Below are 124,975 nucleotides of genomic sequence, written 5' to 3'. Positions count from 1 at the left end.
TCTTGATGGCTCCGCTTAATTCCCTAAACACATCCTTTTTGTTCCGTGCTCAGAAGCCGCCTGGTTTATTTCAGTTCACTTTTCACTTTCAAACCTGTTTGGCAGCAGGTGCTGTACATTTTTTAAGATGTTTGTATCAAAAGAAAATTTTAAAGACTTTATTATTTTTTTAATGTTTCTTTTTATTTTTGGGAGAGAGACACACAGAGTGCGAATGGGAGAGGGGCAGAGAGAGAGGGAGACACAGAATCTGAAGGAGGCTGGGGCTCTGAGCTGTTAGCACAGGACCCCATGCAGAGCTCAAACTCAGGAACTGTGAGATCATGACCTGAGCCAAAGTCAATGGCTTAATCGACTGAGCCACCCAGGCTCCCCTCTTCTTCTTATTCTTTTTTTTTTAAGTGCCCCTCTTCTTTTTTTTGTTTTTATTAAAAAATTTTTTTTAACATTTATTCATTTTTAAGAGAGAACAGAGCATGAGCAGGGAAGGGGTAGAGAAAGAGGGAGACAGAATCCAAAGCAGGCCCCAGGCTCTGAGCTGTCTGCACAGACCCCGACGAGGGGCTGGAACTCACTGACCGAGGAACTCACTGACAACGAGATCATGACCTGAGCCAAAGTCGGACACTCAACCAACTGAGCCACCCAGGGACCCCTTCTTTTATTTTTTAAAAATAGTGTCCTGTACTTGTTTCATAGTATTATTTTATTTTTATCTCTCTGAAGATATAAATTATATATATATTTTAAAATCTTTTCCTGTTGCTTAGTCTGTTTTCTCCAAGCCCCACCCCTCCTTTTTTGTTTGTTTGTTTTAGTCTGAGTTTTCCCTATTGGAAGCCTTTCTTGAATTATTCTGCAAACTGTGACTGTTCCTTTATATGTGAGAGTGTGAAACCAAAAAAACTGATTAGAAGCTCTGTGTTTCAGAGAGGTATGTTGATAGATGAGTTTCACTGTGGGGAGAAGCAGGCAGTGAGTTGGATTTTTGTTGGGGGGTACCCAAGTATCAGTAGTTGTAAGTCTCTCTGGAGCTGTTCAGTCTCTCCAGAGAAGAACATTCCAGTTTTCTGTGAGGTGGGTGAAATTCTGGGTGCTAGCATGCTAGTGGCTGGGAAGGAAAAGGGGTCTGTCTCGTTCTTCGGTGTAGCAACTGTGGTAGGCACACACACACAAAATGCACACCCCCACCAAAGATATATGCACTGTCTAATCCCCAGAATCCGTGAATATTATATAGCAAAAGAATGACTATTTCCATGTATGGAAAGATGTGATCAAGTTAATGATCTAAAGAAAAGTTAGTTTATCCTGGATTATCTGGGTGGATCCTAAATGTAATTATATATATCCTTATAGGAGAGAGGCAGGGGAAGATTAGATGGAGGTCCACACAGAGGAGAAGGCAATGTGAAGCTGGAGTCAGAAATCTGAGTGATGCGGCCATAAGCCAAGGAACATCTAGAGCCACCAGAAGCTGGAAGAGGCAAGGCACAGATTCTCCCCTAGGGCTTTTGGAATGCATGTGACTCTGCTGATACTTTGCTTTTGAACTTTTGGTCTTTAGACAATGAGAGGATAAATATCTATTGCTTTAATGCCACCAAATTTATGGTAATTTGATAGCACCGCTAAGGGAAACTAATACAGGGACTTTCACTTAAACTCCTGTTCTCATTCTGATTTAGTGCCCTGGTCTCCTCTGGGTCCTTTGGCTCAATTTCTCTGGAGAAGAAACTTCATATTTCCTTCTGGGAAGTTATCTGAAGAAGTTACCTGGCTGGGGAAGCATGGGAATGGGGATCTTATATAAACTATACAAACTGTCCCTTTCTCTTGCAATCTGAGGGACTTGTGCCTCCAAGTTCTGAGGCTTCTGGAATGAGGGGATGGGGCAGGCTTGTAAATTGGCATGCTTCTTATTGGTTTCACCCACTATGGGCATTTAGGCTTCATCTTGCACCAAACTGTGAAGTTATCACTCCTCCATTTGATTTCCTTCTTCCAAAATGTGTTATCTCCTATCTACTGTTGACTTCTTTCCAGTTCTCTTTGCCGTTGTAGGTTTATTTACTTTTTTTTTTTTTTTAATTTTTTTTTTCAACGTTTATTTATTTTTGGGACAGAGAGAGACAGAGCATGAACGGGGGAGGGGCAGAGAGAGAGGGAGACACCGAATCGGAAACAGGCTCCAGGCTCCGAGCCATCAGCCCAGAGCCCGATGCGGGGCTCGAACTCACAGACCGCGAGATTGTGACCTGGCTGAAGTCGGACGCTTAACCGACTGCGCCACCCAGGCGCCCCTACTTTTTTATTCTTTTACTATCATTTTAGAGGAGAGAGTGTTCCATTTGCCTGTTTAACTGGACTTTTTTTTTTTTTAACTTTTCAAACTTTTAAAAATGTTTATTTGATCATAATGGCTTCTGGATTTTGCCCGATGCTTTAGAAATAAATACCTTTTTTTAAATGTTTATTTATTTTTGACAGAGAGAGAGAAAGAGACAGAGAGAGAGAGAGAGAGACAGAGAGAGACAGAGAGAGAGCATGAGCAGGGGAGGAGCAGAGAGAGAGGGAGACACAGAATCTGAAGCAGGCTCCAGGTTCCGGGCTGTCAGCACAGAGCCCAATGTGGGGCTCAAACCCGCAAGCAGTGAGATCATGACCTGAGCCGAAGTCAGAGTCTCAACTGACTGAGCCACCCAGGTGCCCCAGAAATAAATACCTTTTAAAAATACTTTTATGTGGGGTGCCTGGGTGGCACAGTTGGCTAAGTGTCTGACTTCAGTTCAGTTCATGATCTCACATGGGAAGCATGGGAATGGGGATCTTATATAAGCTATATAAGATTGTGCTCTATCTCTTTTAAAAATAAAAAGAATATATTAAAAATACTTCTATGGTTCATTAATTTACAGTTCTTTTTTTTAAGTTTATTTATTTATTTATTTATTTATTTTGAGAGCGAGAGAATCCTAAGCACACTCTGCACTGGCAGCACAGAGCCCAATGCAGGGCTCAAATCCACGAACCGTGAGATCAAGACCTGAGTGGAAACCAAGAGTCTGGTAGATTAACCGACTGAGCCCTCAGGGAGCCCCCAGTAATTTACATTTCGATCACTGTTTGGTCTGCAATTTATTTCAGTTCATTTAATGACATAAGATCTAGCTTTTTCTTTCTTTTTTTAAATTAAATTTAATTTAACTTATTATTTTTTGTAATGTTTATTTATTTTAGAGAGAGAGAGAATGACAAGGCGTGAGCAGGGGAGGGGCAGAGAGAGGAGACACAGAATCAGAAGTAGTCTCCAGCCTCTGAGCTGTCAGCACAGAGACTGATGCTGGGCTCGAACCCACCCACGAGCAGTGGGATGATGACTTGAGCCAAAGTCAGATGCTTGACTGACTGAGCCACCCAGACACCCTGCTTTTTTTAATGTTAGAGAGAGAGCACATGGGGGAGAGGAGCAGAGGAAAAGAGAGAGAGAATCTTAAGTAGGCTCCACACTTAGCACAGAGTTTGAAGCAGGGCTCCATCCCACAACCCTGGGATCATGACCTGAGCTGAACAAGAGTCAGAGGCTGAACTGACTGAGCCACCCAGATGCCCTTTGATTTTCTTTTTTAATGACAAATAATTGCCTTAATTCTGTTCATTGAAAAATCTACTCTTTCCTCACTGACCCAAAATACCCTATTTATTATATGTGCTAAATTAAAAAAAAAAAAGTTGTTTCTTTGATTAATGGGTAATATTATTTCTAACTTTGGAAAGGTTGTTTTATTTTTGTTCCCATATATACACTAGTAATTTTTTTAATTAATAAACTTTATTTTTTAGAGCAGTTTTAGGTTCACAGAAAGATTAATCAGGTACAGAGAGTTCTCATATACTCCCTGTCCCCACACATGCAAAACCTCCCCCACTATTTACATCCCACATTACATTTTTACTGTATCTGTAGTTTTGCCTTTCCAGAATGTCATATGTAACCTTTCCTGATTGGCTTTCAGTTAGCGATATGCTAACATGGTTCCTCCATGTGTTTTCATGGTTTGATAGCTCTTTTTATTTTCAACACAGAATAATATTCCAGGGGCACCTGGGTGGCTCAGTGGGTTAGGTGTCCAACTCTTGGTTTCAGCTCAGGTCATGATCTTGTGGTCCCTGTGATTTAGCCCTGTGTTGGGCTCTGCATAGACAGCGAGAGGCCTGCTGGGGATTCTCTCCCCCCACCTCTGCCTCTCCCCCACTTGCACACGCTCTCTCTCTTTCTTTCTCAAAATAAACAAACTTGAAAAAAAAATAATATTCCACAGTCTGGATGCACTACAATTTATTTATCCACTCACTTACTGAAGGATGTGTTGATTGCTCCTAAGTTTAGGCAACTATGCGTGAAGCTGCTATAAACAAGCATTCACGTGCAGGTTTTTGTGTGGACACAAGTTTTGGCTCATTTGAGTAAATACCAAGGAGGGTGGTTGCAGGCTTTTATGGTAAGAATATGTTGAGTTATGTAAGAAACTGCCAAACTGTCTTCCAAAATGGCTATACCATTTTGAATTCCCACCAGCGATGAATGAGATTTCTTATTGCTCCACATCCTTGGCAGCATTTGGTGTTGTCAGCGTTTTAGATTTTGACCATTCTAACTGGTGTGTAGTGATAACTCATTGTTGTTTGTAATTTGCGGCTCCATAATGATATAGGATGTTGAACATGTTTTCATATGTTTACTTGCTATCTGTATACCTTCTTTGACAAGATGTCCAGGTCATTTGCCCATTTTAAAAAGTCAGATGGTTCATTTTCTTATTACTGAGTATTTTTGAATTTTAAATTAAATTAAATTTCATGATATTCTGCTTGTTTTAACCTTTTTTTTCTGAGAGAGAGAGAGAGAGCCCAAGAGAGGGAGTGACAGAGGGAGAGGGAGAGAATCTTTTTTTTTTTTTTAAGTTTATTTATTTTTGAGAGAGAGAGAGAATGAGCAGGGAAGGAGCAGACAGAGGGAGAGAGAGAATCCCAAGCAGGCTCTGAGCTGTCAGCATGGAGCCTGACATGGGGCTTGACCCCAGGAACCATGAGATCATGGCCTGAGCCAAAATCAAGAGTCAGATGCTTAACTGACTGAGTCACCCCAGGCACCCCGGGAGAGAGAGAATCTTAAGTGGGCTCCACACCCAGCTTGGAGCCCAATGCAGGACTCAATCTCACCACCATGAGATCATGACCTAAGCCAAATTCAAGTTAGGTTCTCAACAAACTGATCCTTCCAGAAGATGTGTCTTCTGCAAATATTTTCTTCCAACCTGTGGCATGTCTTCTCATTCTCTTGACATTGTCTTTCTCACAGCAGAAGTTTCTAATTTTACTGAAGTCCAGCTTATTAATTGTTTCTTTCATGGCTCGTGCCTTTGGTATTGTCTCTGAAATTCTTTGCCATGCTCAAGGTCATCTACGTTTTCTCCTAGCAGTTGTTTTTAAGTTTTTTATTTTTTTTGAGAGAGAGAGCGTGAGTGAGTGAGCACAAGCAGGGAGGGGCAGAGAGGGAGAGAGAGGATCCAAAGCAGGCTCTGCACCACCAGCACGGAGCCTGATGAAGGGCTTGAACCCACAAACCGTGAGATCATTACCTGAGCCAAAATCAAGAGGTGGACACTTAACCTATTGGGCCACCCAGGCGCCCCTCTCCCAGGAACTTTATAGTTTTATGTTTACATTTAGGTCTATAATCCATTTTGAGTTAATTTTTGTGAAGAGTATAAAGTGTATGTCTAGATTCATTTTTTTGCACGTGAATATCCCCACAGCAAGATCCTTAATCGCATCTGTAAAGCCCCCCCCCTTTTTTTTTTAAATATTTTTATTTTTGAGAGAGAGAGGGAGAGAGTGTGTGTGTGAAGTGGGGAGGGGGAGAGAGAGAGGAAGACACAGAATCCAAAGCAGGCTCCAGGCTCCGAGCTGTCAGCACAGAGCCCGATGCGGGGCTTGAACTCACAAACTGTGAGATCATGACCTGAGACTAAGTCAGATGCTTAACCAACTGAGCTACGCAGGTGCCCCTGTAAAGCCCTTTTTGACATGCAAGGTAACATATATAGAGGTTCTGGGGATTAGGACATGGACATGTTTGGGGGCCATTATTCAGCATAGCTCTGTGTTACAAAGAACCAAGAGCAAGGATGCATCTGTTCTTGTGGAACCAGAAGAGAAGCTATCATGAGCCCAGGTGTGTTCTTCCCGTGTCTCCTCTCCTTTTGCCTCCAACCTTCTGTTTTTTGTTTCTTTCCTAGCAATAAGCTTCCTCTCGTTTTTGTCCTGAGAGGCGGAAAATAGCCACAACTTACTGCCTGAGCTTTACATGTTTCAGATCCAGTCACATAAAGAGATAAATGTATTTCTTTTTCAGACCCAATTCCTGGGGGATTGGGAGGAATAAAACTGCTTGACTCTGTTGTCTATCTCTGGTTCACTTAGCAGGTCTGAAGGACAGAGTTTTACATAGCATAAATATGGTTGCTTGCAGTCACCCATTTGACCATGTGGAAGGGGGACAGAGAAGAGGTAATCATTGTGAGATGGACAAATTTCCCACCATATTTACATACATATACCTTTAACCTCTAAGCATGTATTTTCATAATCTACTTGGGGAATTTTGGTAGAAATTTTAAGAAACACCAATAGATTCAGTAAGTGAAGCAGCAAATGACAAATTAATACAATTTTTGCCAATGGTCAGTTCTTTTATTTGCAAGGGTACAGTTGATTAGTCAGAAAAACAACTCTTTCTACTTGCCCTCAAATGAATGCCCTTAATCCAAGCTAGGATTCTTAGAATCCTTGAGTTCTCACCCTTTTACTTGTTTCTTTTTCACTCTCTTTTGTCTCTGGCCACCACCATTGGCCTCATATCAGAGGGTTAACATGCTTGCTTATCAATTTTATCTGATTTTATTGATCACCATGGCTACTCTGGTCAGTGGCCAGCCTTAATTTGTGGCCAGTGATCAACTAGATATTTTTCTATCTGTTCCAGCTCCTGTTTCTTTTCTTTTATTAAATTTTTAATGTTTTTATTTATTTTTGAGACAGAGAAAGACAGACCATGAGCAGGGGAGGGGCAGAGAGAGAGGGAGACACAGAATCTGAGGCAGGCTCCAGGCTCCAAGCTGTCAGCACAGAGCCTGACATGGGGCTCGAACTCATGGATTTTGAGATCATGACCTGAGCCAATGTCGGACGCTCAACTGACTGGGCCACCCACGCACCCCACCAGCTTCTGTTTCTAAATATCTCCAAATCTTTCCTCCCGGTGTGCTCCTATCCCGCTAATATCTGGCTTCCTTTTTGTTTTGTTTTGTTTTGTTTTGTTTTGTTAAGTTTGTTTGTTTATTTATTTTGAGAGACGGGGGGGGGGGGGAGAGCATGAGCCAGGGAGGGGCAGAGAGAGGGACAGAGAGAATCTCAAGCAGGCTCCACGCTGATAGTGTGTGGCTTGAACCCATGAACTATGAGATCATGACCTGAGTCAAAGTTGGACAACTGACTGAGCCACCCATGCACCCCTGGCTTCCTTTTTGAAAGCAGGAAGTTATGTATCATCTCAAGTTTTTACAACATGGAGCATCACTCCTATAATAACACACACACACACACACACATGCACACACGCACAGACACGCTAAGGAGTGTTACAAAAACGGGCAACAGGCAAATGCACACATCATTAAGAATAGCCTCTGGATTAAAAAAAATCTGAGAATACAGCCTTCTTTAGGATCCACAGTCTTCTTTTTCCATTATCTTTTTCTATTTCCCATTTTTTTAAAGTTTGTTTTCATTTATTTTGAGAGGGAGAGAGCAAGTGGGGGAGGGACAGAGGGAGGGAGAAGGAGAATCCCAAGCAGGCTCCGCATTGCCAGTGCAGAGCTCAACGCGGGGCTTGAACCTATGAACTGTGAGATCATGACCTGAGCTGAAATCAAGACTCAGATGCTCAACCAACTGAGCCACCAAGGCGCCCCTATAGTTCCCATTTTGAAAACTTCTTTCGCAGCTGAGGGGTAGTGCTCATTATGCCATAGCTGCCTGCTGCTCAAACTGGAACTTTGACCCTTTGACACTTTAAAATCCTTTAGCACTTTCTTCCTCACTATCTGCAGGACATACTTCCCCCATTGTCAATTAATGAATTCACTAAAAAATAAAAACAGAACCAGACTGGTGAACCCTCCACTATCCTTCTTAAGTAAGTTAGGAACAAAACATGGGCTGCAAAGGAGAGCCGGCTCCCTACGTGCCTCGCCCATCAAGCACAGCCTTCTTACCCCGCCCTCCCCCCCCCCCCCCCCCCACCCCCAGCCCTCTCTGCGGTTGCTGGCCTGGTGGATGCAGAACTGGGTTATCCCTGGGTCACCTTTCCCCCATCTAGTTACTACCCTCTTCAAAGGGGGAAGTCAGTGCTGAAGTCCTTCCTTTGCCAAACCCCTATCAGAGCTTTTTGCCAATACATAAGGGAGCCAAACATGAACTTTCCAGGCCCATGACAGTCCCCAAACATTACAACAGATCTGTTTCCTGGGATCACAAAGTGAGAACAGGAGGCCAGAGTGTTTCCCCATATCCTACTGCCCTTGCGAAAAACAATAAAAATTAGTTTGGTTTTCATTAAGGAAAAAATAGTCATTCCCAGAAGGAGCAAAAATCCTTTGTGATATCATCATTTCGTTATAATCCTAGATGCTGAAAGAACACTTAAGCTTTTTTTCCCCCTTTAATTTAGTCACTTCAAAGAGAAAAAGTAAACTTGAGGGGCGCCTGGACGGCTCATTTGGTTAAGTGTCTGAACCTTGATTTCGGCTCAGGTCATGATCTCACGGTTTGTGGGTTCTCACTAGCAGTGCAGACCCCGCTTGCGATTCTCTCTCTCTCCACCCCTTCCCTGTTCATGGTTGCTCTTTCTCTCAAAATAAATAAATAAATGAATAAATAAATAAATAAATAAATAAACTTAAAAAGAAAAGTAAACTCTATACCCAATGTGGGGCTTGCATTCAGGACCCCAGGATCAAGAGTGTATGCTCTATAGGGATGCCTGGGTGGCTCAGTCCGTTAAGTGTCTGACTTCGGCTCAGGTCATGATCTCACAGCTCATGAGTTCAAGCTCCGTGTTGAGCTCTGTACTAACAGCTCAGATCCTAGAGCCCGCTTCTGATTCTGTGTCTCTGTCTCTCTCTCTCTACCCCTCCCTTGCTCTTGTTCTGTCTCTCTCTCTCTCTCAAGGATAAATAAACATAAAAAAAAAAGAGTGTATGCTGTACTGATTGAACTAGCCAGGTGCTCCCACTTAAGCTTTTTATTCCTCTACTCCCCTCCTTATTCTGGAGGCTAGCATTGATCCCTTCATGCATCCTTTTGGCACTGTCCTGGGTAATGGTATAACCAGCAGAAGCCTCCAGCAATCTCCAGGGGAGTGCTGTGGGATAATACTTTCTTCTGTGAATTGGGGTCAAGGAGCAGATCTTGGTCTCCCTCACAGGAACTAAAGAACTTAAGGATTTGGGTCTGATGTCCTCTCGGCTGAGCCAGTTCAGGCCAGTGCCCCAGTGGGTACATGTTTGAAGAGCTATGGGTGGGTGGGAATGCCCACGATAAGGGAATGTTTGTAGGGTTCTGAGGAAGTCTGGAGCATCCTGGGAACAGAATGAGCTGGCCCAGGCCATGAGCCATCTCCAAACCCCTCCCACTTCTCCTGTCACTAACCAGTTCCAGCTGTGCACGATCTAGCCCATTGCTTCCCATCTGGCTTCTAGGAACTCATGACTAATTAAAGGAGTGTGTGTTGGGGGGGTGGGGAGGTCCGCTTAAAAACAGAGGTTTCCAGGGTAACAGCTTGGAAAACTCAATCCCATTCAGCCAGGGAAAGTTCCTTCTCTCCTGATTCCCTCTGGGCTCAGGGGAAACAGGCCGGAGGCTAACACCACATTTCTCTAAATCAAGAGCAGTATCTGTGCCTGTGAGTTATATCTTATGTTTTTCTCACCTCCAGTTTCCAGTTTCAGTTCCCAGACTTACCCTTATACCAGGATGTCCAGCCCTAGGAGCCACCCCATTCGGGTAAGGGTAGCTGTCGGAGAGGGTGGGTGGTGGTTTACACATTGGCTTCTCTTGGATTTAGAGACTTCTGCAAACTTTTGCCCCATGGCCCCTGATCACTAGAAAATACTCTCAGAATCTAACCTACTTCCTCCTGCTACCGTTTCAAATATTTTAATTAATAATATTTCTATACAAACTCTTCCACCACAATTTGTGGGCAGAGAGGGAAACTAGTTTGCAGGAAGGGAGCAAGCAAGCCAAAGAACTTGGGAGTTCTTTCTCTCAGACTCCTGTTCTCTTTTGGGGGCAGGCAGACCACATGTCCTAACCCTTTGCACACATCCCCATATCTCCCCCAGTGAGAGATGACAAATTCAGAGGCAAAAAGAGCTGGCCAGCCTGGCTCAGGGGGTGGGGGCTGGCGGAAGGGGTGGTCACCATGCCATTATGGGAAGAGTTAGTCATGCAATCCTTGACCAGATGCCCCGCCTGCAGCTCCTGGCTCTGTAGGGGGGTTTTGTTTGGGTGCGTTTGGAAACTCTTGGGAAGCTGCGCACATCATCATAGCTTGAGCCCGAGCCTCTGCTGCTTCCTGGCTGTGTGACCCGAAGTAACCTACTAGACACTCGGTTTCCTTTTCTGTAAGAAGGTGATAATACCAGCCTGGTTGTTGAGATTTAAACGAGGTAAATTATTTGGCAGCTTTTACTAGTTTACTCTATTCTCTCCTGGCTCCTTAGCATCTAGAATGTGGTTTCATTCCCCCGGGGCCTTCCAAGGCAGGCCAGAGTGAGCACCTACCTTTCATAATAATAATCATCTCACTAACATGCTGTCACACAGTCTTAAGGGTCTGCCCTGTTCTGTTTGTTTTTGTCTTTGTTTTCGTTTTTGGTTTTTACTTATGTGAGAGAGTAGAGAGTAGTCTGCTATCACATTCATCTCCTTTCTTTCATATCCTCCTGCCTGCGTCCTCCTCTCTCCCCACCACCCTCAGCTCCTGTTCCTCCTCCATTATTTTTTCTATTTCTTACCACTTTTTCTTCCATCCCAGCCCCAGTCTCCAGGGGCGGAGTCTGGGCAGGCGGAGCTAGAGCTGAACCAAGGAGTTTCAAGTAAATGAGTCAAAATGTTGCTAGTGACTCTCTTCTGGGTAGAAGCGTAGAATTTAGTGGTGGTTTTCGTGTTCTTCCTTGCTTATTTTGGTATTTTCCAAATTTACGACAACGAGCAAAGGATAGCTTTTATTCAGAAAAAAAGAGCAAAAACTTTAATCAGAAAGAAATTATAATATTTAATTGGACCATGTCCTGTTCTCAAAAAAAGAGGGAGTGAGGGGTGGAGGGCGGAAAGCAGGAGAGAAGGGCAAGGTTGAGAAAGAACCCTGCGGGGGGCTGAATGGGAGCTGGTTCCTAAACTCTGTCATTTCCTGGGGACATCAGCCTTGGTGATGGCTTCAGTCATGGCCTTTGTCACTCATCAGTCAGAAGCTCTCTGTTCTTCCTGGCCTGTCACTGGCCATTTGGGACTTAGTCAGCTGATTGTTACCCAGTTGAGGGTTGGATGGGTCAGGGGGATCAGCGTCATCAAAGGAAACAATATGACTCAGGCGTCTCCCCCACCTCAACCCTGGAGTGTGAAGTGTCCCCCTGTAGCCTGCCAGCCTTATAGCCTAGGGTGTGGGGAAGGGCTCAGAATTGGGATCCTACTGAGAACATGAGTTCAGTAACACTTTCTCCCAGTCTTACCCCTACTTCCCTGCACAACATTGTATGATGCATAAGTAATAGTGGAGCCCCTAAAGTTTCCCCTAAACATTCAAAGAGCAAAACTCTGAAAGTCATTAGTGTGGTGCATGGAAAGAGTATGGGTTATGGAGTCAGCAGAGGGATCTGAATATAGCCTAGATCAACTGGGAGCTCCGTGTCCTTAGTCAAGTTCCCTCTCTGGGTCTCCATTTTCTCTTACAAAAAATGTCCAAAAAAAAAAAAAAAAAAAAGACCAGAATAATTCCTCTGTCCTAGGAGGGTTGTGAGAGTTAAATGAGATAATAGTTAAATCACCCAACACAAAGTAAGTGTTTTAAAATGTAAGTTTTTCAGGACTGGGTGGCTCAGTCAGTTAAACATCCATCTTTGGCTCAGGTCATGATCTCACGGTTTGTGGGTTTGATCCCCATGTTGGGCTTTGTCCTGATAGAGCCTGCTTTGGATTCTCTGTCTCCTTCTCTCTCTGCCCCCTGGCCCTTCTCACACAAGCGTGTGTTCTCTGTCTCTCAAAAATAAAAAATAAAAAATAGACTTTTTTTTTTCATAAATAAAATGTAAGTTTTCCACTTCTTCCTTAAATAGCACTCAAGACCCCCTCTAAACTCTGGCTCCCAACCACTCTCCCACCCCAGTTATTTGACAAAGATTCATTAAGCACCACCTGAAGCATTGAGCTGGACTGAAGTAGGTACTAGGGAGTCAGTGGTGAATGAAGCAATCCAGACCCTGGAAAACCACTCAGTGAGCACAGTGGCTTTTCTCAGCTCTGCACTTTTACTCAAGGCCTGCACTGTCCGTGTCCCTCGGTACTGTTTTACTCCATCCAATTCTTAGCCAGGCTTCAAAGCCTGGTTTCTTGGCGAGGCTCCCCACGGCCCCATGATCCTTAGGATGGGGCATCTCCTGCCTGGCATCCTGGTTCCCCTCATTTCGGGTACTTGGGTCAGCCTTGCCACAAGCTTCCACAAGCTTCCTGTGGGCAAGCTCTGGCCTTTTACTTCTTTGTACCCTTGTTAACCCCCACCCCCACCCTGACATTATGGGCTCATGAAATGCTTGAAATAATGACTTTTTATTAAAGCAGACACAAGTAGGCTTCAAGAACATTTAAATTCCTAATTTGGTCTTGAGTACAAAGAAACTGAGACCTCATCTCTGATTCCTTCACCTGAAACCTAAGCACCTAAGCTGCTTCCTACCTCTTCACTTTTATTTTATTTTTTTCCTATCCTAGAGCAGACAGGGACCTATGAATGTTGAAGATGAGGGGTTTGCTGCCCAGGGTTCCTGGGGCACAGGAATGTCCAACTCCAGGGGATAGCCATGGTCCCCATCCTTAGCTCTGCAGAGACTCTGCTTCTCATCCTGCCAGGATGCCCACCCCTGGGGCAGGGCAGTATGAAAAGTCTTCCCATCTCCAGCAGAGGACCCTGTGGGAATGGGCTGGGGGCCCTTCTTGATGGAAGCTCTGTGGCAGGGCAGGGGTTAATGGAGAATTGCAACATACCTCTGGGCTTAGTCACCTCCCACTGCCACTCCCCCCAATTCCCCTCCCCTTAAGTTTTGTAAAGAGGGCCAGAGACTGGAGAGTGGAAAGAACTGGAGGCAAGAGCCCCCCACCAAGCCCTACTCCCCAGGCTCCCAGAAATCTCAGGGCAGAGGACAAGGACAGCCTCTGGAGTTCCTGCCTAGTGGGACCATGAACTGGCAGTGGCTATGGCTGGGCTTCCTACTCCTTATGACAGTCTCAGGCCGGATCCTGGGGCCTTCAGGGAAGGAGGCAGCCGTGGTGAGTTTTCCACACCCCTCCCAGGGAAAAAGGGACCAAGGCCTAGGAAGGGATCGGGGTACTCGGCCACAGTCCCATCCAGGCCTCCATCCTGAACTTCAACGTGCCTCTCCCTTCCTTCCTCTACTTTATGATCTATTCTGGCCCATCTCCCACTCCTTGCCTTTGTTCTACCTGAGCCCCTTCCTGAAGGTGCCTCTCTCCTTTAATCCTTCCATGTCTGTCCTCCCCTATCCTTATGGATCTGTTAGATCACTGAGAAGCTTTACCCTAAGACTAACTCCCTTTTTACTCTGCTTACCCTGACCCCCATCATAGGATTACCTGTTGCAGTATGGATACCTACAGAAGCCTCTCGAAGGACCTGATGACTTCAAGCCAGAAGATATCATGGAGGCTCTGAGGTGAGAGGTCATAAGGCACATGCTGTAAAGGTTGAGGTTGCAAGGTCATCTTTCCTTCTTCTCATATCTTCCTCTCCCCAGGCCCACTTCTGCCTGACCCAAATCCATGTCAGGGATCTAGGGAATAGGACACGCCACAGTTTGGGTGGTGGGGTGTGGAGTGAGATGGGGATCAAAGATGAGGAGCAGTCATTGGGTCTTCCTAAGCCCTAAGCATCGCTTTGGGGGCTCCATTCCACATCATATCCAATATACTATTGGTGACATCCCACATGAGGTATGAATTGTATGTAAAGCTATGAGCTGGGTTGAATTGGAGTTGAGTTGTTGACATGATGTTGCTTTTTGTAGACTTTTAAGTCAGCATTTACTTATATTTTGAAGTTTTCTTTTTATATTTTGGATCTAACGGATAGTTTTTCTTTCTGCTTTCGGTTATGTTTACAGTCCCTTCAAAAACCACGATGCCTGACATGCCTATGGGATGAAATTGCCCCAGAGCAGGCTGGGCTGGGGGGGGGCGGGCATCTAGCCAGGAGGAGAAGGCTGAGGGAGGACAGGCCCTCAGGTGGGATCAGAGGTGGGAGAGTCTCCAGAGCAGGGGGACGGGACACTTCCTCAGGAGAAGGTTAGAAATTGTAGGGGAAGAGGGCTACACCTGAGGGAAACCTAACACAAATAAGAGACGGAAGATGGGGAGACGAAGCTGGAGTATCGCTATTTCTGCAGAACTGGAGAGAAAGTCCTAGTTATGAGGACTGGATACTGGAGTGACCCCATCAGCTTCAGAGATTCTGTGCCATTCTCTGCTACCACTTTGGGCAGCAGGTGGCCAGAGAGCTTTCCTCAGTTTCCAGTCATTCCAGATTCCCCTGCTCTGCTGGGCCCATCATTCTTCCTCTTCTCAGAGCTTTCCAGGAAGCATCTGAGCTGCCAGTGTCAGGTCAGCTGGATGATGCCACAAGGGCCCGCATGAGGCAGCCCCGTTGTGGCCTGGAGGACCCCTTCAACCAGAAGACCCTTAAATACCTCCTGCTGGGTGAGGACTGAGACTGGGAAAGGGAGGGAAAGGAGGGGGTGGCATGGCTCTGGAGTACAGGTGACATTGGGACAGCCTGGCCCAGCTCAGTGTTGAATGGATGATCACCTGGTGATTACCTGATCATCACCTGCCTGGAGACATAGCTTTGCTGAATGAATGCCCAGACTCAGGGGATCTTTCTGGGGCTGGCAGGGGATCTGTGTTTCTAACCTATTTTCTGGTCTAATAACCAGGCCGCTGGAGAAAGAAGCACCTGACCTTCCGCATCTTGAACCTGCCTTCCACCCTCCCACCCCACACAGCCCGGGCAGCCCTGCTTCAAGCTTTCCGGTACTGGAGCAATGTGGCTCCCCTGACCTTCCGGGAGGTGCAGGCTGGCTGGGCTGACATCCGCCTCTCCTTCCATGGCCGCCAGAGCCTGTACTGCTCCAATTCCTTTGATGGGCCTGGTAGGTACCAGCTCTTGGCTCCCACATCACAGACCTTGAGATTATGTCTGTCCCCTTGAGCTAGTGACTCTGGAACCTTAATGTTCAGTCTGCTGCCTATGTCCAACTGCACCCTACACTCTCTAACTACCTTCTAATATTCCTTTGGGGGGCAGTTGGTCACCTCCCTGGGGCCTTATCAAGCCTCCTCTTTGAAGGTTATGTCTTATTCCTTGGTCTAAGTTCCCCTTCTCAAGGCACATCTCAGAGAGGATTGGGCCGGAGAGAAGAGAATGGTTGGGAGGTACAGAAACAGAGTGATGGGCATCCCAGAGAGAAGTGGGTGATGACAGGGGATCTGAAAGGTGAGAGAGAGAGAGGCATGCAGGAGACTGAAAGTAGATGGAATTTTTAAGGGAATGGAGAAATTGGGGTTTGTAACAGGCAGGGGATGCTCTAGCCTAGGAGACTCTGACCTCATTCCTGTTCACCCTTGCCTTTGTCCAGGGAGGGTCCTGGCCCATGCTGACATCCCAGAGCTGGGCAGTGTGCACTTTGATGAAGATGAACTCTGGACGGAGCGGACTTACCGGGGAGTGAACCTGCGCATCATTGCAGCCCATGAACTGGGCCATGCCCTGGGGCTTGGGCACTCCCGATATACACAGGCCCTCATGGCCCCTGTCTATGCTGGTTATCGGCCCCACTTCAAGCTGCACCCGGATGATGTGGCAGGGATTCAGGCTCTATATGGTTAGTCTTTTCCCCCGGTGATCATGAGGGTCAGTGTGACCAGCATCTCTTCAGGCTTATAGAGACAGGTCTAACCTCCATGGCAGGAACTGACTTGTCTTCTTCTCTTCCTCCTACCCAGTTATTCAGGCATCTTCATTTTCAGCAGCTGTTTTTCTGACACTTCCATGTCTGATCTTCCTTCCAGGCCTCTCTCCCCTCTTGCCCTTTCTCGGGGATGAAGAATGAATATTCCAGCAAACTTCCTTCTCCCTTTCTGGTGCCCGTCAACACTATCAATTGATATCAATATGATCTTGCTTCCCATCAAGAGAAACGCTCTAGGATTCCCTTTTCCCCTTTATACAGGGCCTCTGAGCCAAACTTACAGAAGAGTGGGGGGAGGTCAGTTGCTATGAGTTCTCTCCTTGAACAGCATCATGCTACCTTGCAGGGAAGAAGAGCCCAGAGACAGAGGATGAGGAAGAAGAGATGGAGCTCCCCACTGTACCACACGTGCCTACAGAACCCAGTCCCATGCCAGACCCCTGCAGTGGTGAACTGGATGCCGTGATGCTGGGTGAGGCCCTTCCCTTTCAGGCTATAGGTGGGCAGTGGCAGCACCCCACTCACTTGAGACTTGGACAAATGGGAATGACATGGAACCTCAGCATGAGCAACAGGGGTTAGATACCCAGCAGAGGTTAGTGGCCATGGAAGGAGGCATGTGGCATGGGGAGGGAGGCTTCAGAGCCAAATTAAAGGTGGGTTAGGCAGGCATTTACCTCGGTTGCCTCCCTATAAGGGTCACTAAAACACATCTGGTAATCTAGCAAGATGGAGAAAACTATATTTACTGGAATGTCTATTAGAGAGTGTGTTATACATGCATGGAAGGACAACTTGGAAGCTATTGGAATGGAAGGTGAGGTCCCCAAAGGGGAGCAGCTATCTGCAGGGCTTTTGTTTTATTGTTCAGAGCTAAACTGCTCTGAACAGCAAAGAGGCTGAACACGGAGTCTTCCTTCTTTACCTTTAATCTTCTCTTTGAATTAATGTTGAGTGAATTTCTGAGGGACCAGCCTGTGGGATGAAGGCAGATTATCAGCTTGTCTGAGGTATCCACAAGTCTTTATTTGACCCATCTCTTTTTGACTTGACACACTTTTGCTCTCAGGGCCCCGCGGGAAGACTTATGCCTTCAAGGGGAACTACGTGTGGACTGTGACAGATTCAGGGCTGGGTCCCTTGTTCCAAGTGTCTGCCCTTTGGGAGGGGCTCCCAGGAAACCTAGATGCTGCTGTCTACTCTCCTCGAACACAATGGATTCACTTCTTTAAGGGTAAAGGGACTAGTTTACAGTGTGTTACCTGAGGAGGGCCTACCATTAAAGAAGCCATAAAAGGGAGGGAGAGATGAGAAGTTCCTGGAAGGGTGGAATGGGAGGACCGAAAGCTATCACCTGAAGACAGAGATGACTTGTTCTTTCCTTACATGCACTCAGGAGACAAGGTGTGGCGCTATATTAATTTCAAGATGTCTCCTGGCTTTCCCAAGAAGCTGAATAGGGTAGACCCCCACCTGGATGCAGCTCTCTATTGGCCTTTCAATAAAAAGGTGTTCCTCTTTAAGGTAAACAGTTTAAAGCAAGGGCAAACAGCTTCTTAGGAGGGGTGGGCTACCTCACACTGAGAAGCCAACTTGCTGTTGAGGGGAGATCATCTGCAGCTGCGGTGGGTTGGGGTTAGACCTCTGGGGATCCTTAAGCTCTCTCCTCATCCTCTTCTCTTCCCTACCCACCCCACACCTAGGGCTCCGGGTACTGGCAGTGGGACGAGCTGGCCCGAACTGACTTCAGCCACTACCCTAAACCAATCAAGGGATTGTTTACAGGAGTGCCAGACCAGCCCTCTGCTGCTATGGGTTGGCGGGATGGCCATGTCTACTTCTTCAAGGGTAAACAGTACTGGCGCCTCAACCAGCAGCTTCGAGTAGAGAAAGGCTATCCCAGAGATACTGCCCACAATTGGATGCACTGTCGTCCCCAGACCTCAGACAATACTCCATTGGGTGGGAACACCACTCCTTCAGGGACTGACAACTCAGCCATAGGAACAAACTTGGATACCACTTCCTCACCCATAGATACCACCTTGAACACAGCCCCCTCACCCAGAGACCCAATCTTGGACATTACCCCCTCAGCCACAGTCTCCACCACCCTTTCATTCCCTGGTAATGTCACCCTCGCAGATGACAAGATGTGAAGCAAATGTCTGCTCACTAGGCAGGAGGGCTGCACCAGGGGCATGCCATAGACCCCAGGCCTCTAACTCCTAGCCACCACTCCTCTGTGCTCTTTCCCTCCTGGGCAGTGACTCCCTAACTCTGGGTCAGCCTCTAGACATTTTTCCTCCATCCTAGATAGCACTTCCAGCTGTGTTATCTATTCTCTGGAAGACAGTCGTAGAAGGAAGGCACCACTCAGGCCCCTGGCTTACAGGCAGCAAAGCTGGGAAGCTAAATGCCTGGGTCCTGTTCTTCCTAGATAAAGTGCAAGGAAACAGCATGGCCAGTAAAATGAGCAAGGGCTTTGGAACACTTGAGAATCACATTTACTTGCTGAGGACTTTGGACAAGTTAATTAACCTCACGGAGCCTCAGATTCCCCATCTGCAAAATAAGGTGGATACCAATCCTGCAGGGTTATTGCATTAAATGAAATACTATTTGTGAAGTATATGGCACAGTGTCTGGCACATTTGTGCTTAATAAAGGCTAACTCCATGTTCATTAGGGAGGACTGAACAGTTCTTCCTCTGGCTGTGTGTGTGTGTAGCTGTGTGTACCGTAGTCCAATCTGATAAGATCATATCAGACCTTTAGGGGACAGAGGACTTGTCAGCCTGGCTAACTGGGGATGCAAAAAAAGAAAAAAAAAAAAGAAAAAAACAGCAACAGCAGAGGCTGGACTCCCTGGTTCAGTGTTCAATGCCATTTTATTCACGTGCTCCCATATTCTTCTTCCCTCCCATCCTAGCTTTGTTGCCCAGGGGAGGAATGTATCTTCCTTCATGCTGTCTGGGGAACCAGGGAACAGACTTTGAGCGGGAGAATCAGAGGAGGGAGAGTTAGAATGGGTTAGTGGGTGGGACAAAGTTCTAGTTAAGGAGATTAGCATCACCTACAATGAGAAGCAGAGAAGGCACTTGTCTCCTGTGCAGCCTTGAAGACCAGGCTACTTTGGGCAAAAGGGCAGGACTCTGGCATGTGGGCCAATGCTTTCTCCTTGGGGCAAATAGCCAGCTTTTGGGGGAGGCAGGTGCTGTTCCATACATTGCCCCATCGTCTTCCCTACATTAAGGAGGGAAAAGGAAGCACCATGGACAGTACTCCCAACTGAGGTAGGAGAAGGAGGCTTGAGCCTATGGGACTCGGGAGTAAAGGCTAACCAGGAAGCCAACTACCTTTTAATGAGAGAGGCCTAGGGATTAGGTGATCCTAGAGTTCCTCTGTGTCCTTCTCCCCATCAAAAAGCTATCAAGTGCTTTAGTGGGCTTCCTGATTTTCAATAGGTCCGAAAACAACAAAACTCTTTATTTTACCATTGTGAGGCATACCAAGGCAAGTATATATAAAAGGCTATTTGGGTAAGGGCTCTCCTTGGTTTAAAGGGAATTAGAAAGTCAGTTACTTTAGGGACCAGGGCACCTCTATTTTTGGAAGAGGTAGGTTCTCCTACTTCCATTCTTCTCCCCTCCCCACAAGATTCTCCTTTACCTGTCCCTGAAACATATCCCTACAGGGTTGGTCTGGGTTGGAGTACAGATTCTATCCCCAATCTGAGAGGTGGGGAAGTTTGTGTGTGTGTCCTGTGGGCTCAGGCCTTGCACATTTGGGTGTTCCCAGGCTCTTGCTGGGGTGGAAGCCTCAGTGGAGGTTTAGGCTCAGGTATGGGTGGAACCAGAAGGTGTGGTGAGGGGTACAGTGGAACCACAGTCAGAATCCAAGTCCAGGATGGTGTGGGGGGCTGTGGCCCGGGTGCCTGGTCCCAGTTGGCGTTCTCGAAGGCTCTGGAGATAACTCTGGAGAGGCACAGGGCAGAGAAGGCAGAAGGAAGGGCCTAGGTCAGAGCCCCCCCTCCCACCCTGACCATCCCTGAGTGCCCTCTGCCCCATCCCCAGGTGTGCCCCTCCCCTCACTCACAGGAGCCAGACTATCAGCAGGGCTCCGGCCGTTGTGGGGGAGCTGGCGCCGGTAACTGCCCTCACAGAGCCCCACCCCAGGGGATGTTCGGTGCCACTTGGCCTCTTGCTGGCGGATCCGAAGGAGTTGAAGATGCCTTCGCTGGTGGCTCAAGACCACTGCTTGGGAGGGGGCAATACAGACTCAGGCCTCTTTAGACCCTAAATCCCACCCCCAAACACACTCACCCTCTACAGAAACCCATTTGTTCTTCCTGTTCTGGGTCTCTCAAACCTCATCTTTCCCCTGGTTATTCTAAAAGAAACTCTTCTTTGGAATCCTCCTACACTTTCCTTCTGGACTTCCCTGTGATATTCCTTTCCTTCTGTAATGGTCCCCAGTAACTAACTCCTCCTTATTCCCTCTGACAATTTTTCCTCATTCTCACCCAGACCGTTGGTTCCTCCAACTCTAACTTTCTTTCGATGCCCTGCCCCATTCACCTTAGACACTTCCCCCCTCTTCCCCCCCATCAAGTCTGGGAACTGGGGACATGGGCACAGGTTAGCTGCTTCTGTACCATGGCACTAACTCACCATTGGCGTGGCCTCCATGTTCCTCATCCATGAGCTTCCACTGGGCCAGGGCCCCAAGGGCCCCCAGGGCTGGCCAGGTGCCCAGCAAGACCCAGCTATACCAGCAGAGAGGAGGCAAGGCTGGAAGTGCCTGCAAGCGTTGGCCCAGCCGACTGCCCAGTGCCAGCCCCTCTAGGAAGTAGTCAGCACAGGCCACCAGCACCGCAGCACCCAGCAGGGCCGTGCCCAGAACTGTGAATGGACGTGGCCACCGAAGCGTGAGCAGGGCTCCCAGCAGTGCCAGCCCCACCAGCCCCCCAGCTGGCACCCAGGCTGAAGGTGGTTGGTAGATGGGCTCTGTGCCCAGCAGGGCCCCGGCACCCAGGGTTAGGCCTAGCAGGAGACCAGTCAGGAAGAGCCCAACGCTGCGAACCAACATGGTGACCAGGCCACAGAGGAGTCCGATGCCTAGCGCAATGCCCGCGCTCACCTCCAGGCTCAGCTGTGTCTCTAGCACTCGTTCCTTGTGGCACAGCAGGAAGATCACCAGAGCTCCTGACAGCAGGCCCGAGAGAAACATTACTGCCTTGAAGCAGCGGTAGCCTGGGAAGGGAGGCAGGAGGCACTGAGAGACAGAAAGGGGGCATCTACACGGATGGCTCTGATGAATTACAAGGGAGAGGAGTGGCTAACGAGGAGCAGAAGACAGGAGCAGCAACCCAGGGACCACAAGGCAAGGGGTAAAAAGGGATCATCTCAGGGAGGGCAGGGACCTTTCAAAACCTGTGAGGGGTGGGAGGAAAAATTAGGAGGAAAGATGGATATGTTGAGGGAAATAGCTATAGAAAAAAGGTTTAGTCCTTCCAGGGATGGCAGAAGGAATCAGCACAGGCTGATTCAGGTTATTGGGGAAGGGTTGAAGAATCATGGAGGATAATGTGGGAATGGAGTTTTGAGGTAGGAGGGAAGGGTGAAGCAAATGATAGTTGCCAGGGGTCAGAGTCAGGGGGCATGGATGTGTGTGTGGGGGGGTGGACAAGAAGAGCTGGCAAGAGCAGCAGGGGCTACACTGAAGGTAGGCATCCCCTAATAGAGGAGTAGAGGTGGCCTAGGAGCAAAGAAGAAAGTTCCCATCATCCTTGAGGGTGAGAGTCTTGGGCAGCTGCCCCCCAGAATCCTGGCTCTGCCCTCACCGAAGCAGCAGTAGATGATTCCAAAGCAGCAGCAAAGAGCACACACCAGGGCGGGTGCCAGTTCAGGATTGTCCTGGGGTTCCAAGACACATCTTGGGTCTGGAGGCTCTGGGAGTTGTTGATTAAAGGGCCTGGGGTCAGAGGTCATGGCCAGGGGCAGCAAGGCTTCCTCCATGGCCGAAGAAAAGGTGATCACAGAGGGGAAGGTCAGTGTCAGCTCCTCTCATCCATCCATGAATGTCTTGAGGGGGTTGGGAAACCTGCAAGGGGGTAGGGGGCAGGAACTTAGGTGCCCATGAATCTTGAGAATTCTGTACCTCTATTTCTTACGAAGAAAGGCCCATTTCAGGAGGGACCATGGACTTGCTGGGGTAACTGAAAAAATCTACAGGAGTGGGTCAAGGGGAGCTGGCTGTCTCTTTACTAACCTCTGAAACAAGGACACTAAGTGAAACTTAAACTAAAATCTCATAAGGTAATGAGACTTTGTTCCCTAGCTTTCCAGGGTGGGAAGAGTCAGAAGTCCTAAGTGGGTGGAAGGAGGGGCCCAGGGGCATTAGTGGGACTGGGAACTAAAGGTTCAGCCGCCTGTTCGAGCTAAAAACAAAGCTTGCCCAATCTGCAGCTGGAACTCAATACGACCCTACAGGACTGGGAAAGGTGGGGTTAATCCTGGGGGGGAGGAGGAGAAACAGGAGAGAATGAGTCATAGTGGGGTCTCTGGACAGCTGCTCCAACCCCAGGGAAGGAAGACGTAAAAAGAAGCATATCAAAAAAGTTTGGGACAAGGAACCAGAGACAGTTCCCGCACTTTGTCAAGGTTCTGAAGCCTCCGCTTCATAGGTAGATGGAGTTAAGTTGGGGGAAGGGGTATCCGGCCACAGTCCAATTCCCATGGTCCCTCTTGGACTAAGCAGGCACCTTGCCCGCAGACATCTCACATCCTGGTAGCCTCTTGCTCCTCCCCTCAGGACACTGATGGGACTTTTCCTCCCCCACCCCCCCCCCCCTTTCCCCAGGGGTGTCAGGGTTGCCAGTGGGGTTTGAATTCAGTTCCTGAAAGGAGAACACCAAGGAAGGGCTGGTTTGGGGAGCACTGTGGGAGTGGGGTAGGGTGGATGCAGTCACTTTCATCTGTCTTCTTTTGGACATCAAGGTCCTAACAGGCTGGAGGGTTGGCGTGGGGAATCCCTGGCGCTCCTCACCTTAATCCGCTTGGAAGTCTAGGGACCCTAAATAAGGAGAGGGTTGGGGAAGGAGTGTTAACTACTCACCACCCTGCCAGGACTCAGGAGAGGAGGGGGTAGAAGTGCTTCCCTAACCCCCCTGCTGCATCCTTGCCCGGAGGTCCTAGGCGTCGGGGCGGCTGTCGGGCGTGGGCACCCCCAGGGCCACTCTGTTCGTTGCCCCCCTAAACTCTTGCAAGTCGTAGCCCAAGCCCTGAGAGCTAAATGCAATCAGCCTAGGGGGTGGAGGAAGGGGACAGGGTGTGTGTGTGAGGGTGGGGGAGTGGGGGTGACATCACGGGGCGGGCCCCTCCAACTCTTTTCCCTATGTGTGGGGGGACCCAGTTTGCCCACTGATCTAAGCTGGGACCAGACACCCCCGCAACCATAGCAGGGAAGGGTTTGGGGGCACCACACGAAGTTGAAGAAAATGTCTCTGAATACTTAGGCGATAACTCGACAATTAGAAGCTCTCAAAGCCCCAACGGGGGTCCCAGCGCCCCCCTAGTCCCGGCTTGGTTTCTTCCACTTCCCAGAGAATTGGAGTATTGTCTTCTGGAGAACCTGGTGGTCGAGACGGGGACCCGGGGAAGGGGCTTTTACAGGACTGGGGGCGCCGGCGAGGGGCTCATGGGCGGAAAAACTTGCGGAGCAAGACGGGGTCTGGAAGGGGGACTAACGAGAGAGGCGTGTGCAGAGGAGGGGACCGACAGAGAGGGGACCCAAGTCTGGTCTGCGTGGGGGCGGGGGCGCGTGTCGACGTCGACCGAGAGCAGCTCGGTATGCAAATGAGACGCAAAGCAGCATGCAGATGAGTGCAGTGTTTTTTGGCACTCCGCTCGGGTCCTGAGCCCGGCGGAGCTACGTTCCTGGTCGCCTGGAACCGCTCCGTGACCGTGCCTGGGAGCTGCGTCCTAAGGGGTGGGTCTGGGCCGTGGGAGCTGTAGTTATACCGGGCAGTTCGCCAGCTGGGTCTGGCGCTGGGGAGGCCGAAGATTGCTGGGAAAGAAGGGGCAGTGCAGGGAGGCCAGGGTGGGGGCTAGCCCGGGGCGTCCTCCCCGCCGCTCCACCTCCGCATGATACAAAAGGTCCTCTGTCCTCGCTACAGGCAGCAGGGAAAGGATCGGGGCGGTGGCTCCTCTACGCTCCCTGGTTTTGTCTGCAAAGGAAACAGACTGTGGCTCGGTGGCTATCCTCTATCTCCCAGTCTCTACAAAGCCCAAGAATACAGCCAGAGGAACCCTGAAAATCTGCCCCCAGTCCGCAGGCACAGCTGCAGCGCCCACCAGCGGTGCAGCCAGCGGGGATAGGACTCCAGCACTCGGAGGGCGGCAGCAGAGAGCCCTTTAAGGGGAGGGGCCAGTGTTCCCTAGGACCGCCTCCTCCGATTTGACTCAGCGCTTGCTGGACTGGCTCGCGCCTCCGCCAACCGCCTTTACGTTTCCTTCCCGTCTCTTCCCTGGTGACCCCGGAAGTGGAAGTAACCGTAGGTCGGTGGCCACGGCGGGGACGGAAGGCGGAAGCAGAGCGTGAGCGGGAGGCGGAGCCGGGGGAGCTGCTCTCGTAGCTCCCCCTGGCCCTAGGCCCAGCTGCTGGAGGGGGAGGAGTTACCGCCGCTCTTCCGGTACGTTACCTTTACCCCCTCTACCCAGCCCAAGGGTTTCCTGGATGTCTTTCTCAGCTGCAACCCTAAGCTCGGTCCCCCAGGTTTTTCTTAAGAGCCGCGCGGTCCCCACCCTTTCGGGCAGCCTGCGGCACCCCTTTCCGGTCGTCTTTCCCTTTTTCCCCCACGAGTGACCCTAGGACCACACCCTTTACGGTACCTCCCTCTTTCCCAGATTTTGGTTTGCAGCTTTCTGGGGGAAGAAGAAAAACTAAGGGGATTTGGAGGAGGGGAGGGAGCATGGTTGTGGTTAATGGAGTATTTGCTTATTGCTGGGGACAACGAACGCTCCAGAAGAATCTGAGAAAACAAGGGAGGTGGGTGCATTAACTGTATCCCCAATTTAAGATAATTTAGCCCCTCTTTGTGTCCTATACTTGATCATCCCCTACCTTAATACCTTTGTTACAGGCCTCAGAACTTATCATGATGGCTGTGACCTAAAATCCTCAGGAAGCCCCGGGGTCATGGCCCAGAAGCACCCCGGAGAAAGAGGGTTGTGTGGAGCCCACCACAGTGGTGGCGCCTCCCTCAGGACTTTAGGATCCTCTGTGGACCCTGAAATACTTTCATTCTCAGGACTCAGGGACTCAGCGAGGCCTGCTTCTAATGGTACCCGCTGCCTCACAGAGCACTCTAGTCCTAAGTACACACAGCCCCCAAACCCAGCCCACTGGTCGGATCCAAGCCATGGCCCCCCAAGGGGTCCAGGACCCCCTAGGGATGGAGAGGACCCTGATCAGAGTGAGGCATCTTCAGAGGAAGAGTCAGGAGTGGACCAGGACCTCTCAAGAGAGAATGAGGCTGGGTACCAGGAGGATGGGAACCCTTCTTTTCTTTCCATTCCATCTGCTTGCAACTGCCAGGGAACCCCTGGAATCCCTGAAGGGCCTTACTCTGAGGGAGGAGATAGCTCTTCTAGCAACTTTTGCCACCATTGTACCTCTCCAGTTTTGGGGGAAGATGAAGAGTTGGAAGAGGAATATGATGATGAGGAACCTCTTAAGTTCCCCAGTGATTTTTCACGTGTGCCCAGTGGAAAGAAACCACCTCGGAGACAGCGGCACCGCATTCCAGCCAAGGAGGATACTCGGGAAGGTGGACGCAGAGATCCCAGGTCCCCTGGCCGACATAGGCTGGGCCGGAAACGAAGTCAAGCAGATAAGCGCAGAGGCCTGGGATTATGGGGAGCAGAGGAACTGTGTCAGCTTGGACAGGCAGGCTTCTGGTGGCTGATTGAACTGCTGGTATTGGTGGGAGAGTATGTGGAAACTTGTGGCCATCTCATCTATGCATGCAGGCAGCTGAAAGGCAGTGATCTGGACCTTTTTCGAGTCTGGGTGGGAGTCTGGGCAGGGCGGCTGGGGGGCTGGGCCCAGGTGATGTTCCAATTTATGAGCCAAGGATGTTGCTATGGGGCAGGGCTGTTAACCCGTTTTCTTAGGCTACTGGGTGCTTTGCTCCTCTTGGCTCTGGCTCTCTTGTTGGGCTGTCTACAGTTGGGCTGGCGGTTTCTGGTGGGACTGGGTGACAGGTTAGGCTGGAGGGGTAAAGCCACTTGGCTCTTTTCTTGGCTGGATTTTCCCACCCTGCAGCGTTGCCTGATTCTGCTGAGAGATAGCAGGCCATGGCAACAGTTGGTAAAAATGTTTCAGTGGGGTTGGCTGGAGTTGCCTTGGGTCAAGCCAAGGACTGACAGGCAGGGGAATGCACCTATAGCTGGTGGTCGCTACTGCCAGCCTGAAGAAGAAGTGGCTCGACTCTTGACCATGGCTGGGGTTCCTGAGGATGAGTTAAACCCTTTCCATGTGTTGGGGGTTGAAGCCACAGCATCAGATACTGAACTGAAGAAGGCCTATAGGCAGCTGGCAGTGATGGTGAGTATTCTTCCCTTCTGTTTCCTTTTCCTCTTTTGTTAAATTTTATTTTCTATTCCAATTTTAGGGAGACTAGAATAAAGAGAAGGCAGAGTAAAAAGTCAACTTGAAGCTGGAGTAACTTTAATTCTTAGGAAACATTCATAAAGACTTTTTCCCCTTCACTATGGGATCTGACTTTCCCTTCATTTTAAGTTTTTTGTCATGAGATTCTTAATAAAAAGAAATGAACCTAGTGGTTCAATGTTGAACCACTCACCCTGGAATTTCCAGGTGAAGTCCCTCTAACTAGGGTGGAGAAAAGGCCTAGTCAGATAGCCTGTCAATTCCTCTACCTTGAACAAAAGAGGGTTTTTTGAACATGGGGAAATCCAGCTATCTGTCCCAGAGAGGCAAATGTGGACCTAGAGTGGGAAAGTTCAGGAAATGCATGTGATTATTCCAGGACCAGGTGAAAGAAAACATATTTCAGGACCAGCAATGTAGAGTGGGAAAAGGAAAGAGAACAGAGCATAAACCGTGTGCATATGTATGTCATACGTGAAGATACAGTTGTCTGTTTTTTTTTTAAATTATTTTTTAATGTTTATTTAGAGTGTGAGCAGGGGAGGGGCAGAGAGAGAGGGGGAGAGCGAATCCCAAGCAGGCTCCACACTGCTGGTACAGAGCCCAATGTGGGGCTTGATCTCACCAACTGTGAGATCATATGACCTGAACTGAAACCAAGAGTCTGATGCTTAATTGACTGAGCGAGCCTTAAGTAATCTCTACACCCAACTTGGGGCTTGAACCCACAACCCTGGGATCAAGAGTCACAGTTGCCTTAATGACTGAGCTGGCCAGACACCCCAAGATAGGGTTGCTTTTGTTGATAAGAGGGCATGGTACAGATGGCAGTTGTGATGCCCCATATGCTTCAGGGAAATGGTTTAACACGAGCATGCAATCAAATTGCTATTAGTAGATATTAGGTAATTATTTTTAGATGTGATGATTATTGCTATTTTCTGTAAGTTAAACTATATTATGAATATTAAGTAATGTGTGTAAATTCCATTGGAGGCCTATTTGAGTGTATGGAACTGGACTGGTAAAAAATCATGGTGTGTAAATTACCTCAATGATTGCATGACACCAAATAGGAATGAGTAACCAAGGTGTCCATTAACTATTCAAGACACAGTAATATACCAGGTGTGTAACTTAGCAGAGGACTAAATTAGTTTGGTGGGAAATTCATGCCCCTTAGTGGATAGACGGGGGCATATTCTTAAGAGTGGGGAACAACAGCTTACACTCAGTTAGATACTAGTAGTAGAGCTCTTTTCTCCCTTTCATGTCTTTCTTTTTTTTTAAGTTTATTTTTATTTTTTGAGGGAGAGAGCACACACAAGCAGGAGAGGGGCAGAGAGAGAATCCTAAGCAGGCTCATGGGGCTGGTTCCCACGACAACGAGATCATGACCTGAGCCAAAATCAAGAGTTGGCTGCTCAACCCAACCCAAACCAACCCAACCCAACCCAACCCAACCCACTGAGCCACCCAGGCGCCCCTCACTTTCATGTCTTTCAGCAGATAATCCTCTCTTGGGAAATATTGTCACAAAATTTTTCATTTTCAACTTGTTTTCTTGGAGTAGAGATGGAGTTAAGTCCCCCAATCTTCAACACACCTGTAACACATGTAAGAATTCTTCCTTGTTCTGGGCCAGTGTCTGTGGGCTTCTTTTATGGAACCTCTCACTGCCCTTATTAGGCCCCAGAGTGACCATGACTAAAAGGCTGTTCTCTAAGCTTGGATATGTGGGAGATTTAGCAGCATTCTATTTATTTGGCATCATCAGGAGACTAGCTTTATTCTGTACCTTTGGAAAATAAGGATGGGAACAATCAAGAAGCTGTAGGAAGTAAGGATACTATTTGTCCTAGAGAAAAGGTTGAAAAGTGGGTAAAAGGCCTGTGAGGATCACAATATGCTGTATTTCATTTCTGGGACAGAAAGGCAAACTGTTGTAGGAAGTATATATGAGAATTTTCTAGTTAAAAAAGAATGAGTTTGAGGATATAATATCCTTGGAATTCTTTATGATTGATGATAAAGCTAAAATGTGAGGGCTTAGTATATGTATACCAGGTAGCGTATACATCCCTGTTTGCCTGGGATTGAGGGTTTCCTGAGACATGAACTTTCAGTGCTAAAATTGGGACAATCCCAAGCACACTGAGATGGCGGATCACCCTAATGCCAAATTCTGTACTATGTATATCATGTGTATTCTCATTCGATACTCCCAATAATCCGTGATAGATACAATATTCTAGGTCATATAGCTAATAGTGACAGACCTGGGTCTTGATCCTGAAACTATTTGCAGAGCTAGAGCAATTACTTATCTAGGTGTGTTGACTCTCCAAAAGGGTGGTCAAAGAGAACACTTTGATATGAGGTTATTTTGACCTAAGATGGGGAGAAAGTTGGAATGGATTTGTGAGGAAATCTTTGTCTTGGTAGGTTCATCCTGACAAAAATCATCATCCCCGGGCCGAGGAGGCCTTCAAGGTTTTGCGGGCAGCTTGGGACATTGTCAGCAATCCTGAAAGGCGGAAGGAATATGAAATGTAAGTGGGAAATAGGAAATTGTAAGTGGAAAATAGGAAAGTGGGGTAAATGAGTAATCTTCAGTAGTAGAGGTCCCTGGACTTGTGGCTGGAGGAGGCTCTCTGAGGTGGAGGGAATTGGGGTTGCTTATCTTTCTAGCTGGCCAGGAGCCTCAAGAGGCTAAAAGATTCATCTCCCTTTGTCCCTTGCTCAATACCCTCTCATTTACAAAGGCTTTCTTCTCTTAGGAAACGAATGGCAGAGAATGAGCTGAGCCGGTCGGTGAACGAGTTTCTGTCCAAGCTGCAGGATGACCTCAAAGAGGCAATGAACACTATGATGTGCAGCCGATGCCAGGGAAAGCATAGGTATGAAATAGGACAGGAATGGGACAGCCACAACTTAGGGATTGGGTAGCCAAAGACCTCCTTGTGAGTATTTCTGGTAGTTGGGGGATATAGATGATGAGTAAAAAGACCCTGAGGTTTCTGCTTTTGCCATCGTATCAAGAGATTGGGGATTTGAATTAGCAATAAAAAAAAAAAGTTATTTTTAGATTTAATATAGAAGGCTGAGGGTAAGGGTGTTTGTAGGCATATGTAACAACTGAGTGGAGATAATTTTAGATCTTTCAGCCATCTTTGTTAATAACGAGGATATTAGGGGTGCCTGGGTGGCTCAGTCGGTTGAGCGTCCGACTTCGGCTCAAGTCATGATCTCACAGTTTGTGGGTTCGAGCCCTGCGTCGGGCTCTGTGCTGACAGCTGAGAGCCTGGAGCCTGCTTCGGATTCTGTGTCTCCCTCTCTCTGCCCCTAATCCACTCGCATTCTGTCTCTGTCTCTCAAAAATAAACAACAAAAAAAAATATACACTTGATCTTAGCCAAAAGGCCGAGAAGTGATCATAATGATGATACTATAGCAACACCGCAGGCTTGACAAATTAAGGAATTTTTGTTGTTGTGTTGGGTTGTAGGAGGTTTGAAATGGACCGGGAACCTAAAAGTGCCAGATACTGTGCTGAGTGTAATAGACTGCATCCTGCTGAGGAAGGAGACTTTTGGGCAGAGTCAAGCATGTTGGGCCTCAAGATCACCTATTTTGCGCTAATGGATGGAAAGGTGTATGACATCACAGGTATACTTCTGTTCTCTAGAAATATGGGCTTATGTACGCTCAAAACTATAATGTTTTGGCTAATTATTTCTCATGCTTGCAGAGTGGGCTGGATGCCAGCGTGTGGGAATCTCCCCAGATACTCATAGAGTCCCCTATCACATCTCATTTGGTTCTCGGATTCCAGGCACCAGTGGGCGGCAGAGGTAAGTGTTATTTCTTTCAACAATCTACCTGCTATTCTAGTTCTGAGTATGATTTCAGACGACATGCCGTTTAGGACACCTAGATGTCTCACCCTTAAGAAGTCTGGCAACTGACTTAGTATGTCTTTAACTTAGGTATAAACAGGTAACAATATAACTCAGTATTTCTTGCCTCGTTATGTCTTCTATTGTCCCCTCAGAGCAGCCCCAGAAGCCCCTCCTGCAGACCTTCAGGATTTCTTGAGCCGGATCTTTCAAGTACCCCCAGGCCAGATGTCCAATGGGAACTTCTTTGCAGCTCCTCAGCCTGGCCCTGGGGCCACTGCAGCCTCTAAGCCCAACAGCACAGTACCCAAGGGAGAAGCCAAACCGAAGCGGCGGAAGAAAGTGAGGAGGCCCTTCCAACGATGACACCCCTTCTCTTCTTTCCTCAGATCAATGTCAGGGAGTCAAAAGGGCTGTGTATAGCACAGGATGGAGTTTTGATTTGTTTATTTTTAAATATTGAAAAAAGGGAAAATTTTAAGTTCAAATTGTTCACTCAGTACCTGTAGGAAGCCCCAGAACCACTCTCCCTCCTCCACCAGCACCTAGGAACTGAAACTTGTCTTTAGACAATACCAAAGAAATAGGGGGTGGCTAGAGCAAAGAACCTAGAGCCTGGATCTGGGCTGGACAGTATCTCCCATGGTAGCATGGGAACTGGGTATTTCCCTGGGGTCTGTATGCCTTTGTCTTTTGCTTCTAGAGCAGATGACACTTCCCCCCCTCTTTTAAAACTGTAAGTCTATCTGATTTCCTGACCCATTTCAGGAGGGAGCCCCCTCCTTTACCCCAACATACTAGTTAAAAGACAGAACAAGAAAGCATGTAGCCCTAATTATAGGAGATTATACATAGAATTCAAAGAGTGGGAACTCTACATTTTTCCTGACATCCACCTTGTGGGTAATCACCCAACTTCATGCTTGTTGCTGCAGGGATGGCCAAAACTGATAATTTTTAAAAAGCAGACTCATGCCCTCTGCCCTTGGGTGAGAGGGAAGGAAAAAGGGGCTCCCAGCAGCCCCTTTATGATCCAAGGGTTTGTATTTTTTTAAGTTTGTTCATATTTGTATGTACATATCTATTTAAAGCCAGGGGATTATCTTTCTATAAATATATAACTGGCAACCTGTATCTTCCCTTTCTTCTTTGCCCATATAGTGGAGCCCTTTTTCTCACTTGAGAATCCTTTTCCTACTCTTAGCTGAGAGTGAAGGGCATCTCCTACTGGACCAAGGGAGAGGGGATAAAAAAAAAAATACCTTAGAGAAGTTTTATACAGAAAGTTACTATTGTTTCTTCTCCAGTCTTATGAGGACATTTCCCAACCCTTCATGCTGACCGAACTGTAGTCATATCTGAAAAAAAATTATCTTTATTATAAGGAAAATACACAGTAAAACAAAGCTGGAAGGTAGTGGGAGTGGAAGATCTAGAAAAACTTAAATCACCAAACAAGCTGCCCAAACTTGGCTTCCTTCTGTGGAAAAAAGAGTGATTTGGCCCTTATCTTTCCCGCCTTTCCTGATTTAAAGAAACCTGCTGTTAGCAGGGCTGGGCCCAGGGAGGCCCATTTTCCTATCTGTTCTCTTCCTGGGAGTTTGGGAAAGGTGGTATAGTTCTCAGGCTTTGAAGATACAGAAGACAGTATGGAGAAGGAAAGGATGTTACAGCCCTTTGGTCCAGTGTCATCCCCAGCCCCATCCTTCAGTATTTGTTGATGCCAAAGAGACGAACCCCATGGAATTGGGGTAACTTAGGCAGCAGTACACTGAGCAATGAGGCTGTATTGATGAGGAAGTGAGCAGCATCATACTTGGTGTAGAAGCTGGCGAGGAGGTAGCTGTGGAGAGAAGAAATGGGTTGAGTGAAGCTGGCCTTCCCTATCCGTATTTATGCCTTTCCAGTGACTTTCTCTTCTATTTTAAATGACCAGTTTTATTGCATGTAGTCCAAGAATATCTGAAAATATTCCGGTCACTTTAACAGTGTTTACTTTGGGGTTGGGGAGATAATCAGATGACACCTTTAACTGGAGATTAAGTTAGAGTGTTTTTTAATTGTTAATGACGTGGCAAATGACAGCTGAAGCCTATATGTCAGAGTCCCTTTGTTTCCATTACCAACAGTTTTCACAGATTTATATAATCTCTGCTTTATTCATTCACTTCCTCTGGAAGTGTAACACCATTTAGTTTTACTTGGCGTTTTCTTAGTCCTTTCTCCATTCCCCTACCACCAAAGGGACAGCAAAGAAACCCTGTTTACTGTCTTCCATTTCTTTACTGCTCTTCCTAGATTTAGATCATACCTTATCTTCAAAGTGTTTAAGTGAGTAGTCTGCTTTTTTAAAACTTCCCTGTGGGTGTTTGTACTTGGCACTTGGGGCATTTCCCACCTCTCCCCCTGGACTCACAGTACAATAGGAGAGATGCTGAGGAATTTGCGGGAAGAGGTAAATTGGAGCCCGTAGTCCATCTGTTCCCAGTGTGTCAGGAGCCGAGCCTTTCCTTGGTCAGGGGTCTCAAAGGGTGTCCCTTTCACAGTATGTAAGAAGACATACATAGCCTGGGAAGAGGGATGGGGGCAGTGTGAGGAGGCAGAAAATGGTCCTTCAGCCCAAGAATTACACTGAGATCCCCAAAGGAAGACATACATCCCCAAATAATTGGTGCTTTTGGTTTTGGTTGGGAAAAGCCTGGGTTAGGTATAACGGTGTGGTTTAGTGCTCACCAAGTTATGGATGACGTTGGTCAGGGTCCAGACAACAGGAATGCTGAAGAAGGGGATGCTGAGTAGAACCACATGCAGCAGTCCTACCAAGATGATGTAGGCCAGCCAGATGCCCCGGCTATTCATCACTCGAGTGTTGGGGTTCACTTCACTGTGTGCCACCCCTACATTCATCCTACCACAGTGGGGGATCAGGCAGGAGTCCTACTCAATTTCCTCTCCACCTCTTTGAGTTTGTTCCCCCAAGTTGTCTCCTGAATAGTCCAAATCCCCTGACCTCTATTGGGAAAGAAAGAACTTCCCCCACTGCGCGCAAAGGAAAAACTGAAGACTTAGGGAAGAAAACTTGAAAGACGAGATGGGTCCTCTACTCTTCAAGACGTTAATAGTAATCTTTACTCTGATCCTTACACTTCAACTGTAACTTGAAGGGGCACGCCTAGGCTTGGGGCAGGGACTTCAAGCAGCAAGGGAAACAAGTATCTCACTTTCCTGAAGAAGCTTATAAGAAATCAGAGAGAGGTTACATGCACGAGAATTTCATTAGAAGGTCATGGGAAACAAGGAGCCACTGAGAAACGTTGTGGTAATAAAACTACTTCTAATTCCCACCTTTTCCTCTGGGGCTTGCCCGTCCTGTCTCTCCTCCCCTTGGCATGTGAGCAGGCAGCATCCCAATTCCTTCTCTCAAGCGTCGGGCGCTGCCAAGTATTTACCCGTGGCTTTTGGATTGAGCTACGAAGGGACCTGCGCTCAGCATCCTGAGAGATGGAGCCCTTTCCCCGAGTCCAGGGGCGGCTCTGAGCGTCTGAACCTGGCTCCTTGAAGTCGTGCCAACTCTAAACTTGAGGTCTGTTTGGGAAGCAGATCTCGTCCCTCCCCCTTACTTAAATTCCTCACACCCTGCTATGAAACCACCCCAAGCTCCTCCCAGCTTCCTTCTCTCGTTTGTCGTTCATTGGCTGTTCTCAAGGCTCTCTTCAGAGCTCCTCTCTCGGTATTTAACTCGCCGCTGCTCTGTCTCCCTCCTCCCCCCCCACCTTTCGGCCCTCACCAGTTTTCCTCAGCACCCCTTTCCAGTCGGCCGGCCGCCCCTACCTGCTGGCTTCAGAAGCCCTTGGGGCTCGAGGAGCGGCGCTCGCTTCCACACCTGCGGTCTCCAGGAAGCAGCCGCCCTCGCCCATCTGCGCTCTTTCTATTGGTGGAACAGAATCAGCGCTGCCACCACCCATTGGTTGGCAGTTTGCAATGGAGCCGCGCAATTGGTCTCCAGTTCCGCCGGTCGGGAAGTGCGGAACCCGCCCCTCTCCCTGTCCCACCTTTTGAGAGAGGTGGGGAAAGCTGCCTGGAAGAGCGAGAGCGACGTCAGCTGTTGACTAATGGGAAGAGCTGATAGTGTGAGGTGGGAGTAAGAGTGGCAGCGATTGGTCGGCCGTGGTTGTCTGCGCCTAGGCGGGAGCTCCTGGAAGCCGAGGCTGCGGGTGGGGGCCTAGTGGACTGGAGCGGTAACAAGATGGCGTCGGAGACGGTGGAGCTCCATAAGCTGAAGGTACCGTGAGGCGGGGAAGGGCTGAGTTGGACTTTGCTGGGACTGAATTCTGCTGGGTGGCTTGCGCCTTTTCCTACGTGTTCACCTTGCAGGCTTTTCCACTTCGTTTTCTGGCTCCCGCCGTAGTTCTTTTCTTTTGTGCCTCCCTTCGTCCCCGCTACGCCTTCCCCAATTTTCCATTTCTCCGCATGGTTTTACGGTATCTTTGTTATTTTGACTCTTTCTTCATCGTTGTCTCATCTGTGTCACTTCCCCACCGGGTGTGCAAGTGCTTTCAACCTGTTATACCCCCTTCTCGTTTCTCGTCAGAGCTGCATTACGTCAATGGTCCCCTCCTCTTTGCCCCGTGCTGGAGCCAGGACCCCTATCTCTTCCTTGGATTGATGCTTCCCAGTCTGTTGTCCAGAGCCGCGATTGCGGTTAGCAGATGGCATCTTTGTGTTTTCCACCCATCCAGGTCTCAGACAGGAGCCAAAAAATGCTTCCACTCCTTTTTTTTTTTTTTAGGTGGGGTCACGCCTTCGGAGCTAACTTTGAAATTTGAGGAGAAGCCTCAGAAGCTAGGCCTCTCCGTAGAAGCCAGGGGTTTCGAGACCTAAAGGGTTAGTAAAGGCACAGATAGGTCAGATTTAAAAGTTTTTCGAATTCTCCCACGCGCTTCTCCGCCTGCCAGCCTTACCCCCTACCCTTACCCCTTACCAGTAGAGAGACAACTCAGTCATAGCTGTTAATATTTTGGGAAAGCATTTCCGAGGTTAGCTTTAGCTCTTCCCATTTCACGTTGCGGATGGATCCGGACCCTGCATCTCTTGGTGTCACCACTGGGTGACACTCTCAGTCACAGGGTGGTTTTAAGTTGTATCTTTGAGGAATGTTGGTAGCTTCGACACATTGAGATTGTTATTTTTCTAGAAGAAAAGAGTAATTTTAGGGCGAATTAAGAGAACTTCTTCTTTAGTTGTCCATTTGTGGTTTCACAAGTAGCTTTCCCATCAGATGTTTTGCTCTTGTTTTGGTCACATCCTGGGAACCTTAGACAAACCAGGCTGATTTAGCTAAAGCTAAAAACTGATGCTTTAAAGCTTGATGAGCTTAAAAAAAGACATAAGGAGAATAAGTGTAGGGAGGACACATACTAGTTGACACCAATTAACCTTTCTGTGAAAACTGGTTTCTTACTCATGGATTCTAAACTGTGCTAGTGGGTTTTCATGGATCACGGAGTTACTGTTAAATTGGTGGCACTGAAATGTGTAGATCATATTTGTGGTCTCCTAATATAATGAGCAAAAAAAATTGAGTAACCACCTCTGTCATATGTGTAGTTACTTAAATAAATTGTGTTCTGCCATAATGTTATGTGTGTTATGAAGCATGCACAGGAAAGAAAGTTTTGAGTGAATGAGATAAAAAGGAAATATGAATAGAAGATTTAATATTTTCTTTTTATTCCACTTTTGAAATCACTGGAGTAAGTCACCAGCTGTATGACTTGCCTTTATGGATTTAATATTGGTTTATGGAGTGATTCTTTCTATGAGATCTGTTTTGTCAGGTCTGTATTAAATTTGATATTGACAGGATAATGTCCTCTGACCTGATTTCGGGTTTTATAGTCTGAGAGAACATGAGGCACTCCTGACAGCCTGAAAAAGATTCACTCTTTTTTTTTTTTTAATTTTTTTTTTTTCAACGTTTATTTATTTTTGGGACAGAGAGAGACAGAGCATGAACGGGGGAGGGGCAGAGAGAGAGGGAGACACAGAATCGGAAACAGGCTCCAGGGTCTGAGCCATCAGCCCAGAGCCCGACGCGGGGCTCGAACTCACGGACCGCGAGATCGTGACCTGGCTGAAGTCGGACGCTTAACCGACTGCGCCACCCAGGCGCCCCAAGATTCACTCTTTTAATCACATTTGCTTGTCTTTGCTTTTTCTCTAGAGCACTTCTTAACCTTTTGGAGGTCACAGATATCTTTGAAACTCTGATGAAAGGTATGGACCCTTTCCCCAGAAAAAGGCATGTACACATACTTTGCATGCGATTTGAGGGGCTTCATAAAACTACCTTGTAGCCCTGAGGAGTCCGTGGACCTCTGGTTAAGAACCTATGCCTTTAATTCTGACTTCCGGGACAGTTAATGTTTGGTTCCACTGTCGATCTTGATGGAGTGATCCTGATTTTTGGGTTGACTTAGAGTTTTATCTCTTTTTTAAAAACTCCTCCCAGTTTTATAAAAAGAATTTGGGGCTTTAGTATGGAGTCCCAGAAGAAAGAAACAAGCTTTGAAGTAAGAGGGGAAAGTATTAATTGGATTGATATGTAAGTCCACATCAACAGCAAATTTCTGAAGATTTTGTAGAAATGCAGTCATTCTAACACAGAAAGAGACCGAATGTGGATGAAAATGCCTTGAATTGTAATAGTACCAAATTTATAGTCCATGCTGAAAACAGGGACTACTGCAGAGAGAACCACAAGGGTGTACAGTATAGTGTTAGATAATATTGAAGCATAAAGCGCATGTGTGTTGGTGGTTGAAGACAGTTTGGAAAGCAGGTGAACTTTGTGACCATAAAGGTGGAATGGAGTGATGTTGAAAAGGGGCTTTTGACTTGTGTAAGGTGTTTGTTTTTTGTCATGCAGGTGGAAGGTGAGGAGCCTTTGAAAATTTGAAAGGAAGAGCTGATATGATCAGTTGTTGTTCTTTTGACAGTATGGAGGATGGGGTCTGGAGACAGAGAGATTTTTACCAGTTAGATTTTCATTATAGTAGTCACTCTGCTGCTTAAAACCTTTTAATTATAGGGACGTCTGGGTGGCTTAGTTGGTTAAGAATCTGACTCTTGGGGCGTCTGGGTGGCTCAGTTGGTTGAGCATCTGACTTTGGCTCAGGTCATGATCTCATAGCTCCTGAGTTCAAGCCCGGTGTCGGGCTCTGTGTTAACAGCTCAGAGCCTGGAGCCTCCTTCAGATTCTGTGTCTCCTCCTCTCTCTGCCCCTCCCAGGCTCATGCTCTGTTTCTCTTGCTCTTTCAAAAATAAATAAACGTTTAAAAAAAAAAAATTAAAAAGAAAAAAAGAATCTGACTCTTGATTTCGGCTCAGGTTTTTATCTCACAGTTCCTGAGATGGAGTCCTGTGTTGGGCCCTGCACTGATAGCATGGAGCCTGCTTGGGATTCTCTCTCTTCCTCTGTCTCTTCCCCTTCCCTGCTCACGTGCATCCTCTCTCTCTCTCTCTCTCTCTCTCAAAATAAATGAACTTAAAAAAAGAAAACAACTTTTAATTATATTCTTATAAATCCAGCTTAGTTTCTTACACTCCCAACCACAGTGGCTTGATTTTATTTCATTCCTCAGAATGACTGTTAATTACTAATACTTAGCATTTACTATGTTGCAAGATCTGGTTGAAGCTACTTACATAGGTTAACTGATGTAATTCTCAAAATAACCCCGTAAGGTAAATGCCTCTATTATTCTCATTTCAAAATGAGAAAATTGGAAGCTCGGAGAGATTAACTGAGTAACTTGCCCCCTAGGTTGCAGAGCTAATAAGTGGTGGCTCAAATCCAAATAGCCTGTCCCCAGATTTGTGGTGTTTTTTTTTTTTTTTTTTTTTTTAATTTTTAATGTTTATTTTTGAGAGAGACAGAGAAGCAGAGCACGAGCTGGGGAGGGGCAGAGAGAGGGAGAGACACAGAATCCAAAGTTGGCTCCAGGCTCTGAGCTGTCAGCACAGAGCCTGACATGGGGCTGGAACTCATAAACTGTGAGATCATGACCTGAGCTGGAGCTGGACACTTAACTGACTGAGCCACCCAGGCTTCCCTCCAGATTTGTGTTCTTAATCACTGCGCTACAGCCTGTCTTACCTCGGAACCCAGAAGTGTTATACATGCTTTTGGCTGTAGTGCTCCTGCCACTCCCATCCCCCATACCTTTGTCTAATTAATTAATTAACTGCTAGTTCCCTTCCGATACCAGCCAAACATCATTTACCCAAGGAACCCTTAGGTAGGATAAGTTCTCCGTATCCACACACATGATTTGACTACTTTTTAAATGCTTTCATGGGACCCTGTACTTTTTTTTTAAAGTAGACTCCATGCCTAAAGTGGGGCTTGAACTCACGATCCTGAGATCAAGAGTACATGTTCCACCGACTGAGCCACCCAGGTGCCCTGTACGCTGTACTTTTTTATGTTAATTAAACATTATATTAATGATCGTTGATTGCCTTGTTTTTGTTTTTGTTTTTTACCAGATTGTAAACTTCATGTGGGCAAGAACTCTTTTATCTTTTGTTTATGATTATTTCCTTGTATCTAAAATAATGCTTGATGGAATGGGTGTTCAATAACTGTCAAGTGAATAAACTTAGTAAAATCTGAAATAAGATAGTGGCTATTAGAATGGGAGTAAATTTGAAAGAAATTTGGGATATAAAACTGTAAGTATGTATAGATCAGTTAGATGTGGGAGGAATGAAAGATGAATCCAAGGTTTGAGTAGTCTAGGTTGAGAGAAGAGGAAGAAGTCAGTTTTGTGGAACAGAGAAGATAAGTTCAGTTTTTGGCTTAAGTGTCTTTGAGATTTGCACTTGGAGATGTCTAATAGTTGCAAATGTGGGTCTCTAGTTCAAGAGCTGAGGGCTGATAGGAAAGGTTTGCAACTTACTCAAAATATTTATGGAGTGCCTACCATGTGTGCTACCATAGGTTTTGAACATATAGCAGTGAACAAAGCAGATGAAATTCTTGCTGTCATGGAGTTTATATTTTAGTGGGGGAAGTCTCAATAAATAAAATTTATAGTATGTCAAATAGTGATAAGGTCTGTAGAGAAAAATAGTAAAGGGGTTAGGTAGTAGTACAGTGGGACTAAGGGTATTAAAATTTTAAACAGGGTGACTAGGGAAGGTCTTGGTGAGAAGGTGATGTCAAAGCAGAGACTCAGATGTGAAGTTGGGAGTCTTACATGCAAAGTGTTATAAGAAGACCTTTTAGGTGATTAGAACTCTGGCTTACCCTTGAGATAAGAAACCAGTGGGGGATTTTTGAATAGAGAAATGACATGTTTTGACTTTTTTTTTCCCTGATTTAAATTTTTAAAACATCACTCTGGATACTTTGTTGAGAGTAAACTATAATGAGGTGCAAGGGCTGAGAGTTTTTACAGTAATTTGTATCAAAGACCTGAAAGGGTTAGATTCTGGATGCAGTAGATCCCTCCCCCCACCCCCCATTCATAGGAGATATGTTCCAAGACCCCCAATGGCTGCCTAAAATCTAGTGTATGGAAACCTATGTGTATTGTATTTTTTCCTATAAGTATATACTTATAATAAAGTTTAATTTTTACTTATTTGTTTGTTTTCTTTAACATTTACTCATTTTTGAGAGAGCGTAGTGGGGGTGGGACAGAGTGAGAGGGAGACACAGAATCCAAAGTGGGCTCCAGGCTCTGAGCTGTTAGCACAGGGCCCAACGCGGGGCTCAAACTCATGAACCCACAAACCATGAGATCATGACCTGAGCCGAGATTGGACGCCTAACCAACTGAGCCACCCAGGCACCCCATAAAGTTTAATTTTTAAATTAGGTACAGTAAGAGATTAACACAGTAAGTAATAGAATAACTATAACATACTGTAATAAAAGTTATGTCAACGTGGTCTCTCAAAATATTGTACTATACTCAACCTTATGATAATGTGAGATGATAAAATGCCTTCATGCTAAGATGAAGTGAGGTGAATGATGCAGGCATTAGGACATAGTACTAGGCTATTATTGACCTGATGAAGTGTCAGAAGGAGGATCATGTACTTCCGGACTACAGTTGTCCCAGGGTAATTGAAATCACAGAAAGCAAAACTGTGGATGAGTGGGGGACTACTGTTATGTTATGTTATGTTATGTTATGTTATGTTATGTTATGTTATGTTGTTTTATGTTTTTGTTTTATTTTTAAATGTTTACTTATTTATTTTGAAGGGGGGAGGGGCAGAGAGAGAGGGAGAGAGAGATGACCTGAGCTGTAATCAAGACGGACACTTGGGGCACCTGGGTGGCTCGGTTAAGTGTCTGACTTTGGCTCAGGTCATGATGTTGCCGTTCATGAGTTTGAGCCCCAAGTCGGGCTCTGTGCTTATAGCTCAGAGCCTGGAGCCTGCTTCTGATTCTGTGTTTCCCTTTCTCTCTGCCCCTCCCCTGCCTGCTTGTGTGCTCTCTCTCTCTCAAAAATAAAGAAAAACATTTAGAAAAAAGAGAAAAAAAAGTGGACATTTAACCTGAGTGAACCACCCATGTGCCCTGGGGGACTACTGTATTTTAAAGTGAAGCTGACAGGATTTGCCAGTGATTGGGTTCTGAGATTGAAAAAGCTTTTGAGGGGAGCCAGGGTGGCTCAGCCACCTGGATGGCTCAGTCAGTTGGGCGTCCAACTTCAACTCAGGTTATGATCTCACAGTTCATGAGTTCGAGCCCTGAGTCAGGCTCTGTGCTAACAGCTCAGAGCCTGGAGCTGCATTGGATTCTGTGTCTCCTTCTCTCTCTCTCTCTCTCTCTCTCTCTCTCTCTCTCCCTCCCTCCCCCCCCACTTGTGCTCTCTCTCTCAAAAATAAATAAATATTAAAAATAAAGCTTTTGATATAAATGAATGAGAAGAAGGCCAAAGCAGTCTTAGTGAATATCAATATTCACAGGGTTAGATGGAAGAAGAACTAGCAAGGAAAGAGAGAAAGCAAGGAAAAGATAGAGGGGTGCCTGTGGCTCAGTAGGTTAAGTGTGCAACTCTTTTAATTTTTTTTTAATGTTTATTTATTTTTGAGAGAGACAGAGACAGAATGCGAGTGGGTTAGGGCCAGAGAGAGAGGGAGACACAGAATCCGAAGCAGGCTCCAGGCTCCGAGCTGTCAGCACAGAGCCCGATGCGAGGCTCGAACCCACGAGCTGTGAGATCATGACCTGAGCTGAAGTCAGACGCTCAACCAGCTGAGCCACCCAGGCATGCCTAAGTGTCCAATTCTTAAATTTTGGCTCAGGTCATGATCTCAGGATTCATGAGTTCAAGCCCCACGTCAAGGGCTCCTCACTGATAGTGCAGAGCCTGCTTGGGATTCTCTTTCTCTCCATTGCTCTGCCCCTGCCCAGCTCGTGCATGTACACGCTTGGCTCTTTCTCAAAGTAATAAACTTAAAAAAAAATTTTTTTTAAAGGCGGGGAGATAGAGCTTGTATATGAGAGCAGTGCCAGCATCTTGGTAGTTAAAATAAAGCTTAAAGAGCCTGAACTGCCATATTATCTCTACTATTTTTTAGCTGTGTGATTGTTAAGCAAATTGTTGAATTTTTTAAAGCTGCATTTTCTTAATTTCTTAGTTTATAAAGTGGGGTTGTACTACTAATCATATATATTTGTTGTGAGGATTAAGTGAGGAAATCACATTCAAAGTACTTCGTGCTGTTGGAGGTGGGGGCCTGGATGGTTCAGTCTGTTAAGCGTCTGTCTTTGGCTCAGGTCATGATCTCACGGTTGGTGGAATCCCAGCCCCGCATCAGGTTCTGTGCTGATGGCTTGGAATTCTGTGTCTCCCTCTCTCTCTGCCCCTTCCCTCACTCATGCTCACACGCACCCTCTCTCTTTCTCTCTGTCTGTCAAAAATAAACATTAAAAAAATAAAAAACAAAGTACTTAGCACTTTATCTGCCATGGATTAATAAAATAAAGTTGAGGGGCCCCTGGGTGGCTCAGTTGATTAAGCGTCTGACTTCATCCCCCATCATGATCTCAGGGTTTGTGGATTCGAGCCCCTCGTCGGGCTTTCTGCTGTCAGCACGGAGTCTGCTTCAGACCCTCTGTCCCCTCTCTGTCTGCCCCTCCTGTACTTGCACTCTCTCATTCAAAAATAAATAAACATTAAAAAAATAAATTTCAGTTCCTGTCATATGAAATATTATAAATTATATAAGGCGTCTCTGCCTTCAAAGAATGTACAAACCAGATTGAGAGATAACAGATTAAAAAAGATTTGAGTTAAAATTCAAGATTTGTAAACTAGAGGAAATCGGGAGAATGAATGATTAATGTCAAATGTCAAATGCTATCTAGTTTGGGGAAGGAAAGAGAAGGGAGGAAAAGCTTTGTTAGAAAGTTGAGCTTTTTTTTTTTAATTTTAATTTTTTTTTAATGTTTATTCTTGAGAGAGAACACAGAGTGTGAGCAGGGGAGGGGCGCAGAGAGACGGAGACACGGAATCAATCGGATGGAATAAGAAGCAGACTCCAGGCTCTCAGCTGTCAGCACAGAGCCCGATGTGGGGCTTGAACCCACGAACTGTGAGACCATGACCTGAGCCCAAGTCGGATGCTTAGCTGACTGAGCCACCCAGGCGCCACTAATTTTAATTTAATTTAATTTTTTTTTAACTAGGCTACATGCCCAATGTGGGTCTTGAACTCACAACCCTGAGATGAAGAGTCACATATTCTAGGGGCGCCTGGGCGGCTCAATCAGTTAAGTGTCAGACTATGGCTCCGATCATGATCTCACAGTTTGCGGGTTGCGGGAGCCTGCTTCTGCTTCAGATTCTGCGTCTCCCTCTCTCTCTCTGCCCCTCCCCCACTCACGCTCTGTCTCTCAAAAAATGAGCAAATGTCAAAAAAAAATTTTTTTTTAAAGGTCTCATATTCTACCAACTGAGCCAGCAAGTCAAACTTTGAATTGTCTGAATATTTACCAAAAGTGTTACTTAAACCAGGGGGAAAAGGAATGGAGGCTTCTGAGGAAGATAAGGGGTTAAAAGAAATAAAGAAGTTGTATTGCTTTGTAACTAACCAACCAGCACCTTCTAAACACATACACACAAATGATATATTTAAAATGTTAGATGTCTGAGTGTTGGGCTTACATAAGATTTTATTTTCTTCTATACTTTTTGGAATTTTCAAACCATTCTACAGTGAACAGTACTTTTGTAAGGAACTAATAAAACTTTTTAAACTGTAACTAAAATCAAAAGCCTTGTTCTCCAGGAAGCTGAAAGAAAATGAAGAAACAAAGTACCGATGTGGGAAAGACCCAGATTCTTAAGAAATGGACCTTAGAGATCACTTAAGTCTAGATTTTAGCTTAATACTATTCAGGGTATGGCCTGCAGGCCAGTGCTGGTCCATGAACTGTTACTGGTTAGTGATGAGCTAAGTTTAAAAAAAAAAAAGAAAGAAAAGAAACTTTTTCTAGCAGTTTGGCATCCGTGCTCCATCCAAATGTGTGATCCTTTTTCTAGTAATCAGTTTTTATTGTTTTTTATAAAAGTATCCATCTTGTTGGAATATTATAAAAAGCTGGCAGCCCTATCAGTCTGCCTAATAAAAAATACACTGATCTGTGAAATTCAGAAATCTGAGAAGCAGTGATTCTAATCTTGTCTAACCCTTCACCCAGTGTTTAACACTTATGAAGTGCTTACTAGCTTGTCAAACACTATTGTAAATGGTTTACAAATATTTACTGACTTAATCTTCCTAACAACCCTATGGTATAGGTACTATTTATTGCATTATCCCCATTTCGTAGGAGACTGAGGCACAAAGAGGTTAAGTTATTCATGCAAGGTTATACAGCTGTAAGTGGTAAAGCTAGAATTTGAATCCAAGTGACTTTAAAAGAGGCCATGTTATGCTGTGCAGCCATTCCACATTTTTAATGGGTGATTTACCTACCATGTTTCTCAATAGAGGGTGCTGTTGGTTTGTTGAGTAGGACAGTTCTCCACATAGTATCCTTGCCTGCCTGACCTGCTCAATGAATGCTCCACTTGCCCAATCATCGTGGGGAGGAAAAAAGCTCTCCTCTCCATTTTCAAATGCTCCTTTGGTTGAAAGCCTTCTAGAGATGGCCAGCATATTCCCTTAATTGTAAAGTTTTTTCTTCTATAGGGATCTGCTTTCTGACTTATTGGTCTTCTTTCAGTGCACATCTATTTGTGCAGTGATCTGCATATAGGATTTCTGGAGCTTTCCTTTTCCTGCTTGTTTTCCTTGGATCCGCATGTCATTATACTTCTTAAAATAAGAATCAAATAAATAATCACTTAATAATATAGATTCTGTTTTTCAGTTACCATAACCTGGAATTACTTTGGCAGCAAATCATACTGTTAACCCTCTTTGTACTTGTAATCATCTAAAATTATAAGGTCTTTATCCTTAGAGTTACTGTTGAGTCAGATCTTCCTTATCTGGTTTTTGAACAATTTAAGTTTTGAATATAAATGTAATTATAGGTATACCTATTCCTTCTAAATTGAATCTTCTTTTTGGCTCGTTCTCTCTGAAGAGATCTCCTCCCTGCCCTCCCCACCCCTTAGTTCTGTCAGTAATCCATTGATCCTTCCTCCTGTTGTCTGCACAGTTGATAAGCATACCTGTTACTTGTTTGGTCAAATTACTGATTTAAAACTCTTCTGGGGCGCCTGGGTGGCTCAGTTGGGTTAAGCGGCCGACTGGCTCAGGTCATGATTTCGCGGTCCGTGAGTTCGAGCCCCGCATCGGGCTCTGTGCTGACAGCTCGGAGCCTGGAACCTATTTCGGATTCTGTGTCTCCCTCTCTTTGACCCTCCCCCGTTCATGCTCTGTCTCTCTCTCTGTCTCAAAAATAAATAAACGTTAAAAAAAATTTAAAACTCTTCCACAGAACCCTATGGCATGCCATTAGATATTTTTTCCACTTTGACTAGATTCTTTGATTGTTGACATTAAAGTAGCTAACACATCTACCTAATTCTTCAGTGGTCAGGCCTGTATGCATGTGTATAGTAGATTGCAGTAAAGGATCTGGGATAATAGTAAGAAGAATCTGCTTTTAGATAATTAGATTTTCTACTTAAAGATTCATTTTTTTTATTCTTATTATTAGCTAACACATCTACCTAATTCTTCAGTGGTCAGGCCTGTATGCATGTGTATAGTAGATTGCAGTAAAGGATCTGGGATAATAGTAAGAAGAATCTGCTTTTAGATAATTAGATTTTCTACTTAAAGATTCATTTTTTTATTCTTATTATTAAAGTAGGATACTTACTTTTCACCATCTGTTAGAAAAGTCCTTTTGTATATTGACTATTGTTACAGGGAAGTGGACCATCTTTGTGGATCTGGAGGCTTGGTGTAGTTAGGAGCAGTAGTTTTGGATTGAACTTTTCATTTTTTCTTTATTGTGAGAAGTAATTTTTTTTTTTTTTTTAATCACCAGGTTCATTCTGTTAACTAAGGAAAAGCTTTACTCTTTTTTCTCAGCTTGCTGAACTAAAGCAGGAATGTCTTGCTCGTGGTTTGGAGACCAAGGGAATAAAACAAGATCTCATCAACAGGCTCCAGGCATATCTTGAAGAGCATGGTGAGTGCTTTGTAGAGGCAGAGTAATATGAGTGAGGGGGTTAATTTTTAGGCTCTGCCGTATGAAGATTTCTTTTTTTCTTTTAGGTTGTTGGTGATGTAAGCTCTTAATTTACTGTGTCAGGAAAACTCTTGATCATTTAAAACAGTAGTTATAATGTAAAGAAATACACCCCTCCCCCTTTTTTAAGACACTAAGTTTATTTCAGCAAATTATTTAAAATTATTGGGATTATTCCCATTATCGTTAGACTGAGAATGGGAAGATTTGAATTCTGAATCCTCTTATGACAAATTTATTCTGTCACTTTGAACAGTCACTATTTACATGATTAGGTGTCTGTTCTGATCTATGAAATGAGACAAATGTTTCCACCCTTGAAATTCATAAACCTAGGTAATCTCTGGTCCCTTCTAGCTCTAACATTCTGTAATTCCACCTTTTTAAAAACAAAACTTGCTTTATTTAAGGCATATTATTATCCCCGGTTGTACAAGTCCCTGCTGTAATTTTTATTTATTCCCTTTTATTCTCATTTCTTTTACCCCAGCTCCCTTAGGCATCTATTCTAATGTGCTTGATATGTAATTTTTGTCTTTGTCCTTGTAAACCATGTAGTGTTGTTTTGGCATACAATATTTTTATAGAATTGGCAATGAGGCCATAGCCTGCCTTCTTGCTTTTTTTTCTCTAAGTACTTTTTTTTTTTTTTTTTTCTTTTTAAGACTTATTCGTATGGCCTGCAGCTGTGTGGTCATCTAGTCTTTTAATTCAAATTCCTGCATAGTGTTCTACCATGTATGGAATCCACCACATTTTACTTTAATTCACCTGGTGATAGACACCTGTATTGCCTCCTGGCCTACTTTCATGTTCCTTTGTGTTTCTCTGTGGGAGTTTATACCCAGGAATGGGATTGCTAATTAATATCTATTTATAAATGTTTATTTGATGTGATTAAGCATTGACAAATTGTTTTCCAAAATTGCTCTGTAAATCTACACTCTCATCATCAGTGCATGAGGGTTCTTGTATCTCCTCCACACACCTGAACTTGGAACTATTTTATCAAGTGGCTTAATTTTTGCTAATCTGCTGGCTCAATATACTTTCCTTTAATTATTAAAACGTTTGGACATTTGCTGTGTTCATGGTTTTTTTTGGCTTTTTCCTTTGCTGTCTTTCTGTTGGTGTTCCCATAATTCACTTGTTAGTTTGCAGACATTTATTTGACATTCTGGTAACTATTCCCTTGTTGGTTTTAGGCACAAGTACCTTCTTTGTCATTTGTTTCTTTTTCCATGGTGTCCTTGCTTAGTTTTGGAAAATCTGTGATTTTTCATATATTACTTTTGCTTAAGGGCTTTTTCCAAAAATCCTTCCCCACCACTAAATCTTAAAGATATTCTCCCACATTACTTTTCACTAGTGTTGTCGTTTGACCTCACCACAATTTTTCAGTCCAGCTGGAGTTCAACTTTGTATTAATGTTAGAGAATACTGTTTTATTTTCTCCATGTGGAACAAATTTTAAGAGCATCATTTTTACCTTCTATTATTGAATTTATTTTGGGAAAGCAGAATGATTATAATTCTAGCCTAAGTACAGTGATCAAGATGGTTTTTTAGCAGGGCTTGACCTGAATATTTTAATATTCTTTAGCTGAAGAGGAGGCAAATGAAGAAGATGTACTGGGAGATGAAACAGAGGTGAGTTGGAGAGTAAGGTTAGTCAGTGTGGCTGCTACCTTGGCCACATTGCTTAACATCAATTATTATAGGGCTCAAATGCTAATGTGCTAGGGGAGCACAGAGGGGGAATGAAGGTTCTGAAAAATTGGTTCATTTTTGAGTTCTCATATTCTCTTATTGATGGGTATTTACTGTTGATTTATATTAACCATTGTCTCATTTGGTTTTAGGAAGAAGAACCAAAGCCCATAGAACTGCCTATCAAAGAGGAAGAACCCCCTGAGAAAACTGTTGATATGTAACTATCCCTTTTTTATGATCTGAGTATAGGGCAGACAGTTCTGGGTTTTGGAGGGGTTTTAGTCTTTTTTTTCCTTTTTTTTAAAAAAAAATTTTTTTTTAACATTTATTTATTTTTGAGACCGACAGAGCGTGAACAGGGGAGGGTCAGAGAGAGACGAAGACACAGAATCTGAAACAGGCTCCAGGCTCTGATTTGTCAGCACAGAGCCCGATGCGGGGCTCAAACTCACGGACTGTGAGATCATGACCTGAGCCGAAGTCGGACACTCAACTGACTGAGCCATCCAGGCGCCCTAATGGAGGGGTTTTAGTCTTTTACTCTGCTTACCTTTTATACATTTCCATTGGATTTTTATTTCTTTCTTTTCTTTTTTTTTTTAAGGTTATTTATTTTGAGAGAGAGGGTAAGTGAGCGGGGGAGGAGTAGAGAGAGGGGGAGAGAGAATCCCAAGCAGGCTTTGCACTGTTCAGTCTAATGAACCATGAGATCATGACCTGAGCTGAAATCAAGAGTCAGATACTTAGCTAACTGAGCCACCTAAGTGCCCTCTCATTGTCTTTTTCGTTTCTCATTAGATCATTTTTAGAAGAGTCTAATTCATTTTAAGTATACGGTCCCAGTGAAGCAAAGTAGTTTGTCTCTGGGTTATGTAATAGATAATTAGGACCAGGAGACTTCAAGCCCAGACAGAGTTTAGTTCTAGCCTCTGGGGTAGCACCATAATAGGTGATTCTTTTTCCATATAGAGAGTCATACAGATTCTCTGTGTATAAGGAATTTTGTAAGGAGGGAGGGTACTGAGCAGAGATTATATCTCTGGGGTAACACTATATTTTCTCTTCCTTTTTTGATTTACAGTGGAGGAAGGGAGGCCAAAGTAGATCAAGATCAAGTAGATCTTGATTTATGTATCCCACAAGGTTGATAATAAAACAGACAGACAAACAAAAAGGTTGATCACAAACATCTTTCTGGGGGACTCTTTCTATGAATGTCTGGCCATTTTATACTCCACATTAGTAACAGTTGAATCCTTTTTAAAATTTTTGTTCCTCGTAGCTATATTTATGCAGTTAATTATAAGAGATCATATATGTGTTAGTGAAAATCAAACAATACGTAGAGGAGTATATAAATAGAGAATTATGTACCTCTTGTTCCCACCTGCATCTGACTTCCCAGAGGTTTTCAGTATATTCTCTTAGAATGTTTTATATGGGGAGTTTGTGTATATACAGATACATACACACACCAGACATATTGTGGGTTCCTTGATTTTTTTTCAGATCTGGAGATCTTTTTGTATCATTACATGTAATGTTTTTATTTAAATGTGAGTTACAGTAAAACCTTAGATTGTGAGTAACTTGTTCTGCAAGTGTTCCACAAGATGAGCAAACATGTCTAATACATTTTAACTTGATTAACAAGCGATAGCTTGCAATACAAGTAGTATGTGACACCAAATGTCACATGATCACAACTGAGCCAAGGGTTCTTGAAATTCGCTTTGAAATACTAGTGCTTTGGATTATAAGCATGTTTCCTGAATGAATTATGCTCGCAAACCAAGGTTTTACTGTGTATATTAGGCAGGGTTATAAGCATTTTTACGTGTATTGTCGCTTAATCCTCACATCAGCTGTATGGAATAAGGATAATTATCCTTGTAAGTGATAGGTCTTTTTTTTTTTCTCTTAGCTTGTTATGGAAATTGCAAGTATATACAAAAGTTATGAGAATAGTATAATAGACCCCCATATACCTATCACCCAGATTTAATACTTATCAATTTAGAACCTTATTCTTTCTAGCAGCTAATAGTACTCCATCCTATAGATAAACAGTAATTTCATCAGTTTCCTATTGGTGGAAATTTAGATAATTCATAGTAGCAAAAAATGCAGTGATGAATGTTGTTATGTAACTATTTTTATACTGACACAAGTATGTCCATATGATAAACTCCTTGCAGTGGATTTGCTGCAAGGGGATGTGCATTTTTGTCTAACAATACTGCTTTCTAAAGCCATGTAGTTATCTTCCATCATAGGAGGTTTATGTTTAGATATATTACCTTAAGGAAATGGCTTATGGAATAGTTTTAAGTTTACTTACTTATTTTTGAGGGAGAGAATCCCCAGCAGGCTCTATGCTGTCAGCACAGAACCCAATATGGGGCTTGAACTCACAAACTGTGAGATTATGACCTGAGCCAAAATCAAGAGTCAGACGCTTAACCAACTTAGCCACCCAGGCGCCCTATAGAATAGCTTTAAAGTACTGATGTTTTGGGGACTTCTAGAGTAAGAAAGAAGATGAGGTAAATACAGTGATAATTGGCTTGTGTGGGTTAACAGTGAAGTTTGAAAATTCTAGAAGTTTCATTATCCTTAGAATATGTAAAATGTGTAATTCTTCATTTAGAGGGCTTTGGTTTTATTAATGAATTTCTAAACAAGGAATTTGAAAGTGTGTGTGTTTGGGGAGGTGATTTTGCTCTTTAGAGGGATAGTCGTGGTTAGACTACAGAAAGGTTCTGGGTCCCTGAAGTTTGGAGGGTGTCTTGTATGTGCCTATGAGTAGGAGAGAAATTTCTCAGTGAAGAGAAGAAATTTCCCATGAGTTCCAAAATGTGATGTGTATTTATGGCTTGAGCTTAATTGTGCCTGAAGGAGTTGGAACACAGCAGAAGGAAGCTTCCTCTCTGGGGTTCCCTTTCTACCACGAGGTGTACTGCAGTAATTGTGCTTCAAGATGGGAATGTGAAGAAAGTCATTAGCTTGAGGTTGGCGGAGGTCTTAATGGCATTGGACTTCAAGTAAAACATTACACTTCAGTGACCCTTTCTGCCAGAACAAGACAGAGAGAGAGCTGGAGAAGGAAGAATGACCAGGAAATGGGAAGAATTCAGGAATTTCTTTAAAGTAGGAATATTCAGGGCTAATATAGGTGCTTTGAACATTCAAAAGGAGATCTTCTTGCTTCATCTTTGGCTTGAGGTTCTCCCAAAATATGCTTGTTTCTAGTTTGATCTCCTCCCCACCCCTCACCAACACCCTCCATCCCCAAACAGGGCAGTTAAATATTGTAGGATGTAGTTATGGTCAGCAGGGGGCACCCATTGCTTATCTGTCAGTTCAGGGACCTCCAACAAAAGGATGGAGAGAGTAAGTTCCTGTTCCAGAATTGCTTCCTCTGAAAATGCCATTAAACCATTACTACCTTTCAGGGCATCAAATGGGAAAAGTGTCCGGGATACTGGAACAAAGGCTGTCCATGTCTTTAAATGAGGGACCTTAATGAGACTGGTTATGACCCACAGTTTTATGGGAGTTGTTTGGTGGAGGGTTAATGCCCTTCCGTTTATCCTGGGTACTTCCGAACTTTGTCTCCCACCCCTATGGTCCCCCCTCTTTTGTTTTCTGTTAAACCTTTTGACTAGTAGCTTACCATGTTTTCCTAATTCAAACTCCCCATAGCCTTTTTTCTTCCCACTCCCTTTGGCATTTTTATTTGTCTCACTTTGACTATTCTAGCTGGAGCTACAGTCCCCATGGGAGAAATAAAGGATTTGTAACACAAGGAAACCAGAGCTTGTAGAATAACACTTGTTAATCGTCGTCGTGATGAAAATTGAGAGCTGCCATTTAAATGAGGGTTGGAGGAATAGTCATTAGTCCGGAAGTAAATTTAAAGTTCCTAAAGTAAATGAAATGGTTTCTGGTGTCCTTTGAGTGTTTTTCTTCAACCCAGTGTATATACCCAGGCCTCTTTTCTGATACATTTTTTTAATACTTTTTTTTTTTAATGTTTTTATTAATTTATTTTTGAGACAGGGACAGAGCATGAGCAGGGGAGGGACAGAGAGAGAGGGAGACACAGAATCTGAAGCAGGCTCCAGGCTCTGAGCTGACAACACAGAGCCCAATGCAGGGCTCGAACTCACGGAGTGTAAGATCATGACCTGAGCTGAAGTCGGACGCTCAACCAACTGAGCCACCCAGGCGCCCCTGTTTTTTTAATACTTTATTTAGCAAAGTAAGTTAGTCTGTTATTTGAACTCATCAATAGATGGCAGTTCAAGAAACTGAAGTTCTCTTGGGTTTCATATTTTTTTGGACTAAGGGATGATGGAGAGATAATGGGACAGAAGACCTGATTCAGGTGAATTCTTCTACATTCAAGGTTTAGGGTTAGAATATTAATAAGTTTTCTGATTAAAAAAAAATTTCTCTCATTTCCAGGACAACAGAGAAGAAAGTGGTAAAAATTACATCTGAGATACCACAGACTGAGGTAGGTATTCTGCTCCCTAGTGGAAAAGCAGTCTTTCTATATATCTTTGTTTCTTAATTTTTTTTTTTTAATGTTTATTTATTTTTGAGAGAGAGAGAGACAGAACATGAGCAGAGGAGGGGCAGAGAGAGGGAGGGAGACACAGAATCCGAAGCAGGCTCCAGGCTCTAGGCTGTCAGCACAGAGCCTGACATGGGGCTCGAACTCACAAACTGAGATCATGAAGTTGGACGCCCAACTGACTAAGCCACCCAAGCACCCTTCTTTTTATTCTATCTGTATCATCACTTTAAAGAACTGACTCATACGCAGAAAATCAGTATTGACAGGTTTTGGTATTGATATATTTTTCTGCCACCTGCCTTTGGGAAAATATTTGGGTTGGCATAGTCATCTTTGAAGCCCTAGTCTTTTTGTATATAGTACTAAGGCTTTAGTGGTATCTCTCTTTAGATGTTGGCAAACTAGGATTAGAGTTTGGGAGGATTGTACCTTGGAAAAGATGAAAAATAAGGGAAGATGTCACTACTGGAAAGCTGGTAAGACTGAAATGTCTCTGGACTTTGTGTCAAGATCTCTGAAGTTAGGTTCCAGTTGAGATGTATGGGGTTTTTTGGGGGTTTTTTTGTTTGTTTTGTTTTGGTACCTTTTAAGTAGAGATGGCATAGGACAACACTGCCTCATTTCTAACTAAAAGTGTACTACTAGTGTTGGAACCAAGCTGTTCCTTTGATCCGTTTTCAAAGGTCAACTAAACACAGCTTTTGTCTTCTTGGCTTCGTGCAGAATGTGGGTTTTATTTTATTCCTTTCCTTTTGTTTTTGAGGACATGAATGTAATAATAGTCTTTTGTGTTTGCTTTCTGGAAAAGGCTGTTGAGTTAAGCCCTGGGTGGATACAACCTGATATCCTCTAGGGGTGTCAGTATTCTCAGTTTAGACCTTATGAAATATACTTCTGATGTTCTAAAGATACCCTCTTCTAAACAACTTTTCTCTTTAAAGAAGGAAACCAGAAATTAATTTTTCTCTTCCACTTCTTTTGTCTTTTTATCACCTAGAGAATGCAGAAGAGAGCTGAGCGATTCAATGTACCTGTGAGCTTAGAGAGTAAAAAAGCTGCTCGGGCAGCAAGGTGAGTGTCCTGAGCCTTTTAAATCTGAGATAGTGATAGTACGAAGGTGGAGGCATGATCCTAGATTTTAAATATAATTCTTGATTTTAAGTAGAATAGAGACCTTGCTGAAAAGAAATACTCTTTTGGCTTTGTTCAGAACATCTCTCCTGATTTGGATGTAGTAGCTATAGATTGGGTCTTATCAAGCAGAATTTTTCTAATAGGTGAAAGTCAGAAACTGACTTCCCCCAATTTTGATAAGTCTCCCTTTTTAGCTTATTCTGTGGGCTCTTGGTGAGAAAAAGAGTAAACTGAACCTCTTTCATGAGGTTGTTAGAATTAGCTAATGATTGCAAGGCTTGAGATCACAAGCAAGAAGTGCCATATGTACACTTGACACGGAGACAGACAACCAGGAGTGTGAACAGCTTCCTAAAATTTAACTTGTTTTTCTTTCTACAGATTTGGGATTTCTTCAGTTCCATCAAAAGGTAAGAGTACAGAGACTCTAATGAGAAAGTTGTCTTTATATTTTTACTTTTCTGTCACAACAAATTAAGGCAAACTTGTTAGTTTTAGAAAACCTTTAAGAGGTTATAGCATTCACCTCTTTGCTTTACGTAAAACCATACTTAAGCCTTCCCAGGCAATTTAGCATAGGAGGGAGTACCAACATTTGTTTTGGTCTTCTTGGACATCTTTAGAGAAGTTTCATTTTTTTATTACTTTCCCTACTTATTCTGGTGTCTCAAATCAGCATGTAATTATTGTGTACCTGTCCGGTGTTCTGCCTTATGTGAGTGGTGAAAGAACAGAGTTCTTTTGCTTCAGCAGTCTTAACTTCTAGGAATTTACAAGGAAATGATCTTGAATATGCTTAAAGACTTGGTTAGCCATAAGGATTATCACAGTATTATTTTTAGTGGTAATTGGAAACAATGTAATATACAATAGGGAATTGGTTAAATAAATGTGTACCATAGTATATAGAAGACTATGTAAATGTTAAAGTGATACTGAAGAAAATTTGTCAGAAAAATATTAAGTGAAAACAGGTTATAAAATTGTATTTGCAGTATATTCCCCTTTTGGTAGTAGAAGTACACATATGGATAGAAAAAAGTTGGGGTTGCCTGACTGGCTTAGTTGGTGGAGCATGTGACTTTGGATCTTAAAGTTGTGAGTTCAGGCCGCACATGTGACCATGGAGTTTACTTAAAAATAAAAATTAAAAAAAAATTTTAATATAAAAAGGAATAGAGGTTGGAGGAATATATACTAAATTGTTACTGCTCCTGGTCTCTGATTGGTGGAATTTTGAGTGACGACTTTTTGCTGGTCTATGTTTTTAAAATTAGTACGTTGAATATGTATCTTGTAATAAATTAGGGGAAAAGTTACTTCTTAAAATTTTTTTATTTTAGAGAGAGTGTAAACGGGAGAGGAGTAGAGGGAGAGAGAGAATATTTTGTTTTGTTTTGTTTTTTCTTTCAAGTGTAAGCTGGGGAGGGGCAGAGAGAGGAACAGAGGCTCTGAAGCAGGTTCTGCCCTGACAGCAGTGAGCCCTGAACTCACAAACCATGAGATCATGATGAGCTGAAAGCAAGAGTCAGACACTTAACCTACTTAACCACCCAGGTGCCCCAGGAAAAAGTTACTTTCAAAAAGAATAAAGTCCACATTCTAGAGACTTAAATTTTAAATGTAATATCTTAATCTAATTTAGTCTTCCTAGTGATCTGTCAGTTTAAAGTGTGTTAAGAAAATGTCCTCCAGGGGCGCCTGGGTGGCACAGTCGGTTAAGCGTCTGACTTCAGCCAGGTCACGATCTCGCAGTCTGTGAGTTCGAGCCCCGCGTTGGGCTCTGGGCTGATGGCTCAGAGCCTGGAGCCTGTTTCCAATTCTGTGTCTCCCTCTCTCTCTCTGCCCCTCCCCCGTTCATGCTCTGTCTCTCTCTGTCCCAAAAATAAATAAACGTTGGAAAAAAAATTAAAAAAAATAAAAATAAAAAAAAAATGTCCTCCAAAGATCTAGTGTTTTGGTGTGCTTTTTTTTTTTTTTTTTTTCCAACGTTTATTTATTTTTGGGACAGAGAGAGACAGAGCATGAACAGGGGAGGGGCAGAGAGAGAGCGAGACACAGAATCGGAAACAGGCTCCAGGCTCCGAGCCATCAGCCCAGAGCCCGACGCAGGGCTCGAACTCATGGACCTCGGGATCGTGACCTGGCTGAAGTCGGACGCTTAACCGACTGTGCCACCCAGGCGCCCCTTGGTGTGCTTTTTAAAAAGACTAGCAAAATTCTAGCCACTATCACTACATGTTTTGTTTTATTTGTTTATTTTTTATTTTATTTTATTTATTTTATTTTTTTTTCAACGTTTATTTACTTTGGGGACAGCGAGAGACAGAGCATGAACGGGGGAGGGGCAGAGAGAGGGAGACACAGAATCAGAAACAGGCTCCAGGCTCTGAGCCATCAGCCCAGAGCCTGACGCGGGGCTCGAACTCACGGGCCGCGAGATCGTGACCTGGCTGAAGTCGGACGCTTAACCGACTGCGCCACCCAGGCGCCCCTGTTTGTTTATTTTTAAATGTTTATTTTTGAGAGGGAGAGCATGAGCAGGGGAGAGGCAGAGCAAGAATGAGACAGAGGATCCAAAGCAGACTCTGTGCTGACAGCAGAGAGCCTGATGTGGGGCTTGAACTCACAAGCAATGAGATAGTGACCTGAGCCGAAATCAGATGCTTAACCAACTGAGCCACCCACTCACCCGTCTTTCTTTTTTTTAACAACTTTATTGAAATATAATTCATATTCCATATAGCTTATCCATTTAAAGTATATAATTCAATGGTTTTTTAAAAAATATATTCACAGCATTGTGCAGTCATCACCACAGTCTAATTTTACATGTTCATCTCCCCAAAAAGAAACCCTGTACTTATTAGCAATTGTTTCCCATTCCCTCCCACCTCCCCTACCCAAACAACCACTCATTTTTTTCTGTGCATATAAATTTGCCTTCATATAAATAGAATTGTACAATTCATAGTTTTTTGTGACTGGCTTCTTAGCATAATGTATTCAGGGTTCATCCACATTGTAGAATGCATCAGTACTTCCTTTCTTTTTAATGTTGGATAATTATCCATTGTATGCATATGCCACATTTTATCCATTCATCAGCTAATGGACATTTGGGTTGTTTTTACTTTTGGCTACTATAGCTCATGCTGCTGTGAACATTCATACAGAAGTTTTGGTGTGGATGTATGTTTCGTTTCTCTTGGGTGTATAGTGAGAAGTGGGATTATTGGGTCATATGGTACATTCTCTGTTTAACTTTTTGAGTAACTGCCAAATTGTTTTCTAAAGTGGCTCTACCAGGGCGCTTGGGTGGTTCAGTCAGTTAAACATCCGACTTTGGCCCAGGTCATGATCTCTGTGTTGGGCTTTGTGCTGACAGTACGGAGCCTGCTTGGGATTCTGTCTCCCCCTCTCTGTGTTCCTCCCCTGCACTTGCTTTGTCTGTCTCTTTCTCAAAAATAAACATTAAAAAAAATTAAAATGTTAAATAAAACTTTTTTTATTTTCTTCTTTAGGCCTGTCTTCTGATGCCAAGCCTATGGTAAGACATCTTTTTTTTATACCTTGAGAGAGAAATCTCAACTCTAGTTTTAAAGTTAGAAACAACTTCTCCCCAGATCATAGGACTCTCTGAGATCATATGAGTTTGGTGACTGTTTTCAATATAGTGTTTTATGTCCTAAATAAAATGAATTGAGTACTTAGAGGTCAGGAAAATGCCATATCTTCAGAGTCACTATAGACATCTTCCTTCCTATCATTCTTCTTGAAAAAAATGAATAGATTTTGTTAGCTACAGGACAATCCATATAATTCTTTGTTTTAGGATACTGTAGTTTTAGGCCTTATCCAGTGGCTTTGGACAATGTCTGATTCTTAGTTACCACAAGTGAATCTGTGGAAGCAACTTATGAGTTCTGTTGGTAGATACTGGTATTTTTCAACACTACCTATTAAATATAAAATCCTAAAATAAGGAATACTAGAATATGTCTGGACCATTGTGATTAGGTGGCATACTTAGAAAATGAAAACAAATACTTTGGGTGGATGATGTTTGACTTTATGAAATCCTGTTTGGGATTACAGTGTAGTATCATAAGTGAAGCTGAAATGTACTAGTACCAGTAGTTGCAGTAGTAGTAGTAGTAGTAGTAGTAGTAGTAGTAGTAGTAATGAAATCTCCCACATATCCTTATGATAGTAAGTTTTGTATATCAAGGCTTCCAAGAAAAAGGAAGAGAATTGAATTGGGTACTGGTGGTAGATTTGGTTTCTGAAGTAATGAGAGCTGGGTATAGAGTTAAGAACTATTGCAAAGGTTATGTATAGGAATTAATGATTTTGAACTGTGAATAATAGACTTGTTTGGAGGTGATTATTTAGGTATTTGTTTGCTCCTTCAAGCAGTGTTTGGCCTACTTTGATTTTAAACCCTCTTGAGGCTCTTGCCACCTTTGATGAATGAAGGAGGCTGGGCTGAATCTTTGACTGCATTCCAGAAAAGTCCTTTTAATAATTAATGGCATGGATGGGTGCTGCTTAGTTTCCTGATTTGGCACATATAGAGTATCTTTGATATCGTAGGTTTAATTGAACTCTTAGCTTTGGACTATAATTTCTGCTTTTTGTATTTTCTGTTTTGATTTTTTTAAATATGGGTTCCCCCTTTGCCTTTTTTTTATAGGTTAACCTTGATAAACTAAAGGAAAGAGCTCAAAGATTTGGTTTGAATGTCTCTTCAATCTCCAGAAAGGTAAAGTACTGTTTTTGCCACCTTAGAACAGCTTGGGGGCTACATAGACTGGAAATGACTGTCCTGAGAATATAGCAAGCTATTCAGCACTTCATTTCATGAAGTCTTTTGACTATCACCTCTTCTCACTGACTTTTTTATTTTTTAACGTTTGTTTATTTTTGAGAGAGACAGCATGAGCGGGGAGGGACAGAGAGAGAGGGAGACACAGAATCTGAAGCAGGCTGCAGGCTCTGAGCTGTTAGTGCAGGGCCTGACACAGGGCTTGAACTCACGATCATTGAACATAAGATCATGACCTGAGCTGAGGTCGGATGCTTAACTGACTGAGCCACCCAGGGGCCTCCTCTCACTGACTTTTGATTGCATTACAGGAATTATTTCACATAGCGAGTTTTTTTTTTTTTTTTCCCCTGCAGATTTTTTTCATAGTTTTCACTCAGGCAGTTAGAACATGGTCTGCATTTCTCTTGGTTAGGATGTTGAATTCAATGATGTTAAAAACCTGCTACATCTGCTGTAACTTCTGATATAGTTATAATGGAAACAGGAGATGACAGTCCTGTCTTTAGATCAAAGGTACCTAGAAACAAAAGTTGAAGGTTTCCTGGAACAAAAACGAGAAAATTATTTCATTCTTTCTGCTCCTCTGCTAACAGACACTATTGAGTTTATTAAGCAAGATAACACCTGCTGTGTGGTGCAATCAGTTCTACAGGGCATTGTTGTATTTGGAGTTTTGCCAGGCACATTGGCGAAAATGCTGAGGATTCTCCTTTGCCTAGAGCAGGTAGTCTCTTAATCTTTGTTCTGTGAGAATGAAAGCATGTTTCTTGGTTGTTGAAATGGGGACAGGGTTAAGGAAGACTACTTCAAACCAGAAGAACTGTCAAAAGAAAAAAAGTCCCTGGGGCGCCTCCTGGCTCAGTTGGAAGAGCATGCGACTCTTAATCTCAGAGTTGTGAGTTTGAGCCCCATGTTGAGTGTAGAGATTACATAAATAAATAAACCTAAAAAAAAGTCATTTCTTACTTGAGTCTGGAAACATTTAACTCTGAAAATCTATTGGAAAATTACTGACAGTGGTTGTTACATTTTTGCTCAGGAGAAAAATTGAGCACTAAAAAGTAAACACTTGTGACTCAGTGGGGCTTCTCAGACAAAAGTGTGCTCCATTTTCCTTCCTTTTAGGTTACATTTTTTATGTTTACCAGAAGCATAACATCAGGTCTTTGTGCCCAGCTTGATGCTGAGACCTTGGGTGTTCAGTAGGGGTATTTACTAGTTTATGTGAAATTTTAATTTATTTTTTATTATGTTTTTAAATGTTTATTTATTTTTGAGAGAGGCAGAGAGACAGAGGATCCCAAGCAGGGCCCGTGCTATTAGCACAGAGCCCATTGTGGGGCTCAAACTCACGAGAACTATGAGATCATGACCTGAGCTGAAATCAAGAGTCTGCTGCTTAACCGACTGAGCCACCCATGTGCCCCTATTTCAAATTTAAAAAAAAAAAAGGAGTTGAGAGTAGGCAGAGTATGTGATTCTTAAACCACATGTAGCTTAATTGGGAAAAATTATAATAAACCAAGTCTTTTGTGTTTTGCTCGATAGCCAAGGGGAAGGGTGCTTGGATCTGTGGCCTCAGTTCTTATCTGTCTCCTTTTGTATATGAAGACTAGGTGTCTGAGAATCGTACTGGAATCAGTGTAATAAATGGAAATTGTATGCAAAGAGAATATCTCAAAAGTTACAAGCTTCCAAGCAAAGTGGTTCCTGGAAGAAATCTCAGCAGTAACTTCACTGTAGAGAATTGTGTGTTCCATTAAAATTAACAAAATTGAACATACTATCTCCAGCTATGTAGCTCATTTGGGTACATTCCTGAGAGGAGTTTGCCCCTCACTTTATACTGCCCACCTGAGTTATTTTCATAGTATTTCATTACAGGGATATCAGCCGTTTCACTTTACTTACCTAGAATCTTTCTCCATATTTGACTTGCTTTCATTTTTAGTCCATAGGAAGAAGCTAAAGCATGAATAAATACATTTTTTAACTTTGTGACTTTGAGCAAATTACTAAACTTCTGTAAAACTGGGAGTAACACTAGTAAACTAGTAACACTAGTAAACTAGTAACACTAGTAAAACTACCTAACACTGTTTGTGAAGGGGAAATGCGTATATGAAATTATCTAAAGTAGTGACACTTTGATCTTTAATAAATGTTTGTTTTCTTAGTTTTGTTGGCCACCTGACTTTATGACTTTAATTGAGGTAATTAACTTTTGTGTTTTAGTTCATCACTGATAAGATTTCAGTTCCTATTTTAAATCTCTGAAGAGTTGGGGCACCTGGCTAGCATGCAACTCTTTTTTTTTTTTTTTTTAATGTATGTTTGTTTTGAGAGGGAGAGAGTCCACACATGTGTGTGCAGAGGAGAGGCAGAGAGAGGAGAATAGGAGAGAATCCCAAGCAGGCTCCAGGATGTCAGTGCAGAGCCCGACGTGGGGCTCCATCTCACGAACCACAAGATCATAACCCGAGCTGAAGTCAAGAGTCGGGCACTCTTGCCCAAAGTGTGCAACTCTTGATCTTGAGGTTGTGAGTTCCAGCCCCAGGCTGGGTGTAGGGATTACTAAAACAAAATAAATAAACTTAAAAAAATAATTAAAAAAATTAATCTTTGAAGGGTTATAATCAGATAATGGTAATTGGTAAAACTCTCACTTTATGAGTTCCGTTTTCAGATAACATTCATTGTCATACATATGTTCTAGAGTAGTTTTCTTAAATTCTGTAGCAAAATACTAGCTAAAAAATTTTAATTTAATTAATTAATTTATTTTTAGAGAGACAGAGAGATAGTGTGAGTGGTGGAAGTGTGGAGAGAGAGAGAAAGAGAAAGATTGAGTCCCAAGTAGGTTCTGCACTGTCAGCACAGAGCTTGACGTGGGGCTTGAACCCACAAACTATGAGATCGTAACCTGAGCTGAGATCAAGTCGGATGCTTAACTGACCCACCCAGGTGCCCAAGGTTTTTTAAATTTCTAATTCATTTGGGCCACCTGGCTGGCTCACTCAGTAGAGCATGTGACTCTTGATCTCTTGGTCAGAGAGAGCTTTCTTAAAATTTTTAGGGGTGCCTGGAAACTGAAAATTTTAATTAAATTTAAATAGCTACATGTATATTGGACAGTTCAAGCCTACCTTATATCTCACACAGTTTTCACACTTGGAAGTATCATAGAAATTCTTTATCAGACCACATACTTGGACCACTGTCTCTGTAGCCCAGAATTTTTTAGTGCCTATAGAAGATAAGCAGTTTTAGGGGCTCCACGTGGCTCAGTTGGTTCAGTTACAGATTCTTAATAACCACTCAGGTCATGATTTCATGATTTCATGATTTCATTGAGCCCATGTCAAGCTCTGTGCTGACTTTGTGGAGCCTGCTTGGGATTCTCTCTCTGCCCTTCTTTCTCTGCCCCTCCTGCATGCACATGTGCAATGTGCGCACTCTCTCAAAATAAACATTAAAATATATACATGCAACCTCAGAGTGAATGTGGAAGGAGAGAAATTGGAGGAGAGGGAGTAGTAAGAGATAAGAAGGACTAAGTGTTCTTCTTTTCAAGTAACTTTTCCCTCAGAACTTAGTTGTTCTAGATCCAGATCCTCAAATTGCAAGTGGCTGCATTCTCAGTGAGAGTTGTTTGGTTCAGAATCTTGTGCTTAACTGTTCTCTATCACCAGAGATGATTTGCTACTTAGTATTTGGTTGGCCAAGGTTAGTGACCTGATTAAGTTTGTATTTATGGAACAGCCAGATCAGCATACTCTGGCTGCCTCACTCTGGGGTCCTGGGTTCCAGTATAGCCTCCTCTAATATAATTTGGTCATCTATCTTTCAAGTTTTATAATTCTCTAGGCACAGATCTCATTCATTTAGATAAAATGCAAATAGTGGAAGTTAGCAGGTAGTGTAGAGATTTCTCTTTTCATCCTAGTATTCTGAAAAAGGCAATGAGAAACCCCCCTCCTGTTATCTCCATTGCATGGGGTTTGTGTTTGCTTGATCCAGCTTAAATCCCAGATTGCTTGCTGGTTTCTCTTCAGTAGATTCCTCTATAGACCAGTGTATATGATAAAGAGAAAGCGTGTGAGAGGAAGTGAGAGGAAGTGAAATTTTCAGTTTCCAGGCACCCCTAAAAATTTTAAGAAAGCTCTCTCTGACCAAGAGATCAAGAGTCACATGCTCTACTGAGTGAGCCAGCCATTGGCCCAATGGGTCAATAGTGTTTATGACTGATTTTTTTTTTTAACTGTCACAATTTGATCATTTTTTCTTTATATTTTAGATTTACATCTTGAGCATGTTACAAATTTGAGGAAACTAAATCTCTGCTATTCTTCTTAGGCTGACTTTTGCATGACTGCTCGTGTATTTCAGCTTTCATCTCCACTAGTATACTTTACATGTTAGGCAGTACACAGAAACTTAAATCTGGCTTCCCTCCTCACCCGCCCCCCCCCCCCCCCAATCATCTTCCTCCTTTCCCCCTGCCCAAGAAAGGCCTGTCCGTTCATGTTTCCAGCTCAAGTCTCAGTGAATAGAATCCTGTTGGTTTAGGATAATGGGAAGTGACAGGGCAAAGAATGGCACTGGCGTTTATAGACATTTTTTACACAAGAGGCTGTAAATTGTCCCCTCCAACTCTTTGGACTATTTGAGGATAGAATGGCATGCCTTTTCTCATATAAGCCTCATGGTGACTATGGGCTGAGAAACCTCCCACCCCCTCAAACAAAACAAAACCCAGATAAAATAACCTCTGCCTGGTTGGTTCTGATTGATCACCAGCTAGGTTTTCAGTCTTGTGCTTGACTGATTGTTGTTGTTGTTGTTGTTGTTGTTGTTTTCTCCCCCCTCTCTCTGTCAGTTTTCCATGTCTCCTAAGAGGAGTAGTGTTTGGGTTAGTCCTATTGGTGAAGGACAGGACTCGGCTTGGCACGTAAGAAACTCATCTTTGAAAGGAGCGAGAGATGGATAGAGGGAATAGATGGGAAGCCAGCTCAGTTAATAGGTGATGGTCATAGGACGTTAGTTTCATCAAAACTCTGGGCTTAGAGTTATGGTGTTAAGTGATGTAGCTAATTTGGATTGTTTTGTTTTCATTTTTTCTCCCCAAACGTTGGCATATTTGGGGGAAGTAAAACTTGATACTTTAGGAAGTTATAGAACATCCAGCTCAGTAAATATTAAAACAAAACAAAACCGAAACTCAGGCACTAAGCAGAAAACTGAAATGTAGTTTATACTCTTCTCCCCCACATGTGAGGGGCATGTGTTACTGCTTCTTGGTTCTTAATTAGTAGTAGAAACTATAGGCATCTTTTATCCCTGTTGACCTTAGTATATCTTCCTTATTTCTGTGCTGGCATTTTACTGAGATTTCCCTACTTTGTAGCTTGTGTTAAGGTCACTGTCCTAATGAGTTACCTTGAGGCCTGTATACCCTAAAGGCTGCTTTTCCTGTGTTTTGATTTTTGCCAGTTTTCTTCCCTGATGGTTATGGTCTGTGTTATTATACAGTGTCCGAATATAAAAAGGTTAAAAAATTAAATATCCCTCCATTGATCATTGTCTTGTTGTTGAGGCTGGTAGTTAGAAGATTGTTAGGCAGTGATTAGTTTCATGAACTTTTCATGTAATTACATGTTTTTGCTCACCATTGCTTGGGGATGAACCACATCAGAGTGAGAGAGATACTGGACTTTCCTTGTTTTTTGAGGATGTCACTGAAATCTGTTGAGCTATCAGAGAAGCAGCTGGGACAAAGAGTCAGTTCCAGGCACAGGAGAGCATCAGTGTCTCCTAGCATACAGATTTCACTGTGGCTAAATGATGGTGGGTTGGTTTCCATTCAGTCTCTTCTGGAAGGCCTATTTGATTCTGTCTATATTCCCTTCCACCACCTGAAATAAATGAAGAAATGTTTGTTCTTCCCCCTCAGCATTTGGTTTTGGTATAGAGGGATGTGGAGAGAAGGAAGTTCACACTATGGATTTAGTCATAGTCATCAGCTTTCTCAGAGAGTCTATAAATTGTTAGAGTTTAGGTATATGTATACAAACCTTTTCCAAAGGAAGAACTGTGGGGCCACGCATAGGACATTGCCAACATGGTACTATAAGAACCTGAAGAACCATAAGCTATGGTGAGGAATTTGGTAGAATATTTTTTAAAAGGGTAGTGGTAGAAGATTTAGATCCCAAGATAAGTTGGAAAAGTAGCCTGCTAAGTGGGTTTGGATTCTTTTCCATCCAAATATACTCAAGTAGCAGTACGTAGGCCAAGTACACTACTTAATTCTCTATTAGCCTTTCTCATGGGGCCCCACGAGACCAAGAAGAATGCATATAGTAGGATTGTAGATGGGAAGAACTTAATTGTAGATCTACTTAGACATTGTATTTCATTGAGCAGGGGTTTGGGGGGAACATCGCACACCTCATCCTGGATTGGCATTTTCCCAAAAATGCTTCTTCCACTTGAAAAACTACATTATGATGAGCTTACATTAACCCACAAGAAAAGATTTGTATGGGTTTTTTATATATGGTACAGATAGCACTTGAGAGTGGCTGTCAGGATGAATTTCAGGAAGAGCTAAGATGAACCCCACATAGTTAGTTTTCGGCATTTCTTAGGAGCATTTTGGGGCCCAACTAAAATTTAACCAGTCCTTAAAATTTTCTTCTAATTAATAATAATTTGAAAATGAATATTTGGCCATTTTTTTCCCTGTCTCTTCTCTAAGATAAAAACTGCTGTTTCTCCACCCGCCCATTGGAACAAACCTTGAGGGAGTGGTGAAGGAGCTGTTTAAAGAGGAAACAATAGGGAAAACTCTCTGACCTCAGTTTATCCCCTCATCTGGTTCTTCATTTGTCCCTGCTGAGGAACAGAACTTGTCTTTTGTCTGTAACACAAATACATCTTCACCTCCCTCCCTTCCCACTCCCCCCCACCACCCGCTCTTCTCACTCTCTTCTATTATAGTTCCAATCAATGATGTCATTATGTGTGCCATTCAACTGCTGTTGAGCCACTTGGCTATAGGAATTTGGAAGAGCAAAGAGGCAGAATGGAATTTTTCTCTGTCCTGCCCAGGGCTCTTGAAAATGTATTCCAATTTTAACTTGAGAAATAGGAGTCAGGTTTTTCTTTGCTCTGTTTCTTCTTCTACCCTCCCATCTATATTCTAACCCTTAAACATGTTTTTACCTAGCTGTGTGTGAGGGAAAAATTGGATCAGAAGTGTTAGGAATATAAATTGAACACTTGAAGAAGAAAAACTTTAAAAATTTGTGGAAGCAAGATGAAAATTTTGATGTTTTGTCAGCATTTATGGCTGGTGTTTTGCCCTGTTTCCTATAAGTTGGGTCTTTGAGAAGTTTCTGATAGAGGGTTGTATTTCCCTAGGGTGCGTGGTTGAGAACACTAAGGATCTTATACCTTTTCATTTTATTTTTCTTACCTGATTTTATACCTAAAGAACTAGAGGTAAGGAAGTTTGTAGTAAGAAAAAAATTTACTCTTCGCTATCTCCCCAGCTAAACACCCCACCCCCACTTACGTCTTTGCATTCCTTCTTCTAACATGTCAGAACTGATGGCTTTGATAAAAAACAAGTTTTATGCCTCTTTGTGGTTCCCCTGTAGTATTTTCCCTAAGAATAAACACAGCCTGGAAAAGGAGGGAATGCTGGATTCTGTTGAGTCTGTTTTATTTTAAATACATTTAGTTGTTTGTGCGAGCCAGGTTGTTGGGGTGGGATCATTCTCTGAGTGTCAGTTTAAAAAAAACATTTTTTTTCCACTCATGGTACACAAGGTAAATAATTTTTTGTATTTTTTTTTAACATTTATTTATTTTTGAGAGAGAGCCAGAGTGTGAGCAGGGGAGGGGCAGAGAGAGAGGGAGATGAGAATTGGAAACCGGCTCCATGCTCTGAGCTGTCAGCACAGAGCCCGATGTGAGCTCTAACTCACTGTAAGATCACGATCTGAGCCAAAGCTGGATGTTTAACCGACTGAGCCACCCAGGTGCCCCTCATTTTTAAAATTCACTTGCAAACACATATCTGATTGTATATCAGTCTGACTTGGGAGTGACCAGTACCTGTGTCTAATTTCGAGGTGACCAGTAGCTGGCCTGGCATTTTTAAGGAGAGCAGTATCTGTCTGATCACTCTCAGATACTCTCCCTGTGGTGAAATGTGAGCATGAGCTTAGTTTCTGAATCCAAGTCTATCTGTCCTTCAGAATCTGTATGGGAGAAAAAAGTATGGGGTGTTTTTTGGGTTGGTTTGGTGGTTGGTGTGTGTGTGTGGGGGTGGGTGGGTGGGTGTGGGTGTGTATTACTACTTTTGGGGGGGGTCTGAGAGCTCATGGTTTGAGAGTTGCAGCAATATAGGGATGTTTAAGATGTATTTTAATACTTGAGAGGCTAATACTTGAGTAATAGTGTTCCTTGGACTAACATTGATAAGAAGTAACATTTTATTTTTGAAAATACATACAGGTTCAAAAAAAATAGATATAAGTTCAATTCAAATAAAGTTTAATAATTATATGACAGTTCATTTTCTTAGGTATTCACTGGAATAATAGAATTACTTTTCAGGCCTGATAGCTGATGCTGTATATTTTGGAGATAGGGATGGGGATGAGCCAGGGTCTCAGATTGGGAGATATCTTATGGGGGGATATTTGGTGGTGATGTTTGCAAACTAGCAAAGGCCCTGTTTTTTGTTTTTTAAGATTTTTTTTTTTTTTTTAAGTAATCTATACATTCAACCTGGGGCTTGAATTTACAATCCCAAGATCAAGAGTCTCGTGTTGTACTGACTGAGCCAGTGAGGCACCACGAAAAGTCCCTCCTGTTCTTAATAAAACCTGAGGTGTTGGGGGTGCCTGGGTGGCTCAGTCGGTTGGACACCCGACTTTTGGTTTCAGCTCAGGTCCTGATCTCACAGTTGATGGGATTGAGCCCCGTGTTGGGCTCTGTGCTGACAGTGTGGAGCCTGTTTGGGATTGGAATTTTCTCTTTCTCTTTCTCTCTGCCTCTCCCCTGCTTGCACTGTCTCTATCTCTCTCAAAATAAATATTAAAATAAATACATAAAATCTGAGGTGTCTTGTTAAGATTTAGAAAATGTTAGCTCCTTCCCTCCCCTCCTTTCCTTTGTTACTCTTTTCTCACATTTTTTAAAATAGTATTTTAACCAAATTTTACCTTCTCATTGCTAGAGCAGATTCTTAGGTCAGAAATTGAAATGTATTTTCAGGATGTTCTACACTGGGAATTCATGTCAAATATTGAATCTTTAAATCTCTAGCAGTGAAGATGTGTTCCTGAGAAAGATATTATGTTTATAGTGCTTGCTTTCTGGATTTTAGGAAGTATCAGGTGAGGAGTTCATTGAGGTATAGAGTAGAGGAGGAAGTTACAGAATTTTCACTACCATGTTCATGCTTAGGTATGAGGTAGTTGAGGAAGTGCAGCCGGAAGTGAAAAGAGCTATAAGATGAGAGCCTTCATGTAATGGACTTCTTTGGTTCTCTAAATAACAAGCAAAGCACATGAGCCCTAAGACAAATTCTATCTGTTCTTATGTCTGCTCTCTACTGATATTCCCCCTCACCCTCTGTATCACTTCTGCAGAAAAAAAATACTTTTGTGTACTTGAATCTAGTTGCCTCCCTCCTTCCCCCACATACCTGAAGTCTTCCCTGATCTTGTTTTGGCATGTTTTCCTTGTATTGAGCTCCTCTTGCAAAAGAGTTTCTGTGTTCTGCTGCTTGAATTCTACAAAGGAAGCAAGACAGGTGTGCTCCTTAGAGCCAGCTGTGATTTCTTCATAGTTTTCTTTTGCCTTTCACGTCCCTACAGCTGAGATACCCTGTTTGTAGGAAGTGTAAACTTTTTTAGAAGGCCTGACGCTTTTGGGGAAAAATTGGAGTCAAGCAGCAGCCTTGTTTGGACTTGGTGAGATTTTTTTTTTTTTTTTTTTTTTTTTTTTTGTAATTTTGGTCTCTGTTTTCTCAAAGCCATTTGCAATTATTCATAGCTGTAGCTGCACATAAGGCTCACCAGGGGACCCTTTTTAAAATACATTTCCCTAAGTAAGCTCTTCGTTTTGAGATTCAGGTTTATTAGGTTGGATTGAAGCCAGAAATCTGCGTTTTGTTTTATTATTTTAGAGAGCAAGAGAGAGCATGCCAGCAGGGGAGAGGGGCAGAGGGAGGGAGAGAAAGAGAATCTTGAGCAGGCTCCATGCTCAGCACGGAGACCAACGTGGGGCTTTATCCCACGACCGGAGCCAAAATCAAGAATCAGACGCTCAACCAACTGAGCCGTCCAGGCGCCCCAGAAATCTGCATTTTATTTTATTTTATTTTATTTTTTAATTTTTTTTTTTTTTTAACGTTTTACTTATTTTTGAGATAGGGAGAGACAGAGCATGAACAGGGGAGGGTCAGAGAGAGGGAGACACAGAATCTGAAATAGGCTCCAGGCTCTGAGCTGTCAGCACAGAGCCTGACGCGGGGCTCGAACTCACGGACTGCGAGATCATGACCTGAGCCGAAGTCGGCCGCTCAACCGACTGAGCCACCCAGGCGCCCCGAAATCTGCATTTTAAAATATTGCAGATGGGGTGCCTAGCTATCTCAGTTGGTAGAGCATGTGACTTGGGTCGTGAGTTCGAGCTCCATGTTGGGCGTAGCTCTTAACATTAAAATACATGTGTGTGTGCGCGCGCGTGTGTGTGTGTATATTACAGGTGAGAAGAATCTGCTTTCCTAGTGCCCATTCTAATTTCTGAATGCTCAGGTAACTATCATCCTTCGTTCTCTGTATATTTGGTTAAGACCACATTTACTTCCCCTCAAAGTTTTTAGCTTCCCTCTACTGACTTCTTGACATTTCTGCCAAGCTCTGCATCACTTATCCTTAAAAGCAGCAGCTTCCTGGCTTTTAAGGGAGGGAGGGTGGGGACTTTTAATAGAAACTTGGTTTCCGGGGGTCTCAAGTGTGAAGCCTTCATTTCCTCCACCTGCCTTGCTTTGTCCTACAATCAGCTAGATCAAGACCGAGACGACCTCCTCTGGGGTTGGAGAGGAGTGGGGGTTGGGGAAGGAACTTGATTTAGATAAAGAGAAAAAGTGATGGGAGCTCGTGACTCAGAAGAGTGTTTGGTTCTGAGCTGTGTTTGGGGACTTCAAATCCTGGGAAGATAGGAGGAGATACAGTTCCTGGTGGTCTCTACATCTCATGTAGCTTTAAATTTCCTGGCATCCTCTTGGCCCTAGAAAGTTGATTCTGATCTCACAGTTGAAAAGTTTTTAGAGTAGGTAAGATGGTTGTATTGGGAAGTGTATTTTTTGTTATGTGTGTGGGAGTGTTGGGAGTGTCTCTATTATTATGTGCTAAAATGGCATACCCTTTGCTAGTCCAGCCCTTCACCTTTGTCTTTTTTAGTTAGCTTCTGTGCATTAGTGTTTAGGACCACCTTATCTTCTGTGGTCTGACTGGCATAAGCAGGCTCAGGAATAAACATGTTCAGATGAATTTCAGAAACTGGGACAGGGAGGTGACAGCTGTGTGTTGAAGCATTGCAGTGTTTCTGAGAGAAAAACCATCAGTTGCTGTCATTCACTCTGAGAGTATGAAATTGGAAGCCCACTTACCCTGGAGTGTTTCATAACCTTTACCTCTGGGAAGTCAAGGCCATGTCATTATTAATCTACCATTGCTTGAAAGCTCCCAGCCTCTGCTTTTCATCCTGACATCAGTCACGTGGCGGTGAGAGTCAGGAAAGTGCCCATAAAGCTCTTCCTTTTCTTTTTGCCTGACTCTTACCTTACATTCCCTTGGAAAATCAGACTGGCCTGAGAACTATTAACATTTTTGTATGATAATTCGTTTACAAAAGGGGACAGTTATTTGTTATTTTTGAAATGCAACCCATCTTGGCTCGCTCTTAGTCTCTGTTCTATCATTCCAGGCAAAAGACTTCTGAGAAAATAACTGTTAAAGTGAGGTAAATAAAATGGCAGAGTTTATGTCGTGATGGAAATATATAGGAGACTCTTACATTGAAGAGTGTTGAATGTGAAGAATAGCTGTCATTAAAACAGTTCTAGGAGAACAGCCTGCTCCAACTCATAGTAGTACCTGAGCTTCCCTGAAGTGTCTTTTTCTGCTTATAAGGATATCTCTGACTGAATTGTTTAGATTGAAATTTCTGCTTCTCAAACATGGTATAAGGAGGGATGATGAGTGATGAGCTGTTGCACTGACCAGGGAAAATGTCTGGCTTGGTTAATTCATTTGGTCTCCTCTGAGAATAGTGAGGATATCTTTTTTTTTTTTTTTTTTTTTTTTTTAATGTTTATTTTGGAGACAGGGAGAGACAGAGCATGAGTGGGGAAGGGCCAGAGAGAGAGGGAGACACAGAATCCAAAGCAGGCTCCAGGCTCTCACCTGTCAGCACAGAGCCTGACATGGGGCTGGAACTCACAAACCATGAAATCATGACCTGAGCCGAAGTCGGTTGTTCAACTGACTGAGCCACCTAGGCACCCCAGTAGTGAGGATATCTTACATTTAAATTCAGTAAATACTTTTGTTTTGTGTTTTGGGAATTACAGTTCCCTAAAAAAGTCTTGGTTACATTTGGGTCGCTGTTTTGTTTCTCCTAGTTGTTGTTGTTGTTGTTGCTGTTTCTTCTTCTTCTTCTTCTTCTTCTAAGATTTTATTTTTGGGGGCGCCTGGGTGGCTCAGTCTGTTAGGCATCCAACTCTTGCTTTCGGCTCAGGTCATGATCTCACTGTGTTGTGAGATCAAGCCCCTCTTTGGGTCCTGCACTGGGCGTGGAGCCTGCCTAAGATTGTTTCTCTCCCTCTGTCCCTCCTCTGCTCGTTCTGTCTCTCTCTCTCTCTCTCTAAAATACGTGTGTGTGAGGGGCGCCTGGGTGGCGCAGTCGGTTAAGCGTCCGACTTCAGCCAGGTCACGATCTCGCGGTCCGTGAGTTCGAGCCCCGCGTCAGGCTCTGGGCTGATGGCTCGGAGCCTGGAGCCTGTTTCCGATTCTGTGTCTCCCTCTCTCTCTGCCCCTCCCCTGTTCATGCTCTGTCTCTCTCTGTCCCAAAAATAAATAAACGTTGAAAAAAAAATTTAAAAAAAAATACGTGTGTGTGTGTGTATATGTTTTTATTTTACTTTATTATTTTATTTTTGAGAGAGAGAGAATCTTTTTGGGGGGGGTAGTTTCATTTTATTCTTAACAAAAGGAAAATTTAGGTTTAAGAGAAAGTCTTTTAGTTTGTTAAGACATGTTTGATGGTTAAAGTCTTTTTTTTTTATTTTATTTTTTTAAATTTACATCCAAATTAGCATATATAGAGAGAGAGAATCTTAAGCAGGCTCCATGCTCAGTGTGGAGCCCCGTGTGGGGCTTGATCCCTCAACCCTAGGATCACGACCTGAGCCAAAATCAAGAGTTGGACCTGTAACCAACTGAGGCCACCCAGGTGCCCCAGTATTTTATTTTTTTAAGTAATCTCTGTACCCAGAATGGGGCTTGAATTTACAACCCGTAGATCAAGAGTTGCATGCTCTACCAACTGAGCCAGCAAGCCACTCCTAGTTTCTTTTGATGATTCAGGATGGCATTGGTAATAAGATTGTATCTTGAAGATGCAGATTGGGTTTGGAAGATAACAAAGCTAGAATCTACTCCATCTTGGATATTCTTGCTACCCTTTGCCATAGAAAGAAACAATCACTTTAGAAAGCGTCTGTGAATTTCAGGCTGCTGATTGTTATAGCTGATCTTCCGTTTAGGACTTAATTCCTGGCTATAGTATATATATGCCATGCAAACCATTGACAAGAGCCCTTAATTTAATATGTCTAGTAATAACCTGGTACTTCCTTTTCCTCTCTTTTTCCTTCTTGGGGGCACTGAAGTGTTTTCTAATTAATCCCATTATATTTAGAGAGGAATAAGTTCTTTTTTTTTTTTTTAATGTTTATTTTTGAGAGAGCGCAAGCAGGGGAGGGACAGAGAGAGGGGGACAGAGGATCTGAAGAAGGCTCGGCGCTGACAGCAGTGAGACCAAACTCACAAACCATGAGGTCATGACCTGAGCCGAAGTTGGATGCTCAATCGACTGAACCACCCAGGTTCCCCGAGAGGAGTAAGTTCTTAAGGCACCAGCAGCAACCCTGTGACTAACTTCACTTCATCTTCTAAGCTTCTGTCTAGGGATCTGGGTAGTGGATCACTGTCTCTAGATCTCACCTTAATACTTCTCTCTCACCTTAATACTTCTGGCTAATAGAAATATTATCAAAACCTTTTACCAGAGACAGACCATACCATACATTTGGCTCCAAGTTTTATGGCTATCAATAGGAAAAAACACAGAGTGTTTCCAGTGATTCACAGGATTCAGAAGGTAAAAACTTACAAGTTGATCAGCAAAAGCATAATTATTTTACATCTGGGGACCAGAAAGAAAATTTCCCGATGGGTCCTCATAATGCAGTAATATAATAAACAATAGTATACATCTTTACCAGAACTCAGTCGTAAATTCATAAGTCCCATGAGGTTAAGGATCTTTGTCTTACTCATCTCTGTTCCCAATGCCAGAACAGTGCCTAACCTAGACACTAAGTAGATATTTGAATGACTAGTGGATGAATGGATTAATTTTGTGGTATTATTTAAAATGTTGATGGAGGAATGCCTGGGTGACTCAGTTGATTCCAATTGTTTTTTTAATTTTTTTTAATGTTTTTATTTATTTTTGAGATAGAGACAGAGCATGACCAGGGGAGGGGCAGAGAGAGAGAGGGAGACACAGAATCCAAAGCAGGCTCCAGGCTCTGAGCTGTCAGCACAGAGCCCGACGCGGGGCTCGAACTCACAGACTGCAAGATCATGACCTGAGCCGAAGTCGGCCGCTTAACTGACTGAGCCACCCAGGTGCCCAGATTCCAGTTCTTGATTTCAGCTCAGGTCATGATGGTTTGTGAGTTCAAGCCCCACATTAGGCTCCAAACTATCAATGGAAACTGATGTCTGTAATTCAGTGAAAGCAATTCCTCAGGGGCCTTTATAGTTAGTACCTAAGATTGGGTCTACAGAGTTAGAGTTTGGATCCTTGCTCTGTTCCCTTGGATATTATCTAGATATTTTTGGTGTTGTCATTAATTGTTAGATTTAATGAAATCAGTAAAGCCTGGCAGCATAAATTTTTTTTTAGGGTCTCAGAAGAAGATGGTTAATAATACTTATTGGAGAAGACTGGTTTTGTCTCATTACTTACTCTGCCACACTTTAACCCTAAATCTACTCATCATTCCAAATATTCATTCACTTTGCAGACAAAGGGAATTTCTTTGTTGTCTTGGTAATGGGTCTGATTCTTACCTACTTTTTTTTTTAATGTTTATGTTTAAGAGAAAGAGGCAGAGTGTGAGTAGTGGGAGGAACAGAAAGAGGGAAACACAGAATCTGAAGCAGGTTCCAGGCTCTGAGCTGTCAGCACAGAGCCCAATGCGGGGCTTGAACTCACAAACTGAGATCATGATCTGAGCTGAAGTTGGATGCTTAACCAACTGAGTCACCCATGTGTCCCTACTTTTTTTGTTTTAAGTTTTTATTTATTCGCTTAAGTAATCTCTGTACACAACTTGGGACTTGAATTCATGGTCCTGACATCAAGAATTGCATGGTCTTCAGACTGAACCAGCCAGGCACCCCAAGATTCTTACCTACTTTTTTTTTTTTTTTTAATTTTGAGAGAGAGAGAGAGACAGAATCTCAAGCAGGCCCCGCACTGTCAGTGCACAGCCCCACATGGGGCTCGAACCCACAAACTGTGAGATCATAACTTGAGATAAAATCAAGAGTCAGATGCTTAACTGACTGAGCCACCCAGGAGCCCCCTTACCTACTTTTGATGACTTTGCTTCTAATGTAGAAGATAAATAAATGGTATTATTATCTTCGGAATTTTGTTGGTGGTCTCAGACTTTGTTTCAAAGACCAGGAGGAAGGTTGCAGTAGAAATAATAGCTATCATTTATTGAATATTTATATAATAGTCCCTATATACAAGTGCTTTCACACATGTAATTTATATCTCAGGGTAGTCTTGAATGTCTCCGTCTTTTCTTTCTAGAAGGCATTGTTTTCTTTATGTTACCTGAGGATTTTCCAAATGTGAAAGGGAAACAAGAAAAGTGAATTTGGAAAGTTGAAGAATTTGTCTGAAGAGCTTAGTTTAGAACTATCTTATTCCATGATGGAAAATACATTGATAGTGATTCATGGGGATATTTGGCTTTTTAAATATATACCTTGCTTTCTGTCCTGTGTTTTGTATATGGGCTCTCTCATCTTTTGCACAACTCTCTTTCTTATTTTTATCAACGAGCTTTTAAAAAGAAAGACAAGGTAGTTATTGGGAGATAGAAGGATTATGTATGCTGAAATTACTGGCTATCAGTCAGTTGGCTTGCTCTTTAAATCTTGAGGATGGGGCAAGTGAAGTATATGGATCAATCTGAACATCCAGTGCCTGTGTTTAGTCAGTAAGGACAGGTTCCTTTTCTGGTTTTGGATATAAGTTGTATGTTTTGAGGAGTTTCCACTTGATAAGAAATAAGGGCATTTTAGATTCCAGCACTATTCTTCCCACACAGGAGCATACATGGGGAAAAAAAAGGATTTGTTAGTGGTTGAAGGTTTGCGGGAGGAAAGTGGGGGGAGAATCAAGACGGGAAAGGTTTGCAAATGCATATGACACTGAGCTAGAGGGGTCAGTGCTGCCTGCAGATGCACAACCCCATTTGTGCACTTGAGCATGGCCTGAGGGAGTATTGGCCTGATGAATGCAGAGAGAGATGCGTTTTGATCGAGGTAATTTCCCTCAGATGGGTCTCACCATCCCATGAATCAAAACCTGTCAGCAAGGAGCTAAAGATGGAGTGAAGTTTATTGTACGTTTGTTTCCATGCGACACCGTCACGCTAGAAGGGTCAAGTGAGAGAGATCATTAGAACTGTGTTGATTTACTGGGCCTGTTGTGCACTTTCCCTGCAGGGCAAGGAGGAAAGAGGCTTTAGGAGGGGAGCTGAGGGGCTCTGGGTGGGGAGGGAAGGGCAGGCATGCACAAAATAAATAAAACCCTCACTGGTCTCTGCGGGTGAGGGGTGGGCAGGCTGTTTGTAGGGGGTGGGAGGTGGGGGATCTGTATTGTTTTTTTTTCCCCCTAGAGCCCCTGGTAGATTTGCAGCAGATGCTCTGCCTGGATCTCCAGTAGAGATACTAAAGGTCTGATTAAAAAGGGAAGCTCATGGAGAACTCTCTGACCCTAGACTTAGTGGCTAGAGAAGTGTGCCCCCTCTCCTTTCTTTTCCTCCCTCAGTCTTTCCTCACCTCTTAGTTCAAAAGGAAGCACAGGAAATTTAATTTGGAAGTGAAAATCCCCATTTCAGGATGTAGCAAAATAGAGAACCAGAGGAAAGGCTGTCCCACACATTCTAAATAGACATAGGCTTTGTGATGAGATTTGTGAAGGGAGCGGCCCCAGGGTTTGCACGGGGGGGGGGGGGGGGGGGGGGGGGGGGGGAAGGGAAGGGCTGTGTTTCAAAAGTACCATCTCCCTGTCTGTAATTTGAACTTGCTAAAAGTACCCCTACCTCTGAATTGAATGAAAATAAGTATATAGTGATAGTTCAGCAATATACGATCTAGTCTTGCCTTTCCTCATGACGGGTGTGGATGCTCCTTTTATTATCCCTAATACCGTGCTTGGCCTGGAGACTTCATGAAATTGAGAGCTTTCATCTAGAATATTCTATAGAGATTCTCATTTTGAGTGCTCCATTTTTATCTTACTTTTATCTAAATGGTGGTAGATGAAATCAAGAAAACTTTTCCTAGTGACTTTGGTAAGGAAAAATATATGAGAGCTGTGTTCATTGGAAACCTTCCTAATTCTTTTATTACAGTTCAACAGATGGAGTAGCCAGTTAGGCAAAATTAGAAACAAATTCAGTTGAGAAAATCTTTAGTATAAGATTACGAACTGGAGTCCTTTCCCTAGATCCCTAGTTAGTTACAGTGTGGAGGCATATGTTATGGTAGAAAAGAGGATGGGATCCTAGCATTGACCCAGGTTATTTGATATGGAAATTGTTGAAGTAGTTTACAACTACCTTTAGCTAAGGGTCCTAGTAATCCATCTTCCTTTAGGAATTAAGCAGTTCTTCCATTCTGCTACTGTTCTCCAAAGAAATGCTTATGTGAGATACCTGAGGAAATGGTAAAGTTAGGAAAGTGGGTTGAGTAAAATGTCCTGGGTTCCATTCCTGGCTCTGCCACTTACTATTTGTGAGACTTTGGTCAGGTTACTTAATTTCTCCAAGTCTTAGTTTTCTTATCTATGAAATGAATTTAGTCATAGTGCCTACTATGTATGTAATAGTACATACCTATTTAGTACAAACTTACCGTGTTTGAGATTATTATAAGAAGTAAATGAGGGGTGCCTGGCTGGCTCAGTTGGAAGAGCATGCAGCTCTTGATCTTAGGGTCTTGAGTTCAGGCCCCATGTTAGGAGTAGAGTTACTAAAAAAATTAATTAATTTTAAAAGTAAGGGTGCCTGGGTGACTCAGTTAAGCATCCAACTCTTGATATCCGCTCAGGTCTTGATATCAGGGTCGTGTGTGAGTTCAAGCCCTGCACTGGGCTCCATGCTGGGTTTGAAGCCTACTAAAAAAAAAAAAGTAAATGAGATAACTGCATGTAAAGAACTTCATACAGTACCTGGCATATAGTACGCACTCAGATGTTAGTGACAGTAATATCATTATTTTAATTTATGATTATTACAAACAAGAATACTTTTTTTCTTCAAACCTGGCTCAGTGTTTTACAGTAGTTTAGATTGCATCAATTATGTGCCCACTATGGACTTGCTGCTGGTTATAATGAAAAAGGCAGAAAAAGAAAAACTATGTAGGCAATATTTTTTTCTTAGTAATACACTATGATTAAGTGAGAACTTGTGTGTGTTGGATACTTCAGTCTTTCATAGCCACCAACTTTTCTTGGCTCCTTTCTTTTTCTTTCTTTTTTTAAGTTTATTTATTTATTTTGAGAGAGAGAGAGAGACCGTGCACAGGAGGGGCAGAGAGCAAGAATCCCACCCAGGCTCTGCACTGTCCGCGCGGAGCCTGATGTGGGGTTTGAACTCATGAACCGAAGAGATTATGACCTGAGCTGAAATCGAGTCAGGAGCTTAACTGACTGAGCCATTCAGGCACCCCTCTTGACTTCTTTCTAACTTACTAGAACGCAGGTACAGCAAAAGGGAGAAAATAAACATGTTTCTCAAGCTGAAAGAACCAAAGTAAGACCAAGAAAGTATTCCTGCCTACTGTGTTCGGAGAACTGGACTAGTTAAACAAATTAAATGCAGAAGGTTGGATAGCTGCCCTGTTTTTGGCCAAAGTGGTGGCTTCTGTGGTCATAGGAACAAAGGCAACTCCTTGGGGATGAGAGTTAGAGGTTTTAAAAAATTCCTGTGTTTCTTGGGCACCTGGGTGGCTCAGTCATTTAAGAGTCCGACTCTTGGTTTTGGCTCAGGTCGTGATCTCGTGGTTTTGTGAGTTCCAGCGCAGCATCGGGCTCTGTGCTGACAGAGTGGAGCCTGCTTGAGATTCTCTCTCTCCCTCTCTCTTTCACGCTGTCTCTGTCTCTCTCAAAAATAAAATTTAAAAAAATTAATGTGTTTCTGTAGATCTCTTGATTGCCTTTCTTTTGACTGTCTTATACAACCTACTTTCAGACTGCAGGATATGAACTCTCTGGGGTTTAAAAAAAAAAAATTAGCTCAGGAGCATCACACAGAAGTATGTTCGAAAGTTTGTTTGAACTATTGACTTGACCTTATATTGGTTACCTTTTGTAAATAAAGTCAAAGAAACTGTCCTAGCCCTTGGTGAGGGTGCGTATGTATGTATGGAGTAGAGGGTCTCATGAGATATACGGAGAGGATAGGATCTTTGTCTAGATGTGTGCCAAATTCTTTAAAATCCTTCTGGATGGAAGAACACCCAGGGAGCCCATCTGATTTTATATGGTTTTTTTTTTTCTTTTTTTTTTTTTTTTTAATTTTTTTTTTTAAGTTTATTTATTTTTGAGACAGAGACAGAGCATGAACAGGGGAGGGGCAGAGAGAGAGGGAGACACAGAATCGGAAGCAGGCTGCAGACTCTGAGCCATCAACCCAGAGCCCGATGTGGGGCTCGAACTCACGGACCGCGAGATCGTGACCTGAGCTGAAGTCGGACGCTTAACCGACTGAGCCACCCAGGCGTCCCTGATTTTATATGTTTACTAATCCCAGGGCTGTGGTTTTGATTATTGGTGATTGGGTGTGGGGGGGAAGGTGGAAAAGGAGAAAATAATTTTGTTTTGTTTTTGTTTTAAGATTTTTGTTTTAAATAATCTTTATATTCAACGTGGGGCTCGAATTTACAGCCTTGAGATCAAGAGTTGGATACACCAAGCCAGCCAGGTGCCCCGAAAATAACTGTTTAAAGTAGGGTAAATAAATTGGCAGGGTTTAGGTCCTGATGAGAATATATATGAGCCTCTTAACATTGAACAGTGTTAGATGTGAACATTAGCTCAGTCATTAAAATAGCTATAGGAGAATGACCAGCTCTAATGCATACTAGCTGTAATATTCTCTCCAGTTATAGGGCAGATATCATAAATCTCTTAGAAGCTTGGGAAAGGTCCAGAGCATCTTTTCTCTTAGATGACTGCAGCTAATTTCTTGACTCCCCTTTTTTCAAAATCATTTCAAACTATTCAGAGCCTTCTGTGACTTTGCTGGGCATTCATAATGCTTGGCTTTCTTTGTATGTTCTTCAGAAACATCATTCTGGTGTCTTTCCCTTCTAATCCTTGGCAAGTAAATGGAACTTGTAAGCAGTGTTCAACAAATAGTTTGGGTGTCTCCTACTAACCTTTTGTCCTTAGGTGTTACTGAAGCCTCAGTGTTCCATATGTCTGAATTACAGAAGTTTTTTCACAGAAATTTGTTGTATGGGTATTTTGTTTGTTTTTTTGACTCCACGTGTCTTATGAATATTGAGGCCCTACTTAAAATTAAGTTTTTTGTCATTCTTAGGGATGGCATACTGTATGCTTGCTTGTTCAGTTTCCTGTTTTTTTCTGTTTGTGTGATAACTTAGTTCTTAGTGCAAGATTGGTTGGCATATTGTGACCATTAAGTTATAATTTCATTCTCTTTTGTCTTGTGAGTGGAAGCTCACTTGTTTCAGTCCTCTTCTTTGTCCCTGAACAGTCTGAAGATGATGAGAAACTGAAAAAGAGGAAGGAGCGATTTGGGATTGTCACAAGTTCGGCTGGAACAGGAACCACAGAGGATACAGAGGTAAAATATACCTAGACTGCTTCATAGAACCCTTGAAAGGAAGTGAGGGTGAAGAAACATTATTTCCCCAGCCTACTACTACTACTAATTACTACCTTTTTTTTTTTTTTTTTTTAAGTAGGCTCCACACCCAACTTGGGGCTCAAACTCACCACCCTGAGACCAAGAGTCAGGTGCCCCTCCCTGGCCTTTTTTTTTTTTTTTTTTTTAAAGTTTATTTATTTTGAGAGGCAGGGGCAGAGAGGGAGGGAGAGAGAGAATCCCAAGCAGGCTTCACACTGCCAGCGTAGAGCCCAATGCAGGGCTCGAACCCATGAACCATGAGATCACGACCTTAGCTGAAATCTAGAGTTGGACAGTCAACCTACTGAGCCACCCAGGTGCCCCTTCCTCAGCATACTACTTAAGTGCCCAAGTAATAAGATCTTTTGTTCTTTGCTTGATATCTGTTTGGATAAAGTGGCCACACTGAATTCCATTAGTACATTTAATTCGGTGTTAAAGCCAATTAGCCTAGAAAGGAGCACAAGATTTGGAATCACAGAAGCTTGGATTTGAAAAGTGTTTTTGCCACTTAGTATTACTTACAAGTTATGGCACTTTTCTGAGCCTCAGTTTCATCATCTGGGAAGTAGAGATAATACCTACCTCAGAGTGGTATTTTAAGCATGAAATTATTCTATGTAAAAAGGGATGATTCTATGTAAAATGCTTGACACAAAGCCTATCATATTATATTTAGTAAGTAACAATGTGTTTGATTATGTGCTTGGCGTATTTCTTTGATCATTTAGTGAAGACCATATCCAACTCAGACACTAGTTGTACCTAACTCCCCTCTGGTCAGTGGACTCAAATGAGACTTCTTGTTCTTACCACTTTATTTATAGTTTTTTTGTTTTTAATTTTTTTTTTTAAGTTTATTTATTTATTTATTTTGAGAGAGTGCATGGGAGGGGCAGAGAGAGAGAAAGAGAAAGAGAAAGAGAAAGAGAAAGAGAAAGAGAATATCCCAAGCAGGCTCTGCACTGAACTCACGAACTGTGAGATCATGAGCTGAGTCAAGATCAAGAGTCAGGGTGCTTAACCAACTGTGCCACCAAGGGGGCCTCTGTTGTTTGTTTTTTAAAGACTTGTGTTTATCCACCGGAGTAACTCACTGAGTTAGCTGAGACCCTGAGCACTGGCAAAACTACTCAGAGCTTTGACAGACAATATTGATTTGGTTTAAATTTAAATTTAAGAGTATCAGTAATGGGGGTCCTGGCTCAGTAGAGCATGGGACTCTTGATCTCAGATCATGAGTTCCAGCTCTACCTTGAGCATAGAAATTATTAAAAAAAAAAAAAAAGGTATTTATAATGGAGACCAAGTATCACCTGAGGTTTACATAAAGAACTGTTGAAATAATATGTTTAGAATTCTAGGGGAGCGCCTGGGTGGCGCAGTCGGTTGAGCGTCCGACTTCAGCCAGGTCACAATCTCGCGGTCCGGGAGTTCAAGCCCCGCGTCGGGCTCTGGGCTGATGGCTCAGAGCCTGGAGCCTGTTTCCGATTCTGTGTTTCCCTCTCTCTCTGCCCCTCCCCCGTTCATGCTCTGTCTCTCTCTGTCCCAAAAATAAATAAAAAAAGTTGAAGAAAAAAAAATATGTTTAGAATTCTAGAAACTTCTTGGGTGGTAAAGAATTTGCAATGTTCTTTCTTTCTTTAATCCACATTTACCTCTTTCCATCTACCTCTGGAGATGGACTTTATTGTTTTGTTTTGTTTTAAAGTAGGCTGTATGCCCAACATAGGGCTTAAACTCATGACCCTAAGATCAAGAGCTGCATGCTCTACCAACTGAGCCAGCCAGGCAGCCCTGGAAATGACCTTTGAATATCTATTACCTAATACATTCAAAATCTTACAAAGTCTTTTTATGAATAAATATCAGAGTCAGTCTTGGGGTGCCTGGGTGTCTCAGTTGGTTGAGCGTCTGACTTCAGCTCAGGTAATCTCAAGGCTGGCGAGTTCAGGCCCCATATCAGGCTTGTGTGCTGTCAGCCTGCCAGTGCAGAGCCTGCTTCATATCTTCTCTCTCCCTCTCTCTGCCCCTCCTCTGCTTGTGCTCTCTCAAAACTAAATCAACATTAAAAATAAATAAATATCACAGTCAGTCTTGTAAATAAACCCTGAAAATTTTACAATCTGATAAGTTTACATTTCTTTTAGGAAGAAACTTGAAGAAGTTTGTATTCTTTGTGCTACTAATTTAGAATAAAGCATTACCTATTTTTTTGTTTTTTGTTTTTTTGTTTTTTTTTTAATGTTGATTTAGTTTTGAGAGAGAGAGTACAAGCAGGGGAGGTACAGAGAGAGGCGGGAACAGAGGATCCAAAGTGGGCTCTGCACTGACAGCAGAGAGCCTGATGGGCTCAAACTCATAAACCGTGAGATCATGACCTGAGCCCAAGTTGACGCTCACCCAACTGAGCCACCCAGGTGCCTCAGAATAAAGCATTACCTGTTATAAATATCAGCTTAATTACTGACTCGCCAGAATGAGCAGTAGTAAACTTAAAGGCTTGTTTTTTTGTTTTGTTTTGTTTTTAACATTTATCCATCTTTGAGAGACCGAGAGAGTGAGAGCGAGCGCGTGTGAGTAGGGGAGGAGCAGAGAGAGCGGGAGACACAGAATCTGAAGCACGCTCCAGGCTCTGAGCTATCAGCACAGAGCCCGTTGCGGGACCTGAACTCACTGGCTGTGAGATCATGACCTGAGCTGAAGTCGGACGCCTAACCGACTGAGCCACCCAGGTGCCCCCTTAAAGGCTTGTTTTAATTGTAGTAAAACTACTCCCTCTTTGCCAAGGAAACTGTTGAACTAGTGGTATTCACTAAGGTGGTACATTTGGCTTCTCCAAGATAAGGCACATGAGGATTTTGTTGCTTGCCAAGGAATAGTGGCTTTTGTTGGGAGAGTCAGTGCATGTAAAGCAGTAGTAACATCAGAGGTTGATGGAGTTTACATGAATCAGGTAACTTTTATTTGATTCCAAAGAATTGTATCCGTCATCCAGGTAAAATGGGCTGGGCTTATATACTCTTTTTTTTTTTTTTTTTTTTTTAAGTTTATTTATTTATTTTGAGAGAGAGAGAGCGGGAAGGGCAGAGAGAGAGGGAGAGAGAGAATCTCAAGCAGGCTCCGCACTGTTATTGCAGAGCCCGATGCAAGGCTCAAACTCCCAACCCGCAAGATCATGACCTGAGCCAAAATCAAGAGTCAGATGCTAACTGCCTGAGCCACCCAGGCACCCCTCTATACACTCTTTTTTTTTTTTTTAATGTTTATTTCTGAGACAGAGACAGAGCATGAGTGGGGGAGGGACAGAGAGACCGAGATACAGAATCTGAAGCAGGCTCCAGGCTCTGAGCTGTCAGCACAGAGCCCGATGTGGGGCTCGAACTCACAAACCGTGAGATCATGACCTGAACCAAAGTCGGTCACTCAACCAACTGAGACACCCAGGCGCCCCATTACACTCTTCTTTTTAATCTAAATTAAACTTCCTGTGTGGATGGAATGAAAAAAAAAAAGTCCCCTCTGCTGGAGGCAGTAGTTGGAGTGAGGATGAAAGACTCAGTGCTGTTTGTGAGTCACTCCCAGAACAAAAACATCTTTATCTCCTTCTCCCCCACTCCTCATTTTGTGCCTCTCTCCAGTACTGACTCCCTTAAGGAGATTCATATTAAGGACTCACTTCCCTCCCAGTTATTCTGTTAGCATTGTAGATTTATGTGTCCTCTGTGGATTTGGAGGCTTACCGAATAGCTGGTGGTTGGGGCTTAATGCCCAGAAGGGCATCCTCCTCACTTTCTCTATGAAAAAATAGCATTGGTCAACTCTTTTCCTGTGAGATCTGTCATCTCCCCACTGACTGGAATACTCTCCAGCCTGTTAAGAGTCCATTGTTTCCAGACTAACTTGCTATAAGGCTGAGTGGCCCTCTCCTTCAGGAATCTATTTTTCTACCACTATTCTCTTCTTCCTCTTCCCCCCACTCCCTACCCCCCACTCCCTACAGTCTTCTCCCCTCCTTTCCCACCAGACCTTCCCAGCTCTAACTGGATAACTAGAGAGATTCAGGAATGAAATCTCTGGCTAGCAAGCTTAAGCCTGGGTCTTCCCTCCTTCTTGAACCTTGTGATAGCTCATGTGAGTTTGGATTAAAGCAGCCAGGAACCCAGGCCACTGTTGTCTTGCAATCTAATTTTTTTCTTCTTGCTTCTTCCTTACAGGCAAAGAAGAGGAAAAGGGCAGAGCGCTTTGGGATTGCCTGATGAAAAGCTCTTAATGCTTTCTGTTCTCCAGTGGTTTCCATCTCTCTGACTTTTCTTGGTCATATATATAAATGCACAGTCATGTGCCTAGGTCCTGCCTCACAGTGAGAGAGCATGTACCCCGGGTACATCCAGGAACTTCAGCAGCAATTTGACTCATTGCTGTTCCAACTTTAAGGTTGTTGTTCTTGTGTTGTTTTTTAATTATTATTTTGCTTGTTAATAAAAAACAAATAGAAAAGAAAACAATGCGTTTTATCAGATGCTCCTTTGAGTTCTTGGGGCCAGATTAGACTAGATAAGGGGGAGCTTCAGGGGCAAATATTACAGGAAATTAGCCATAAGGCCTTTATCCTTTACAAAGGAGAATAAGGAAAAGGATTTGAGTCTGTCCCTTTAAGCCTATTTATTCCCTTCTCTCATACTCACAAGCATCCTTTTATTCTTTATCCTCTATGAAGAGGCCAAGTTTCACCCTGACTCTTTGCTTTGGCAGGTTGGCGTGACCCACAGGAGTAGAACATGGGGGAACCCTGAGTTTTAGGAGGTGCAAAGGATATAAATACAAGGGCTGATGATTGATAGTCTGTTAGGGAATGGAGTTCCGTGTCCCTATTAAGGAGACCAGCAGGACCCTATTTTCAAGAGTGACCTGGTATGATACTATCTGGTTTCAGTCAGAGCCAATATGTAGAACCCTACTGGTTATGCAGTTCAGGAAAGGAGATGGGTCAGTTACCCCTCAGAGCTAGAAGAGAGTGTAGGGATTCAAAGCAAGACAGAAGATGGTCAGAGGTGTTAAGAATTGTTATCTAGGTCATTAGGAAGCAGTGGACTGGAGGCCTCTACTTTTTTTTTTTTTTTTTTTAAGTTTGTTTGTTTATGTATGTATGTATGTATGTAATCTCTACACCCAGCTTGGGGCTCAGTGAACTCAAGATAGATCTGGAGATCAAAAGCATGCTCTTCCAGCCAGGCCCCCCTGGAAGCTTCTACATTCTATCTAATCAAATCCTGTGCTAATTTGTTGTCTTCTGTTACAGAAGTATACAGTTTTAGTGGTTGTGTTTCTTAGATATTACTAAAACTCCTTTTCCTTGCTAAGCCTCTTACTTAGGTTTGGCTCTAAGCAGGCTACTTGTTTGTATTTGATGTTTCACCTAGATTTGAGACATCCTACTTAATCTTTCTTGGATATGTTGGTATAGGGTTTCTCCTCTTACTCTTTATTTCTAGACATCTCTGTAAGGTTAGTTTTTGGTTTCTTTTGTTTTGTTTTTTAGAATAAAACTTAAATGCCTGGCACCTGACGTGAAGACTTTCATACCTTGATCAGATCCTGTGTTGCTGTGGTGTAATTCCTTATTTCAGTTTCTACTGAAAACCCTCCTGGTTTTGTGGTTAATAGAAAAGTAATGGTTCCTTCCTGACAAGAATCTCCTTCCACAATGCCTCTTTGGTAGCTGAGTAGGATGGGGACCTAAGTTTAGATGCTTTAAAAAAAAACTATGCCTTGGAGAGCAGATCCAAAGATTGCCTATTTATTGTGAAAATTGCCCCAATTTGAGACTTTGGAGAGGTGAACAAAAGGGAACACTGGTTAAACTTTTCCTTCCCTCTCTTCCTTCTGGCCTGTTCTGTTTGCCTTCCTTTTCTTTTCTCCAGGCCCTGATCTTGAGGCTAACTTTTCCTCTCTTTACTGTGTCTCTTACTTCATTTGAAAACAGAACCACAGAAAATTAGTTGTTTTGTAGCTTGAAAGAGACTATAGATTCAGTAAGGGTTTTCTACCCAAGGATGGGAAAAGTAAGAAATAGGTATAGGAATAGAGCACTGGGTCCTTCAGAAGTTTTCTTCACTTTGTCTCTTCATCATCATCTTTGTTAAAAAAATTTTTTAACGTTTGTTTTTGGGAGAGAGAAAGACAGTGTGAGCAGGGTAGTGGCAGAGAGAGGAGACACAGAATCTGAAGCAGACTCCAGGCTCTGAGCTGTCAGTGCAGAGCCCAATGTGGGCCTTGAACTCAGGAACAGTGAGATCATGTGACCTGAGCCGAAGTGGGACGCTTACCTGACTGCACCTCCCAGGTGCCCCTAAATGGATTTTTTAATAACCTTTTTCATCCAATTCCAGCAGCTGTTCTTATGTTGGTCAGAAGTCGTTCATCTCCAAACCTGATCACCAAATCCTCCTCTTCCTGTCTCATTGTAGTCATTCCTTGAATACTTTTTGAGTGTATGAAAATTCAGGATGCCTGCCTTTTTTAATAATTCAAATCTTAACATAGTAAGTCCCTTTAAAAGCATCCAGGCTTGGAATTCATTATCTAAGATCCAAGTACCTTTCCTTTCTATCCCCCACTCGCCCTAGTGTAGCTGATCTAAGATCCAGATATAGTTAGCTGACTCCAGTCCTCTTTTCCCTGTCCTGAAGCTGTGACATTCTCTGCATACCTGGAAGCTCTTAATGAGAGAGTCTGTAAAAGATGTGGAGGGAACTACCTTTCTCAGCTATAAATCTGTGCCTTTTTATGGTTCTCTGAGAACCATGGGATCGTTCTTTTTCTCCACCATCACCCCAAAATGCCCTTCCCCCTACTCCAACTCCTAGGAACTTCTGAAGATAGAAGGCTAAAAGTTTCTGTACTGGTGAGAGCTATAGGAAGGAAGACATGAATAAGAGCAGGACTTCTTGGGTTTGAGTCGTATTGCCATGTCTGACATGAGAAACAGATGAGGGGGAAGAAAGGAACTTAATATAAGGGAGAATAACTTTTTCTCTGTTCTCTTCCGTGTGGGCCTCTCACAGGTAATGTCTTCCCTCTGATTCTTGAAATCCACTAAAATCTAACCTCCCCCTCTTGCTACATGTCCACATTCTTGTTTTTTACTTTCAAAGGGATTGAAAAATAATGGCAGGTTTCATACCTTTGCATACCCTTTGTGCCCAGGGTGATCCCAGCTTTCTCTTTAGAAATAAAGAAGAAATTTTCTTGTCCTTTTCTTTCCCTGACTTTAGTTTTTCTGCCTCTCAGATTACTATTACTAGAACAGATTAGAGTGGAATATTGTGTAGCAACTACTTAGATGTAATTCCTCATTCCTCCATACTAATTCTACTGGCTCAGACTGGGCAAATCATTCCATGACTTTCCAGACTACCCAGTAGCGACCCTATGAAAATTGATAATAGATTATGTACTCAGCACAATTTGTTTACCATAGTTTGCAGAGTAATCATTCAGTAATCTCTTAATTTTACTAGGTGACTTACAGCGGAAATATTTCTTTTCCCTGAGTAGGTTCCAGCCAGAGGGGAGGGAGGGAGCTGAGTAGATTCATTTGACTGTGTTTGTGAGTGTATGTGCTCAAGCGCTGCATGTGCAGATGCATGTAGGGATTCTGAGGGTGGGAAGAGGTGGGAGTCCTAATTGCTCCCATACTCCAGCTCAGGGGCAGGAAAGCTGACCTTGTGGCCTGGGGCATTGACTTCCCTGCCTCTGCCTCACTAAGGATCAGAAGCTATAAATGCCACTGCTTGCTGGTTCTTAGCATGGGGCCCTGGCATCCTAAAAATGGGCCAAGGAAGAGACTAGGATAGCTACTCATGCACTGGGTGGGGGGTTGTTTGGGGATAAAAGTCATCCGGCAATCTCTTCTAGGTGTCCTTTCAACATAGGAAATGAGTGATGAGAGAGAAAACCTATTTTTAGCTCAAGCCAAAATCTAGGAGTAGGTGTGGATAAAGCAGTTCCTTGGGAAAATACAGTATGTAGCACTTTCATCCTCTTTCAACCTTATTGTTATAGTTGGTCTGAGGTGGGGTCAGTCTACTGACAGAACTGACAGGACAGGGAAAACATGGTGGCACACTGAACCCACAGTGGCCCTGGCCCCTATTACAGATCAGGTTGATGTGATAGGAGCTTTCCTTTGTTTTTTGTTGTTGTTTGTTTGCTTGCTTTTTTTAAATGTGAATTAGGCAATATTCTTTTGTTCTAGGTACATGGGAGACATTTTTATGGCTGAATCAGAGAAAGACTATTTAAGATGCTGAATCATCTTGGTACATTTACAAGTTGAAGCCTATGTTGGTTTGGTTTGTGGATTTTGGTGAAACTTTGTTGAGGAAACCTAGGATCAGGGAACTGTAGGAGAATGAGACAGATATTAGCTGGATCATCTTAAGAGAACCTACAGATCTTCTGTTAGTGTGAGCCTGGAAGAGGGTTTTGGTAATCTTTGGGACTGTTTTGGATCAAGTTATCCAGAGAGGAGTTGTTGCAGGTCCCCTCCCTTTCCCATTCTCTGCCCATCCTCCCTTGGACTATATATGTCCCCACCCTCATCCCAAATACCCCTAATGTTTTTTTTGCTCCCAAAACCACCACCACCCCCAACCCCCATCTTCTTTGAACACAAGGTTTCATCCTGTCAGAGCCTCTTTTGTTCCTGGTCTCCGATAAATAAATGTGGCGCTTGATTAGGGAGAAGAGTTCATCACTGAATTCTAAACTCTTTGACTGCTTTTATTTATTTTTTTTTTTTCAGGTTCAAGTGCTGGATTGTGTCATGTGACCATCCCAAAACTCAGAGCACCCTATGGCCATCCTTGCCCTCTGTCACATAACTTGAAAACTGCCAGATGGCCTTTTTGCAATGGTTCCCTCCAGGAAGCCTTGATCTCAGTGAAGAAGTCCTTTCCCGGCATTCCAGTGCCCCTGTCATCCCCATACTCCTCAGTCACCCTTAACAAACAAAGGCAATCACACACATGGTGTAACAAATACACAAAGTAAATAATAATTACACTACTTATGATCAGAGGGGCACTGGCCAGGTCCACACACAACATAAAGTGGGAGAGGGGGTGCTAGTTCCCACTAGGTTGCTGGACTGTGCCTCCAAGCCTCTTTAACCCCATGCCTCTTTGGGGGTGAGGGGGACCAAGGAAATGAGATTTCAACTCTTAGATTTATGTTCAAAAGAAAAAGACCCTCCCCCAACAAAGGTCATTATTTGGCGGTGTTAAAGTGGCATAGTCTAAGTGTCCCCCAAGTCTAATGCTCCAGCTCTCTAGAATTTGTAGAGGGAAGTCACCTGATGTCTATTGCCCAACCCCCACCCTGTGCCAAGATCAGGAGACCGGAGCATTTGATCTTGGAGGAGGCATCTTCTGTTCTTCACTTCTCTGTTCCTCTCCTTCAACCAAGGAAATGTGAATGGTGTTGTCAGGTGTATCTTGTTCTCCAAGATTGGGGTAGAAGGAAGGATGAAGAACAGGGCCAGAGAGGAGAGGCTGGGGGTTAGCATAGCTGTTATATGGGAGGCGAGTTGAAATACTTAACAGCCCTTGCCCATTCCTGTACCAAAACACCTCATCTCATTTTTTCACTATGGGAATGGGAAGAAGACACTAAAGCTCACCAACATCACCTTCCCAAGGGTGGTCACATACCTTTGCCCCTTCTACCTGGGCCAGTCAGGAGAGTCATACTCGGGAAGAACAGGCCTTCCAGGTCATCTCTCCAGGCCGGGCTTTAGTCCAGTACTGTTTGCATCAGACCCATAACTGCTGGCTCTACTTAGAGTGACAGTTTTGCTGAAGATTCTTTATCTCCTCTCCTGACATCCTCTAGGCTCTTGCCTGGAGCCAAGAGGTCTGTGGTGAGGTATGGATAGGGTGTGGATCAGGAGAATCTCAACTCCTTGGCTTCAGGCACACTGTCCAGCTGGGAGGCAGAGGGGAACTTGTACTCTGAAGCCTGTGACTCCTCTAAGCCTCACATCTCTTCACCACTACTCTGGTGCCCTGGTTATCTGTCCCACAGCGAGAGGTATTTTATGTCCATAAAGTGCCCGTGGTAAGTGCTCAGAATTCATCTCTTGGCTGTGGCGGGTGCTGCTATTTCTCATTCCATCGAGGGGAAGAAACTGAGGCACAGTGAGTCCAGAGGATGGTGGGTCAGGATTATGGGAGGAATGAATAGGCCCAGCTAGTGACTTGGAGTGGCAACAAGTCCCTGCCTGTTTCCTAGCCTTCCAAACCAGGGAGTCTCCATCCTTCTAATCCTCTGCTCTAACTGGCCTTGTCAGATGCTTTTTCCTTCCCCATTGTATTGTCCCCTCCCTGCTGCCAGATACTGCTAGATTCCAAAAATAAAAGATAAAAATAATTATAGACACTCTGCTCCCTTGTTCTCCCCCCTTCCACCCTGAGCTTTGGGTTTGGAGGAACTAGAATGTCCCCCCTCCAGAATCCCTTCCATCTTGGTCTGCTGGCTCTATTCCCTAGCCCAGAGCAGTGATTTGGATTCAAATGCCCTGTAACCTTCAACCTTCTTACTACTCATTTCTTGACTCCTCCTAACCCTTCCCAGACCTGGGACTCTGGGATCTCTATACTTTTTTTATTGACCTGAAGATAGAGGCTGGGAGTAGGGGTATTCCACAGGCTCTTTGGTCTCTCTCTTAGCTGGGGGGAATTTGGGCATATGTGGGCCACACCCTCTGGCTAAATAACTCAGGACTATGAGGGTGGATATGAGGGTTAATTTAGTGGCTCTCATACAGATCCTGAATGTTGAGGGTGCTCCCCTCCCCTTCTCCCCACCCCCAGCTCCTAAACCCTAACCTCTTACCAGTTTCCATGACTGCTGGAATTCAGTTCAACCCATTTGGCTCAGGAAGGTTAAGTTGGGTGATTATGGGTTGGAAACTTCCATGTGTTAGCCCTCTTGCCCTCTACTCCCATTCCCAACCCTGGAGGCTTTATACAAGTGCTTAAGTAGGTGGGTATTGAGGGAGAACAGTGGGTGGGTAGGTGGGTAATAAGGGAGAAATGGGGCACAGTGGGCAGGGGCCCTTCTATTTCAGTAAAGCCAAATAACCAAAAACTGAAAAGTCACAATAAATAAATAAATAAAATTCCAAAATCCTTACTTTTGCCCCTGCCCTCGCTTCCCTTCCCCTGGCCACTGCTGGAGGGAGAAAGGGAAGAAGCTAAGAATGGATTTTTTATTTCCTCCTACTGAGAATGGTAGTCAGGGGATCTCCCCAAACCATACCAAGCCCCCACCTTGCCAGTGGAAGAAAGGAGGCTGGGTGTGGGGCTTTCTCTTATTCCATTTCAGCCTCTTTCTCATCTTTTATCTCTGCCTGGTCTCTGTCTCTTCTGCCTCTCTCTCCCTTTGCCTTCTCACTGCTGCTCTTTTTGTTCCTCTGTCTCTATCCCTCTGCTCTACCTCTGTCTCTACGTCTCTCTGTCTTCTTGCCAAACCTTCTCACTTGCAAACCTCAAACACTCCCCACCTGACCATGCCCCCTCTTCCCCCTGTCCCCCAAACCCCTCACCCATCAATCCCCACCTGCCTCCCTCTGTTGTATTGCACACTGCTTGGGCAGGGAACAAGGTGTGATGTTCATGGGAAGAGGTGGAGGGAGCTCAAGGGCCTGGGGGCATGGGGATCAGGGCTGGGGGTCTAGGGGTAGGGTCTATGGGGGAGGCATCCTCTGTCCCCCACCTTAGGAGCAGCCACAGCGATCCACCACCATGCCAGGGATCTTGCCGTAGATAATCTGCTGCTTGTCATTGAAGTAGAGCATGTTGATTGGGGACATCTTGGTGGGAGTACAGCAGGGCCCAGCAGAGCCTCTTGGATTAGCCTGTTGCACCAAGTGGGTGTGCGGATACTTTTGCATGAACATGTACTCGCACTGGCCGGAGCAGTAGTTGGCCTTGTATCGTTTAGGCGCGATGATCCAGTCCCAGCCAAAAGCCTCAAAGTCCACTGTGAGGGGGTATCGGCAGCAGCGGGACTCACTCGAGTGCTCATCGCAGTCCAGGCCCAGGTTCCGCCGGGACCGTTTTGTGTTCTCTAGGACCCGAAGCTCCATAAAAGGATGCTGGGGATGAGGGAGAGGAGAAAGAGATGTGATAGAGCCCTGAAGAGTTCCTACTCCCTTTCCTTTCTCACCTGCCCTTCAACAGGGGCATCAGAACAGAGACCACTGCCTTCTAAGCTGTTCCTCTGCTCCCATACCCCATATCTTCTACCCTCTCTCCTTGTAAGCTAGCTATCTGTCCTTCAACTCACTTCTTGAATTCCCCCTCTCCTGGCAACCTGATCCTGATCAGCCCCTTGGCCCCAGGCCTCATCAACAGCCCATTTTTGTGTTCTCTTGGATCTCCCATTAACTCACACTTCACCCCAAATCCAGTCTTCAGCTGTTGTCTGGCTTGTATCTGAAAAACACTAGCTGCCACTCCCCACCCAATCCCCCAAAACTGCTCCTCTAGAACCAGCTCCTGGCCCAAGAGAAATAATGCTGGTCCCCAGCCCTTCTCATCCCTGGTCTACCTTTTCCAACATCCCACCTCCTCAGGACCAGGTTACACATATCTGACACCATCTCAAGCTCCCTGCTCACCAGCCCCTCAGCTCCCGGCCCCAGGGAGGTGACAGCCAGGTCTGTGCCACTGGGATCAAAGGCGTTGATCTCGATGCCCCAGTTGCTCTGTGGCTGGCGGAACCAGCTGTGTAGCACTTGCTTGAAGTCGATGCTCTGCCAGTGGCCTGAGCGTGAGTGCAGCTCAATCTTGAGTGAGCGGATACGGATGTGACGCCGGCCTCCGCCCCCTCCCCCTGCAGTCCCTTCCCCAGTTAGGGGTTTCAGTCGCAAGATCTGCAGGTAGACTGTGGCTGGGCGGGGCACGGGCCGCAGATACACCCACAGCTGGGCCTTCAGTACCTTTGTGAACATCACCTTGGGGCTGAAGTGGAAATGGCAGCAGAGAGGGCTACCATCTGTCTGCACCGCAGGGTCCGCTGATAAGAGAGAAGGGGACACAGCATCAGCAAAGGGTATTTGTGAAGGGCATCAGCAGCCCTGGGTGGCACTGACAACTTGGAAAACTCCTCCTGAGTTGTCCAGTTCTTTACCCTTCTCGTGTTTGTCTTGTTGACTACTATGTCACTGGTACTCAGAACAGTGCCTCCTTTCTTTCCCTATAGGATATCTCTCTCAGGCCTTACTGATCTGCATCCATTTGCCCCAGTACACACAATCCCCTCTACCAGATAACCTGCACAGATAGCTATCAGGGATATCCCCTTCCACCTGCAGCCTTCCATTCCTCCAACTGCACCCCCTGCCCCCCAGCATGTAGGGCTCCAAATTTTTCTGAACTTTTGATGCTCTTCATAGAAGCCAAACCTCATATCACACCTGCTGTCCTCATGGCACCTTGCCCCATTTCTGCTCTGTGTTGTATGGTGGCCAGCTGGAGCCTGGCACAGCCCCCACCCCCAACCAGATGGTCTCGAGGGTGGATAACCAGGGTCCAGGTAGGGAACAGGGGCTAAATGTATTCCATGAGGTAAACCAAGAAGCATCTTAGGCTTCTTGTACCATTCATGCTAGAAATAATATACTCAGAAGAATGGAGCTACTCAAGTACTTCCTGTGCATCTGACTCCCCAGTCCCTTGAACCTGAGAACAAGCTTCCTGAGCTGCTGCTTCCTCATCATCACCATACTGCCTCAACTTTTGAAGAAGGGAAAAACTACCTCCATGTTGTTTACTCCTACTGCCCAAAAGCATCAGCAATAATATTCAACACATCAGATCAACTGGAATCAGTCTTCTTTTCTCCCCCTAGTTTCTTTTGGTTTCTCAGTCCAAGGCCAATAAGTCTTTACAAAGGTTTAACATCTCAACTTTACATTTTGGCCCATTATCCCTTATTCTGGACTATAAATTGACCCTTCTTGGGTCTAATGGCTGATCCTCAGCATCTGCCTTTGCTTCCATTTCAGTTCCTCTCAGTTCCGCTTTCTGAGCTCTTAAGTCAGTTGGAAATGCCCTAAATAATGTTTCTCATTCTAAACAAACTGAGAGAAAAAGAGGCATGAGTGTCCAGAGCTATGTAATTATGAGCAGGAAGTCCAGGACCTTAGGTATCATGCCCAGGTCTTGAGTTCTGCATAATCATGGAGGACTTAGCATCTATTGTCTCCCATCAGCACTGCCCCATCCCCGCCCGCCCCGCCCCGCCCCCCCCCCCCCCCCCCCCCCCCCCGCCCCAGGAGAAGGAGGGTCTTCCAAGTGAAGTGAGGAAAGTGTTCTATGATCTTCATATATTCAGGAATGAGACACAAAATTCCTCTGGTAGTTTCCTTTCCTTTGGTTCTTCTCTGAGGTCCTAGGGCACTGGTAGTCCTCCCAGTTATCCTCCTGCTGGAGCTGTAGTGCCAGTATTCAAGGGAGGGTTCAGGGAGTAGAGATTCAGAGAGTAGCTGGGGTGGGGAAGCTGTTGGTGAGATGGGCTACTTACTATGCCTAATTTCATAAGGTTGTCTTATTTTCCCACCTGTCTTCACTATTAGCTATTAATCTCCATGAGGGTGGACACTTGTCAATACTGTGTCTGTTTTGCTCCCTGTTGTAGCTTTAATGCCTCCCATAATACCAAGCAGTGTTCAATAAATGCATGCTGAATGAACTCCCGAAACTTCAAATCTTATATTATACAGGCAAGGGCCTAAAAGTTCTTCCTGGCATTGAAACACTGTTCTTTGACTACAATCAAAGTGGGTTTGATCACTGCTTGACTTCTCATTAACCTGTATCTGACCTTACCCACCAAATGTCTCAGGGATACAGATAATAATTCTTGTTTCATAGGAGTGCTCAGCATTAAATAATGAAAATAGTAGTAGCTTCTCAGTAAATGGTGGTTTATTGTTAGTTTTGTAAACTCTAAACATACTGCCCTACCTAAGCTGACCCAAGGTTTAGAAATGGAGAATTGGGCACCAGGGCCCCATCCCTCGAAGTCTTTGGTTTCTTCAGACAGATACCCCAGGGAATCACCATCCCCTTCTCTCCCAGTGGATGTGGGACAATTGGTACTACAAGGGGACAGGGCCAAGATGGATGGAGAAAGAAAAGGGAAAGGAGAAGAGACAGGAGAGAGACTGGAGGTGGTGAGAGAGATAAGAACAGAGAAGAGACTGTTAGAGATGAAGGCAGGCTGAAAAAGACAGGCAAGAGAACTGGAGGAGAGGAGGAAGGAGAGGGGAAGATCATGGTAGGGGGAGAAGAAATAAGCTTGGGAGTTGAAGAACACTGGGTGAGAAGGGGGAATGCAAAAGGAATAGGTGGAGGCTAAAAAGTGAAAGGAGGAAGGTAGTAAGCTCTGTGGGGTAAAGAGAAAGGATAGAAGGATACAGAGAGAGGAACAAAGGAGAAGCAGGTAGTGCCACAGAGGGAAACAAGAGGCTTGGGAGAGTCCCCAACACACACATAGGCCCAGCTCCCAAGGGGAGGGGAAGGAGCCACATCTGTGTTGGATTGATCGGGTTGATGGCAGGCAGCAGGTCAGGTTTAGTAGGCGGTGCTGGTCTGGAGAGAGGTCATTGCACTATTTTCAGCAAAAGCCCAACCCCCTCCCAGCTCACCACCTCCTCCTCCACCGCCCCCCCCCTAACCCCCTTACACACTCTCCTTACCCAGGCTGGAAGGCCTAGGGGCAGGAGGTTGGGCTGAGAGGGCAGGGGCCTCTTGGTGTATGAGAGCAGAGAGAAACTGAGGGGCTGGGCTTGGCTCCCAGAAGGGCAAGGGGGCTGGGTTCCCAGGATGAAGGCTGGGGTGGGAGAGCCTGAGAGGGTGGAGGGAACTAGGGCAGGCACTGCAGCCTAGGAGAGGTGGGGGCTGGGGTCCAGGGCTGAGGGCTGGGGGAGGGGAGGAAGGGGGAGGGGAGCGGAGGCCATCTCTGCTGACAAACACCTCCCCCGATTAGCAGAGCACAAGTCTCTTATTAAAGCGGGTCCCTGGGGATTAGACTATAAAAGTCTCTTTTTCCTTTTCCCCTCTCTCCCTCCCTTCCCCTCCGCTCCCCCTCCCTCTCATAAGAGCTCAGCTTTGCTCTTAAAGGGGACGTACAATACCTGGCTGGAGACCTAGTTCCCTAGTTATCCTTAAGTGAAAAGAGGGCGGAAGTTCGGGAAGAACCCCACCTACTGGTGTTCTTCCCTGCACCGCCCCCCCTCACCCCAGCCTAACCTGCACTTCCCGATGCAAGCACAGAGTGCCTTCACTTCCTGCACCCCCTTTACCAAGACTAACTCTGGGCTCGAGTCCGTTGGTTAAGAGATGCTAAGGATGGAGAAAGGCAAGGGGAAGGTCCATCACCCATTCTGAAACTCCTTACACACACTATACCACAGGGACCAGAGTACCTTTTCCCTCTGTACCCTTCATCTTCTTCCAGCAAACTCTTTTTCAGAATTCCTCTACAACTGTTTCCTAGAATCCCCACCCCCACCCCTGCCTTCAGTCAATCTTAGACTGACCCTAGCTTCTGTAAAGCAGAAACCTCAGGAACACAAGGGAGACTGAGGAACCCAGACAGATCCCAGGCTTTCTTCTTCACCACCACCACCACCCTCCTCAGCAAGTTTCCTAGTCATTTGGGTTTTCTTTTCTTTATGGCCTGGCCAAGTATTGTGGAGTTAGGGTCTGCAGAAAGACTGGTGGCAGTATGAGGCACTCAGCCTCCCAGAAGCACACCTGGGTTCCTGCTTCTCCCATGGGGTGGGCTACTAGGACTCCACCTCAGCCCCCAGCTTTTTATGACCCATCTGCCAATAAACCAGTCCCCCCCCTTCTGTTCAGAGCCATAAAACCAAACTGTGGGGTGGGGGGAGTGACTTTGCCAAACCACTAGGGAATAAGAGAGGGCCTGGTTCCCTGGAGTTGGAGCGGGGAAGGGGTGAAGGGACCTCAGTGGGGGAGGGGAAAGGGAGTCATCTGACCCTAGGGAGAGCTGGGGGGGGGGGGGGGGGGGGGGGCTGGCCTGGATTTTCCAGGCCATAAAATTTCAAAGCAGCTCAAGTCTATTAACATGTTCATCTTCCGTTTGGCCAGGGGCTTGAATGCCTGGGTTCCCCCTCCCTCCTTATCTATTTCTTTCTTTTTTTCCCTAGGTCTCCCTCTCTCTCCTCAAATCCGGTTTCTAGTAAAGGCGGGTGAATATGGAAAGGAACGATAAGCTTTGAGTAGCCAAAGGGGTGCCCTTAGCCCTAGCGCAAGAGTTGAGTTCTCTGAGCTCGGTCAGTACGGAGAAGACACAGCTTTTCCAGCCCCTTGGGAGACCTGGTGTCAGAAGGGCTCTGGGTGAAATGAGTGCCAGTTGGGCTGCCAGGAGAGACACGGGGCTCTGGGACCTCACTCCTGCTGGAGGGAGAAGAGCGCTCAGTTCTCTGCAGCTCAAGTGGGCGCGCTGCGGTGCCAGGGGTGGAAAGGGTGGAGAGTTGGTGCCAAGGCCATTGGGAGGCAGAGAGCACCGCAGCCCGCTAGGGACTGCGGGGGTCCCGAAGCGTCCCGATTCGGTTCTCCAGCCTCTCCACCATCGCCCCTCAGGACTGAGCTGTTGCCCCTTCCACTCCGCTGCGAATGGGCCCCAGCTTCCCCAGTCTCCCCGCAACACGGGTCTTTTTTCGCACACACGGGGTGGAAGGCGGTATCTCGCAACCCTCTCGGTTTGCCCTCCCACCTCAGGGAATGGAGTGTGCATACAACTCCGCAGCCCATCTCCACCGCTCAAAAAACTTCTACGGAGCAGCCCCCGTCCCCCAATCAGTCAAGTTTTCGCAGAAAAGGCTTCTGGGCCAGAACAGCCGCGAGCGCCCCGCTTCAGAGCGGGAGGCGCTCACTTTCCCGGAGCCCGAGCCAGCACCCCACTGCTCGCGCCCCGCCGCCCACTTACTCTCCTGAGCCATGCTAATGACAGTCTCGGTGGTGGCGTGGTACTCGTCCTCCTCCAGGAAGTCCTCGGGCTGCAGCGCGTCGCCCTGGAAGTCGTGCAGGTCCAGGATCTGCTGTAGCGGCGGCGCCTTGGGCAGCAGCTGCTTCACCACCTCGCGGCTGATGTTGGGCGCCTCCTTGAGCCGCAGTTTGCTCAGGATCTGTGACTTGATGCTCTCCAGGCGCAGCTCGCGGCTGTGCTGCCGCCACACGCACACGGGGCAGCCGTCGGGCTCGGGCGCCACGGACGGGGCCGGCCGGCTCGAGCGCTCCCCCCCGGCCCCCGCCGCCGCCGCCGCCGCCGCCGCCGCGGGGCCCTCGGCCGCCTCCCCCCGGGGCCGCAGCTCCAGGGCGAGGAGCAGGAAGCCCAGCAGCAGCGGGGCCGCGAGCACCATGCTGGAGGGGAGGGGAGGGAGGACTGGGGGGCGGGGACGCCGGAGTCCCGCAGGGAGGGGGCGGAGGGAGAAGGGAGGGAGGAGGAGGGGGTCCGGGCGGCGCGGGATTGGGGGCTGCCCGGCCGAGGGGGGGCCGGGGGGGCCGGGGGCGGCGGGCGCGCGGGCGGGGCGGGCGGGCGGCCGGGGCGGGCGGCTGGGGGGGCCCGAGCCCGGGCCAGGCCCTTTATAGCCCCGGCCCCCGTGTCGTCAGCGGCCGCGATTGGCTGCGGAGCCAACAAAAGAGGCAGCGCTGTCATCCGAGGCGAGAGAGGGAGCCGGAGAGAGCCGAGGAAAAGAGAGAGAGAGGGAGGGAGAGAGAGAGAGAGAGAGGGAGCGAGGGCCCAGAGAGAGATGAAGAGACAGAGATACTGGGGTGAGGGAGAGGAATGGAGAGAAAGAGAAAGTCAGAGTCAGAGAGACCAAGGAGAGACAGAGAGATAAAGACGTAGGAGACAGATCAAGAGACAGAGAGGAAGAGCAGCAGCAAGAGGAAAGAGAGACAAAGGGGGGAGAAGACAGAGGGGAGAAGACAGAGAGAGGAGAGACTTAGCTAGAGAGACAGAGACAGAGAAGGAAAGAGACTGGTAGAACTAGTGGGACAGTTAGAGGGGGGAGAATCAGGGACAAAGACAGGGGAGAGAGACCAGAGAGAGGAGAGAAGTATGGCCAGCCCGAGGGAAGAGATGGAGGTCTATGGAGCCAGATCGCAAGAGGTCAGGGATACAGAGAGATGGGAACCGGGGCAGAGGAACTGATGGGACAGAGACCAGAGCCCCGGGAAAGAAGGAGAGGGAGAGAAATCTAGAAAGGGAGGCTTGGGAGATGCCAAGGGAGCCCCTGAGGAGGCAGGCACAGAAGATCAGAGGAAGGCGGAGATGAGAAGACAGAGACTTGGCAAGGGAAGGAGAGACAGCACAGTGACAGGGTCAGCCTTGGTGGGAGTATGGAGAGCCCAAGGGAGAGGAGGTAGAGAATTTGAACCCAGAGGAACCCCAGCTACCAGAGGTAGCCCAAATAAAATGTTTCCAGAAGCCATGGAGGGAAGCATCAGGCTAGGCTCCCTGGGGGCTCAGGAACAGTGAAATGGAGGGAAGGGACATGGGGGTAGCAAAAGAGACTAGGAGAGAAAGAGAACAGGGACAATCTGAGCAGTTGGGGAGGTGGTGGGAAGCCCTGATACAAGAGGGAGTCTTAGAGCTGGGAAGAGTGTGAGCCTGAAATTGAGGCCTGAAAGGGATAAAGGAGTCAGCAGGCTGGAAAAAGGCAGGAACTATGGACCACTGGGGACCACTGGGACTGGGGGAGGAGTAGAGGAAGCATGCAGGAGACCACTTGCTTGCAGAGGAATCTGGGACTCTGAATTCCTAGCTACACTGTTGCATCTGCAGGGTCTTAGAAGTCTGAGAAGGCTCTTGTGATTGCAGAGAATGAGAGAGAAGTCTGCCCTCAGCCGCCTTGAGTTGGAGACAGCAAGTTGCAAAGGGAGAAACCCAGATGTGGGACCAGCCCTAGCTTGCAGGTGTGACTCTGGGTGCAGCTAGAGGGCAGAGTGAAAGAGAACTAAAATGCTCCTGAGGTGCTTGACTTCGGGTTCTGGATTCTTTTTCCCAGTCCTCAGTTTGCCCATGCTTATTTCTTGAGTCCAGAGCCCTGGAGATCAATAGACAACCAGTAGATTGAAAATGTTTGAAGGGATTGGGTCTTGCTCACTTCCTGGTACACACAGTGTTTTATTGAGTAACGAGATGATCATTATTGGGCTTCTCAGGCAGAAAAAAGAGACACTGCTTTCCTCTGTGGATTAGAGCCCAAGAGAATGTCTTGAAATGGAACACTAGGCATAAGGACAAAGTTGGGTTGGGAGCTGGAGTGAAATGAGGGAAGAAACTGGAGGTCCAGGTGTGAGGCAGGAAGGTTGGGTAGGGATCCGGAAAACCAAGCTGGGGAGCTTTGAAGAGATGAACCATTTCCGTGGAGAACAGGAACTAAGACTGCAACAGAATGGAGTAAATTAGACAGTTTGTTCTCTCTCTTGCTTTGGACCAAGACACGGGCATCTCAACATTTCATCAAGTTTCTTCATCTATAAAATGTGGATCACACCATCTCTCTGCAGCAAGCTGTGAGGATTACATAGTAATCAATCAATCAATAATGGCCTTGATGGGCTCCTTCTTCTTTGTGACTCTTTCCTTTCTGATCTCCTAGAGCAATGATTGCCTTTACCACATATCCTGGCCTAGCCTGTTCTCCAAAATGTTTCTCTGATGTAATTTCCTCAGCGAAACTCCTTGAGAGCAGAGGTGGTATCACCTCCTTCTCCTTCCTGGGAGGAAGCTACCTAGCCTTCTCTTCCTCACTAAGCATGTTTCTAATGGTAGGTCTACGAGAGATGCAAAGATAAATGACTCAGCCCCTTTCCTCAGGAATCATCTAGAGTGGACATGACACTAGGTAAACAGTAGCAGCCAAAACTCCAAGACAGATGCCTTCTTGATATTTCTATCTGGATGTCCCAAGTTACCTCAAATATCATGAGTTAAATATGATAAATAGATAACTCCTTCTCTCCCCTGAAAATGTGCCCCCAGTGTGCCATTGCTGAGGCACATTTTCATTTTATTGAATAAGAATCATCAGGCCAGAAACCTGGAGCTAGACTTCACCTTTTTTCTCTTGATCATCTCTGAATCTTTGCATAAATTGTTTCCTCTTCTTGGAACAACTACTCTTTCTACTTCCCCTGCCCCCACTCCCCAGTCTCTTGGCCAAATTTATTCTGTCTTCAGGTTGCAGTGTAGAGATTTTAGACATGTCTTCCAAAAGTCCAGTCCTGACTCCAAAGCCTAGAGTAGATGCTCTTCCTAGCTACCTCTGCACCATTCTGTGTGGTATGGAGGTTACTCTTACATAGCTTCTAGACTAGAACCAGTCTGCCTGGGTTCAAGGTCCAGCCCTCCTGTTTACCTGGCTATGTAAACTTGGCTCTTTATGCTTATCCGTAAGATGGGGATAACAATATTGTACCTATTTCATAAGGTTATGAGGATTAACTCCCTGACACAGAATTCTTTTTTCCCCCTGACACACAATTCTAAATGAGTTAATTAGTCATTCCTATTACCCCAATTTATCACCCCTACACTGTGACTGGGATCCAAGGCAACAGGAAATTTTTCCACGGAAGTGTTCCTTAGCTCCTTTGAAAGCAGAATGAATGGACCCCGCTAACTGGATCTGGTCAGAGCCGGGTTGGGGGGAGAGAAAACTGGGTATTTATGGCCATGAGGAGTTATGAGTGTCTGCCAAATGCCAGAGAGCAGGAGTCAGGAACAACTTGTGAGACAGAAAAGATTTTCACCTCCTGGCTTCCCCACCAGTTTCAGGACTGGGCTTAATCCAATGAGTGGGCAAGACTGCCATCTGGTGGTAGAATCTGGAATTTTAGCTCCTTGGAGGTGGGACTAGAACTGCTGTTTTGCTTTGCATACTTTGCATATTTTCACTTTAGATTTCTAACCCAAGAGTTCTATATCATAATGCGTTAAGCCTTGTTTCTTTCTCCAGACCTTCCCGCATCTTGCCTCGTTCCTTAGTTCTCTCAGGCTTGATTACTGTTGGGTTCCCCTGAGCTGCAGGAACTAACCCCTGGGAGGTCTCTTTCAGAAGCTTCAGACTTCCAGCTGCCCTAGACCCAGTCCCCAGGAGGGGGCCCTGGAGGCTTCACAGAAAACGAACTGGGAGAGAGTATCTGGACATTTAGATCTTTTCTCATCCCCAAACAGGCTAACCAGGGTTTGGGGCCCCGCCCACTGTCCTGGTCTCCCTAGCAACTGTCTTCCTGCCAGGGGTGCCCCTCTCAGGCGTTACCCAGGCAACCTTCAAGGCCCGCCTCCTTCAAGGTCCTGACTGGTTCACGGCAAATGTGGGTCGGGGCCTAAGGGAAGGCATTGAGGTTTGAAGGCTGCGAGCTGCCCGGAGAGAAGCAGGAGGTGTCCCAGGGGGAGGGGTAAGGTTTCAGGAACTACTGGAGGAAAGAGGCGCTTGTGTAGCTTCGGGTGGAGGGTCTGTTCCATGCTCAGGAAGAGGAACTGGAGGTCTTGGGAGCCGGTCACCAGGGTTCAAGCCAGAGACACCTGGGCCACTCTCGGAGCAGAAGACACCAGAACTGGGGAAGCTCTATAAAGAGGGAGGACTCCTGCCATCGTGCACCCCTTCCCCGCAGACTACCCCGCATACTTAAACTGCCTTATCCCTCACAGCTGGGTCAGTGGGCAGCAACCCAGGATCCCTAATGCCATCTCTTGTCACTTTTTCCTCCTAAAGTCCCTATTTTTAGGATCAGTGGCTCATTCCCTGGCACCGCAGGTCTTTCCAAGGAGGGGAGGGACTGGGGTCATTGAGAAGCTGCTGAGGGGAAGGGGCTGAGGGGCTTCCCTACTAGGCTTGCTTCCCCCTTCTCCTGCCCTCCCAGGGTGAGCCTCTGGGAATGTGGTTTGGGGAGACTATTCTGGGCTGGAATGTTAGTGGAATGGACTCCTCCCAGGTCTCTGCCCACAAAGCCTGAAGCCCCCAGAGAGGACCTCACTGTGTAATTACCATCCTCTTCCACACCACATTCTAAACCCTATAATTACCCTGCTGGATCTCCTAGCAGGCCTGTTAACCTCTTTAACCCCAGGCCCTTGAAGAGAAGTTGGAGGTCGGGAGGAGGGATCCAGAGAGTTTGTATTTTGTGGGGAGCAGGTGGAGGTGGAGTACAGCTGGGGAACTCTGAGAGTCATTTGGAAGTCACATCTTTCTTTGCCCACTGGCCTTCTTCCTAAAGATACCCTACCCTGCCCCCTTCAGCTCCTCTTAGGGCAGGCCCAGCCCTCCAGACTCACAGGTGCACCCTCTTTCCCACCTTCACTCAGCCTCCCCAGGCTTCTCCATCTTTTCTCATCTTTCTCAACAATTGCTCCCTCTCCATGCCCAGGCCTGACATGGATCCTGCTGGGGGCCACCGCCAAGGCCGCCCCCGTGCCCTGTTTGGCCAGCACGAGGCACCTGCTGATCCAAGGAAAGGAGGGGTCTGAGCATAAAGCCGGTTCTCCTTCTCCAGGGACTTCAGAATGCTGGTGGGTGTGCTGACCCAGGAGGTGGGCTGCCAGGTGAGGAGAGCTGGAATGTTCAGAGGGAATCCAATGTCTAGGAGAAAGCACGGGGCAGTGAAGGTCAAGGTTGTTGCCAAATGAGGTGTGTGCGCACGCGTGTGTGTGCGCGTGCATAGCAATGGCGAGGGTGTGAGGATGGCCAGAAGGTCTGGGTGGGGTCTGGGAATGGGAACCAGAGATTAGAGATGTGAGGGCAGGACAGACTGCTCTGGGCTCTGCCTGGTGGTGCCAGCGACCCCCACCCATTCAACCCTGCATCCTCTCCTCACTTCTAGTGCCCTGGACTGCAAGGCCGCATCCACGGGAAGGAGTCTACTGTGTGAGCAGGTTGAGTGAATGCTCCCCGAGGCCTTCAGTGCTCTCTGCTCCCCTGAGCCTGTGGTAGGTGGCTCCCAGCACCCAGAGCTTCTCTTTGGCACACCCCTACCCACACTATTTGTTGTCTGTGCCTACAGGCTGTAACTAGAACTGTGTCTCACTCATCTCTGTATAGTCCCTGTGCCTGGCTGGTTTAGGCTTTCAGTAACTGGATGGATAGATGGATGGATGAAGGAATGCCCCAAGGAACAGAAACCTGAAGTAACTACCCCGTCCCAGCATTGCCTCTTCTCGTTGCTCCCATGTTCATGTCTGCTGCATCCCAGGGGACTGGTTAGTTGTGTGGGTCTGTGATTGTCAGGTGGGAGACCACTGCCCTCCTGAGCTGGCCCTGGACCAGAACCACACAGCAGCTGACCTCCTGGCCCAGGCTGTGCATGAACAGCCTGGGGCACCTGCCTTGCTCACTCACCAGCTGAGCATCTGGATTGACCCCACTGGCAACAGTGAGGAGGCTGGGACAGGAGCCAGGCAAGGTTGGGGAGAAGGAGGGGCCAGAAGTCCGGCCCAAGGAGCAGGGAAAGGAACAGGCAAGAACTGGGCAGAGCGCTGCGGATGGAGCCTGGGCAGTGGAGGGGGTTCTGGGGAAGGCCCTGGGGCTTGAAACGGGGCTCTGGGCTGAGACCAAAGTGGGAAGGAGGGGTGCAAGGAGGCTGAATTGTCCCTCCCAACACTTTCCTTGGCCACGTCAAGTGGCGTGGAGTCCAGATATTTCTCAAAGCAAAATCATTTTCATTCTCATGTTACCCCAAAACAGGGTAGGATAAAGGCTTAAGGTAACAAAATCGATCCCCTTAATGTCTTATGCAATCCTCACAACTGCCCTGTAAGGTGTGGAAGGGAGTAGTTTTCCTCCTACTTAAGGGGGGAGGAAGCTGAGGCTCAGGAAGTGTGAACGTTTGGCCAAAGTCCCCCCATTCATGCCATGCAGAGCCTGTGTGGCAGGAGTGCCTCTGAACTTAGGGCACCTGCTGGAGGTGGGCGGGGTGCACCCGGAGTCTGTGTGTCTGGTATCTGCGGGATCTGCAGGCTGCCCCTGAGCCTCGCTTTCCTTGAAGAAAGGATGTAAGGTGACTTTGGCAGTGATGGTGTTCTCCTGGGTACTAGGGTGCTGTGAACTTGTCTTGCCAGGCATCTGGGGGAGTCAGAGAGGGCCACCATGGTGACTCCACCAACCAGGGCATCTCTGACCTTGCCCTTGTTTTGATCTAACCCTGTAGTCTGGGAGCTGCCATCGAGCACCCATGCCTCCCTTATAACCAAAGCTAGGGCCTTTGGATTTAGGTCTCAGTTCCCTAATTCAGACACAACCTCCTGACCTTAAGTTCTAGCCACCACCCTTTCTATCCTCTCTAGCAAAGGGATGGCCCTGATGCTGCACCCTTTGGTTCCTCTGTCTCCCTCCCCTCTCCTCCTCTTCCTCCTCCCCACCGTTTCCCTGGCATCTCTTTTCCCCTCTGTATTGTTTCCCTCACCACCCCCCCCGCCCCGCCGTCCTTCCATGCCTCCCCTTCCCCTATTCTTTCCTGTATCTCCCAGCTGTCCTCAACTCTTCCCTTCTCTCTCCTCCAGTCCTTCCCAGTCTCCTCACTCCTTTCTCATGCTCCCCACCCCCACTGGCCTCTGCAGGTGGCAGCTCCCAGGTCATGGGGCCTCTCCTACCAGGGCACCCACAGTTGCATATCTGGATGACATATCTGGATGCCAGACCTTTGGAGTAGGTGCTGGGAGCTCTGAAGGACATGATGTGAGGGGCCAGGTCCCAGTCAGCTGCTTCCCCACTCAGAGGGGCACAGGGCCATATGCCAACTTTCCAGACTAGGGGGTAGGCCATTTGTGTGTATGTGTGTGCATGTGCGTGTGCGTGTGTGTTAAAATACAGATGACATAAAATCTACCAGTTGAACCATTTTTAAGAGAACAGGTCAGGAGCACCTGAGTGGTTCAGTTGGTTAAGCAACTGATGATCTCTGCTCAGGTCATGATCTCATGGTTTGTGGGTTTGAGCTCTGCGTCGGGCTCTGTGCTGGGATTGTCTCCCTCTCTCTGCCCCTCCCTCTCTCAAAATAAATAAATAAACTTACAAAAAAAAAAAGAGTACAGTTCTAAGTACATTCACCGTGGTATGCAACCATCATGGCCATCTATCTCCAGAACTTTTTCATCTTCCCAAACTGAAACACATTGACCCCTAACTCCCCATTCCTCCCTCCTTCCAGCCCCTGGCAACAAACTTTCTACTATCTATCTCCATGAACTTGACTCGGTGTGGGCTTTTCTTGTCCTCCCGCTACCAGCACCACACTGGCTGTTTTCCAGGGGTGTCTCTGGCCCTAATCTGGAATTCCTCTCCTGACATTCACCTCAGCTCTGCCCCTGCCCACCTGGACGTCTCCACCTCCCTCTCCTCCCTTCTCAGGCCCAGCAGGTGCTCCAGATCCTGCCCTGACACTGCTCTGGAGAAGACCACCCCATCTAACGGTTTTCTCTTGTTTCTCACCCAAGTTAACCTTTCTATACTATTTGATGCTTCTGGCCGCTGTCCCTGCTCTTGCTGTGAAGTTCTCTTTTCTCCCAACTCCCAAAAGAAAAGTGGAAGAACACAGGCCTTGGAACCCTGAGAGATCTGGGTTCAGATTCTAACACTGGTGATTATTGGTTTGGACTCTGGGCATGTCATTCCCTATCATAGAATCTCAGTATCCTATCTCTAAAACAGGACAAATCATACAGATCTCAAAGGGTTGTTCTGAGGGTCAAATGAGCTAATGTGTATAATGCCAGTACCGAGCCTGGTAGAGTGTGGGGGTCCTGCTCCACAGCTTTCTTTTCCTTTTGGCTCCTTTACTGGATACTGACCCCTCCCACATGTGCCTGAAACATAAGGGTTCCCTGAGGCTCTTTGTTTTCTTCTCTTGCTCTGGTCCTCATCCATCTATGAATTTAAATATCATTTTTTATCTCTAGTCTGACTGCTCCTCTCTTCTGAGTTTCACATCTCCAATTTCTGGATGCCCCTTGTGGGTGTCTCCTGTCTTGGGTGACCACCACCTCCTCCCCTGGTGCCCAGGTCTGGAAGCTCTGAGTTGTTTCGGACTTTTCCCACTTACTCTCCCCTTCCACAGGTAGGCAGTCACCCAGTCCTTTATTTGCCCTCTGAAATGCCACTCAGACTTCCCTCTTTTCCAGGGTTCCAGGCTCCTTTTTCTTTTTCTTTTTTTTTTAAGTAGGCTTCACCCCCACCACGGAGCCCAGTGTGGGATTTGAACTCACAACCCTGAGATCAAGATCTGAGCTGAGATCAAGAGTCGGATGCTTAGCCGACTGAGCCACACAGGCACCCTGTGTTTCCAGCCTTCATTAACTCTCCCTTGGATGGTGGCAGTGATGTCTCAAAGATCTTCTGGGCTACCTGCCATTCATTCCTCCTTATTTCAGTGTAGGACCAGCCCCAAGATGTTCAACCTCTCGAAAACTCCCCACCGCCTTTAGAACATTCCCCACTGCCTTTAGAACATTGGCGTGCCTGGGTGGCTCAGTCCGTAGAGGATGTGACTCTTGATCTTGGGGTTATGAGTCTGAGCCCCACATTGGGCATAAGGTTTACTTAAAAGAAAAAAAAAAATACCCAATATAGCCTTCTAGGCTGTCAATGGTCCTATCACCTAGACTCTCTGCTTTTTGTTGCATCTGTTTAGTGAAGTATTCCAAAGCAAATACAGCTATCACATCACTCTTAAATATTTTAGTATGCATCTTTAAAAAATAATTTTCTTATATAATCATACCATCATCATAGCTAACAAAATTATTTTTTTCATGTCTAATTCTCAGTCCATATTCAAACTCCCCCAGTTGTTCTCAAAATGTCTTTCACAGTTCATTTGTTCAAAGATTTAATCAAAGACTAAGCGTTATACTTGGTTGTTATCCATCTAAAGTTTCTCAATCTTAACTTCAGACCACTGTCCTGTCCATTTTTCACCACATCCTTCCTGAACCCTTTGAGCTAGCCAACCCCAGCCTGCCCTGGGCTTTTAAAAATATTCCTTTTTTATACTTGGCTCTTTCCTGGTCCCTGGAACTGAGAGCTTGTTTCTTTATTCTCTAAGGTCATCTCAGAGAGTACCACCCACCTTTGTGATAAGAAATCTGAAATCTCTTCTTTCTCTTTCTCCTCTGGGGCAGAGATACCACCTGCCCCTCCCTCTGAGCTTGTCCACCTACCACCAGGGGTTTCTGTCTCTGCTTATTACAGTGTGGACTTGGCTCTGTCTGTTGATCGAGGTCAGTGCCACTGTCTGCCTTCCCTTGTCCGCCCTCTCCATCTCCTGTGCATAGCACATGCCTGGCATCTAGTGGCAGCACAATAAACAGATGAATACTTTTTCCAGCATCTTCTCTCCTCTTCCGCTGCCTGCCTACTGTGGTAACTGGGGAGCAAGGTTCAGAATGGGCTTGGTGTGCCTTGCTGGAAGGTTGTGATTCTGTTAACTGGTTCTCAGCCCAGCCCAGATCTCTTTCCTTTGGCTGTTAACAGTTTCTTTCCTTCTTTGTGTACACATACTAAGACTCAGGAAGTGGTTCTTAAGTCAGGACCATAAGAACCTCGGGCGTGGGGCCCAGGCTTGGGGGAGCCTGGAGTAATGGCTGGTTCTGTCCTTGGCGGTTCACACAGCTCCTTCTGGGGTCCACTATGGCACACAATGGAGGGAGGCAGCTTGAAGCCGCCACCTCCCCTTCCAGCCCTCATCTGGCTTTGCCCCCTGGGATGTGAAGTGCTGCCTGCTGGTATGGGATGGGAGATCCATAAGATAGATGCCATGCCTGCTTTAGTGTCCTCCCCCAGGCCTCCACCCGATAAGAAGCTCATCAGGGAGTGGGGGTGGTGGGAGCACAGACCTTGTCAACCCACCCCCAGAGGGAGGAACCAGACTCTGGCGCGTCATGATTGACTGGCGTCTTCCCGTGCTCAGCCCACTACTCCGGAGCCCCAGAATATGGAGAAAGGGACTAACAGAAGGGGGACCGGAATACCCACTCTAGAATGTTGGGGGACTCCCAGGATGTGAGGCCAGGGACTTTCTGGAAGTGTTTATTCTGACCCCACCCGATCCAAGAGATCTAACAGCGCCCTCTGCCGACTCGGGGATGGGGATGGGGGCTTCAATAGAGATGGAGCCAAAGGAAGGTGGGCTCCGGGTGCAGGATGAAGCGGCCTCTTGAAGACCATTCCGTCACCTTGCCTCAGCTCGGTCGCTCGGTCCGGGCGCTCAGAGTGTAACTCCGGGCCGCTCACGCCTGCTTGGCTCGCACACGCTTCCTCCGCTTCCCTGAACCAGAGAGAATCAGGCGCCGCTCGGTCCCGCTCTCCCAGTCCGAGGTGGTATGGGGACGGGGACGCCAGAAGGGCCCCAGGCACCCCGAGGTCCTGCCCTCGGTGGCCTCTCCTCTCGGGGGTGGGCGCCGTCTTCTGGGTAGGGGCCACGTGGCCTTGGCCGGGCGGGGGGCTCGGCCCTCCCCTCGCCGGCCGGGTGACTCAGGCCGCAGCTGTTACCGCGTCACATGAGGGAGGCAGGCGGCCACTGGGCGGGGGAGGTGGCGGGGGAGGGGGCTGTGGCTGGAGGCCGGGGCGGGGCCGCGCGGCGGGCGGGGCCGCAGCCGGGGGCGCCGCTAGAGAGCCCCTGAGCCGCGGCGGAGAGGAGCGCACAGCCTCGGGGAGCCCAGGTGAGGCCTCGGGGCCCACGGCCGGCCTCGGCTCCGGGTGGGTGGTCGCTGGCAGCTCCCTCCTCCGGGGCTCGGCCCGGCCCCCCGGAGATCCGCCGTGCTCCCGGGCGCGCCCGAGGCCCTACAAACTTTGCAACTTTGAAAAGTTCCAGAGGCCCGGGCGGGGTGCGGTGGCGAGCTGGTCGCGCTTCTGTTTTGGGGGTGGTCAGGGAGCAGGGGAAGGCGGCTGGGGGTCGCGCTTGGCCGAGGGCCATTGTTTTAGGGACTGGCGGGGTGGGGAGGGGGTGCTGGGCGCCGGGGGGCTGGCGGGCCGAGGGTGGGCGTCGGGCTCCGGTCTCTGTCGGCGCCCTGGGATCTTGCCCCGGGGCCCGGGAGGCTGCGGGGCAGGTCCGGGCTTCGCGGCGGTCGCCCCCACCCCTCTCCAGCCTGGAAGAAGAGGGGCCTGGGAGACGTGGATCCGACCGCGGGTTTCCGGGTGGGAGGGGCCGGGAAAGGGGGCCGAGCAGGGAAGGCCTCGAGGGCCGGCGGGGAGCTTGCAACCGAGGTCCCCCACCTCGGCCGGTTCTGATCCCCCTGCCCTCCCCTCTGCCCTAGGCCCGGCAGCCATGGCGGTAGAAGGAGGAATGAAATGTGTCAAGTTCTTGCTCTACGTTCTTCTGCTGGCCTTCTGCGTGAGTGGGATGGGGGATGATCGGGGCGCGCTGGCAGGGTGTGGGGAGACTGGGATCCGGAGTGGTGAGGGCTGGGGGGCCACGAATGAAGGCAGCTGGAGACCAGATGTGGAAGGAGAGCCCGGGAAACGGGCCGAAGACAGCAGGGCCACCCCACCCCCTCCAGCTTTCAGGGACCTCTGAGGCTAGTTTGGACCAAGAATGGACTGCGTGGGTGCGTAGCACCCTCCCCCTCGCCCCTTCTGGCCCTTCCTGTCTGGTGACCCAACCAACCACTTGTGATACCGGGCAATGGGGCAACCAGCCAACGGCCGGCCTGATGCTATCGCCTTGGGGCTTCCCCCTCCTCCCCACCCTTCTCCCCTACCCCCTCATTCCTTTCCATTCCCTCATCCCTCTCACCGCTTCGGGGTGGGGAAGGGCTCAGCCGGCCACAATTTGCTCCTGCCCTGGGGTCCTGGCTTGAGAGACTGCTCTATGTCCAGGGAGGAGCTCACCACTCTTACCTCTTTTCCTTCTCCCTTCTCCTCCTTGGCCTTGTGGGCCTGAGGAACCTTAGTCACAGCTGAGGAGGAGGGGGTGGCCATTGGAAGATAGTGAGATGGCAATTCTGGGAGCCCTAGAGGCCCACAGGAAGCACCATTCTAGGTTAGAAATATGTGCCCTGGGGTCAAGGCTTTCTGGGAACTCCTCTTTCGGCCTTTGATCAAACTGTGGGGCAAATATGGGTCATCCCACACCATATTCTCCCAGGTGTGAGAATCTGTCTCTCTGGGATGGGGCTAAGTCTGTGTCCTGGGTGCAGCTGCTGCCCTCTGTCACGGAGGTTTGCTAGGTCGTGGGTCTGGCCTAACCCTGACCTGCCCTCCTCGCAGGCCTGTGCAGTGGGATTGATCGCCGTGGGTGTAGGGGCCCAGCTGGTCCTGAGGCAGACCATTGTCCAGGGGGCCACTCCTGGCTCCCTGTTGCCTGTGGTCATCATCGCAGTGGGTGCCTTCCTCTTCCTGGTGGCCTTCGTGGGCTGCTGTGGGGCCTGCAAGGAGAACTACTGTCTTATGGTCACGGTGAGCACAGTGTGGGGCCAGCATGGGTGTCTGGGACTGCTGGGAGGGCACTTCTACTGTGGGGGCTTAGGAGGTGGGTGAGGAAAACCTTTATGAAGGAGCTAGAGGCTGGCTGGGCCACAGCAGGCCGCTCTCACCAAGACTCCAAACCTGACCCTTGCCCATTGTGCCTGCAGTTTGCCATCTTCCTGTCTCTTATCATGCTGGTGGAGGTGGCTGTAGCCATTGCTGGCTATGTGTTTAGAGACAAGGTAAGCAGGGAAAAGGGGAGGGCCCTGCCTCAGAGGTCTGGCTGCTCTGGGACCCGTTTGCCTTAGTTTGACCTCAACAATGCTCCTTCCAATTCCCAGGTGATGTCAGAATTTAATAAGGACTTCCGGCAGCAGATGCAGAATTATCCAAAAAACAACCACACGGTTTCGATTGTGGACAGGATGCAGGAAGATGTGAGTGAGGTTTCTGGGAGCAGGGGTAGTGGGGGAAGAAGATTCTCTCTTCATATTGAAGGTGGATGTTCACGCAATAACCTTCTGCCTGGTATTTCTCCTCTCGTGCAGTTTAAATGCTGCGGGGCAGCTAACTACACAGACTGGGAGAGCATCCCTCTCATGCCCAAGGCCCGAGTCCCGGACTCCTGCTGCGTCAATGTCACACAGGGCTGTGGGATTTCTTTCAAGGTGAAGGAGATCCACGAAGAGGTAAGGGAGAAGTTGAGAGAACAGGGGACTTGGGAAACCTGGGAAATGTTTCACGAGTTGAGAGAGACCAGGGATGGAGGTGGAGAGGGTTGGGGTTTTGGGATGGGGAGGGTCGGTATCTGGGAATGCCCAGATTCCCAGAGGCAGGGTGAAAGATACAGAGCGTGCAGGAGAGACCAAAGGACCCAGGAGGTGGGTGGGAAATTTCTGATTGTGTTCTTGCCTTGTGTGGCTACTACCCTTCAGGGCTGTGTGGAGAAGATTGGGGGCTGGCTGAGGAGCAATGTGCTGGTGGTGGCTGCAGCAGCCTTGGGCATTGCCTTTGTGGAGGTGAGAGGCATCTTTTGGACTCATTCTGGGGCATCTGAGCAGTAGGGGCAGTGGGAAGAGGGGCTGAGGAGGTACTGGCCTGGAGATGAGGGCCCTGGTTGTGTTTGGGGTCTCTTGGGTGGGTCTGGGATACTTTGCCTTTCTGACTCTTCTCCACCCCTCTATCTTTGCTTTTAGGTACTGGGAATTATCTTTGCCTGCTGCCTCGTGAAGAGCATCCGAAGTGGCTATGAGGTGATGTAGGGGTCTGGTCGCTTCAGCCCCCTCATCTAAGGGAGTGGGGTAGCACACTCCAGGTTTTTCAATTAAACTGATTATTTTTTCAGACTGAAAAAAAAGTCTCAGTTTGTCTTGAAGAATGATACTTTATCCTTTCCCTCTCTTCCACCGCGTTCCTGTCCTGTGGGACCTTGTATTTGCACCTTGGGCAAGAAAGGCTAATTTTAGGGGGCGGGGGGAGGGATGTTTTGGAAAGGCAGGTTTTGCTGAAGGCGTTAGTGGGGCTAGCAGTGGAAGGGGGATCTGGAGGCTGTGGCCCATTGTCCTCCCTGTCTCCTAGCCATGTGCTGCAATGTTCATGAAGCCATCTCCTTCAAAAGTCAGGGGGTTCCCCACAAAGGTTCTGTCTGGGAGAGGCCAGCCCAGATTTACCATGGACATCTTTTCCCTGGCCTTCTGCCCACCTCTGAGGGCCCAGCAACTCCCTCCCCAACAAAGGGGACCTGGCTCCTTTCAGGCTGGTGACAAGTTGCTATGACACCTTTGTGGCCAGTATCCATCTTTCTGGACTTAGATAATAGAAGGCAACTGAAGTGGGTATTGCCTTTTTTCCCCAATGGAAACCACCCAGCCTGGCCCTGACCCCTCCTCACCACCTTCTGTCCCTCCCAAGAAAAGCAGGTAAAGGCCATTTGCACTCCCAACACTGAGCTGCAACTTGACTCCTTGTAGAAAATACATGTCCAATAGTGCCATCTGGTGGCCATTCTTCCATGTGCTTCAAAGAGCACCTAGTCACAAGCCAGTTCCCTTAGCCTCTGTCCCCCTTCCCGCTAGTTGCTAGTTGTTTTGCAGGCATTAAACAGGCCAGAGACCCTGGGCATTAAATCAGCCTAGGGGCGAGCACTTAAATGGGGTCAGTCCCCCACTGGGCAACTCCATTTCTGCCCACTTCCGGTGCTTTTTTTTTTAACAATACACATTTATTCAGTACTTATTTTGTACCAGTACCAGGCAGTACCCGGGTGGGGACTGAAACAATCTTTTGCTGGAAGGCTGGATTCAGCAGACTGCCTGGGCAGGCTTGGGAATGACCCAGGTGAGCACAGCATCCACCAGGCTGGCTGGCAAGTAGGAGGCCGGCAGCCAGAGCAGCTTGGCATCCCAGCCTGGGCTGTAACGGGTTCTGGGGTGACGAGCAGTCAGGGCATGCTCCAGGCACCTGCTCACCTTGGTCAGGTCTGGGTCACAGATCAGGCTCATGATGCGCCGCTGCATTTTAAAGTCTGCAGTCCAGGAGGTGGTTGTAATCAGTGTCCCTGTCCCACCCCAGCCTATCTCAGGCCCTGTCTTCTGGGTCCTGGAACTGGTCCCCAGCAGAGGTGAGATGGATCCTTAGTCCCCTCCCCAGTTTGGCGAGTGGGCAGGTTCCACATGGCCTGGATGTTCTTTGGCATCTCATTCTCCCTCACCTCCTCTCTGCCCACCTCCTCCCAGCAGGCTGGTGTAGGATGGGCCCTTCTGGCACTTTCATTTCCCTTCGTACGACCCTGTGTGGGCCCAGATACTCACACTTGGTGAGGAAGGCTTCCCCGTAGTGGGCCTGTGTGTCAGGAGGTAGCCGTGCCCAGCACTCCTGCAGCGTGTTCTCCAAACTCTCCAGGTTTGTCACAGGGGTTTGGAAGAAGCCAGGCTCCACAATGGAGACTCGGACACCAAAAGGAGCCACATCCCGCCTGGATGGGAGTAGACCGGAGGTTTTTGGGTTCTTGCTCTATAGGAAAGGGATCTGAGACATGGGTATGGGGGCTAAAATGGGGAAGTTATCACAGGCCAGGGACAGGGGTCCTGATGGTAAAGGAGATCCCTGCTGTCCTGGGATGGGGACAAGTGGGACAGGTATTTTTGAGGTTTCCTTTATATTCTATGATCTAGAGTGGGGGGGGGGGGTCAGTAAACTTCTTAAAGGGCCAGGCAGTAAATACTTTTGGCATCGCAGACATAAAAATTAATGATAATCATGTAGGTACTTTTTTTATTTTTACATTTTTTTTAAATGTCTGTATTTGAGGGGGAAAGGAGGGGCAGAGAGAGATGGAGACAGAATCTGAAGCAGGCTCCTGATTCTGAGCTGTCAGCAGAGAGTCTGACGTGGGGTGCAAACCCACAAGCTGTGAGATCATGACCTGAGCTGAAGTTGGATCCTTAACTGAGCCATCCAGGTGCCCTGGTACTTTAAAAGGTGTTTATTTTTGAGGGAGAGAGATAGAGTGTGAGTGGGGGAGGGGCAGAGAAGAGGGAAACAGAGGATATGAAGCAGGCTCTACTTCGATAGCACAGAGCCTGACACAGGGCTCAAACTCACGAACCTGGAGATCATGACCTGAGCTGAAGTCGGGAGCTTAACTGACAGCCACCCAGGTGCCCTCAGATAGGTACTTCTATAATCACTTACAGTGTAACCATTTAAAAATGTAAATACCATTATTAGCTTGTAGGCTACTGACCAGATTTGGCGTAAGAACCAGTTTACCAACTCCTGAGCTAGAAGAACCCCTTTCCCTAGGTCCCAGAACACAGCATGGAATCTTGAGTGCTGGACATGAAGGGAGTAGATTGGTGTTTGCTGCGGAGACTGCAGGGATACATCCAACTCCCTTGACATGGATGCAGAAATCCAAGTATAAAGTCTGTGTTCCATGATGCTGAGTGGAAAATGAAAAGACCCAAGGATAGGGAACGCCTGCGTGGCTCAGTCGCTTATGTGGTAGATTCTTCATTTCGGCTCAGGTCATGATCTCAGTCGGGAGATCGAGCCCTGCCTGCATCGAAAGCTCTGTGCTGGGCATGGAGTCTGCTTAAGATTCTCCCTCTCTCTTTGCCCCTTTTCCACTTGTGCACGCACATGCGTGCTCTCTCTTAAAAAAAACACCCCCCCCCCCCCCCGCAAAGGTATATAATTTAAATTCATTGCTGAGTGAAGGTGATGAAGGCAGACTTCCTACAGAAGATAGGCTGGCTGGGGGGGTACTTGTACTGATCAGAATTCAGGCTCTGGTCTCATGTGGTACTTGTCAAGTCTCCTTTGTGCTCTCAAGGGACTTTGGACATTACTGCTTAAAGATGAGGGATGGGAGAATGTAATGACCAGGCAAGCAGACTTGGGGGCAAGTCCCCGCATTTCTACTAACTAGTTGTGTGGTCTTGGGTAATAACTTGGGTAAGTTATATTACCCTGAGGATATCAATACCTAATCCCTTATAAGGTTGCTGGAAGAAATGAGAAAGTGTTCCACAAAGGTACTAGCTCATCACAAGTAACAGTTATTAATAACAATACTAATAATGACAGCAGGCTTCTTGGGGCATTTTCTACATGCCAGTCTCTGTTGGGGCCTTCCATGTACCTCATTCCACTCACAACACCCATGAGGCAGGTCTTCTCATTTTGATTTAACAGGTAGGGAATAAACTGGGGGAAAAGAGAGTAACCTATCAAGGTCACAAAGCACCCATGAGAGATGGCTGGCGTCTGAAGCCACAAAGCTAAGCCCTCAGCTGTCTCCTCTTCAGTATCGCACTCTGCAGTGTTTTAGTCATCTATGCCGGGCAGCCCAGGGCTCTGCACCCCTTACCTCAGGCTGTCAGAGAAGGCCTCCAGGCCAAACTTGGAGACACAGTAGCCCCCACCATTGGCTGCCAGGCGACCCAGAACACTGGTGATGTTGACCACCCGGCCCCTGGCCTGCTGGAGCAGGGGGAGCAGGGCAAGGGTGACCCCAATGGGACCCAGCGTATTCACACTCAGCACCCGATGGAAATCATCTCGTGTGAGCCACGGCGTGGGCCCAATGATACCAGCCACACCAGCATTATTCACCAGACCAAAAAGCCCTGTGGAGAGATGAAACAGATCCCGTTGGGTAGGTAAGGCGTTCCAACACTCTCCTGATCACTCCTCCTTCCCCACACAGTTTTTCTTGCTTCCCGCCGCCCGTGACTGAGCACCCTGCACCACGAGCCCTATGGCCCCACTGCTACTCACCTGCTTCACCAACATGTGTTTCCACCCACTTGGCTGCCCGCTGGACACTCTGGGGCTCAGTGACATCAAGCAGGGTGGTGTGGAGGCGAGAGGAGGCCACGCGCTGTAGGTCCTCTGCCCCTGAGGGGGTCAGGCAGCTGGCCAGGACTCGGAAGCCTCTCTGGTCCAGTCTCAGTGCCAGAAGCCGCCCGAAGCCTGAGTCACAGCCGGTGATGAAGATGAAAGCATCGCTGGCGGGCAGGCTCTGTCGGTCCCTGAACAACCACAGCGCTGCCCAGACCAAGACTCCCAGCAGCAGAGGCAGCCACATGGCCAGAGCCCAAGTGACCTGCAGGTGGCAGCCGAGACTGGGCAGGAAAACTTGTCTAGTTTACTCTGGCTCTTAAACCCTTGCCCCTAATATCCTCCCCTCCCTCACTGGAAGTCTGGTCTGAGCATATTGAGAAATTATCTGCTGGGTGGGTAATTAGCAAACTGTGGCTCATCTAAGCAAAGCAAAGATTGAGGCAGACCCTATATTTGTTGCTAACTTAACTAAAATCAGATTAGCGGGGTCCTGTGTGCAGGCCTGCTGCACGGGAGCAGAGGGATCTGGTTCGCAGTCACCTCTCCCGCTAAGCTAGGGACATCTAAATTCTCTAAATGTAAACTGGGCCTTATTTTTTGAAACACATGGGCAAAGAGCCCCACATTTTAGTCCTGGTGGCCCTAAACTTACTGTGGGATGCTGAGTATCTCACCTGTTTTCTATTTTACCAGTGGGGCCAACACCCACCGTGATCCACCTGGGAATTGTGGAAGGTCAGAGGGGATAATGTGTGAGGAAACACATGAAAAGCTTTGACTTATCAATACATGCAACACCTGGATACTCCTCTCATAGCACCCAGCTCCCAGGGCCCTGCTTACCTCCTCTGGGGAAAGCTAGCAGGTAGGTGCCCCAAATCCTTCTTTTCCTTTGTTCGAGAGGCTTTGCTCCCAGTCTTCCCAGGTTTCCACACTAGCTACAGCTAATGCCAATGTCTGCAGTGGGCGGACTGGGTGTCAGGGTATTAAGTGGATGTGGGTGAGGGGAGGGGCTGGGAGGAGGAGCCAGGGAAGCTGGAGCCTGGCAATTGAAGCCAAGGCTTGGCACAGGCCAGGTGTGCCCCGGCCCCCTTCTTGGCTGGCTTTACCAGCTGGGGGTACCTGACCACCTGTGTCATGGGCTCCCAGGAAGAGGGCTATGTCAAGGATGGCAGCTACCCCTCTCTGTTGGTGACCTTGGACCTGACACTCCTCCTCCTTCCAAGCCCTGAAGTGCCCCCATGACCAAGAATTAATCTCCAACCTGGTCCGGACTCATGACACCGCTTAGCACCAGGCTGGGAGAGGCCACGAGCACGTGGAGAGGCAGAGAGCCAGAGCCAGCACCAGGCCTGCTCCCTGTCCTATTTCTCCTCTGCAAGAAACTGAAGTCCTGTGTTAGGAAGCTTGGGGCAGGGCACCCAGACCTTCTCTGGGGAGGTGCGGGAAACTTCTACCCTCTAGGTACCCAACATACACCTGCACCAGGCCCAAAGAGGAAAAGAGGGGTGAGACAGTAAGAGGAAGCTAGTTCCACCCTCTAGCCAAAGGGTACCTGTAGCTTAGGGAGACAGTCTTTGAATCTTCCACTCCTACCCACCATGCTGGGCTAGTAACTCTTTGAAACATACCACAGAGAAACGGAGGCTTGTGTTTTATTCTTGTCTCCTGCCCCACCCTGGGGGAGATAGGAGGGGCGGGGCAGAGGAAAGGGAAGAGGGGCTAGGAGGGGGCAGACTGCAGCTGCCCTTTGTACACGTATTCCAGTGCGGTGGCAATAGTTCGCATGTCCAGCTCGATGCTCCGAGCCCAGTTCTCCACATCCCCGATTTCCTGGGAAGGGGAGGAGGTGGGAGGTGGGGAATCAGGGTGGGTAGAATGTAGCTCTTAGGAGACAGACAGGGGCACTTTCTGTCCATCCCCTAGAAAGGGCTTTGCTTGGACCCACCAGCTATTTTCATCTCTCTAGCTTTTCTGACACTGGGGCCATACATGGCATTTCTGGGACCAGCCCCACTTCTTTTTTTAACATGAGACCTAAGGTGACCCGACTGGAGGCATTTAATGGGGGCCCAGGATGGGGCCAGTGATGTAGGGAGTGTGGCCCACCTTGAGTGCCTGATTGAAGTTCTCCACCATCCCGATCCACTGGCCTGTTTGCTTGGCAAACTGGGCAGCCTGGACCTGTAGGGTCTTCACCTCATGATCCAGCTTTCTCTGGTTCATGTAGGCCTGGGCCACACTAGAGGTTGGAAGAGAGACGAGATCAACTCACCCGGCTGGTGGGGAGTGGTCTCTAGGACTAATATTCCACTGCAAGAGCCGGAGGTCAGCCAGGAGTCAGGCTGGGGAAAACCTCATGATTTTGGCCATTCTTGGATGTGATGCAAATGACTACTGTACATGCAAATGAACCAGCTTCTTCCTCCCACTCCCAGGATTCCCAGGAAAGCCTAGCTGGGAGCTGACTAGAAACTTACCATCTTCTACCCCCCCAAAGGAATTCCTGAAGCTGGGTGGGAGAAGGGAGGATTCCCTGAGGAAGAAGCTGAGAGGGTAAAGGGGGTGCAGAGAAGCTGGGAAAATCCAGCAGCAGGGACACATCTGGCAGTGATTGGAAGCCCAAGGGTCTGTGCAAGAAGTTGGGAAGGGAAACTGGGCCCCTCCCTGACTCTGGGATGGGATGGGAGAGCGGCTCCCCTCCCCAGGAACTCAGGGTCAAGAGAAGATATCCCAGAGGCTGCCTCTTGGCTCTCAAGTCTCTCTCCCAACCCTTCTCTTTTCGCCCACACAGATGAACGAACACACACACATAATCTCTCTCTCTCCCTTCCTTCTTTCTGCTCTAGGCAGTAGTTTTTCTTTTCTCCTCAACCAAGGTTGGCTGTACTTACCATTAATACCATGAGGTTGGTACCTCCAACTCTCTGCCCTGTTCCCCCTTCCCCCAATCTCACAATAACTGTTCTCTCTTACTGGCTAGGGAGTCTTTTCACTCACCATCCCAAAGCTCTAGGTCAGCTGGGAGACTCCGCATCCGGTATCCACCCCCCACTGGAATCTGTGGGGGCTGGAGGGGGCAACGGGTTGGGGTGGGTGGAAAGAGTGGGAAGGACACCTGACAGGGGCTGAGATAGACTGAGCCTTTGTTTTCCTTTCCAGGGAATGAGAGGACCCGTGGGCAGAACACAAAACCCTTTCTAATCTGGCTTTGGCTTAGCTGTCCTTTAAGCTGAAAGAGGGGTGGCCCCTAGCAAAGGAAGAGCATAGGGAGAAGCCTGGGCCAGTCTCACAGCAGAGCCCGAGAGGCGCCAATGTGGGAGGAAGGAAAGGGGGCAGACCCTGTCCTTTTTCTTTGGGAGACAGCTTGGCCATAGTAGGGGGTAGTGTAGGAGCTGAAACAGTAATAGCGGGCTCCCAATGCTTCAAGAGATTCCCCTGGGAGTTCCTAAAATGCCAGTTTTTCCTATTGACCTCCTACTTTCACACTGAGTGAAGGGAGAGGTCTGGAGGGGAGAGATCAGAGGCCCCAACCACTGCCTTCTTGTCCCTTAATCTTCCCCAGAGATGAGTAATGAAGATGACAGTCCCTGCATGGCTCACTTGGGTGACTCAGTCTCTGGATTCACAGCCAAGCTATTCTACTTGCCCTGCCATGGGAGACATCATACTGCCCCTTTTCTTCCGACAGATAGCCTATCACATCATCGTCGCAGCACTCTTCTGGGTCACTCAGGGTCAAGAGACAATATTCTTTGCTCCTTCCCAAGTTTTTGGTTGTTACTGGCATTCTCATATAGGGCTGGCACAGGGGGTGGTCTCTGGAGACCGGGAAGGAAGGGAAGAGACAGCCTGGCTCTGCTACAGCTCCTGGCATAGGTCCTGCCCTCACCCTCACTGGCTGTGCCACCTCTTTCCTGCCAGCTGCTCCCCAGGCCTGCCAGAGGGTGGGAGGTAGAGGAGAGGGTGGCAAGTTGTGGTAAAGGAGGGTGCTCTCCCTTCTGCTGAAGCGACAGCTGGACTTGGAGGAGTGAAGGGAAGTGGGCAGATGGCATCAAGTTGTGAGCACCAGGGAAGTTATTAGGGGGAGGGGGAAATCTGGCTCCTCTTCAACCACTGCTGCTGCTCCTCCTTGTGCAACGTTAGGGGTCAGAGCTGACTCAAGCCTTTCTCTATAAAGTTAAGCTGGGTGACAGGAATGGAGGGAATGAAATGGAACATCTCATCCCCTCAACAGCAATCTGAGGGCTAGACGTTGCCAGTGCCTAAATTTGGGGGGCGGGGGGTGCTGGTGGTTGATGGGAAGAGGTTCATACCCCACATTGAGGTGATCCACCAAAGCTTCTGTCAGGCAGGTCGCTGCAGTGATAGCCTCTCGCCTCCTCTTCTCTGGGGGTGGGGGGAAAAGGGATTGGAGTGGAGACTTGGTTTTTTGAAGCGTGGTGCTGAAGGTTCACCACCCATTAATTACTATTCCGCTAGTTGCGGGAACATCTCAGCTAATCTCACAGCGCCAGAGCTGAAAAGGACCTCGCAAAACATGAAGCCTTTTCATTTTATTTCATTATTAAAAAAAAAAAATATTAGAAAACTTATTTTCTAGGCCTTTTCATTTTAGAGGTGAGTTAACTGGTACCCTGGGAGGGGAAGCGACTCACCCGGGAACGCTAACGAGTCAGTGGCAGCGCCCAGGACTCCAGACCCTCGGGCACTATTTTCCCACAGTCTTGGCTTGAGGATTGGTAACTCCCGGATTCCCTGGCCAGATTCAGGAAACAAGGGCCCCACCCCTATTTCGGTGGTTTCAGGCCTCTAAGAGTCCCGGCTCGGTCGGGTCCTAGCACCCCCCTGCCTTCAGGAGCTTCCCTTGCCACTTTCAGGACGCGAGGCTCCCTGGGCCAATCGGCACCGCGTTACACGCGCAGGGGCGGGACCAGGATGCGGGAAGACAGAGCGTGGGGGGCGTGGCCCAGAGGAGGCCGCAGTGTTGCCGAGGGGCCAGAGCCCGTTGGCAAGGGAACCGAATTTCCAAAAAAGCGCCCCCACCCCCTCCCCGACGCCCATGCCCACTAGCCCGCGCCCTTCCCTGGATCTGGGCCGTTACTCGAGGTCCAGGCTCCGGCTGAGGCTAGGCCGCGGCGGGAGAGGAAACGGCGGACAGGGACGTTCTGCTCACCCTGCAGCTCCTTGCGTTCGTTCTGCTTGGCTTGGTGTTCTTTCAGCAGGCGAGATAGCATGATCGTGGCGCGCTGGGGGCTGGGCGCGCCCGGCCGTCTCCAACTGCTGGAGCTGGAACTGGTGCCTCGGCTCGCGAGGGGCCCGGGTCACGTGACCGCAGTGTCACGTGAGCCCTGGACCGCCCCCTTTTGAGACCTAGGGTAGAGGACATAGAAGATCTTGGCTGGGAACGGAGGGACTTGTAGAGGGTTGGGGGTAAGCGAGCTTTTGTCTTTATTGGGGGCTCCCTTTTTGGTCAGTGTTGGAAGAAATTTTCTCCAGTACCCATATTACAGAGCTCGTTTTGGACATCTTTGGATCTCAAGGCTCCCGGGAGGGTTGGTACTGCCAGGATATCCATCCTTGTTCCGTATTGGGGGAGCAGAGGCTCCCTGGACTCATTGAAATTCTTTTCCTTTCCTCGCCTTTCCCTTCTGGCAGCTCTGGCCGGTTCTCAGTTGATTCTCAGCACTCTCCCTCTGGGAGGGAAAGCATTCCTCTCGTTTCCAGCCCTTTCTCTTCTCAGTACTCTGCCAAGGTTCTTCAGCTCTGGGTGATCATTGTAGAGAAGAAGCATTTTCGGCATTTCAAGCGGCCTCCTAGGGAGCTTTGCTAATTTGGTTGACCATGTGTGGTGAAAGTATAATCCCATCTCTGTCCTTTTGTGGTCAGGGAATGCGAACCCTTTCAGTCTGACCAGAAGAAAAAGTGCTGCTGTCACAGTAAAAGGTAAATCATATAACACCTCTCTGAATTAAAGAGAAATGCTTCCGGGATTAACTCCAACAAGAAAAAACTGTAAACATTATCAACATATTCTTGCTATTGCCATAATCTCTCTTGGCGCACCATGCACTAACATGCTGGGTGATTCTGGGCAAGTTGCTTATGCACTCTGGATTTTGATTTTCCCCCTAGTAAAATAAGGGGATTGGATTAAATCAGCAGCTCTCAACCCTGGCTAAACATTAGGTCCACCTGGGGAAGTTTGCAAAAATGCCTTGGCCTTAGGTAAATTAACTTAGATCTGTAAGGAGTGGACCCCAAGTACAAATATTTTTTACTTTTTTATTAAAAAGATTTTTTAGGGGCGCCTGGGTGGCTCAGTCGGTGAAGCATCCGACTTCAGCTCAGGTCATGGTCTCATGGTCTGTGAGTTCAAGCCCCGTGTCGGGCTCTGCGCTGACAGCTCAGAGCCTGGAGCCTGCTTCAGATTCTGTGTCTCCCTCTCTCTCTGCCCCTCCCCCGCTCATGCTCTGTCTCTCTCTCTGCCTCAAAAATAGACATTTCAAAAACTTAAAAAATTTTTTTTTAATGTTTATTTATTTTTGAGACAGAGGGAGACAGAGCGCTAGCGGGGGAGGGGCAGAGAGAGAGGGAGACACAGAATCTGAAGCAGGCTCCAGGCTCTGAGCTGTCAGCGCAGAGCCTGACCAGGGGCTCGAATTTGTCAACCATGAGATCATGGCCTGAGCCGAAGTCAGACACTCAACAGACTGAGTCACCCAGGTGCCCCAGTACAAGTATTTTTTAAAAAGTTATTTAATTCTAGTATGCATCTGACATTGAGAATCGTTGGACTAAACCATATCTAAGGCTGTTTCCAACTTTGGCAGTCTCATTTTGTGATCCAGTTACATACTAGAAAATTAGCCTTGCTATATCTACTTGCAGGGGAAGAGAAATAGGCACTGATTTATTTATTTATTTAAAAAAATTGTTAATGTTTATTTATTTTTGAGAGAGACAGAGACAATGCAAGTGGGTTAGGGGCAGAAAGAGAGGGAGACACAGAATCCCAAGCAGGCTCCAGGCTCTGAGCTGTCAGCACAGAGCCTGACGCGGGGCTCGAACTCACGAGCTGTGAGTTCATGACTTGAGCTCAACCAACTGAGCCACCCAGGCACCCCGATAGGTGCTGATTTAGAATAAAACATTCTTCTTGAGTTTTCTGAGAAAGAGTTGAGGATCACTGATTGATTGAGTCATTCAGCTATTTGGAGAGTAGCATATTAAGTCCTGGGAGGTGTGCAACCTTGAAAGTGTTAGTGAATGAAATAGTTAAGTGGTAGCATAAAGCAGGACATTAAATGCCCCCAACATAAAAACTCTGAATAAAAATGTTAGACTGTGGGGGCACCTGGGTGACTCAGTCGGTTAGGTGTTCGACTTTGGCTCAGGTCATGATCTCATGGTTTGTGAGTTTGAGCCCTGTGTCAGGCTCTGTGCTGACAGCTCAGAGCCTGGAGCCTGCCTCGGATTCTGTCTGTTCTCTCTCTGTCTCTGTCTGTCTCTGTCTCTGTCTCTCTCTGTCTCTCTCTCTCTCGGCCTCTCCCCCACTCATGCTCTGTCACTATCTCTCTCTCAAAGGTAA

The 124,975-nt window shown here is 46.2% G+C and overlaps 9 protein-coding genes and 2 long non-coding RNA genes across 25 annotated transcripts; 5 read left to right on the top strand and 6 right to left on the bottom strand.

Annotated features, from left to right (window-relative positions):
- Positions 1-10,677: 10,677 nt before the first annotated feature.
- On the top strand, positions 10,678-19,067 carry MMP19 (matrix metallopeptidase 19). Of its 2 annotated transcripts, none has more exons than XM_047868571.1 (9): positions 10,678-10,796; positions 13,987-14,072; positions 14,981-15,111; positions 15,348-15,563; positions 16,050-16,295; positions 16,729-16,854; positions 17,452-17,616; positions 17,779-17,906; positions 18,086-19,067. In XM_047868571.1, the coding sequence occupies exons 2-9, from the start codon at positions 14,059-14,061 to the stop codon at positions 18,539-18,541; spliced, it is 1,482 nt and encodes a 493-aa protein (XP_047724527.1). In that variant the 5' UTR covers positions 10,678-10,796; positions 13,987-14,058; the 3' UTR covers positions 18,542-19,067. The 2 variants fall into 2 exon arrangements, with proteins under 2 accessions (XP_047724527.1, XP_047724526.1); XM_047868570.1 differs by lacking the exon at positions 10,678-10,796 and adding an exon at positions 13,446-13,668.
- A 187-nt stretch (positions 19,068-19,254) lies between these two features.
- On the bottom strand, positions 19,255-24,172 carry LOC125171276 (transmembrane protein 198-like). Of its 4 annotated transcripts, none has more exons than XM_047868574.1 (5): positions 23,502-24,171; positions 22,228-22,487; positions 21,056-21,637; positions 20,481-20,641; positions 19,255-20,359 (listed from the first exon to the last, which is right to left on the bottom strand). In XM_047868574.1, the coding sequence occupies exons 2-5, from the start codon at positions 22,400-22,402 to the stop codon at positions 20,222-20,224; spliced, it is 1,056 nt and encodes a 351-aa protein (XP_047724530.1). In that variant the 5' UTR covers positions 22,403-22,487; positions 23,502-24,171; the 3' UTR covers positions 19,255-20,221. The 4 variants fall into 4 exon arrangements, with proteins under 4 accessions (XP_047724530.1, XP_047724531.1, XP_047724532.1 ...); XM_047868575.1 differs by having other exon boundaries at positions 20,481-20,638; positions 23,502-24,168; XM_047868576.1 differs by lacking the exon at positions 22,228-22,487 and having other exon boundaries at positions 23,502-24,172.
- A 63-nt stretch (positions 24,173-24,235) lies between these two features.
- DNAJC14 (DnaJ heat shock protein family (Hsp40) member C14) lies at positions 24,236-32,092 on the top strand. Of its 6 annotated transcripts, none has more exons than XM_047868566.1 (8): positions 24,236-24,374; positions 24,562-25,077; positions 25,528-26,993; positions 29,505-29,611; positions 29,840-29,959; positions 30,568-30,728; positions 30,811-30,913; positions 31,114-32,092. In XM_047868566.1, exons 3-8 carry the CDS (start codon positions 25,584-25,586, stop codon positions 31,322-31,324), a joined length of 2,112 nt encoding a protein of 703 aa, XP_047724522.1. In that variant the 5' UTR covers positions 24,236-24,374; positions 24,562-25,077; positions 25,528-25,583; the 3' UTR covers positions 31,325-32,092. The 6 variants fall into 6 exon arrangements, with proteins under 6 accessions (XP_047724522.1, XP_047724525.1, XP_047724520.1 ...); XM_047868567.1 differs by having other exon boundaries at positions 24,244-24,374; positions 24,929-25,077; XM_047868569.1 differs by having other exon boundaries at positions 24,238-25,077; positions 31,119-32,092.
- Positions 32,093-32,317: 225 nt separating this feature from the next.
- ORMDL2 (ORMDL sphingolipid biosynthesis regulator 2) lies at positions 32,318-34,936 on the bottom strand. 4 transcript variants are annotated; one of them, XM_047868580.1, is made up of 4 exons: positions 34,790-34,936; positions 33,692-33,866; positions 33,375-33,526; positions 32,318-32,801 (listed from the first exon to the last, which is right to left on the bottom strand). In XM_047868580.1, exons 1-4 carry the CDS (start codon positions 34,921-34,923, stop codon positions 32,666-32,668), a joined length of 597 nt encoding a protein of 198 aa, XP_047724536.1. In that variant the 5' UTR covers positions 34,924-34,936; the 3' UTR covers positions 32,318-32,665. The 4 variants fall into 4 exon arrangements, with proteins under 4 accessions (XP_047724536.1, XP_047724537.1, XP_047724539.1 ...); XM_047868581.1 differs by having other exon boundaries at positions 33,692-34,192; positions 34,790-34,910; XM_047868583.1 differs by lacking the exon at positions 34,790-34,936 and adding an exon at positions 34,746-34,766.
- Positions 34,937-35,037: 101 nt separating this feature from the next.
- Positions 35,038-90,962, top strand: SARNP (SAP domain containing ribonucleoprotein). Of its 2 annotated transcripts, XR_007154238.1 has the most exons (12): positions 35,038-35,240; positions 46,544-46,643; positions 48,307-48,353; positions 48,566-48,633; positions 52,887-52,938; positions 53,999-54,072; positions 54,517-54,545; positions 57,660-57,685; positions 58,832-58,900; positions 80,376-80,465; positions 84,746-84,965; positions 89,338-90,962. XR_007154238.1 is itself a non-coding variant. In XM_047868579.1 (11 exons), exons 1-11 carry the CDS (start codon positions 35,205-35,207, stop codon positions 84,785-84,787), a joined length of 633 nt encoding a protein of 210 aa, XP_047724535.1. In that variant the 5' UTR covers positions 35,038-35,204; the 3' UTR covers positions 84,788-85,033. The 2 variants fall into 2 exon arrangements, 1 of the variants encoding a protein (XP_047724535.1); XM_047868579.1 differs by lacking the exon at positions 89,338-90,962 and having other exon boundaries at positions 84,746-85,033.
- LOC125171279 (uncharacterized) lies at positions 59,425-64,714 on the bottom strand. The gene is made up of 3 exons (XR_007154239.1): positions 64,636-64,714; positions 60,878-60,931; positions 59,425-59,507 (listed from the first exon to the last, which is right to left on the bottom strand). It is a non-coding gene; the product is annotated as an uncharacterized LOC125171279 (long non-coding RNA).
- Positions 89,270-99,024, bottom strand: GDF11 (growth differentiation factor 11). 2 transcript variants are annotated; one of them, XM_047868573.1, is made up of 4 exons: positions 98,559-99,024; positions 93,217-93,614; positions 92,310-92,691; positions 89,270-90,932 (listed from the first exon to the last, which is right to left on the bottom strand). In XM_047868573.1, exons 1-3 carry the CDS (start codon positions 98,989-98,991, stop codon positions 92,311-92,313), a joined length of 1,212 nt encoding a protein of 403 aa, XP_047724529.1. In that variant the 5' UTR covers positions 98,992-99,024; the 3' UTR covers positions 89,270-90,932; position 92,310. The 2 variants fall into 2 exon arrangements, with proteins under 2 accessions (XP_047724529.1, XP_047724528.1); XM_047868572.1 differs by having other exon boundaries at positions 89,270-92,691.
- A 3,925-nt stretch (positions 99,025-102,949) lies between these two features.
- LOC125171050 (uncharacterized) lies at positions 102,950-105,148 on the top strand. Its single transcript, XR_007154173.1, has 3 exons — positions 102,950-103,039; positions 104,009-104,183; positions 104,462-105,148. It is a non-coding gene; the product is annotated as an uncharacterized LOC125171050 (long non-coding RNA).
- A 5,052-nt stretch (positions 105,149-110,200) lies between these two features.
- CD63 (CD63 molecule) lies at positions 110,201-113,392 on the top strand. Its single transcript, XM_047868657.1, has 8 exons — positions 110,201-110,291; positions 110,886-110,962; positions 111,838-112,026; positions 112,203-112,277; positions 112,377-112,472; positions 112,584-112,724; positions 112,971-113,054; positions 113,232-113,392. The coding sequence occupies exons 2-8, from the start codon at positions 110,897-110,899 to the stop codon at positions 113,295-113,297; spliced, it is 717 nt and encodes a 238-aa protein (XP_047724613.1). The 5' UTR covers positions 110,201-110,291; positions 110,886-110,896; the 3' UTR covers positions 113,298-113,392.
- Positions 113,393-114,235: 843 nt separating this feature from the next.
- Positions 114,236-118,883, bottom strand: RDH5 (retinol dehydrogenase 5). Its single transcript, XM_047866536.1, has 4 exons — positions 117,319-118,883; positions 116,909-117,167; positions 114,846-115,009; positions 114,236-114,559 (listed from the first exon to the last, which is right to left on the bottom strand). Exons 1-4 carry the CDS (start codon positions 117,626-117,628, stop codon positions 114,336-114,338), a joined length of 957 nt encoding a protein of 318 aa, XP_047722492.1. The 5' UTR covers positions 117,629-118,883; the 3' UTR covers positions 114,236-114,335.
- Positions 118,884-119,023: 140 nt separating this feature from the next.
- BLOC1S1 (biogenesis of lysosomal organelles complex 1 subunit 1) lies at positions 119,024-122,724 on the bottom strand. The gene is made up of 4 exons (XM_047866538.1): positions 122,561-122,724; positions 121,701-121,773; positions 119,494-119,626; positions 119,024-119,217 (listed from the first exon to the last, which is right to left on the bottom strand). The coding sequence occupies exons 1-4, from the start codon at positions 122,619-122,621 to the stop codon at positions 119,107-119,109; spliced, it is 378 nt and encodes a 125-aa protein (XP_047722494.1). The 5' UTR covers positions 122,622-122,724; the 3' UTR covers positions 119,024-119,106.
- Between the last annotated feature and the right edge of the window lie 2,251 nt (positions 122,725-124,975).

Source organism: Prionailurus viverrinus, chromosome B4 (assembly GCF_022837055.1).
Source record: "Prionailurus viverrinus isolate Anna chromosome B4, UM_Priviv_1.0, whole genome shotgun sequence".
Classification (NCBI taxonomy): Eukaryota; Metazoa; Chordata; class Mammalia; order Carnivora; family Felidae; genus Prionailurus; species Prionailurus viverrinus.
This window is presented reverse-complemented; position numbering and strand designations above follow the sequence as displayed.

Excerpts from the sequence above, each read along its gene's own strand:
- MMP19 (XM_047868570.1), top strand. The coding sequence starts at position 13,579 with ATGAACTGGCAGTGGCTATGGCTGGGCTTCCTACTCCTTATGACAGTC. Across the intron at positions 13,669-13,986 it reads CAGGGAAGGAGGCAGCCGTG|GATTACCTGTTGCAGTATGG; the intron begins GTGAGTTTTCCA and ends CCCCCATCATAG. Across the intron at positions 14,073-14,980 it reads GATATCATGGAGGCTCTGAG|AGCTTTCCAGGAAGCATCTG; the intron begins GTGAGAGGTCAT and ends TCCTCTTCTCAG.
- RDH5 (XM_047866536.1), bottom strand. The coding sequence starts at position 117,628 with ATGTGGCTGCCTCTGCTGCTGGGAGTCTTGGTCTGGGCAGCGCTGTGG. Across the intron at positions 117,168-117,318 it reads AACACATGTTGGTGAAGCAG|GGCTTTTTGGTCTGGTGAAT; the intron begins GTGAGTAGCAGT and ends ATCTCTCCACAG. Across the intron at positions 114,560-114,845 it reads GGAAGCCTTCCTCACCAAGT|ACTTTAAAATGCAGCGGCGC; the intron begins GTGAGTATCTGG and ends CCTGGACTGCAG.
- ORMDL2 (XM_047868580.1), bottom strand. The coding sequence starts at position 34,923 with ATGGGTGGTGGCAGCGCTGATTCTGTTCCACCAATAGAAAGAGCGCAG. Across the intron at positions 33,867-34,789 it reads AGGGCTTCTGAAGCCAGCAG|GATGAATGTAGGGGTGGCAC; the intron begins GTAGGGGCGGCC and ends CCACTGTGGTAG. Across the intron at positions 33,527-33,691 it reads CCAACGTCATCCATAACTTG|GCTATGTATGTCTTCTTACA; the intron begins GTGAGCACTAAA and ends CCCTCTTCCCAG.
- DNAJC14 (XM_047868566.1), top strand. The coding sequence starts at position 25,584 with ATGGCCCAGAAGCACCCCGGAGAAAGAGGGTTGTGTGGAGCCCACCAC. Across the intron at positions 26,994-29,504 it reads ATAGGCAGCTGGCAGTGATG|GTTCATCCTGACAAAAATCA; the intron begins GTGAGTATTCTT and ends TTGTCTTGGTAG. Across the intron at positions 29,960-30,567 it reads CGATGCCAGGGAAAGCATAG|GAGGTTTGAAATGGACCGGG; the intron begins GTATGAAATAGG and ends GTTGGGTTGTAG.
- BLOC1S1 (XM_047866538.1), bottom strand. The coding sequence starts at position 122,621 with ATGCTATCTCGCCTGCTGAAAGAACACCAAGCCAAGCAGAACGAACGC. Across the intron at positions 121,774-122,560 it reads CGAACGCAAGGAGCTGCAGG|AGAAGAGGAGGCGAGAGGCT; the intron begins GTGAGCAGAACG and ends CCCCACCCCCAG. Across the intron at positions 119,218-119,493 it reads ACTTCAATCAGGCACTCAAG|GAAATCGGGGATGTGGAGAA; the intron begins GTGGGCCACACT and ends TCCCCTTCCCAG.
- LOC125171276 (XM_047868574.1), bottom strand. The coding sequence starts at position 22,402 with ATGGAGGAAGCCTTGCTGCCCCTGGCCATGACCTCTGACCCCAGGCCC. Across the intron at positions 20,642-21,055 it reads ACATGGAGGCCACGCCAATG|CAGTGGTCTTGAGCCACCAG; the intron begins GTGAGTTAGTGC and ends CCCCCTCCCAAG. Across the intron at positions 20,360-20,480 it reads CTGCTGATAGTCTGGCTCCT|AGTTATCTCCAGAGCCTTCG; the intron begins GTGAGTGAGGGG and ends GTGCCTCTCCAG.
- SARNP (XM_047868579.1), top strand. The coding sequence starts at position 35,205 with ATGGCGTCGGAGACGGTGGAGCTCCATAAGCTGAAG. Across the intron at positions 35,241-46,543 it reads TGGAGCTCCATAAGCTGAAG|CTTGCTGAACTAAAGCAGGA; the intron begins GTACCGTGAGGC and ends CTTTTTTCTCAG. Across the intron at positions 57,686-58,831 it reads CTTCTGATGCCAAGCCTATG|GTTAACCTTGATAAACTAAA; the intron begins GTAAGACATCTT and ends TTTTTTTTATAG.
- GDF11 (XM_047868572.1), bottom strand. The coding sequence starts at position 98,991 with ATGGTGCTCGCGGCCCCGCTGCTGCTGGGCTTCCTGCTCCTCGCCCTG. Across the intron at positions 93,615-98,558 it reads CATTAGCATGGCTCAGGAGA|CGGACCCTGCGGTGCAGACA; the intron begins GTAAGTGGGCGG and ends CTCTCTTATCAG. Across the intron at positions 92,692-93,216 it reads GGCCGGGAGCTGAGGGGCTG|CATCCTTTTATGGAGCTTCG; the intron begins GTGAGCAGGGAG and ends CCTCATCCCCAG.
- CD63 (XM_047868657.1), top strand. The coding sequence starts at position 110,897 with ATGGCGGTAGAAGGAGGAATGAAATGTGTCAAGTTCTTGCTCTACGTT. Across the intron at positions 110,963-111,837 it reads TTCTTCTGCTGGCCTTCTGC|GCCTGTGCAGTGGGATTGAT; the intron begins GTGAGTGGGATG and ends CCCTCCTCGCAG. Across the intron at positions 112,027-112,202 it reads ACTACTGTCTTATGGTCACG|TTTGCCATCTTCCTGTCTCT; the intron begins GTGAGCACAGTG and ends TTGTGCCTGCAG.